The following is a 143,486-nucleotide window of genomic DNA, read 5'->3' on the forward strand; positions in this document are numbered from 1 at the left end:
TGGTGTGTGGTTGTTGCTTTGCTGTGTTCTGCACCAGGAGCTGTAGCCCTCTGTCATGTGCCAGTCTGCCTTGTAATCTGCCAAGTATGGACTAAAACCTCCACAAATTGTAAGCGAAATAAACCTTTCCTTCCTTCATTTTGGGCATCAGGTATTTTGTCTCAGCAACAAGAAAAAAGTAACTGAGACACAGATATTAGCCCAAACTAAAGGAGACCTCCTACCAATGAGAGCCATCTTAATACTACCTAGAACCATCTAGGAGACAATAATGAACTTTCTGACACAGAAACATCTGAGTAGAGGGTGGCATGTCCTTTCAGGGTATCATAGAACTGGGGATATGGATGCCTTTGAGATTATGTTTGGCTCCCAGCTTTGATCAGATGCTGCCTAACCACCTGAAAATGTTTATCCTTACCTGTACCAACCATGGCCTGTTCCAAGCCTGCTGTCAGAAGAATCTTTGCGGTCCAGGGTGACAGTGTCATCTCCCTGGGGAGAGAGGAAGCAACATGAGAAATGATGTTATCTCAGTCTGTCTGAGACAACAAGGAAGAAGTGGGTGACATTAAATGGGAAGAGAATTTTGAGAGAGGAAGGAAACTCTAGGTATTATCAATGTCATGCAATGAATACCTTCATCTTAGCCTGGTACCTCCTCCTGAGCTTGGGTTCATCATTCCCATTACACAGCGAGTACAGCCTAAGAATTTAACTTGCCCATGGCCACATTGCTAAGAAGCTGTATTTAGCATCTGATACTAGTAACTGTATCTTCCAAGTTGCAAATGATGCCAGTTTATAGAGGTTATTTCAGACACTTTGCTCTCAACAAAGTCCACACACGTCAATTCTGTGCCCACAGGTAAAATACAGAAGCCACCAGCTATTTTCAGTGAAAACAGTGATTTCAATAGCCCATGGGCAGATGTTACTAGGTAACACAGTTTTAGAAGGTTTGGAAAATTAAAATGCCGACATGGCAAACTGGATGGAAAATGTGATAATGGGAGGACACTAATGGAGGCTTTAACTACACCGATTTTTATCTCCTCTCTTCTCTCACACTCTCCTGGGAATTAGGAGTGCTACAATTATTCCTTCAACCTTCACTAATTAGAGATTCCCCGATTTCCCCCATGAGTGGTGTGTAGAACATTGTTCTAAAATGGAATGTTATTCTAAATAGTCTCCATAATTAGGTTGTTGAGTGTCACATGTAATTAGCTCACAGGTGTTAAAGAGTGGGGAGGACAGAGATAAAAGGGATTTTTATTTCTACACCAGGGATCCAGCCCTATGGTGTAATACAACTTGGTGTATAGTCAAAACCCAAGAAATGGTTGGGGCTGTTTTAGTTGTTACTTTGTAGTTTTTAACTAGTATTCACTTTAGAGTCTCACATATGCAGGTTCAAATTGAGGCTCTGTGACCTCGGGAACAGCTTAGACCACCTGTCGTAGAAAAGCGTTGGAAAAATTCAGGGAAATTTTGCACATTCAGAGCCTGGCAAAGTCATGTTGGTGTCATCTCAGAAATAAACATTTGGTTCAGATTATTCTTCATGTGTCATTTGAAGCTGAGCAGTCTGCTCTTTGATAGGCCCCTTTAAATCCACAAGGCAGCCCCCTTCAAGCCAGCCTAACCAACCACTACCCTCTCTTTCTCCAAGGATCAAAATTATTTGTAGAGTAGGAATTTGGAACTGCACTACTGCCCTTTAATCCTCTTCAGGACTCTTCTCCTGAGTGACTCATATCAATCTCTCACTCCCAGTGGGTCATGCAAGACAAGTATTTTGCTACATCTTCCCTGCAAATTCCATGGATGTCATCAAATTACAAAAATGCAAGCTCAATACGAGGGTCCACTGCAGAAACTGTTCCAGCTTCCCCAGTGTCTCTTACTCGAACTGAAGCCCCAAAGAATTAAGACAAAATTAATATTAGCTGTCCCTTTCATGTGTGAAAATTTAATCCCTAAATTCTTAGTTGATGGAGGTGGGTCCTTTGGGACATAATCAGGATTAGATGAGATGGGAGGGCTCTGCTTGACATTAGTAGCCTTATAAAAGGAAGAGACCAGAGCTAGCACACCTGATCTGTCTTGCCATGTGATGCCTCCCACCACAGTATAGAGCAAGAAGGACCTCACCAGAGGCTGAGCAGAGGCTGACACCAGGCTCATGGACTTCCCAGTCTCCAACTGCATACCAAAAAAACTGTCTTCCTTATGAGGTGCCTTGTCTTGGGTATTTTGTTATAACAATAGAAAGAGGACTTGGCCACCATGCTTTCACCTACAGCCCCATCCATCTTCATTCCTCAAAATAGGCTCTACTTTTTCGGATGGCAAGTTTTATTGAAAATTGTTTTAATAACATTTTTCTTGCATCCTCAACTCAGGCATCATTTCCATGTGAAGGCATTCCTGATTTAAGAAGTCTGACAACCCAGGATTAGATTAGCTCTTCAACTGAGGGAGAAATACAAAGGACAAAGAATCACCTCACAGAAGTGTTTGCCTGCCTGTTGTCTTATCATCCAAGGAGCTCTGTGCTGGTGCCACTTACATGTCCCCTGAAAATATTGAGGGTGATGACTACATCTGTCAAGTTCTTAGTATTCCCTAATAAGGAGGTTCCATTTTTTAGGATGGAGAGACCAAGGCATAAAGAGATTAAGTTCCACAGTCAGTCTTCTCCTATCCCAAGAGCAACCAGCAGACCAGCCTAAGAGAAGGCTCTCAGATTTCCATCTTGCCTTCCCAGCACCTCTAACTGGTTTTCCTATTTAATAAGTTGCCAACCCTCAAATCCTGTTAATTAATTCACACACCCACAGATGCAGGGAATGTAAAAGCAGCACACAGGTCAGTCTATACCTCACCCAGCTAGCAGAGCCACACTAGGATCATCTGTGTAGATCAACATCATGGCTGGAAGCACCCAAAGGTGTGGCTGAAGGGAGATAATAAGGGGCTGTTTATGAAGGCAAAATAGAGATCAAGAAACCCCCTAAGGAAGAGGAAATTATGTAGGCCAGCATCAGCAGGAAGAAATCTGAAGAGGTCAAGGGTCAGAAATGTCACCAGACCAGCAGGAGCTGTGGTGTTGGCAGGGAAATAAAACCAGCACAAAATGCTGCCCAGCTTAGCAGGAGAAAGTGGGAAGAATGAATATGTCCACCTCCAGTCTCCCACTGTAATTTCCTGCTGTCTGAGCCCAGTGGAAGACAGCCGAGGACCTTACCCATGTCCATGGAGCCTGAGGGTCAGCTTCCACAGCACAAGCTGGAGGAGGAAGGTGGCTCATGGATCTCTCAGAGTCTGGAAGCCCAGTTCGTCTAACTTTGTCCAGGCTGTCTTCATATTGAAGCCAGCAGCCTCCTGGAAGACTCCTGAGTAAACCTGGATCCCAGTGTAGTGACAGGATTTTTAACACACATCTTCAGTATCTCCATCGAGAACAGAAATAACAACACATGCACCTGTGAGCATTTTGAGGCTCAGCCTCACAAAGCACAAGTGACCCATAGGTGAGCCAGACAGCTGCTCACTGCCTTCCAGCTGCCCAGAACAGGGACTGCTCCAATCTTGTTCCTAGAAACTAGCTGACAGAGATTTGCTCACACAGCAAGAGGATGAAACCCTCCGCTTGATATAAGAACACCTGCTGCTCTAAAAGGAAAACATCAGCATGGCTGGGGCCACTTTGTAGTCCAGATACTTGCCCAGCACATGCAACGCTCTATGGTCCACCCCCACCACTACCAAACAAACAAATAAACAATAGTAAAACTACATTCAACTCAGGGAATTTTCTGTCCCTGGTAGCTATAAGAATTGAAAGGAGAAGTAATTCATTTAGAAAGAAGTACCAGGACTTGGGGATGTAGCTCAGTGGTAGAGTGCTTGCCTAGCATATACAAGGCCCTAGGTTGGATCCTCAGCATGGGGGCAGGGGAGATTTCTTCATCCCAAAAAATAACAGAGACTTAAATCTATAAAACAGACCCAGCAATAATGGGAATGATACTATACTGGTTTTCTTTCTTTCCTTTTTTATCTCAATACTGGAGATTGAACCTAGGGCCTTCACACTGGGCCACATTCACAGCCCTTTTTAAAATTTTGAGGCAAGGTTTTGGTTAAGATACTACACTGGAAACTGTAGTCCTCCTGCCTCAGCCTTGGTTAGGTGCAGTCTGGAAAACCTTCCACTTAATTAACTTATTAAGGATCTTACATCTGCAAAATCTCCTTTCCTTTGCTATAATAGTCACAACATACTTATGGGTGTGACTCCCAACACATCTGGTATTCTGGACAAATTTACTACTTCTTAGAGTAAAGTGCAATAAACTTGAGCAGCAAGTCAATTTTAGAGAGGGGATCAAAATGCAGGGCTCCAGCTCCTAATGTGTTGTTATTTGGTAACAGGCAGATTCTCCTTGTTTCCTTCCCTGCCCTGTCAAAGCCTATAAGATGGAACCCCATTTGGGTCCAACAATCATGTTTTGTTTTCATACAGATGTTTTTGCCTTATAAGCAAAGCCTTTCTGGATCTAGGAGTCCATCCAAAAATCTGTAGAAAATTACTTCTTCTAAAATTAATGCTCCTATAAAAAATGGCAGGAGACAAACAAAAAATTGAGTTGTGAACAGTTCACTCACAGACACACACACACCAGTGATGGTGTAAGTTGATACAAAAAAATTCTGCTTTGGAATTCATACATATTTATATCAGTTAATTAGAATATACTACCATGTTCCCCCAAAATAAGACCTTACAAAAAAAATGCCAGCCCCAATCAGCCTATCCTTGCCTTACCTGCCACCACACAGAAACCACGTAACAAGCAAATACAGTAGTGAGGTATAATCTCCTTTATGACCCTGAGCATCACTATGGTAATGACCAGCTGGGACTGGTCCCAGTCAGGTTGTTCAGTTATGTCTTATTTCTGGAGAAACAGTATGTAGTTCATGGATTATTGACCCTTAAGTGTTAGATGTTTTTTTAAATGAATACAGTATTTAAAAAAAATCATAATCAGATAAAGGCCACCAATTATATTGGCACACTGAACAATTTGGGCCATGGTTGCTATATTGTAAAGATAAAAACATCATTGTGAGTTATGATTATTGGGGGGGTTTGTAAAAGTATTTGGCAAGAAACCAAAAGACACAAGTTCTTTATCATGCTCTGCCTCTTTGTCTCCCAGCATAGTGTTTGAAACACATAGTCAACCAATCACTTACAGGTTCCCAGCTCCTTGATTACTCACCAGCTAGGATTCTCTTAGTACCTCCTGGTGTTTTTGCTGCATGTGTTACAAAGTGAGTTATGCGCTTACTTACATCTCTCTGTAACCCCCCGGTCCAGTACAGTAGCCACGAGCCACATGTGGCTGTCAACCATTGCAACAGGGCAACCTTAGTGGAGATCTGCTGTGAGTCTAAGACACACCCAAATTTTTTCTTTTTATATTTTTTCAAATTTCAAAGATAAAGCATGAAAAAGAATGTAAAGCATTTCAATAATTTTTATGAGCTGCAGGAAGAAATGACATGTTGGTCATCTTGAGTTAAATAGAATACATTACAAAGATTTCATCTGCTTCTTTTTTCTTTTTATAAATGTGGCTATTAGAAAGTTTATAATGGCTCACTTTATGTTCCAGCTGAGAGTGAACCTATCACATCCATCGTTCTCAGTAGGTTTAGCTCCTTAACAAGGCTTACAGGGCCGGTGAGATCCAGCCCCTGTCTGCCTCCCCTAGGCTTCACTCAGACACCGTGACCTGACTGTTCCCTGGACACATCATGCTGTGCCCACCTCAGGGTCTTTACTCTCCTCTTCCATTCTCCTGGAGTCTTCCCTCCACACTGCTGACTCCTTCTCCATCTGAAGGGACCACAGCCAGTGACTACTCCTCCATGTTTTTCCCCTAGGCATTAATACTTTGTCTAGTTTTCTGGTCACTTGCTGAATCCTCCACCCCAATACTAGAACTGACACTGGGGGAGGGCAGGAACTTTTCTGGTCTATTGACCATTGCACCCTCAGCTCAGGGACTAACCCACTTTAGTTCCCAATCCCATGTTTATTTGTTTAACTCATGAATGGAAAAATAGCAGAGCTTCATTCAAAAATCCCACTTAGGACCAACCTGGTGACAATGGTGGCAATGACAGCATCATCTTATGCCACGTGCTCACTCTTTCCCCCAAAATCAATTTTCTATGGTCACTAGGGGAGGCAGTGTGGGATAGTTGAAAGGACACAATCTGGAAGTAGAAACCTTGAATATGAATTTCACTTCTGCCACATAGGAGCTACATGATTGGATAAAGTCCTTGATAATTCATAATTTGTTTCCTCCCAGTGGTTGTCTTGAAATTCAAGTACATTAACAGCTTTCAGTCACAAAGCCCCAGTGTGAGTTACAGACCAAGGCAATCTCCAAAGGGAAAAATCCTTTTATTAACTAGCGTGTCCCAAACACGGAGTACAAGGCTTGGCTTAAGAAAGAGGCTCCAAAGCTGCTAGATGGATAAATGACTGCTTCCAAAAAGCCCCTGTACCATAAAGCAATGAACCTGGGGAAAATCAGATCTCTGTACTGTTCCAACTTGGAAAAGACGTTCCATTTATTCCAAAGAGAAGAAGGAAAGAGGACCTCAGAGTCAGAGTGAAGCTGAGGAGAACTAACTACATTTCCCCATTTTCCCTCAGTCCTGACTTGTAAGTTTGCTTTGGTGACCAGGCAAGTCTGTGCTTACAGGACCTCCAAAACACATGGGTCCACAGTAGGGTCTGGAGGATCCTAATCTGTATCCTTAGCTGTGATGGGAGAAGCTTTAGCAGACAGCAGGGACCCCACTTCTGGTTTTTCCAGAAAAGATAAGATGGGTGGCCCAAAGCAGAGATTCCTAATTCTCACATTCTGAGAAACAACCACAACTTCTCCCTCCTTTCATTGTACCTGGAGTCAAGAATAAAATATGGAGAAGTGGAAGGAGCTCTGTGGTTGCAGCTAAATGATGTTAAAGTTAGAAAAATTAGCATTATTCCATGGAACAATGGTTTCTCAAGATGGGGCAAAGAGAGTGGCAGGGGAGGGAGTGGGAAGTGACTTCACTAGGAATGCTTTTGCCTAGATTGGAGGGGAGAAAGCTTGCCTTTGTTATACTCCTAGCTTCTGTTCCAATCACTCAAAGGCTCTGGCAGGACATCCCACTTGAGCACTATTGTTCCTAGGATTTGTTACTAAAAGCACTATTCATGTGGAAACCTTCTTTCCTGGGTCAGGCTCCTGTTAATAATTCTTTGTCACCTACTGGTTTAACTTCAGCTCACCCTGGAAATTCTCACCTGGCCTTGTCACTGCTGATTAAAAGCCAGCACCCTACTTGCATTCATTCAAAAAATGTGTCCTGAACCTCTGCTGCCTGTGAGGTGCTGGGGCTATAGCTGGGAGCAAAAGAGACAAACATTAATTATAGCCGAAATCCGGGAAGGAAGAAATCAGCCATCTCTCTTCCTGGAAAAGGTGAGTCACAAATGGAAAGTCCATTCCAGGATTGTGAAAAAGGAATCACAATTTGGGATTCCTGGTCAAGGTTTTGGGTGGCTGGAGATGATGGGTTAGGAACCAAACTGGAGAAGGGTTAAATGAGGAACAGGCTCCAATGACAGAGAAGCCTCATCACTGTGGCCTTCAGCCCCTGATTCCCACCAGATCAGTCCCAAAGGATGTCCTTCGAGCCCACTCTCCAGGCTCCCTGCAGCGAGTTTTACTTTAGCCCACTGGAGCCTCAGTTCCGACAGGGAGCATGCCAGTGTGAGCGACAGGAAAAACACCTCAGGACAGAAAGAGCAAGTTGTCTCTAGGAGAAAGGGCTTGTTTCATGCTGTGGAACAGGTTCCATCGGCAGATGTGGGTTTATGAGCAAGGGAACCCTGGCCAGTTCTGTCCTCTGGGAGAGGTTATGGTGGACGCTGGACAGGTACCGCCGGGAATTCTGCTTGTCCAGGTCCGCAGGACCCGATTTATCTAAACCTTACCAACTTCCTGGTCTGTAGTCCCTAACCCAAAGCCCCGCGCTCCCTCTCCCCATAGAGGGCATCGCTCGGCCTCGGTGAGCGCAGGCTGCACCGCGTACCTCCGCCAAGGACGCGCCCCCCAGTGTGTACAGGCTGGTTAGTACTTCGCGCGTACAGCTGAAGGACCACATCACACTCTCCCGGCGCTCATCTCCCTCACCCAGATTGGGGAGTGTCGGCCCAGGTGACCACAGCTGCCCCCCACCTGTCTCCGCCACGCGCGACGCGGCGGCCAGGGCGGGAAGGGGAATCCGGCTCAGCATTTATTTTTGGACTCAGCTCACTAAAAATACCTCGGCCTTCCTGTTTGATCCCTCTCCCTCCTGACCTGAACGGACCGCCGGCTGTCGCCCGCCCCCCTCAGCGCGCTGTCCTTTAAAGGAGAAGGGCGTGGGGACCGAGTCGGCGCCCGCCGGGGCACAGCAGGGACAGAGAGTCAGCCCGAGCCAGCGCGCCGCCCCGAGCTGACGTCAGGGATCGGCTCCTCCAGGCGGAGACACCCAGAGGCGGGGCGCAGCCTCGCGCTGGCATTGGCTGGCCACGCGCCAGCGCCCGCGCCGATTGGCTGGCGCGGTTTTAGAGGGAGCCCGGCTCTCCAATTAAAGCGGGACCGCGCGCCCGGCTGCTCGCAGAGCTTCCCGCGGGGCGCGCGAACCTGGCCATTCAGCCTCCGGCAGCCCTGCCGCGCGCCGTGGCAGTCCTGCCGCGCCTCCTCGAGCCTCCACTCTCCACTGGACGAGCCCGGCGTTGTGTCTGCTCCGCAGAGGAAGATGGCAAAGGTGGCGAAGGACCTCAACCCACGAGTGCAAAAGGTGAGTGGAGATCTGCCTGCCTTTATTCACACCTTCTCCCTGCTCCCCTATCTGTGGGCAGATACCGTACCTAGATGTAAGGAGCAATTACATTCCAAGACTTATGTTTGAGCTGACAAGCACACACCCAAATTCCCTTTTGTTTACCATTGTAAGGTAAAGCTGTGCGAAAGAAGAATCTTAATTCTTGGGTGATGTTAATTAAAGTTGAATTAAGGTAAAACTCCCTGGGGAGAAGGTATTCTCAGGGTCACTAGGGGAAAAGCCCGTGTTTCTGGGTTCCCTTTCCCCTTTGGGATAGGTTCCGTGAAGATCCATCCCAAAAGAGGGGCATAGGTAATACTAAGAATGTTCCCCTTTTGCGATCATCCTAGTACTTGTGGGTCCCCGCAACACACTGCACAGTTTCTTAGCTGCTGCTTTGGCAGTGGCAGCAGTTCTAACACAGGCAACTGTCCCCAGGGTCTGCTCCTTTCTCTTTCAAGAAGGGCTGGCTTGGAGCCCAGAAGGTCAAGGGTGAATTACTGCAGGAGGGGCCTACAGCTGTGCCTGTAGCTCCAACACCCACTGTTTGCCTACCTGAGCGCCCTTGGAGAGCTCAGGCTGGAGACTTAAAAGACAGGAGAACAGGGAGAGAACAGAGACAGCCTACGCTGATAACCTATGGTACACCTGTGCAGCGGGCTATTTGTATCACTGAAAGCTCTGAAAGGTTCGCCATCATTGCCTAGGTTGGGCAGATAGAGAAATGAGGTTGTGGAGAGCCACAGAAAGCTGGTTTCAGTAGGCAATATGTAGGGAAAGCTTTACATATTCAAGCTCTGGTCCTTTTTCGCTACATAGTATTGACTAAATGACTTTTCTAAGCCTCAATTTCCCTGACTCTAACCTAGGGGTGGTAGACCCCACCTCCTTCACAGCAACCAGAGCAGCAAGGTGGCAGCTCTGAATTAATCTCCCAAAGCAGTAATTATTAAGCTCTGATTTCAGAGGATTTAATCTTGCAGGGCAAAGTCCCCCTTAGACATCAACCATTATTTGTGAAGTAAATGAGAGAAAAAGAAAAAAAAAAAAGACTAGCAGAATCAAAATAAGAATGCAAGCCAACTACTTAGAGGCATGACATTCAACATCTAATTTAGAGTTATGCCCTTTGCACACAACCTGCCCCAGACCCCCACAGTGCTGCAAACCCTTCTGCATGTGTACGCCAAGTCTGAGTTAATCTGGGCATCTCTCTGGAATGTACCATGTCCCACTGCCTCTGCCAGACTATTTGCAGAATCAAGTCATCTCACCTGCTGTGGATTTCCTATAAGAGTTTAGGCTTTTGGAAGATACCTCTTAATTTTTACACAGTTGTGAGTTATGCTTGTACTGCTCTTATTTCTCTTTATGTCTTTTTGAAGTCCTTGAGGGAAACCTTTCTTGTCTACCTCTGCATTCCATGCCACATACAGCAGGAGTCAAAAAACTATGAAACAATGAAAATATCTGGGTAGCTAAGACCTTAATGTTTGTACGATACACTGTATATGTTATTCTTTATCTTGTATTATTATTTACCTTGTGGCACAATGATTTGTGTTTGAACTACCTCCCCAAGTTCAGTTGATTAGAAAAATTCAGGGCTAAGGGAAAAGGCTTTCATTGTTCTCTGGAATGTAAAATGATTTCTGGGTGTTGTAATTATAAGCTGGCTGACAGTTACCATGTGAAGTGAGGCAAGGTATATGGAAGCCTCCTTCCCACTCAAGGCAGGGCTACTGCTTAAAAGAAATCTTATTTTTATTTTCCTTTGCACAGGAGAATGTGATTATCCAGATTAGAGGTGGAACATGTTCTCCTTCTTGTCACCCTCTAGTGCCAACTTTCGTAGTCTGGAAACAGTTTATTTTCCATTTAGATCTAATTACAGGCTTAGCAAAAGAATATGGTGGGTAGAGATGAAAAGGTGGATATTTTTGGCCTCTTGGGATTTTGACAGTCAAGGAAACTATCACCCCTTTGTGGATTAACCAATATCTACAATTCAAAAAGTCAAGTGAAGGGGTAGGAGTCTGGAGAGTCCTCCTTGCTGAATGATACAGTAGTGATTAAGTGCTGTGTCATAACAGCACGCTGAAAAGATTTTATTGCATATTTACTTATAAGATCAGCAACACTTTTTTTAAATATTTGGCTCCAGGATGTAAAATCACACTTAGACATTTTGAAACAAATTAATGGACTCTTCCAGCTACAAGAGACCTATTTACAAAATGAGAAGTAGTTTAAAATCGCATATGTACCATTCCACTTTTCTGCCCCCAAAGGGTTGAGAGAGAGAGGAATCCTCAGCAGCTGAAAAGTCATAAGAAGGTTGTCTTAATTACTTTTCTCATTGCGGAGACAAAATGCCTGACACCCAAAATTACAGGAGGAAAGGTTTATTTAGCTCATAGTTTGTAGAGGTTTTATTCCATAATTGGCTGTCTCCAAGGCAGGGTGGATAGCAGACAGGCATCACAGAGGAGAAACTGTTCATGGCAGGCAGAAAGTGGCAAAGCAACAAGGGTCAACTGCAGCTTTTTCTATTTCATACCTTATTCAGGCTATTTAGGGCAGGTAGCACTCATACCCTTAATCCTAGTGTCCTTGATCCTAGCATTGCACCATGAAGCAATCTCTGTCACACATTCTAGATCCAGCCATGTCTGAAAAAGCCTAAGACTGCATAAGGTTTTGGGGGGATATCTAGACACAAACCATAACATTCTGTCCCTGGACCCCCAAAGACTCATGCACATTCCTTTATTTAAAAGGCATTTAGTACATCTCTAAGAGTTGCCAAAGTCCTAACAGTTTCAGCATTGCTGAAAAATCCAAGTCAAAAGTCTCCTTTGAGATTTAAGGCCAAGTTTTAGCTGTGAGCCCCTGCACAAATGAAAAGAAAGTTAAATATGTCCAACATTCAATGGCACAAGATAGATATTTCTATTCCAAAACTTACAAATGAGGATAGCAAGGAATGGGAACAAAGCAAGACCAAAATCCAGCAGGGAAACATTAAATCCCACAATTCCACTTTCAGTATTTCTGGCAATCTGTGACAGGTAGTGGACTCCAAAGGGCTTGGGTAGCTCCAAATGGCACGTTTGGTGGTTATAGCTCCCATGCCATTTTTCTTTGGCTGGCTTTGCTCACTCCTTGCAGCTTTCCTTGGACTATCTATATTCCTGGCTTCTCAATCTTCTGCAGTCTCCTCTGCACCTTTGACTTCACACTGACAGTTTCACAGAATGCCCTCTCGGGGACTTACTGTCTGGCCTCCCAGGCCTTCTTCTGGAATCTGGGTGGAAGCCTTCTTAACCCCACAACTCTTGCATTCTACATACACCTAACTTCTTGATGTCAGGAGCCATTTGTAGGAATTTGGAAAGAACGAGGACAAAGAAATCTAAGAGCATGCTTACTGTCAACTATGCATGTGCCAATGGATGGGCTCTGTTTTTCCCTCCTAGCAATGCCCAAGGAGCATTAAGTGATGGTACTTCTATGTGCATTGCCAAGTTCAACCAGGTGTTTCTGTACACTTCTTCACATCACACCCTTCTTGGCTTTCCTGTCCTCCAGGCTAGTTCTCCCCTCTTCCTGCTTTCACCTCCACTTCTTGCAGTGTGCAGACCATTGGCATGTCATCTGAGCAAACTTGTCCAATGTAAACATGGCTGCTCAAGTGTCATCAGTGGCTCCCTCAGTCTTAAAAACATATTAAGCTTTCAATTACACTTCTTAATAGACAACACATTGGAGGCCTTCCTGTAGGTGTATAAGCAACTTGGCCCCAAATGGAAAGAAGGAGGTGGAGAGATTGCCCAATCCCTGTTAAAGGATCTCTGAAAACAGATGCCGAAGTCATTATTTTGTAAGACTTTGTAAGGGGCAGACTCTTGTCCTAGTAGGCAAGTGTATCTCAATAGGTGAGGCCAGAGGCTAAGAGCTGACTTTTACCAATGCACCCAGCATCTGTGGCAGGGGAAACAGCAAAACCCTTGGGCACAGGTTTTAGTGGAAGCTAGCTCAGCTCTGAGACTGGAAGTTAGCCCAGAGCTCAGCAACATTTCAGCAAGTAGGAAGCTAGAAAGGCAAATGTGGGATCCTCTGTAGATTCTGCAGTTTGATCCTCTCTTCACATTAACTGACCAAAGGAGGAAAGAGAAAAGAAAGAATTCAGCAAATTTGGGCACCAGAAAAGCAAGGACTGCCATGTGGGTTCTTGCATGTGTCTTTCTCAACTCCCCTCTGGCTATTTCCGTGAAGAAATGGTAAGGCATGTAGCAGTAAAGTAGTAGTTCCTGCTGCAACCCACTGGGTTCAGCTGGGCACAAGAAGAGGCATTTGACTTGACTTTGCAAAGGAGAATCATCCTTTCTTTCCGGCTCACATATTCAGGATACTTTATATGTAACAAAGTGGAGATTTGCTATGATAAGTAACAGACCTTGAGAGTTCTTATCTCCCCAACCTTCATCCAACACCACTTAAATATTTATTTCAAGAGCAGATTGCTGACAGGATGGCCAAGTCACAACTGTAACTGTAGGCATTCCCTCAGTAGGTGACAGTGTGGGGGTCATTATTCCTAGGAAGAGGCAGAATTTGGATTAGTTATAGGCTTCCTTCTGCCTCCAACCCACTGGCCTTTCCTTTGTACTAGGCATCTCCTAATGACAAATGGGTATGACAAAATAGGCCTAAAATTCTATTCCACTAAGAGCAGAATTATGGAACAGCTTGTTAGAATATACCAAAAGAAGAGACAGCTGCTGCTCTTGAAGTGCCTTCTTTAGAAATAGCCCCTGCCACTTTCATTTCACAACAGGAAGAGGATTTGGCTGGCAGCTGCCACGACCTTACCAGGTGCAGGGTTACCCCCCACTTTTTTGGGGTCCCTCAAGAACAGAGCATTTGCTTAGCTTCATGTAGAACGTTGGTGGTGTCCTGAACCATTCATTAAGTCATAGGGTTGATAGCATGACTCTGTGGAAACTCTGGAAAATGCCTTCTGTGAAGCTTTTACAGAAGAAGCTAAACAGGAAGTTGGGTCTATGGGCACCAAGACTCTTTCAGTGGCTGAAATGTATGTTTGATATCTAAGGCTAAATATTTGATGCAAAAATTGTATTTTTACAGAAACATAAACAATAATCCAATTACAAAACTTTGTAAAATCCCCAAAATTAGCTGCTTGCTTCATATCTACTGTTTTATGTGAGAAGTGAACCCTTTCACATTTTTTTTCTCAGAAAGAACATATTGTTCTTTCTTTTGAGACAAGGTCTCACTATGTTGTTCAGGCTGGCCTTGAACTCACAATAATCTGCCTGCCTCAGCCTTCCAAGTGCCGGGATTACAGGCATGTACCACCATGCCTGGCTCTGAACACATTTCTTCTTTCATCAACTACTTAGATTCTTGCCTCCCAACACATTTATCCTTTCCCTGTTAGAACAGTCAAGTTTCAAGAAAGATAAAAATGAAAGACATCTCTTGAGGGCAGTGAGGATTCTTAACATATTTTTGACATTATCTTATTTAGTCTTAATGACTACCATGCAAAAATATTAGCATCCTTTTTACACATGAGTACATTAAGACTAAGCGTTTAAAATGATCACATGATGATAGGTTAAGAACTCAAACCTAGGCCTGTCTGATTCCAAAGCTTAAATTCATTCACCAGAAGCAGAAGTCTAGTAGAAGGAGAGATGATGATTATTGCTGTGAACCTCACACACAGATGAGGTTATCTCAGTTCATTGAACTCATTCATGCCCTAAGGGAAACTGCCTGGCATTTTCCAAATGTTACCAAGTACCTGTACTTCTTTGATATCTCTTGATCACTAGCATGGGTATACTGTCACCCACACCAAGTTAAAGCCATTTCTTAGGTGTAGAACGAGGACTTTCTAAATTTCTCCTGTTTCTCTAGAAGGCCGATGGAATTCTCTAGGCAGAGGCTGGTAGAGAGACCTTTTAAGGAATTATACAATTGATCCTGATAGTTAAAAAAAAATCCTAGTAATCCTAGATGCATAGATTCCAGGAAATTCTAGTGTGGGGATAAGTTTGGCTTCAGAATGTGTATCTGGACATCCTGGTCAGTGTGACTCATAGTCCAGCCAATAATGTGTGAATCAGGACAAGCAAACCACAGCCCAGGCCCCAACCAATACATACTTTAAAAGGAAATATGGTTGCTAAAAGGGGAGAAATCAAAAATTCCATTTGGCAAGTCACTCTTTTGAAGGACAAAGGAGTGCCAGTGTCCAGGCCCAGCTGGCTGTTTCAAATCCACGTGATTTGTTTATGGATTATTTTTTTTTCTCCTCTTGTTTTAAGACATCAAGGTGTTTATAAAATTTCTCTTTGGAGACAAATGCAAATGAGTCATTGTATAAAAGAACCTACATGATCTTTGCATGATCAACGTCTCTGGTTTGCAGGGGGCACATAGTAGGAAAATGGCATATCTGAAATTTATGTTACACAACGGAGTGCTGCCAGGACCAAGATGCCTCAACTTACTGCATCTTTTATGAATGAAGGAGAAGAGGATGTCTTCTATTCTGTCACTTCCAAACCTAGAATGTCCCAATTTTGTATCAGCTTCAGATCCTCAAACTTTAGAAGACTAGGTGAACATTTTGGCTATGGGCAAGGTTCATAGGCTACTTTGAGAAGCAAACTGTTCACACAAGATTTGCAAGCATGGAAATCTATATATAGCTCCCATTTTTGCCATTTGCTGGAGTTACAGTCTTTACCCAGTTACTTATTTGAGAAAGAAAGCTAATGGTAATTTTACATTTAATTGATAGCTTCATGAGATAAAGTGCCTGAATCATAGTAAGTGTTTCATAAATATTTCTTCATGTTGTTTTTGGCAGCCCCTTCTTATCACCACAAAGAAAAATCTCACAGGTTGTTAAGTGCTGGAATGTTGGAAGAGCTAGTTCAGTTTACCTACATCACATGTGCTTCTAAGATATCAGATTGCAGGACCTTCTCTTTGTAGCTAAACTTGATCTAGGCACAAATATACTCAGGCCACATCATATGCAAATCATGAGAATGGCAAGAATTCATCTTAGATGTCCTATTGCTGTCCATTCAAAGGTGGCCTTTACTTTGCCCAGTACCAGTTGTTGATCCAAGCTGTGTGATCGTACATAGGCCCTTACCTTCAGATGTTTTGCTGCTAAGATCGGGTAATAGTCACTCATTTCTTCATGTAGCAAGTATTTATTTACTATCTATTGTGGACCAGCCACTGTGGTGTCATACAAGATAATGAATGAGAAAGTTTCAGTCCCTGCCATATAAACTTGAATGTGGTGGAAACCATTTTTCATAAGGCAGGAGAAAGGCCAAATAATGGCAGTCTTCTATGTGTCCCTTGACTTATCCCCCCTGCCCCATGTACCTTTGCTCCCTTTTTCACTCAGTCTCAGATTTCTCAGGACTGTACACCTTTAGAGCTACACCCCAATTTCAGCTATCTGTCAGGTGGCAATGGAGTAGAAAAGGTAGCTCTGCAGTTATTGCATTCTAAACCAGCCCTGCAGTAAGAACCACCAGAGTGACAAGAAATCTGAAGAAGGGGGGCACTGGCAGCATGGGTGGCTCTCAGGACTCACCAGTAACCAGTCTTCTTGCAGAGGTGTGGTAGACCAGCTATCTGTGCGCTTAGTATGTTCTCAGAGGCAGATGGATAACCTGGACTGTGCCTTTCATGATGCTGATGTCAAGGACATCAAAAAGACAGAAGTACAGAGAGAGGGTGCTGGCAGACTATGCCTCTGCACAAAACTGCCCCTAAGAAGAGAGCATCTATTTGGGCTGTATGACTAAGTGCTGTTTCTAGGTACTGATTCATGAGGCTGACCACCAAGGTGACTGACCTGAGTAATATGCTGGCTGAAGGAGATGGAAGGAAAGTAGATCCTAGCTTTGCCCTCATCCTGGAGGAAAGCCACCCCACCTACCAGAGCTTGCCTGTGCTCCCCACCCCAGCCCTGGCTCGATGGCCAGCAAGTCTCCTTGGGAAAGGGATCTGCCTCTCATGGAGGAAGAGGTCAGCATTTGGGGAATCTTTATTGTAGAGCAAGGAGAGGAGGAAAATTTTTTGAAATCTTGTTAGTAGATAAAGGAGAGATTATAAACCAGGGATTTGTGGATAGAACTGAGGGTGCTGTGGAATTTAAGTAGGAAGAATATTATAACTTTATGTCTCTGACCTGTAACTGAAATTGAGCATTCTGTTCTGTCAGGAATGATGAAAGCCTTTGAAGTTTATCAGCCCTTGTTCCTTCGATACCAGTGGAAATCATGCATTTTTATATCCTATTATGCATAGGTCCTCCGCTCACTGTTTACACTTGTCCCTATCCCTGCTCTGAGATGACAGTAGTTAGATCCACTGCTGTCTTGTTAATTAGCTTAATACAGTCCATATGTTACTGAATCACAGGCTTGTTTTATATATTTATATTATTTTAGTAGTGTTGGTTTGCTTTGTACTTTTACTTTATATATTTAAAACATTGTTCTGAAAAGAGATACTTTCATATTAGCCAAAAGGGCACCAAATTTTAAGACTCTCCCATAAAGACAAAGTATTAAGACTTTGTTAACAGTATTATATATGACACACATACAAATACACATATTTGCATATATATAAACATACACACTTATATCTATAGTGGATTAAGAACTGAGGCTCCTAGAGTCGACAGATTGGCTCCATCACTCATTCTGTATTACCCTGAACAAACCATATTAACTCTGAGCTTTGATTTCTTCAACAATAAAATGGACCTAATGGCCGTTGTATTCACTATAATAATCTGCTACATTCTTAGAATTTGACATGTAATGAATGTGTGTTAAACAGAGTTACCACCATTAAAAGTGCTCATGAGAATGAAATGGTAAAGAAAATAAAACATTATTTCAAAGAGATTTTCTTAACCACCTCTGATTTAGCCAACTTTAAGAATTTATTTTGTTGAAAGAATGTATTATACAGTTATTATACACTGAACTTGGAAATGTAAAAATAAAAAAGAACCCCCAAATCTGGTGGTTTCAGAAAAGGAACAGCCTCGTGGAGCCACCAAAGAATCACAATATCTGAAGACCTTCCTCAGAGGTCTGTATGTAGGGCTGAGGGAGAAGAGCAAGCGCTGAACTGAATCTTACCTGGGAGGTCAGGACGGCTTCCTGAGGAGCCATACACTGGAGCTGAGTATTGAGAGATGAAGATGAGTGAGGATTAGGTAACAGCACAGTTTTATGCCTTCTGAATCTGATACTCGTAGTCTCCATTAGAGATGAAGTCTACCTTAGGGACTGTCATCCCTCTTGGCCTGTGGAGAAATAGATCCATTCACAGATGTATGTCCTTTATTTTCTTATCTGACAACTTGCTCTTCTTCAACCTAAACCTTTTTGGCTATGGGGATAGTGGAGCCTACACACCGGTATGCAAAAACCTTCTTAGGGCAGTGGCCTGAGACTCTTTAAGCCCAGTGATGGAGTTCCAGCAGGTTTCCTCTCAGCCTGAATTTTTGTAGAAAGACCTAGGTTTATGTTCACACACATGAGAACTGATGATACATGCAGTTTATGGGAAAAGAAGGGAACATCATGCGTGCCCTCTGTGAGGCTCCACATACTGCATGTGTGAGCAAATGAAAACACCAAGTACACTGAAGGATGTATAAGCATGAGTTTCACATTGAAACTCTAATGCCATTTAAATGCTAATTAGAGAGGTGGAAATCTCTAGCAGGATTCTTTGGTGAACTGTGAGGATGAAAACCAGCTTTCTGAAATATGGGAATGTGGTTGATCATATCCAGAATGTTATATCAAAATAATTGCTTTCACACAGCTCTTACTTCAGGCTTCTGAGCAGTCTGCAGATGTGGGTTCCTTCTTACCGTCTCTCAGAGCAGGTGATAAAATGAAACACACATGGTTTGGATGCTGAAATGCTGCTAGGATGATTCTTTTGATTTTTGTCAGTTGCATGTGGTACATTAAATAGAGAAAAAATCTCAGATGGTTTGCTGCCGATTTATCTAGAAAATGAAATTGTGGAGATCACCTATGCTTGCATAGAAAGGTGCCCTTTCTAAGGAAAGGGCAAAGTTGGATGGAAAAGCTCTATTATGTCAGCTCTGTCCTCCTACAGAGCCAACAGGCCCAAACATCCCATAGGAAAACACAATCCCCAGTAAGATTCACAGCTAATTAGAGTGGTTGTCATCACCCACCTCTGTACCCTTCCTAAGGCCCAGCCCAGGGTCAGTACCCTCTTGCACTTATATAAACAATGTTTGTACTGTATATTTCATCAGTTAAAATTCATCTTTAAGAGGTGGAAATGGCCCTGAAGAATCTCAACTTTATGTAGAACAAAGATACAGACCCAGCAAAGCCAGGTGACTTATTCAAGGTGACAGAGGCAGTTAGAAGAGCTGGACTTAGTGTTTGGTTCAGGAAAAGCTTTAGAACTTTCAGGACCTTAAATGTGAGACATTGTGGGCAGCCAGAGCTGCAGGGACACTCACACCTCCTGCAGAGATTTTTTTTAATACCTGTAACTCTTAAAAACTTTATTTTGACCTCAAATCTCTCAATCTCTCTGTCTCTCTCTGTCTCTCTCCAGCTTCTCCATGTGGGTTCTCTTTGCTTCTTTATAGGTTCAAATACCAAGTCCTAAGGTCCGGACTGAGGTCAGAGCTCCTGTTTGTTCTTTCACTTCCACCTCTGGGAGACCTCACATCAGCCTTTGGCTTAGCTGATGTCCCGCATTTCTGTTTGAAGACCAGTTTTGTGTTTTGTTCTAGTTCCTCCAGAATGTTTCTCTCTCCTGTCCTTACCCACTTCTGTGCCACCCAGCTGGCCTGTTTCTGGAATAGGACTTTGCATGTGGAAAAGCATAGCAATGAGAAGAGATCAGGCAACTTTAAAGAATGAAGAAGAAAACTCTAAACCCATGTTTAGAGCAAGAAAAGTCAGAACTATTTCTATATGCAAAGTAGCAGATTTTTAAAGGAAATAAAGGAGTATATACATATCAGAGAAGGCTAAAAAAAGGGAAAGAAACTCTTAATTAATAGAAGTAATATCCAAATATTTTTTTAAAAAATGACTGAGACCTATAGTCTAGAACAGTAAGAGAGTAATCAAATTTACATCCTTGTGACAACTTTCCTTCTAGAGGAGTGCTCAATAAATAAGAAAGCTGGTCATCAAAATGAACCTCCTTTCATTAGAAGACACCACTGAGAAAGTGAAATGCGGTCTACAGAATGAAAATATTCAGTCTGTATATCTGGAAGGGAGTTGTATTTTGAGTATGTAAATAACTTCTGAAAAGCAATTTTTAAAGTCCAGTTTTTGAAAGATCAATGAAAGCTTAAGTAGGCCTATCACAAAAGAAGATATGTGTGTGGCTAATAAATGTAGGAATAGGTGCCCATCATCATTATTCATCAGAGAAATGCTAATAAAAGTGTAATGAGGTAGCATTATATACCCAGAACAGTAAAATTCAGCACCAAGTATTGGAGAAGATGTGGAAAAACTGGGCCTTATATACACTGATTGCCAGGGAGAACATGAAGTGGTACTACCACTTTGGAAAGCTGTTGGGAACGTCTGACAATGTTAAGTATATGGCTTACCCTGTAACAGTTTCACTTCCAGGTATGTGTCCAAGAGACAGGAATACAGCTCTCCACAAAACAAATAAACAAAAACCTTGCACCAGATATCAGGAGCAATTTTATTCATAATAGCCCCCAAATGGAAACAATTTATATCTCCATCAAAAGAATGAATAGACAAGTTGTTCCATATTTATAAGTAGCTTTTAAAGATCTAATATATGGAGCAATACAAGTTATTGCTGACAGAAGCTACTTTTATATATAAAAGTATATGCTATATAATTTCTTTCATATAAAAGAGGTAAAATTTATATGTAAGAAAGAGATGAAGCTAATCTATAGTGACAGAAGCGGAGTAATGACTTCTTTTATAGGAAGCAAAAGCTTTTGACTTGAAGTGCTTGGGGGAAATTTACGGAACACAGGAATGTTCTGTCTTTTTATCTGGTTGTTGGTGCCCTGGGAGCTACATATAAAGTAACCAAGAGAATGGCTGAGATTTGTGAACACTTACTGTTTGTAAATTTTATTTTGATGTGCTGCTAGGGGAAAACCAAAATAAACCAAAAATAAAAGCGATATTTGGTAATCAGGTGGGAAGGGCTGTATACCCAGGCAGCTGGAGGGTATGGGGTAAAAGGTTGAGGACTGGGTATTTGCTAAAGTTCTGGATGTCTGGGAGAGGGCTCTGTCCACAGAGCTGCCACAAGGATATTTCAGTTCTTTCCACTGACTTTAGTCTGGAGTTAAAGTTTCTAAATGATGGGACATTTTTAGCCATGTCTTCTGTATAGCACTCTGCTTCCCCCAAACTGGCCTTTTGCTCATTCTCCGAACATGCTTTTCTTCCTCACACACATGTACTGAGACTCAGACTTTCTTTTCAGGGGCCCAGCTTCCATTCACCCCTCTCCCCTGGGGCTTTCCTGTATGATACCATCGATTCAGTACATTCTTGCTCCTCTGAAGCCCCAGCACGTAATTACCTCCTACTAAACACTCACACTTCATTTGCCAAATGGCCTGGGACCATCTGCAATTGTCTTGCCCCTTGCTTGTTTAACTCTGCACCATAGTGCCTATTTCTGCTGGAATCCTCTATCTGTAAGCTCGCTGGAACAGACACCATGACTTATTCCCCTGTGTGTGCTCACATTAAGGGCTTAAAAATGTTAATTAGTAGGAAATAGAAAGGAATGGAACCAGGAAACAGAGAGAGACCAGCTTGGGAAGAGGTGAGGGCAGCTTTCTTCCCTCACCTTGCCTACAAGTATTCCAAGAGGATAGAGAGGAGAGTGTAGGGTACAAAGCAGAGGCAGAATGAGCCTGGGAGACCATTAACCTCCTGCAGTGCCCCTCAGTGGGCCGCTACACATGCTACCTGCTCTACGCCCTCTAACTGGTGGACCATGCTGAGAACTGGCAAGGTAGCAGACGGGCAGGTTAGTGGGATGGAGAGGCTCTGGTAGTATTTAGAGGGGAGCTTCAGATGCAAAGGAAACAAAAGTGAGAGGACTCTGCATTTTTGACATATACATCCCAAGTTGTGTTACCCTCTTCAAACTGGGCTACAGAAGGCTTGCCTGTAGGATGGTGGATGAGCCAAACCTTGATTCCTTTCACTTCTGCAAACAACTAGCTTGAGGCTTCCTCTGCGCTCTCTTTCTGGCTAGACATCTCCTGAAAACAACACCAATGGCTTCCGTGGGCCAGGAAGGCATTTGGGCTGTGTGACCACACAGCAGCAGCCACGTCTCAGAGGACCTGGCCCCCTGAGAGACAGGAGCCAGAGGGGCGACTGGAAACTGGCTGAAATGAAGTCCAAACCACTCCTCACTCCGACCCATATGAACTTTAAATTTCAAGTCCTCGGTGAATATTTATACCCAAATAGGGCCAATGGAAAAGTTCCATCTGCATGGATTTTAAGAGTTTTGCCTTTCTGTCAGCCACGTTGACCAAACTCAGGAAGGTGGCAGAATCACTGCCAAGCACATGCTCTTTGAAGTGCAAGAAATTCTGAGAAGGCCCTGGGCCATCGTATTTCTTCTCATCCTGAAGACTTGGAATTGGCACCCCCTTTTTTAAAAATACTTAACACCCATAACTCTTGGTGCTTTAGAATTTTCCCCAAGCCTCTGACACTGTGCTGACTGTGAGCACTCTGGGTGTAGATAAATCTGTTCGAAGTTCTGCTGGGTGAAACTGCTTTCTTGCTTGGTATTTTAAAATCTAAATGATCCAATTAGTGACTTTCATATTTTTCCTCTTTACTTTGCTCCCAGAGAAATGATCCCCAATTTTGTCTTTAGTTTTTCATGTGTTATCCCCTGTTTCTCAGAGCCAAAACACTAGCAATTTCACCCCATCTGCCCTTGATGTGAGGAGTTAAGTAGAAGACTTAAAATTGTACAGGCAGATCAACTGTTCTTATCAAGGAGGGACCCTGTCCCAGGCCTATCTTTTTTATCCCCATCTCTATAACAATCCCACTTTACAGGTGAGTAAACTAAGGCTCAGAGAAGTTAAGTAAATTGCCAAGACTACATAGTCACTAATGAACATGAATTCAGTGTGGAAAATTTAATTCAGAGCTTTCTCCTCTACACCTAATGTGTCACCATTTCCAGAAGTGTGTGTCATGAGTTTGGCCACAGGTGAGTTTGCCCAGTGCAGACAGGTGGCAGTGAGACACAGCCACCATCATCAGAGTCTTTCCCCACTTGTAGGTATTTCATCCTCCTGACTCCATTGAGGAGAAAGTCTGTGTATGGTGCTAACTTCTCAAACACTTGCCCAACTTCACTTTAAAAAGCTGGCAGGCAGAATCAGAGCTTTTTAAAGGGCAATTGTATCTAGTTAGAATTTAATGGTATTTCATTATCTATTCTATTTCTCATGGTTATCCTCTATTTTTCAATACATTTTAGGGACAGAGTCATTTTTTAAGAAATAAATTTTTAAAAGTGCTTCATATAATGAAGAACAGTCCCACAGATGGTGCATAGGAGGACAAAGTTCAGGAAGAAGGAACACAGGGTTTTGTACACTCAGTGTCTGATTCTCCGTGATCTCCACAGTACTTTGTAGTTTGCAAAACAGCAGTCCTGTGAAGCCGGTAGGGGTTATGCTTCATTTCAAAGATGTAAAAAAATTGTGGTTAAGAAAGCAGAAACTGAATGCTAGGTCACAAAGGTTATGCAAAAAGTAGCCAGGGCTCTAGTTCTGTGCTGGAAGCTCCAACATGCATGGAGTTCCCCGACCTTCTATCAGCAACTCATTTCAAGGGCAGGAGTGGAGAAAGGGATATTCCAAAGCAATGAGCCAAGAGCAGAAATGCCATGGAAATTCTGCAGAGCTTAGTGGCTCTCCATGGATTGGCCTGAGTTTCCACAGTTTCCTGGTATTTGTATATATTCTGTTTCATGGGGGACGCCTGCTAGAGTTTCTCTAGAGTAGTGAAATTTTCCCTCTATAATGAGTCACCTTTTGGAAGGTAAAGAAACTGGCCTTCCTGTTCAGGAAGCATCTCTTCCCTTCTGGGCACAACCACGCAAGGATGGCAGGAACTAGGAATGGCCCGCTCATAAGGAAACACCAAGTTCAGAAGAACATTTCTTTCTGAGGCCCCCAGCCTTGAGTGGGAGTAAACCATCAGGTCAGGGTGTGTGGCAGCGAGGAGAGCATGCTCGCAGGAGGAGAGGGTGCGGGAGCTACAGAAGGTGAGGGCAGTTCCACGTGTCCATGCTGGAGAGATGACAGGAGCTGAATGATGCTTTCAGAGAAAGGTGAGTGCTGAGCAAAGAGTAAAGCACTTCGGGTAGATTGAGAGAGGAGAAGAGCCATCGCTAGACCCTCAGAGGGAGAGGGGAGCCTTTAAAAGGGTAGAGAAAGGGCTGTCAGAGTGGTTGGAATCACCAGGGAAGCCAGGGCAGTTTTTTTCCCTTCCAACTCCCGCTACAGGCATCAGCCTTGGAGGATGCGTTAGCTTTTCATCTGCCAAACACAGAGGACAAAAAAGAAAATGCTATCCAAAAACACTGAAGTGTTTAATTAAGGAGCTACTATGTGCAAAGCATTTTAGGAACTAGTGATAGAGCAATGAACTAGACAGAGAGAGACCCTGCGCTCATAGAAGTTTCAGTCCAGCAGGAAGCAGTGTCTTTAAAGAGTAATAACTCTATTACTAAACAACCACCATCAGGATGGGTAGTACAAGAAAGCACAAGGTGTGGTACAAGTTTTTCTAAGACCATATGACAGGTACATCAGAAGGATAAATAGACATTTGTTAAGTGAAAGGAGAAAAAAATGTCCGAAGCAGAACTGTATGGGGCAGGCTCCCAGATAGACAGGAATTTAGCATCTCTCCTGGGGTGGACATGTGTTTAAAGGAATATACTAAACTTACTTCAGTCTCCTCCAATTCCAAAATTAACTCCAGTAATTTTCTGGAAAGTAACTTGGCTTTTGTAGTTCCTATTTTACATTTGAGCTGTGTCTGATGAGTTTCAGAAGTGAGCTTTGAAAAATGAATTATTTGCAAAGTGAATTGTCATCCACTAACTTCTAATTTATGTTTCATAGAACTCAGCTTAGAAAAAATTGACCCCCAAATGTTTTAAGGTCCTTTCAGTTCTAAGAATCTATGATTTTTCTTCCACACTGAATCTAACTATATATAGTATGTACAACTAAATCATTGTGCAGGGAAAATCAAGAGAAGGATGAAATATTTGAACTAAAAAGTATATTTAATGTTAGTTTTAAAAACATTGTTAGCCAAAAAGAGAGAAGAGGGAAGCCGTTTATAAGGGGGAGGCCTGTTTAAAAGCAGAAAAATATCTTGCTAAAGGCATAACATTGAAACACACAGCACCAGTGTTGGTTGAAGGAAGTGTGTGTGTGTGTGTGTGTGTGTGTATGTGTGTGTGTGCACTTCCAGTGTAAATAAGTTCACCTACAATTTAGGTCTGGAATTCCTAGCAGCAAGCATTTACGTAAGTGAAGGCTTCAGACTTTTAGTAACAGTGCTGTACATTTACACAGCATATTTCCCTTAAAGATATTAAGATTCAGACAGGCAACATTAAAAATCCTTCTTCTTGGTTTGTCCTGTCTCCCTTAATTCCAGAATTAACTCCAATAAAAGTGTGTTATCCATGGAAAGATTGATAATGATGAAAATTTAGGATGTAGACACATACTTCCCCCCATATCACATTCTTATAGGATGATATTCTTAAGATATCAGGCAGCTGACATTAAGGGAGTCTTTCAAAACTGGGAGGTATAATAAGCACAGCCAGCCCCCAGGTTACAGTTTTACAGAAAGAGTCTATGAAGAGTTAAAATCTAAGGACCATGAAACCAATTAGATTTTTGTTTCTAAGCATGACCTGCAGACATCAGACCCAGGAGGCCAACAGCTTGTTCTCATTTAGGGAATGTGGGGGGTGGGGGGGCGTGGGGGAGTACTGGTCCCACAGAGACTTTATTTTTTCTTATCTTGACTTCTCTCAAGCTACTTTATAAATCTCTGGATAAGAGTCTTAGAAGGGTTCCATACTGTTGCAGTGTTGGTAGCTTTATCCCATTTTCCCAAAAGCTGCCAGGACATCCCCGGGGAAGAAGAGAAAAAGACAATCCAAGGAAAAAAGACAGTGCTGGAGCCTCTGGAAAGTTCGGCAAGAAATGCCAGGTCAGCTCATATCCTATCGAAATCCTTCATGCAGCCAATTAAAATAATGCCAACCCTCTGGGAATGGGAAGGGTCTCAAGAAAAGTCCAGAGCAGGAAGGAGGGAGGAGGACGCTTTTCTCACTGACTAACGTGATTAAGCGGCGAGTCCCTCTAATGGGCTGACTTTTCCAGAAACTTGGGCAACTCTCAAAAAACACAAGAGAGAATGGCTTTGCCCTCCCAGCTGGTTTTGTCAGTTGGCCTCTGTAGCATTCACTATCACATTAGCCTGAGCAGTGTCTGAGGCAAGTTCAAAGGCAGCTAGTGTCAAAGGAAAATATGAGTTCAGTCTTAAAATTCCGGTCACATCAGCACAGCGGGGTCTCTTAGACGTAAGATTTGTAGACCTGCATTGGCTACAAGCGCATGTAAACAGCAGCTATCAGCAAGCAGCTGGCAGGCAGCGAGGCTGGTTTCCTTTCAGCCTCAGTCGTCGTCCTTTTCACCCCGCCAGCAGAATGTTAAACAAAGAATCTGTGTCAGGGGCCAGCACAACCAGCTTCCTAGATTTTCCATGCATCATCGCGGAGATCTAATTACCCAGCAATGAATCAATTCCTCAAGTTAGGGTTTGGAACTTTTTGTCTTGTACCATACTCTTTTTCAAAGGGACCTCAGCGTCATTACCTTTGAAAGACACAAGAGATGTTTAGTGACTGTGTTTAGGTTACACACTTTCAAGGACTCTTGCCAGTGCCAGCTGAGAGAAGGAACCCGCCCATGCAAATGACTTTATAGGATCAATGTAGCTGTTCTGTCCCAGTGTCCCCCCGACACATACCCCCAACAAGACTTTCTAAGAGTTATAAACTTTTGAAAAATATCTCGATTTGAGACACATCAGAGACACGTCACCTCTTTGCCCACTTTTTTCATGCAGGATTCATGTAGGAGCTAAATATACAAAAAAGTGAAATTATCAGAAAGACAGAAGGAAAAGGGAGTAGATAACCCCTTTTTTTGGCAAGCCCAGCACCCTCAGTGTCTGCTCTGTTACATGCCAAGTGATAATGTGGGTAGAGACAGACATTACGAGTACAGTTAGTTAACAGAGACCAGATAACCCAGTGAGTGAACTGTGACTGCAGTGCAGTCGTCTACCCTTATCCAGGAGGAAATGTTCCAAGAGCCATCATGGATGCCTGAAACCAAAGTACAAACCCTGGGTATACTGTGTTTTCCGTGCACACATACCTATGATAAAGTTTAATTTATAAATTAGCCGCAGTAGAGATCAACAATAATAACAATAATAAAATAGAACAATTGTAACAATACATTGTAAGAAAATTTCCAACATCATTACTGTTGTACTTCATATCTGTTGTTAAACAAGGGTTACCTGAACACAGCACTATGATAGTCTCTCCACCAAGCAAGACAGCTACTAAATGACAAACAGGCGGGTAGCACACACAGTGTGGGTGTGCTGGACAGAGATGATTCATATCCCAGTGGGGCTGAAAAGTATGGTGAGAGATTTCATCATGCTACCCAGAACAGTGTATAATTTAACACTTGTCAATAGTTTATTTCTGGAATTTTTCATTTAATATTTTTTGGGCACAGAGGACCACAGGTAACTGAAAGCATGGAAAAGCAGAACCACAGGTAAGGGGAGATAAGTCTAACATGATTTCAATCAGGAAGAGATCTTCAGGATGCAAGCAGGGGGCTCAGTCGTGGTGGCAGGATGTGGTGTTAGAGTATTGTCACCATCAGCCTCCCTGCAGGTAGGTGCTCATGCACTTAGTTCTTAAATGGCCTTGGGTCTGGGAATCTCTGTGTTTCTGTATGGATTCATTCTCAGGTCAGTGACGCTTGGCTGGTAGAGATGGAGAGGGGATGGTAAGGGCAGGAACTGAAACAGAGAAGTCTTCCATTAAATATTTCCCTTTCTGCATATGGATGGATTTGCTTTCTACTGCCTTCATAGCCAGATTAATCCTTTTTTGTTCACAGCTGATATGAACCTCAGTGGTCTCCATTTACCTGCTTCCCTGGAGAAGGCAAAACTATATCCATGGTTATGAGTACAAAAGCATTCATAAAGGGTCTCATGTGGTGTTTAGGAGACTGTCAGGAGGAGAGGGGATACCTGGTCTAGGGGCATCAAAGACCTCCCTTAGAAAGTGATGTGATAATTTTCTGGGAGCCTGAGAAACATGAGGATGGACACATGAATTCAGGGATAGAGATGCCAGAGATGTAGGGTATCAGGCTTCTTCCACTACTGCCAGAACGGTTTTGGAACAACATGCGTCGCTTTAACATCTCATCTGCTCCACAGTGGTGTGTGGGTCTTCTGTGAATTGATTTCTTCTTCCTGGTCTCCCTGACTTTAGTTTAATCTTACCCATCAAACATGGCGTGTTGAAAGAGGGGGACAGGACAGTAAGCGGAACATGATGTATTTTGCCCCAAACCCAAATTGCACTAAAGCTGAATGTGGATATACCATCTTAAGAGACAAAAATTAGTGAATGAATAAAAAGGTAAACTGTTTATTTATTTATTATTTTAAAGAGAAAAGAACAAAAATAACAAAAACAAAGCAACACAAAAATAATACACAATTTGAAAACAAGATGATAAGAAATTAACAATGGTTGTTGTATTACATATTGTTATCTTCAAAGTAGTTGCTCATATTACCAGATATAGGTATGAAGATTAAACAATTAAATGTTAACTGTTCCTTTCAATAAACAAATAGAAATTAGTAATACAATTATCTTAGCTATCTCGTGTACATATATATTTTTCCCTTCCTTCTTTTTTTCTTTTCTCCTTTCCCTCATCCCAGTTGTTCTTTCCTTTTGAGTAGTTTCTTTTCCTTTCACAGTATCTATTGTAGCTTTCAGATTTTATTTACCCCTTCAGTTTCTTACATTAGGGAGACAACACAATGTTTACACATGCGGGTCTGATTTATTTCACTTATAAATATGATCTCTGGGCTGGGGTATAGCTCAGTGGCATAAGCACCTGCCTGGCAAGCACAAGGTCCTGAGTTTGATCCCCAGTACCTCAAAAAAAAAAAAAAGTGATCTCTAGTTGTATCCATTTACCTATAAAAGCCTGAGTTTATCTTTTTTATAGCTGAGTAGTACTCCATTATATAAAAAAAAAACACATCTTTTTTATCCATTCCTCAGTTGATGGGCATTTGGGTTGTTTCCAAGATTTAGCTATGACAAATTGTGCTGCCGTAAACATGGGTGCCCATGTATTGCTATGGTATGATGTTTTCAGTTCTAGAAAAATACCCAGAAGGGGAATAGCTGGGTTAAGAGGGACGTCTCATCCTAATTTTCTGAGGAATCCCTAGACTGATTTCCCCTAAAGTAAATAATTTAAAAGAAAATATCATTTGTTACACAGAGTAGAAAGTATTCTTTTGTTTAAAATATATATATTTGGGACATCAGAAGCTCCCCGCAGTATGAACTACATTCACCTGACTTAACAGAGCCAGTCCATGATATAAATCTGACCCACACAAAAGACCTAGGAAAAATAACTTACTGCCCCGTTACCCTGCTAAATCAGAGAGGACTGCCATCAGCTGAGCACCATCAACTGTGATTCTGGTCTGTTACTTTAAATAGGATTGATTTAAAAACATTTTTTCCTCCATGGACTCCTAAGTACTAGAGCACTAGGGCTAATTTTAATTTGTTTAGTCTATGCATTTTGTCCTCATTACACAATTCAGGAGAAGGGTAACTAAACTGAAGTGATTTCTTCACACCCATGCTTGTCCAGATGGAGGAATTGAAATGCCCAAGGAGTGACCTTGAGTTGGACACCATAGGTTTGGAAATACAGCTCCTCATAGGGGGTTTGTCATTTGTCTCCCAGTGTAGACTGTCTCTGCTGCTGGCTGTGTGAGACTCAGTGTGGTTCTAGGCAGTGCTTTGTCCAAAGGCATTTCCATGTTTGATTCCCACAAGGTTGTGGAAAGCTCAGATCAGATGGTGGAGGAAAGTGGTTCAAGAAAGAAAGGCAGCAGCCATTTCTACACCCTTTACCTGCTGTCTCCATGGTCTGAGTCAGTCATCTGCGGGCCTCATGGGGGAGAATATAGGACCCTCTAGGATCTGGGCTACATGTCTCAATCCTTTGTCTCATATTTGAGAAAACAGAATTCTCTTGGCCACAGCTGAAAGTCCTAGCAACATGTTTTTCCACTGTTGAAGAGCTTCAAAAAGTGGAAGAAGTCCAGATCCCTGGTAAGACCCTTGGTTGTTTTTCCTTTCATATTGGGGATTGAATCCAGGGCCTTCTCCCTGAGCTACATCCCCAGCGCTGTTTTTTTATTTGTTATTTTTGAGACAGAATCTGATTAAGTTGCCAAGTTGTGCAGGCCCAACTTTCACTTGGGATCCTTCTGCCTCAGGCTCCCAGAGTGCTGGGACTATAGGTGTGCATTACCATGACCCACAAATTTGGGTTTTTAAGTGAAAAAGTGAGAAGAGTCTTCCCAATCTGATCACTGTCCCCTAAGTCAAGCTTCTTAATGAAAAATAGAAGTGAAATACAGTGACTTCCCCTGCAGGTTGTAACCTTCTGGGCTTTCTGTGTTCCCAAGCTGGGGTCCCCCTGGGGGGATCTCCCACTGCCTTCTTTGGCCTGGAGTTGGGATGGTGTGGGGACCACTCCTGGCCTCAGAGGGGCAGAGAGTCTCAGTGTCATGAGACCGCAGCCAGCCAGGCAGTACATTCCTAGGAAGAGGAAGGGCTGTGGCTTCCCTCTGCGCTTGCCACTCAGAGGTGAGGGCTTGTGTCAGGGCAGATGTGACCAGAGCGAAAAGAGAAACTCAGATTTGCATGAAACACTCTCTTTGTAGGGACCAATGGTCCTGTGCTGAGTATGAGGAGGGGGATTGATTTTTCAGCCTTGTTCATCTACAGTTGGATATATGAAGGTATACAAATGGATGTTTTGATACCAGTATCCACTGTGAAATGTTGAGACTAAGTCACACATCCATCACTTCCCCATCCTTACCTTGTTCTCCTAGTGAGAACTCTTAAGATCTACCCTTTTAGCAAATTCAAGAATACAATCCAGTACTGTTAACTGGAATTTTAATGCTGCACATTAGCTCTCCAGGAATTGCTGATCTTGCATAACTGAAACTTTGTAGAGTTTGACCAACAGCTCTTGATTTTCCCCAAACCCCTAGCCCTTGGCTACGCACGTTCTACTGTGTGTTTCTGTAAGTTTGGCTACTGTAGGTTCTGCATATAAATGAGACCTTGCAATATTTGTTTCACTGTACTTGCCTTACTTCACTTAATCTAATATCCTCTAGGTTTATCCAGGTGGGCATTTGTAGCAGGATTTACTTATTTTTAAGGCTGAATTATATTCCATTGTATATACACAAGGGATGATCAAAATATACAGTGAATATTTAAATTGAAAATATTATTTACAATAAAGGACACACTGCCCTTAAACCCCATCAAAATACTCCTCCTTGCCTCACATACACTTACCCCATCATTCCTACTTCTTTCTGAACCAGTTCTGGAAATCCTTTCTTGTGAGTGTCATTCAAAGAGATCCTATCAAAATTACGATGAATGCATCTGCCAAGTGCAATCCAAAGGAAAGGCCAGCCCATAAAAATATTAAGGTGCATTCTCATCCATTTTTCTGGCCTTGTTCAACTCTTAGCTCTTCCCCAAGTCAAAAAGACCATGCAAGGTAAGCATTTTGAATCAGTTCAGGATATCATACCAGCCACAGTAGCATATACTACCACTTGACAGACATTTAGGTTGTTTCCATATCTTGGCTATTGAGAACTGTGCTGTAATAGTCATGGAACACAAGTATCTCTTTAAAACATTGATGTGTACATATATATATATATATATCCACCCAGATGTGGGATTGTTGAGTTGTATGTTTGCCCTAATCTGGGGAGGACATCGACTGTTTTCCATAATGACTGTACCAGTCTACATTCCCACCAATAGTGTGCCAAGGTTCAGATCAGAGAGTCATGAAGCCAGTGAGCTGGGAGCCCTGAAGTCTAAGCTGAAGCAGGTGAGTCTACACCACTGAGCCCAAGTGGATCTGAAACTTGTTTACATGTTGGAATCCTTTGTATGAGAAGTTTCCAAAATCCTGATGCTTGTAACCTGTCCCCCAGAAACTGAGACTAAATTGGCTTGGGTTTCAGCTTGGGCTTTGGAATCTCTAGGGGATCCTAATATGGAGAGAAACTTGGGAAACATTAATGCTATTCCAGGAATGGACCCTGGACCAGCTGCATTGGCTTCCCCAAGGAGATTGATAGAACAATGAAATATCAGCTTCACCACAGACTTGGTGAAACAGAATATGCACTTGAACTAGGTCCCAGGTGACTTTTATACTGACAGAGTGTCTGACTAACTGGGGAAGTAGTGCCCTCCGTACACACGCAGGCCAGGCTAAACCCCCACTAAAGTGCAGCCACAGACATGCTATGTTTCTCCTTCCTACCAGTGTCTACACTGTAATCCTACATTCAAGTGAGTTATTTGAGAAAAAAGCACGAAGTCCCCAAAATATCTGGAAAAGGCTTCCTGGCAAAGAAGTCTCACATACTTGGCAAAGATAAAACATAGATTTCAGTTTAGGAATACCCTGTTCAAACCAAGCTCCAGCACTTCAATTTGAACCCCCTGGGAAGGTCACTGAATTATGGAGACCCTGTCTGTACTGGTTTGGCCCTGGCTTCTGGTTTTAGTACTAAAAGACCTACATCCAAGCATTAGGTAGGCACAGGCAAATCTAGACAGCCAGTTAGCTTTTAATGAACTCAGATGTAAGCTGGGTGTACCAAAAATATAGCAGCAGGTCTCACACTTTAGTTTGTATCAAAATCACCTAGAGCATTTGAACATTAATAGTTGGGCTCTGGAGCAGTATGCGATTTCATAGGTCTGGGGTGAGGCTTGGGAATCTGCAGTGCTAACAAATTCTCAGTGCTGCTGTTGTAGACAGTGCTGCTGCTGGGGGGCTACACCTTGAGAACCATCTGCCTCAAAGGATTGAAGCATCTGCATGAACTCGGGGTTAGCATAGTGCCAGGAAGACCACAAATCCTAGGATAGCTATCATTTGGTATCCAAGGGGATTGGTTCCAAGAGCACCTTGCATACCCAAATCTGTAGATGCTTGAATTCCTGATATAAAATCGTGTTATATTGCATATAACCAATGTACATCCTCCTGTATATTTTAAATCATCTCTAGATTACTTATACCTAATATATTGTAAGTGCTGTGTATATAGTTGCTATACTGTACTATTCGGGGAATAATGATAAGAAAAAAATCTGTACATATTCAGTACAGACCCAACTTTTCTTTTTCTTTTCTTTCTTTCTTTCTTTCTTTCTTTCTTTCTTTCTTTCTTTCTTTCTTTCTTTCTAAGATTTTTGATTCCAGGTTGATTGGATCCATGGATGTAGAACTTGGGGTACGGAGAGCCTTGTGACAGTACTTGTGATAGCTGCTATTTCTATTACGCAAAATATGGTGCTTAAGCTGGTCCCCAAAGGGATGTGGGGTTGAAGCACTCTCAGGTTTACATGAGCATGAGTATAAGTCTTGAGAGTGGGTTGAGGTCCTCAAAAGGCCCTAATAGCTGGAAAGAGAATCTGGGAGAAATAGTAGATAATATAGAAATAGAAATAGGTAAATTAGGACAGATGAGGTGGATCCCATCAGAGGAACCCAATGACATCACATCTAACCGTTAGCAGCCCTTATTACTTTAAAGTGGTCCAGCATAACTTCAGAATTAGAGGGTGCTCCTAATTTTACTATGAACTTAAATATGAAATGACTTTTTCCTTAGCTGTCATAGTTTTTATTCTAATTTTTTTGAAGTAGTAACTGTTTCTAGGAAGGAGTTCCCAACATGTAGCCCCCTAGCCACTCTGTCCAGCCACTTTCACAACTTGGGTCCCAGTGTAAGCTACAGCTTCCCCAGTTTGGTATGAAGCATATGCAACGTATGGTGTTTTCAGGCTTCCAGGAAGGGGCAAAAGAATTGAAATCAAGGCTGCAATGTTTTTCTCCCACAAACATTCCTGTGGGTCTGACTTGCTTCCCTTGTCCATCTTTCTCCATCTTCACTTGAAGTCTATTTGTTGCCTGGCATATCTACACTTTGGTTTATTGGACAGAATAGGAGTGGGTCCTAGAAATCCTGGGACCAAGGGGAATATGTCTGGACCCTGTCTTACTACCCACTGCCCCAGGCCTTCCAGGACCTCTCACTCCTATAGATCCCTTCTCTTTGGACCTGGATGCCCAGAGACTCATTGGAGGCTGCCTGGGGTCTGGAGACTTACGGTAGGGCAGGAAGTCATTGGATCTGGAGTCCATAAACATAAGTGTGAATTATGTCCTCAGTAGCAATTTATGTCAGTTTTAGGAACTTTTTCTCATGAGCAAAATGTGGTATACCTACTTTTCAAGATCACTGTGAAAACCAAGTGACATAAAGAATGTTTTATAAACTATCAAGTGCAGGACCTGGTGGAAAGTGCTAGAGCACATGGGATAAGAACATAGCTTTGAAGTAAGATCTGCCTGATTTCACATCTTGGCTTTTACCCCTTACAAGCTACTGGATCTTTAAAAAGATGCTTAAACTCTCTGAGCCTCCGTATCCTCATCTGAACATGTTAGTAGCGATACATCTCTCATAAGATCATCAGACATTTACATGAAATATCACGACAATGTGTAACCTGTGTCTTATGCAAAAGAAGTACTCAATAATTTCTGGCTATTATCAGAATCATTGGGAAGGAGAAAACATTTTGGATTAAGGACCAGTACAGGATAAGAGCAGACTTAGGAGACTCCTTCCTTTGGAGGGGCTCCAATCTGGACCATGCTAAATGGGCAAGTTTCCCTTCCCCTCTCAGACTGAAGGTTGTTTGTCAGCTGTTGACTAGCAATAATGACTATACCTCAGAGAATGGCCATAATTGTTAAATAAGAGACGACTAAGGAAGCAAAATCACCCTTGGAGACTGTAAAACTCATTATTGGGGTTGTTTATGGCAGGAGGACAGCTTCAAGATCATTTTTTATGTATAGCGCTCCAGACCTCATAATTTCGTACCCCCACCAAGCTACCTGTACCCTCACTCTGCTTTCTCTCTTGGAACCTCTAGGAGAGAGATTATTTTTAAGTAGCAAATTATGTTGACCAATAATCTTTAGTAGCATCTATGAATACAGAACTTCCCTTCAGAGTTGAGTCCCCACTGAATAGAACTTTGTGTCAATTTGGTAGACACCACCTTTCAAAGCAAACTCCTAGCTAGTCATGAGGGCATGTGATAGTACTAAGATACAGCTTTTAAAAAGGTCATGACTTATGAAAGATAGAATAAAACTTATCAAATATTTTATTCACTCTTTAATGAGAGAACCTATTCAAAAAGTCTTTTAGGCCACTTCAAGAACCCTTTGGACAGCTATGTTTTCATAGGCAATTTAATATTAGGATAAGATTGATATATTACTAGTTACTGTCCTTCAGGGTAATAAACCATAACCTCAGGGATTATCTTTTTCAAAAGGATAGAAGTTTTCGTATCTCCACTGCACTAAGAACTACAAGTTAATAGGGAGCTCCAAGTCTTAGAGCAAAGCAAAGTGAATTTTTCTAACTAACCCTTGGGTGTGGAGGGGAACCAATGTCATATTGTCACCAAAGACAATGAAAGAATGTGCCATCTACCTTCCTGCATTATTTCCAAGTTCTGGATAATTTTTAACGCAAAGTTAAATACTTCATTTGACAAACAACTTTTATGCTTGCTTTTAGCAGCCTTATTGAGACCCAAAAATGTCAGGAATAATCTTTTTTTTAGAGGAGGAATCTGAGTCACATAAGGAGGAAGAAGCTGAGCTGGGAGAGTCCTTGTTTTCTAATTCCATATCCCCTACTCATCCCTGAACTCCACACTGCATTTTGCATTTAAAATTCCTCCTCCTGTCCATGCTGTGTTGTTCTTGGTGACACCCTCACCCCACCTTTTTAGACTTCCCTGAAGGCAAGGCTTAAAGGAGAAAGGGTCCCTCAGCTGCCCCTGCTTTTCCCATCCCCATGGCCTCCCAGGCTGATCTGAGTCCTTTGAAGTCCCCGCCATGGTTCAGTTCCTCAGCATTATCAGATGAACCACATCCTACCAACCTGAGCCAAAGAAAATTGTCAAAACATGTTTTCTCCTCCCTCCAGGATAAAGGACAGATTAGCTGCTGCATTCCAAGAAAACTTTTTCTAAACGGTGGTTCCTCTAAACAGGTTCTGTCCTCAGCTACTGGCAGACAGTGGGAGACGCGGTGCCATCTGTCAATAGAGTCTCAGAGAAACCTGCTGTTTATGAAACAGAGGGTCTTGTTTAGAGCTGTTTCCAGCTGAAGTTTTCCCCTCCTCAATAAACAGATCATCATTTTCTGCGAGTTGAAAGCAGAGGGGCTGTGTGGCTCCTGGACAAAAGGCACACAGTGAACAAAAGACTTTGCTGTGTTAAGCAGACAGCCAGGATGGTAGCTGCCAGTGGAACCGGATAGACCAATCTAGTTCTGCCTTGCAAGGCCGTTTCTTTTTCTCTGTGGGCTTTTGCCACTGTGAAAACCATTTCACTAGCGGGATAGAAGCTGGGGCCCACTGCTTCCTGCCTCTGTGTTTTGTTTGACATCCAGGCCCAGTGAAGTCGCACCTCTGCATCATCACTTGCCTGACTGCAGGGCTTTCGTGGTGTTTGGGGGCATTTTTCATGTTGGTTCTTCAAGTGATGGGTAGCACACCACTTGGGAACAGTTTTGTCTAATGAATTACTCAAAGGTAAAAGTTAGGATTAACTTCCTTAATAACTGTAAAATATGGAATGTTTATAGGGTTTTTTTTTTTTTTTGCTTTTTTCCTTTTAAAAAAAAATTAATCAGAGAGGCAGTACTGACACCCAAGAAGCAAAGTAAAAAAGCCTATGGGGTATGCAGTTAGGAAAGTAGCTACTCTGTAGCCTCTAGAATGCTAAAACTGAGTAAGAATGTTTTCAGAACTTCTACTTCAAGGTCTCTCAAACCATCTTCCACCTGATGTAATGGCAAGTATGACAAACTGCATAATAAATGTGCTAAGTCTGTTTCACGTAGCGTCTCATTCGATCCTCATGGTAATTTCACGAGGCAGGTCGGATCCCTTTATCCCTGTGACACAGGAGGTGACACTAAGACTAAGCAAGTCCAGTTGCTGGCCCAAGTGCAGCAGAAGAAAGGGGAAAACTGGGGCCACAATGCACCCCAGGGATCCCTTCCCTTGAAACAGCTGCCTGCTCTCCCCCTTTTCCTGTTGTTCTGAGCACAGAGAGCACTGTAAAGTTTTGGGAGCTTTGCACATCCAGCGCCCACCATTTTTATTTGATTGTGTAATCCCATAATCTTTCTTCCTGCCCACAACCATGAACCACTTTGTACCATCTCAGAAAAACACATGCCCTGCAGAACATGGCTTGGTTAACCCTGATCCACGCCAGTGTTTTCATTTTATAAGGGAGACACTTAGGCTGCATGAATAAAGGACTTGCTTTCAGCTGCACAGCGCATGAATGCCAGCATCCGCACCGCGAGGTTGGCCCCACCACAGGCTGATGCTCTGCAGTCTGTTCTGCTTTACATCACTGTGTCTAAACCAGACAGTGAGCCAGCGGATGAAAGACAGTGCGGCTCTCCAGGCCAAGTGTCAGGACTAATCCCCTGCAGGATGACAGCTAAATCAGCCTCTCATTAGACGAATAATACCGCTCAGGCTTGCCGGGTGCTGTACCACTTACGAAATGCTTTACACAGCTTTCTGTTGCCAGACCTCTGGGTGTATCCAAAATACCCCAACAATGAGGCCTTGTTCATAAATTATGTACCTTCCAAAATAAACTTGGAATCAATCAAATATTAAGTGTGGAAATAGCACTGTATTCCAACTAGTAGAATTCAAAACGTCAAGGTGTAAAAATGAACAGAGGTGTGAAAATGAACAGAGTTCTACACTAAGAGCCTTAGACAACTTTTTCACCTGTGAATGAAAATAGCCCAGTGCAGGATGATGAGTTAGTGGTGAGAATTGCCTTAGTTCTCATGTTTAATGCAGGTTTAGTGCTGAGCAGCCGCAAATACAAATATGCTTCCCTCCAAATGCAGGCAGCACAGCCCTTGCTCCCTAGAGCCATGAGTGTGTAAAGCAGAAGAGCATAGTGTGTGGAGATGTGATGTGATGTAAAAGCAGGTAATAAGCAGAGACGTAGAGCAGGGCATTATTAGTCAAGATCTGGGGTGCAAAAGAGAGCTACTGTGAAGAACGGTTTCTCCCTATGTCTCTTTCAATTCTAACACTGGTAATGAAGATGGCTTTACAAGTTTCTCTACCTACGTTTTCCCCATATTAGCAAACAGAGTAAACTAATAACATCCCAAAGAGCATGCTCTGTTCACTGCATCCTACCCACCTTGTCTTTCTACCCTTTGGTCCTTACCCACTGTCTTACTTCTGCTAGGCATCTGCTCTTCCTGCTACTGCCTATCCATCTGCACAGTCCCAATCCAAGTCCCCCCCTCTAAAAGTCTCCCTGCACTTCCCATAGGGTTTTTTTGGTAACACCTTCCTCTGTGCTTCTGAAGTCTACACCAAAGTAATGGCTATTTTTCATGCACAATATGGTCTTACACAATGAGCAGTTTCCCTTCCCTCACCCTCAGTGCCAAATCCCATGATTAGTATGTGTTTCCTACTCTCTGCCTGCTAACCTACACTGAGTTCCTTTAGGGTCCACCCAATCTTATATCCCTGTGTCTGGTATGTAGTAGATGCTGACTAAACAGTAAGGGATTCAGTGCATTTGTTGAATGAAGAGCTTATTCCTTTACAGGACTAGTTGACTGTGTCCTGATTCTGATAAGAGCATGATAGAGGTGTGTCCCAGAACCAAATGCTGTCTACCCCACCCACAGTGGGGAGTTAGGTGTTTCTCAGCCCACAGATGAGCACACTGACCCATCACGTCTCCAGTTTCACTGTAATGCGCATCTCCCGGGAACCTTGTTAACATGCAGGTTCTGTCTCAGAGGGCTGGGGTAGGGCAGGAGGGTCTGCATTTTTGGCGGGGTCCTGGAAGACATATTTGAATACCCTGCTTGCAAGACTTTTGGGTGTAAACACAGCAGCAGCAACGAAATGCACTTTTGTTACCTTTGGGTGGTAAGGAGTAGCAAACCTGTCGTGTGCATTGTTCTCCTTCCAACGGAGATTGCTGAATGCTCATGAGATTTTGAATGTGTTGGCCAAATATTTAAGTTATGCCTTGAGCCATAAACATTTGGCAGCATACGCATTTGTTTGTGCCTGTAACTTTGGTTTAATTACATGCTATCAATAAATCAGAACTAAATGAAGAAGAGGAGGGAAGATTCCATTCCTGTGACAAGTGAGAGGGCGAGTGGGAAAAGGAAAAGCTCGCTGTGGAGCCTTTCCAGCCCGCCTCAGTGTTCTGTGACTGCCCTGGAGGCTGGGAGTGGCCCCAGTTGCATTTTTATTGGGAAGGACCCCACCCTTCAGCCTTGCATCCCCTCTGGCCCCATTTCCGGCAGTCCTCTGTTCCTGGTAAACAGTTAGTGATGGTTTATTGATCTCCAGTCCTTTGAACCCCACACAGTCCCTTGGCTGGTATGCCAAGTTTTTTAGAGGTCAAGTGTCCCTGGTCCAAGACTTTGAAAAGAAAACACCCTCTTTTCTGTCTTCTTTTCCAGATGTCTCTGGGCCAGCAGCAGTCAGCAAGAGGTGTGGCTTGCTTGAGATGCAAGGGGACATGTTCAGGCTTTGAACCACATTCATGGAGGTAATGGATTTAGGGTGTGTGGGGGGGCGTACTCTTCTGCTTGTCTTCACTTCTTGGCTATCTTTTCTGGGAACCCTGCATGTCCCTGTGCTGGGACTGCTTAGGATGCATGCATTACTGGAAGTGGCAGCCCTGGAAGGAGAGCTGCCCTGCTGGGTGCAATTCAGAAAAGTTGTTGGGAAGCACAGATCTAGAGAAGGAACTTAGTGCTTCCTAAACCACCTCAAGGAGGCCAGCAACCGAGCCCAGCAAAGTATACTGTGGGAAGGTGTGGATGGTCCGGGCTGCCTTTGGGGTAGGACCATCTCCCCTAGGTTTTAGTGATAGGGTTTGATCTCACCCCACTGCACCATCACCCCTATGTGTGGGTCCTGGGATAGAAGGAAGGCATTTTGTCACAATCCTTTTAGTCCAGGATGGTATTTATATTCACACAGGAAGTCCGTAGGATCCATCTGGGTCGTTCTCTCTCTCTCTCTCTCTCTTTCTCCCTCTCTCCCGCTTTTAATCAAGGACTCTGTAAGGCTGAGGCTGCCACACTGCGCAACACCCTGGCCTTATTCACACCAGCACCTATGTGTACAGTGTCCCCTGGAGTGTGACTGTCCTTGCTGCCCTGGGAGAGGGAGCCTAAGCTTTGTGGAGCATTGAAGCAAAGACCTTATTTTGTCAATGCCATAATGCCCCTTGGGCACTTGATAGGGAGGTCAAAGTTCAGAGCTATTTCTCCAAGATGCTGATTTCCACTGTGAAATGGCAAATACAAAAATGTCACATGAGCTGAGGGACATCTTTTATATTGAAATAACCCTAAGCAGTATGATCATTAGTATATCTGTTCTATAGATCAAGATAAGAGAGTAAGTAACAGAGAAACAGTTACTAAACGGCAGGATTTGAACTCACATCTGCAGGAAACACAATCCCATTCCTCACTATTCTGACATATAGTAGACTGTGAGCTTTTAGAGCAGGAGATCATTCTCTGTCTCCATTTCTTGAAAGTCCTCAGTATCAGAGGAGCTCACATGGTCTGGATAGAAGGGACCTTCAAGCTTACCTAACCCATCCAGTGCAGAATTTCCTCCTACAACTAAAACACACCCAGGGAGACAACTCCCTCTACTTCTATTTTCACCGTTTTAGCTCTTTCTGGCTTTAAAGGAGATCCACTTAGCTATCATTTAAACTCTGTTAGTACTAAATCTTTTTGCTGGGGTTTCAGACACTGTTGATTGCTCTTGAGCTCTCTGAAGCTAGGAGGCCTCAGTGTAAATTTCATGGGAAAGGGATGTTTCCTAAATGCACCCACCAAGATAACTGAATATTTCCCCTTTTGTCAAGGAATACAGTCCCAAGCTGCTCATTTGCCCACATCTGAAAATGGTCATTTAATATACTTCATCTGGCTTTCTAGTTGTTTATGAGGGAGAAAACTCTTGACCCTATTCTTCATGACCAGGAGCAGAAGTCTCTTAGCAAGATTTTAGTCCCTACCTTCGCCTGTCATCCTGCAAATGATTTGAACACCAAGTGAATTTCTCTCTGAGAAATACACTTGAGAGGCTGGGGCAGGAGGATTGTTGCGAGTTCAAGACTAGCCTGGGCTACAAAGTGAGCTCAAGGCCAGCCTGAACTGCATAGCAAGACCCTGTCTCAAAAAGACCAAGAAAAAAAGAGAGAGAGAGAGAGAAATACACACTGTAGGTTATGGGTCCTACATAACAAATGTTGTCTTTGATTGCAACAGTGATGACAGGAACTTAAATTCAACCCCTATAGAAGCAGAGACATCACAGAACCTTAGTGGGAAATGCTGTGAGAGATCTCATGGTCGAGTTTTCATACCACAGTTGTTTGAGAGGTATTTAAAAGGCCAACATAGTAGTACAGGAGAAATATAATGCCCAGCCTATTCGATGTCAGATGTGCCAAGTTCATGTCCCCTGATATCAAAGAATGAATTTCCAGGAACAGTGGAGGTTAAGAGCAGGGTAGGTTTATTGAGAAATAGCTCCTGAGAGACAGTTTCTGAGTGATGGGAGGGGTCCCAAGTGTGTTGCCACCAACGCCCATTGTCAGCAGTAATTTATATAGCAAAGTCAAACTATAACCAACCTATAGGGTTACAGGTATAGCTGTTTATCTAATATTGGTCCAATAGGGAAATGGGTCACATAGCAAGGGTACATGGAGGCGTTTTGGGGAAGGGATGGGTCCAAGTGCACTGATCACCCACCTGGGTGACTGATGCCTATCTGGACTTCCTGAATCAGCTGGTGCTAACTACAGAATAATTCTAAGTAACTGTTTATGGCTTAGGAGGCAGGTAGGTCTGGCCACTCCCATCTCTATCTCAAGGCCTGACCTTCTTTAGATGCCCCTCTAGCCACAATTCTGATCTCTTTATTTTTTACGGCCTCTTTGAGAGCTCAGTTCCTCTCAGATTGTATATTAATTTCTGTCTAACTTAGCTGCCTATAGTAGTACCAGCCAGCCCAGTTTAATAGGAAAGTCCCTCCAGTAACCATCAGAGCACAGAACCCAGTTCCAGGCTGTGAATGAAGACTGCAGCCATGGCCATTTCATACTATAGAGGTTCTTCAAGAATGTATCTGTGTTTCCAGCAATCTAGATCCTTGGAAGAAGATAGGGTGGAGTGGGAGGGAGGTCTTTCTCATTTATAAGGTCCTAGCAATGTGTCCGGAACATGAAGACTGTAAATAACAGGAGAAATAATACGGATACAACCTCAAGGAACAGAATATTTGTTCACATTTTCCATTTCAAAATGTTTTGCATTCCCAATGTCTCTAACAGCATCCTGAGATTCCACACTAACCACAAGAACACAGGGCAATTTCTTCGTCCAGTTCCATATATGGAAGGTGTAGGGAAGACAGAAGGGCAGGCCGTAACAGAGGACTGGGTCAGGGATGTTCATTGTCCTCCTACTCTAGGCTTTCCTCCCTGCCTCCCTCTTCCTTCTCCTTCCACCTCTGGTGCTGCTGCTTTTGCACCCTCTAGCACTATCTTTACCCCTTCACAGAAGGGAAAGGCAAGAGGATACTGTAGATCATGAATAAAAAGCCCCAGTCTTTCCAACAGGCAATCCCTTCCTAGCAGGCTGAAAGGAAGACTTCTCACTTTTGTCCTGCAATGCCCACCCTTAGGGTCATCTCTCTTTCATTGTTTAAATCCTTGAGATAGTGGGCTTTAATGTTTCTCACATTGCTGCTCACTGAATGTGAACTTAGATGGCAAAGTTCTGAAGATACATGAGAGATGCCACACTGCACATCAGGGTATCAGGGACAAGGAGCAGCCTCACGCTAAAGGAAAGTGTTTAGCTTTCTTTAGTCACTGCCTCTCCAGCTCATGACTGCTGAGTGCTGAGCCCTTGTCTGTGTGTCACCTACTAACATCCTGCAAGGCTGCTTGGGCTGGAACCACCCCAGACCACATGGACCTCTGTCATGGTCAAATCCTAGCCTGCTTTCTGCTACAGTTCCCAACTGCTTTTCTCTTCTTTTTCTGTCCCATCAATATACATGCATGGAGGCTGTAGTGGGTTTCTTCCCTTCCAAGTAGGTGAGAGCTTCCCAACCCTGGCACTACTGGCATTTGGGGCATGAAAATTCTCCATGGTGGGAGGCTGTGCTGGGCAGCACAGGATGTTCAGCAGTATCCCAGACTCCTGCCCACCAGATACCAGGAGCACCCTTCGTCCTCCCTGGAATGATCACAAATATCTCCAGATAGTGCTACTTCTGTCCTAGGGAATAGAAGTGATCTAGGTTGAGGAATCACTGGTGCAGACCATCAAAGCAGCCTCTGCTAGCTCCATAGTCAGTACTTGCCATACGTGATCAAACTGATGATTTCTAAGTGTGGGACAGAAAGGAAAGGCTGGTTCCTTAGGACTTGCCTCCCGTACTGTAGTAGTACAGCTGCAGAGGCCCCCTTGCCTGGCCTTCCTCTGCCTGCGGTTGGTCTTGACCCTACTCACTTTACTTAACAAGCCCTTCAGTTGCACGCCCTAGATGCCCTGGAGGGTCTGAGACGTAGCACAGCAGGCTTAGGGTGACAGGCCAGAGAAGGCGGGCAGCAGTTTTCCTCTAACGCTGTGGAACTCTCTGGGTTTCTAAACCTTAACAGTATGACACAAAGCAGCCAAACACTTTATGCTTTTAATTGTCAGAGAGATGAGTCAGCTTTGAAGTGAACTTGAACTTGGCCAAGATGTGTTTCTTTTTCCTGCCTCCTGATGCTTTCCTAGCGGACATCCATCTCTCCAGCTGGAGGGCTTTTATCAACTTGCTCCCTTCTCTCTAAGCCCTTTCCACGAGTTTCTTGAAGAAAATTCCCACTGGGTTCTCTCTTCTGTGTGCGTTTTAAAGCATTTTAAGGTTGCTAGAGTTCAGAGGTTTATGAACCTTGGGAGACAATGTTAATAATTATTTGGGGCAGGGACCAGCATGTTTCTTGTGTTAAGGGCCAGATATTTTAAGCTTTGTGGACCAAATTGTTAACTATCAGTTCTGTCATTCTAGCTCCAAAGCAACTATATGCAGTGTGTAAATGAATGAGCATGACTGGATTCCAATAAAATTTTATTTACAAAATGCAGGCTGTGGGCCAGATTCAAGCTCCAGGCTGCAGAGGCTCCAGCTGTAGATTTTCAGTAGGGAAAGAATTAGCCTTTGTCATGGCAAAACAAGCTTCTCAAATATGTTTATGTGCTGCATTCCCCACAGATAGACTGATAGACAGGATTCCTGATTGCAAAGACCTGTTTGTCTCAGGTTATCATCTGTCTGCTGCTTTCCTTTCTGAGTTAGCAAAGGTAATCTGTGAGCTTGCTTTGTAGGGGCACAGGCTTCCCTGGCAGTGTCTTGCTTCTGGAGATCAATCTCACTTGTTCCTATCCCTTCCTACCCTCCAGGAAAATATGCAAGTCATGCAAGTGCAGCCAGGAAGACCACTGCCTGACCTCTGATCTCGAGGACGATCGGAAAATTGGCCGTCTACTGATGGATTCCAAGTACTCTACCCTCACTGCCCGGGTAAAAGGTGGAGATGGCATCCGCATCTACAAGAGAAACCGAATGATCATGACCAACCCCATTGCCACTGGGAAAGACCCCACCTTTGACACCATCACCTATGAATGGGCTCCCCCTGGAGTCACCCAGAAACTGGTAAGAGCTTCTCCCAGTCCAGTGATTGTTTTCCTACCTTTGTAAATGTTAACTGTGTTAAGGGTTCCTGAATTTCAAAGATGAAGTGGCAAGACGGGAGAGTTACAAAAATGGTTTACTGTGGCCTTGGTTTCAGCTCTGCTCCTGTATCATATAACACTGAAGCAAAGACTGTCCAGGCCTCAGTCATCCAGTCTGGGACAGGGGTGTTCACTAGTCCTCTGGACCCTTCACTGCTGGCCAAGGGATCTTTAATCACTCAGAATTCAGAGTGCTTATCTCCATCTGTGAGATGTTTGTTTCCCCACAAAGTGGCTTAAGATATGTGCTCCGCCATCTTTTAGGAGCACAGAGAAACAGTCCTCCCTCCTTCCTAGAAGTGGAAACTTCTGGGTCCCAGAAGGGAGAACCAAGCTTATTTTTCTCATTGAGTCTGGAAGCTCTGCATTGCAGAATACAGAGCGCCCAATGGGAGCATTTTAAATAACTCCCCAGGTGACTCTGTCTGCAGTCACCTTTATGAGCTAAGGCACCAGCCCGTGGCTCCTCAGACCTCACTGTGTGTAAAGGTCATCCGGGGAGCTCACTCAAGTGCATCCAGTAGGGTTAGGGCCATCCTGGGACTCTGTGTGCCTGACAGCCTGCCAAGTGACTCTGGTGTGGCTGACTCCAGACCACATTTGGAATAGCAAGGAGCTGGGTAATTTCTACAGAGTAAAGAGATTTGAAAACAAAAACAGTTCCACAGTGTTAGAGATGGAAGCCTAGAATTTCATGAAGTCTCTCCTGGAAGAGAAGAGGACCTGTGGAGTCCTACACGATCCTTTCCCTGCCGGCTCCTTCCATGGCTCCTGTGACTCCCCTGTTATTCAATACCGCATGACACCCTGACTTCCTCCCTCCATCCTGGCGTGTGCCACACTTTTATCCCCCACAGGGGCTCTGCCCTTGCCACTCCCTCTTTTTGCACTATTCTTTCTCTGCTCTTGGTGGCTAGGTCCTATGACAGGCAGGTGTCGAGCTGGCCTTCCCTGATGATCCGATTTAGAATAGACACTACACGTCCTCACCACCACATCACCTCTCTTTCCATTTCTTTCTTTTTGGGGGCAGTTATGGGGATTGAACCCAGGAATACTCTACCACTAAGCTACATTCTCTAGCCTTTTTATTTTTAACTTTGATACAGAGTCTCACTAAGTGGCCCAGCCAGGATTTGAACTTGCAATCCTCCTGGCTCTGGCTCCCTCGGTGCTAGGACTACATGTACGTACTATCATGCCCAGATTTTTTCCATTTCTTTGGAAGCTTTTATTGCAAGCAGTAATTATCTTATGCATCTTCGTGCTTAGTTACCACCTCTTCTGCACACTGGAGTGATGTAAAGGCATGAGGGCAGACCCCGTGGCACATCGTGGCATCCCAGCACCTAGCACAGCGCAGGCCTGTTCCTCAGTTTTCCATCAGTGTAACAAAATACTTGAGAAAATCAACTTAGAAAATTCAAAGGTTTATTTAGTTCATAGTGCTGCAGGCCCTCGTTCATGACTTGTTGACCCTGTTACTTTGGAGCCTGTGGTAGGGCAGCACATCACAACGGGGGCTGGGCAGAACAAAACCACTCACCTCGGCCGGAAGCAAAGAGGAAAAGAGGGAAGAGGCCAGGGTCCCACACTCCCTGTTAAGGGCACATCTTCAGACATCAGAAGACCACCCCCCTGGCCCTACTCTTAAAAGTCCCACCACCTCCCAAGAGTACCATTGTGGGAGCAAACCTTTAATGGAGGGGCCTCTTGGGGGCACTCAAGGTCCATGCATAGCAACAGGGTACATGGAAGGTGTATAGGTCCAGCGTCACCCTCCAGGGAGAGACTCTGAGTATGGTGGGGAGACTGGAACTGTTCCCCAAAGTCCTTCCGACTGGTGCTGGAGGAGGAAAGTACAGACAGTGCAGATGGACATTGGGGAAAGTTTGTAGCAGTGTGCCCAGTGCATGGGAGACGAGGACTCCTGTCATTGAACAGACTCCAGCCATAGTCAAACTCATGCGGGCTCTCCAAAGGCACAAACTGCATATCATCATACACAGTGAAACCACAGATCATTCTTCAGTGTGTGGCAAACCAGACCCACCTTGGTCCTTCAACGTGAGGAGCGTGACAAGCACACTTCTACGCTGTCACTTAAAGGGATTGTAGGGGAAGCCCTCCTAGATAGAATGAAGAAAGGCTTTTAAAAATTAAATTATACTTTTTGAAAAGCATAAAGCACAATTTAAATACCACAGCATCTGTGGACTCAACCACCCATGTGGTAAGAGTTGTCTTACACGTAAGGAAGCAAAGGAAGCTCACTGGCCCTGCATAGCTCAGGCAGGCTGAGCCTGGGCCACAGAGGGCTGGGGCAGAGCAAGGACACGCCAGGTGGTTTGGAACATGGCCCTGCCTCCAGCACCCGGTCTGGGGAAGCTATCAAGTGGGTCTCCACAATGTCAGTGGAAACTAAGCAAGCGGCTCATAAAAGAGCTGGCTGTAGGTATCTGGAATGGACTGGAGAATAGGCTGAACTGCAGCCCCAGTCTAATCAGAGAGGCATCACGGGTAGTGATTACTACTGGCTCATAAAACCTCATGGCCGTGGAGAGCCCTACATCTGCCCGGCAGCTGCTCTGCCTGGGTGAGCCACGTTTCTGAGATTGGCCAGCTCTTCCTTCCCACTTACTTCCCCACAAGTTTTTAATTGCCAAGTGATCAAGATCACCACACTGCACCCTTCACCCGCACCCGTAGCAGTCACTGCTGATCTGTCAGAGCCAGTCTCCTGGGCCCTTTCTGTGGGCACTGCTGACTGGGGGTGGCCTATGGGATGAAGCCCTTTATCTCCTCCTTGGCTGAGAGCAGGAGGAGAATCAGGAAGCAAAAGCTACGGCCTGGGTGTGCTGACCGAAACCCAGGGAAGGCAGCCCCAGGCCTGCTGCTTTGCTCTCGAATTTTTCATTTCTCTCCCAATATGAAGAGAATCTGGAAACCTCTTCACCCCAGACATCCCATGTAACACCAAACAACTCAGACAGGTCCTTAGGACAAACTTAAACCTTAAGCCAGTCTTCCCAACTGGTCTGAGAAGACACCTCGTGCCAAAGCTTTGGGAAGCACGACCTTGGTCAGCTTTCTGGGGAGATACCTGGAGATTCTCCCTGGAGTCAGAGCAGCTATAGGCAGCTGCTGGGACCCAACCCTCCAGCCCTGACCTCCCCTTCCCAGGTCCATGCTGGTGACAGTGATGGCCTAAAGGGCCACGTGGAAGGGTATCTTGAGACGTGGGTGTGGATCTTGAGGGATGCCAGGAGTCCCAGGCCAGCTGCACACAGTACACTTGACAATGGCAAGTCAGAGCATCAGTGTTCAGTGGGGTTTTGAGCTGCAACAGGGAAATCTCCCTTTTCTGGGTCCTGACCAGGCACCCATCTACACAGACGCCCGGGGCCAGCCCGGAGCTACGAATGTGAAGATCACTGAGTGGCAGGCTGGCTGGGCTGCTGCTCCAGGAGCTCTAACTCAGTGTCCATATATAAAGGTGAGCGGTGATGGAGGGTGGGGTGGGGAGGGTCCTCAAAGGCCAGAGGAACAGCTGTGTCCAGGGAAGAAGGAATCTTGGCACCAGATGACATAACAGAGAAGTGCTTGAGACCCAAACTGCTGCATTCAAAGCTGTCTCTGCTACATATTAGCTGTGTGACCTTGGGGTGACTAACCTCTCTGCTGTGGTCTGTTCCAGTTTCTTAAGGGGTAGCATTAGTATCTTCCTCCTAGGTGAGAGGTAAATGGATTACTTTAATTAAAGCGTAGGAAGCACTGTCTATGGAGTGTTAGCCATTCCTATCATTCTGTAGACCACTGAACCAGGGGAGTGAGGTGTTTTATAGGAAAATGATTATTCCTTTATGCCCTGAATCAGCCTGTGACCGGGGCTATGTCTATACTTGGAGTTAGTGAGACCTCAGCCCACTCAAGTTCTTGTGTATACTTCAAACTCCTTCCTTGGGCATTGACCCTGACAACAACCAGGAAGGGTGCAGAGCTGCTTGCTGCCCAGGAAGCCAGAAAGAGCTAGCTTGTGAGGAGGAACCTGAGGTCCCACTGTTCCCTGGGAAAGCACACCCCCAAAGACCAAACTTCCTCCCACTAGGTCCCACCTTTTAAAGGGACCACCACCTACCTTCCAGTAGCGACAGTCTGGGGACCAAGCCTTGAACACGTGAATCTCTGCGGTCCCCTGAAGTCCAAAGCAGCATCTTACTGCCTACAACCAGACAATAGCTGGGGTTGCTTGTTAGGACTGTTAATGTGAATTTCCATGTTGATTCCCATAATTCCAAAGTAAGTCCAGTCCCAAAGGATGAGATGTGGGGCAGGTGGGCTCACAAAGCATCAACACAGCAGTGGCTGCTCAGGACATGGAGGGTACTGCAACCTGGTGGTGGGCTCAGGGTCAGGAGTAGGTACAGAAATGGAAATCGGCCATCCAGACTAAACAACCCGCCTCTCAGCTGCTCACAGTGAGATGTGGTCCAGGCCTGCATCTCCCTTAACCTCTCCCCAACCCAGGAACTACCCAGGTATATCTCTGTTTATTAAAAAAAAAAAAAGCCAAATCAAATAGTTGTCTGTGAATCCATGAATATTCACACAATCACCAGTCATACTGATGTGGAAGCGGCACATGGACTCCAGACCTTGTCCATTCTACTCTTAGAAGTGCCTTTCAATGTTTGAAAATTAATAAACCACAAACTACCTTATACTCATAATGATCTACGCTTTTCTAAGAAAAGCAATTTTAAACTATGTTGACTTTCTAAAAATTAGAAGTATTTCCCATGAGGTAAATGAAGCAAAAATATTGTTCTTAAGGGAACAAGACGCATATGGCAAAGCCAGCAAATCTGTACTGCATACCTACTTAAACTGAGCCATTCTTGTGCAGAAAGCGAATCTGTGGCTACAGCTTTTGGCAGAGCAAACACTCATTTATGCCCCTCTTGTGTGTTCCCAGAACTCACCACATTTCTTCCTGGAATGTCCCTGGGTTTTGCAGACTCCTGAAGCCACTAGTGGTCCTGCACTAGCCTTGCCTCAGGTCTCTCCCTAGGCTCACAGCTGGTTTATCTCATGTATTTCTTGTCTCCAAAGTTTTAAAAGCAGTGGGTCAGCCTGGTCACAGATGGGAACCTCCAAAACTGTTGCACAAAGCAGTAGTTTAGATGAGGTCTGTAGGCCAGCTTTCTACTTCAAAGCTCCAGCCTCTTGGTCAACATGCAGTTCCCTGGACCCCACACCATACCTACTGTGCTGAGATCTTGACTGGAGGTTGGTGCTTGAGAATCTGCATTCACAGTGACTGTGGTGATCACACACTGTGTCACTGGAGAAAGACTGCTTTGAAGTATGCATTTGGGGTGTCTGGCTGCAGTCACAGATTTAGAACAGTAGGAGAGTCACAGATAAGGGAGCAAAGGGGAGGTAAAAATCAGTAAAATGCATGGTTTAGCTGTTAGAGATCTATTACTGAGTCCTGCAACCACACTAGGTTTTATACTCCTCTTTGACCTGTGCACAAGGAGGTTGTGTAGTAGCTTTAGGCACACAGCCCAGAGCCAGGATTTCAGTACACAACAAGCCAAGTCCAGAGCCTTCACTCTAACTAGTAAAGTAGAAGGAACATTGCCTGCCTTCTGGGGGTGGATGGTCTCATTAAGAGGGTGAGCTCCATTATACCAGAAAGAGATAAGGAAAAGGGCATGGCCAAAGAGTACAGTGCTGCTTGTTTCCCCGGGGAGCAATGAGTGGAAGGAGAAATTAAACACATCAGCTGCAGAACCAGTGACAAGAGCCCCAGGAGGGCACAGGGCACAGGAACCAATCACTGTATGTTACTGTGGCCATTGCACGGCTTTCTCAGCTTGCTGCCTTCCTGCCTGCAAAGGATACAGAGAAGAGGTGCAGAAGTAGCACTTTCAGCAGGTGTGGTGGCACATGCCCATAATCTCAGCACTTGGAAGGCTAAGTCAGGAGGATCATGAGTTTGAGGCCAGCCTGTACTACTACACGGCAAGACACTGTTCAAAACAAACAAAAAAAAAAAACAGAAAAGTAGCAACTTTTCATTGGTGATAGAGGTGAACTGATAATCATTACCATATTTATAAGTCAGAGAACAAAGTAAAATGATCTTTTTTTCATATTCTGAAAGAAGTATATCAACTTTGTCTTGCCAATGCCATCCAGAGTGTTTGGGGCATAAGCGATAGTATAACACTAATGGTTGTTGGCAAGAAGCGATATGGCCAGTGACTCAGGCTGAGGGAGGCAACGCGCTTGCCTAGCATGTGAGGCCCCAGGTTCCATCCCCAGCATTACCAAAGAGGAGTTCTTCTTCCTACAGCATGAACATGGGCTCTGGCAATGATCAGAGAATGGCACCTGGAGTTAGAAGACTCATTTTAAATCACATACTCCTACACACGCACACACATACACACACGCAGAGAGAGAGAGAGAGAGAGAGAGAAAACAGCATTCAAATAAATTTTAATAAATACACATAGGAAAAATTCTGGGTGGTTAAATACAAGTCAGTATCAAGCCATTGCCATGGCCAATGAGGCAGAACTCTTTAAATGCTTTTTTCAATAGCTAAGCACATACACTGTAAGGAGCACATATCCTGTGTGCACATGACCAACTCTGAGACAGACACACTTGCGTGGCACTGTCACTGTTACCAAGATGGAGATTCACAACCTATATTGTATACACAACTAGAAAGTGCCTATTTTCCTTTATGCTCCTTCTTTTCATCTGTATTTTCTTATTTGTGACAATGGACAGGTATTGCTTTTGAAATTTGCAAACAAATATTAAGTTTCAAAATTGACGACAGTAGTTGCAGTTGCTAATAACACTGAAAGACTGCTTGCATTGTGCACTTTGAGTGGGTGCTTCAGAGCCCCACCCATGTGATCCTGTCCTCTCCCCACCAGGGCCTGCAGTACATGGAGCTCATCCCCAAGGAGCGGCAGCCAGTGACGGGAACCGAGGGGGCCTATTACCGCCGCCGCCAGCTCATGCACCAGCTCCCCATCTACGACCAGGACCCCTCGCGCTGCCGTGGACTTTCAGACAATGAGCTGAAAGTAATGGAAGAGTTTGTCAAGCAATATAAAAGTGAGGCCCTCGGGGTGGGCGAAGTGGCCCTGCCAGGGCAGGGCGGCTTGCCCAAGGAGGAAGGGAAGAACCAGGACAAGCCAGAGGGCACAGAGACCACAGCACCCACCGCCAATGGCAGCCTCAGTGACCCAGCCAAGGAAGTGGAATACGTGAGTGTCCTCTGTGTCTCTGGTGTGGCTGAAACGGCCTGGGCCTGGGGCTGCATGCATTGTCAGGGCCCTGTGTCAGGCCACCGTGGTAGTGCGCTGACTCATGCATTCATGCATTCAGCAGGTATTCGTTCACGCTCTGTGCTAGGCACTGAGTCTGGACAGTAAGGTCGCTGCCTTGAAAGGCTCACTGTCCAGTGGAGGACATGGAGGAGCACCCTGTGACTGCTCAGAGCAAGGGCAGCTAATGACATTTGGGGTTAAGTGCAGAATTCAAGAAGGTGCTGAGTGAGGAGCCAGCTGCAGCACAAGGCATCTGCACCTGTAGGCTTTGAGGGGACGATGTGCTCTCCACTAAAGAGGTACACATGTGCAAAAATGACCTAAGTTTATGAGAGCATGGTGCTATCAGAGGAGTTGAAACTGTCCTGTGTGAGTGACAGCGTGGTTGGGGAAGTGGAGGACTCAAGGCCAGAGAGGCCAGCAGGGGAGTTTCCTGGAAAGCCAGGCTGTCTGTCCATTCGTCACTCAAATGCTGGTTAGTTTGCATTATCAGCTGAGCCCCAGGAAGTCAAACAAGCCGAGAATACTGTCCCCACATTGGAGAAAGCTGTTGACTTGGGACTTTAAGGGTCATTCAGGCGTGGTATCAGAGGTGGCACATGATCCAGCTGTGCTTTGGAGAGTTCCTCTAAAGACAGTGTGGAGAATGTGCTGGTGGGGGTGTCTTAGCTTTCCTGTGGCTGGAACAAAATACCCGGCACCCACAGTTTAAAGGAGGAGAGGTTTATTTGTCTCACAGTTTCAGAGGCTTCAGTCCATGGTCATCTGCTTTCAAGGCAGAAGCATCATGAGGAAGGGCCTGAGGTTCATCCAAACAGCAAAGTTAGAGCACCAGAAAGACATATCCCCCAAAGACATGTCCCCAGGGACCCACCTCTAGCATCGTCCCACCTCCTAACAGCACATACAGCCTTGGACAATCCTCTGATGAGTACAGCACCCCAAGATCTCATCACCTCTCCAGAATTAATCCAGTCACACTGACGATTAAGGTGCCTATCACAGGCAGTGAGCCACTGGGGCCCAATTTGAGAAAGCACAGAAAAGCTACTGTTGAGAGCTGAAAGCCTCACAGACTGTTATGTCCTACTCTCCCAAGGGCTAGCCAAGCTGGTACATATGTGCTCATGCTCACCACCTTTGGAGCTCCCAGGGTCCTTCTCCCTTTTTTTCTCCCCACCCATCAGCCAAGTGGCCTCATTGGCCACTACTTGACATTCAGAGGTAAAAGACTCAATGAACAGGTCCTCCAGCAAGAAACTTGCCTCACCACTGAGCTAGACAACCCAGGGAAATGTCAGCCCAAGACTGCTGCTACCATGGGAGAGAGCTGGTTCAGAGCTCCCCACGTGTCTTCTGTCCACAGCTATATCTTGCCAGCAGCCCGGGACTGCCATCCTGGAATTAGGGCCTCACACAGTGAGCTGCAGATTCTAAAATCAAATTTATTTTCTGCTGATTTGGTGGTGATATTTAAAAGACCCATTTCTCAGGATAAATACGTCTCCTGAGGACTTAAAAGGAGATTGGATATAGTTACCATATTTTATAAAATGGGCCCTCCTGCCCCACCCCTATCCTATCCTCTATCTGACCTCAGATAGCTGCCTCTCCTTAAAGCAGAAATTCTGGAGAATTCCAATTTCTGGAAGGAAATTTCATGACATGGCTGTGACTTTCCAAACTGCCATTTCCAAGAGATGCTGATCTGAGAATATGCAGAACTGGGGCAAAAGTGGCCTGAGATCTTGGTATCTGTTTACATTAACTTTAGGAAGTTCTTGTCACACTTCAGAGGTATTTAAAAACAATACTCAACAGTGAGGGGCGGATCCCCCAGCCAGAAAATAAGCAGGGCATGGGAAGGAAAGTCCTGGTTGGGCTGGGTTAAGCTGGCTCTGGAATAGAAACTTCTTACTTGCCATAGCCTCGATGTTAACTCTATAACTAATTACGTAATTAATGAATTTGTCTGTCACTTGGATGGGAGGTCTCATTCAGCTCTATATCTGCAGCAGGTGCCACAGATAGAGGTAGTAGGCACCCAGTGGATCGGTGATCTGTGATTGAGTCAGTGAACATTTGAACTAAACTGGACCCTCACAGTTGGGGACAACGTGGATGGCCATTTTCCCTAGGAAGATAGGCAGATTCCATTCCCACCCTGATTAAGCATTTGCTGGATGCCAAGCACTATGCTTACACTGTCAGAGTCTTTGTTTAATTCACACTGTTGCCTGGTAAGGTGAACTTTCCCAAACCCACTTACCAGTGAGGTTCTGGGATTAAGACATAATAGGTAACTTTGCCAGGTCCCATTGTTTCCAGGCCTGTGTGTTGCTGAGTTAGAACACCTTGACTGGGACCTTTTATTTAAGCCCCTGCTTATCTTCTACAAGCAATAAAGTGGATCATGATGCAGGCAGCTAGGTAGCCCAACAGGCCTTAAACTATGTCACCCCAGTAGCCCACAGTCAGGTGTGGGAGGCGCCTGGGCACACTATGCTTTCTCTGCCTCACCCCATGAGCAGCTACACAATGTGGCCATGTGTCCTGGCTGTCCTGAGTTTATCTCAATCCTCATAAAAGGGCAGCATTGAGCCAGGCAGCAGGTAGGAAGCCTGATTGAAGGGCGATAAACTTTGCAAGAAATAGGCCTTTAACTTGAGATTACAGGTGGGTAGAAGGAATTGTTGGATTTGGCCTGATATCTCCAGATCAAAGAGATTTATGGTGGTAGGGGCAGGGAGGGGAGATAAAGGGCATAAAGAAGACATGTGACACATTCCTGAACTGTATTGGTAACACCTGGCGAATTCTTGTCATCATAATGGTCAATGCAGTTGTGGTCGGCACCACAGCTTGATGAGTGTTGCTCTGAACCCAATACTGAAGTCAACACAGATACAAAGTTTGCAACCACCTTAACAGTGTGACAAGGTTGTGCGTGCCCAGGCTGCTGGGTCTCAAAACTGGAATTTAAATCAGGATCTTCCAGATTTAGTGTTCCCCAAAGCTTATTCCTGGGAGACTTAGCTGACCTCATGCCACAGCAGGGTTACTTGGCCATGTAGTGCTGGAAGACTGTCAAGAGGATGAACTGTAGGGATTTCTCCACAGTAGGACCTCTCAGAGCCTTTGTAAGGAGCATGTGGTGCTACCTAAAATCACCAAGCCAGCCTTCCCCTAAAGGAGAGGGCAGGACCAAGAATCTGCTCCCCTGACAGTCCCCAGGTGGCATGTGTGCTGATCTAGGCCACACTTTGAGGTTCCCTGCTAAAGAGTGTTAGAAATTACTTGTAAGCTCAGCAAAGATATCACCACTTTAGTAAAGAAGGAGTGTCCAGGGGGTAACATGGACATTTTCTAAATTTATTTGGCCTCTTGGCTCTCTCTGTCTCTGTCTCTGTCTCTGTCTCTGTCTCTGTGTCTGTCTTGTCTCTCTGTTTTTCTCTGTCTGTGTCTCTTTCTGTCTGTCTGTGGACTCACCTCAAAGGAGCCCCATGTGAGAGTGTTGCACAGCACTCTTACAGTCCCTTGCCTTGTCCATGGGGAGTTGTAAAGACACAAGCTGTACCCCCACTCTGCCAGTCCTGCCTTTGCAGACCCTCAATTTTAGCCCGTATTCTCCATGCAGCTGTGAGCCCCTGGGCTTCCATCCACTGGCTTGTCAGCCTCTAAAGGTGGTGTCCATCCTCTGGAACCTCAGGAGGGGCTCAGAGTCCAGTAATGGCAGAGGTGTTCTAGTGAGTCCTCCCTAAGGCTCCATCAGAGTGTCCCTGTGGAAAGTATTATCTCAGCCAGAGGAGCATCACTGCCAAAGCCTGTTCTGAAATGCCTGTGTGGAGTTCCCACTGAGGGGCTGTTTGGAGGGGCCCCAGGTCATAACAGGCAAGCTGAGCAGAATAGCTGGGCTGAACACAGCAGGCAGGTCTGAGTTCTGCACCCACAGTCAATCTGCAGACAGAACAGAGAGCTGACCTTAGACAGAGCACGTCTGTCCACTAGAGCAGTGAACCCAAGAACTGTGGCTCCCACACCTGCCTCAGAGCCATCCTCCGAAGGTGCCATGCTTTGGGACAGGTGCGTGTGTGTGGGTGTGCGCGTGTGTGTGTGTGTGTGTGTGTGTGTGTGTGTGTGAGAAGTGCCTGTGGCCAGCACACATGTGGAGTAAGCCCTCTGCAGGAGGAAATGCCACGGCATAAACACCTGTCTGGATGCCCGTTCATCACCTGGTCCCCACAGAAGTCTGCCTTTTAAACCCACGAAGCTGGATAAAAGCCCAGGAATACTTAGCCCCGCTCTCTGCCTGCTTGCCCCACTGTACTCTGTGTGGACAGGAGACAAGAGGCAACTGTTCTGTCTCTTGAAATCTTTGTGAAAACCATAAGAGGGGCTGCCATATCCATTGCACTGACGAGGAGCCCAAGGCATAGTCAGGGGAACCAGCTGCTGCCGAGCAGTGGGCTCGGACCCTGTCTCAGCCCCCTGCCTTGTCTGTGTAGTGAAGGTGAGCAGTCCTGAGAGGAGGCTGAACAGTCAGTCCCACCATGGCAGGGTGAGTGCGTGTGTGTGGGTGTGTGTGTGTGTGTGTGTGTGTGTGTGTGTGTGTGTATGTGTGTGTTGATGTTTGCTAGGGAGAATTGCAGTGTTTCAGGTCCCTCACAGCCCAGCCCACTGGGGAATGTGACACAGGGAGGCTGTACACAAAGAAAGCGTTTCGTGGCCTACCCCAGGTCTAGCCTAGCTGGCCTCTCGTGGGTCTTGGAAGCATCAAAGGACTCTGTGGCCGTGGAGCTGCCAGCTCCAGCACTGTGGACTGTTTCAGAGTCTGGTCAAAATCCTACCACCACCACCGAAGCCCTCTGTGGCCGCCTCTCCCACCTGGATGTAATCTGTGGGTGCCTGTGCTGTGTGGGCAACATTCTACGTGTTCTTGTTGTTAGCAGTTCCACCAGGCCATTTCCTATATTCAGAGGGAAGACTGGATGTTTTCTTGGAAATTAAATATACAGATTTCCTGGGCATGGTATTTTGCCCAGGAATTTCCGCCCTTTCCAAACTTGTAACTGAAGAAAGGAGAGAAAGCCAAAACATCGCATTTAATGCACTCTGCTCTTTCCTGTTCACTGTTCCTGCCAGCAGCCTGCCCCGCCGCCTTCCCCTTTCTGACACCACCCTTCTTAGGCCAAGTGATTGCCCTGAAAAGTATCTGGTGCAGGAGACACATCTCAGGAAGGGAGGTGGTCCCTGCAGTCACGAGCATGCATTCTTAAGGCACCTGGTTGTACACCACGACACCAGAGCAGTCTGGATGCTGTTGCTCCATCTCCCCACAGAAAGGCAAAGGGGGGCAGGAAGCCTTAGTCCCCACCCTTCCACCACAGGCCTGCCTCTCAGATGGAAAATTACGGCAGCTGGCAGCTCAGCCCAGCTCCAGCCCCAAGAGGGACATACTTGTGGGCAAGGGACTTCCAAGTCTTTGTCCAAGCAGATGTTTGGCTTGTGGGCTGTGCAAGATGGCTGGCCAGCTTTTCTACAATTTCAACTTGTAGATTTGAAATCACCCTATCTCTTAGGTGAGCCACTTCTTTCTGAACTGGAGGGCAGGAGGGTAAGAGGCACAGAAGCAAATTTGTGGACAGACCCTTAACCAGCGGCATCCCTGGTCCTCTCACCTCCCCTGTGTCAGGTACCTATGGGGCCGGGCTTGGAGCAACCTGCAAGATCCCCATGGTTACCAGACTTTGCAGCACTCACCCCCTCTTTCTTTCTAGTGGAGGTATTTTATGACATCTAAAAGTCTTTTTCCCAAAGAAAATTCCCTTTATCCCACAAAAGTACCATAAATACTTTTCCATGTTGCCATGTGACCTTCATGTGCACTTCTTCTTTCTTCTTTCATGTGAGCTGCATAGTATCCCATTGACTAAAATAGAGATTGGCAGACTTTTCCAAAAAGGAGAGGTGGTGAGTATTTAAGGCTTTGCAGGCTCCATGGTCTCTGTCACTCTACTCAGCCCACCTGCCCTCCCAATGCTAGCACTGCTGCCAGCCGTATCTAAACAGGTGACTATGGCCCTGACCCAACAAAACTTTATTTGCAAAAACAGGTGGTGGGCTGGATTTGGCCTAAGGATGGATGCAGTTTGTTGATTCTTAAACTAGAAGAATCATTTAAATAACTTTAGCTTTTAATGACTTTGATTTGATCTTACATTATAGTTTAATCAGTGATGGTGATGTTATGATTTAGGTCAAGCATGAACCCCACTGCTCTCCATGCTCAAGGTGGTGGAAGGTTATCGGGTCGGGCGGTGCCACAGCTAACCATGATGTTAGCGGGGAGGACCTGGTCTGAATACGAGGTCACCAGCCATGAGCTCGAGGGCGTGTCTCCCTCCCCAGCTCCTATCTCCCTCTCTTTTTACTGACTTTCCTCCACTGGGGCCTTGCTTTCTGCTTCCTGGCCACCATGGTGTAAGCAGCTTTTCATTCACTGGGCCCCTCTGCCATTGCTGTTTCCGCCTGGGAGCCAGCTGCCCATGGAGCACCTTTCCTCCTGTAAGGTGTGAGTGTCAAGTTATTTGTCTCGGAGACTGAGGCAGACGTGGTGATGGTGTTGATGCGGATCATAGTAATGATGATATTGGTGATGGTGATGCTTAGTGATGATGTCATCTGCATTCATACTGCTAAGGTTGTGTCAGCCCCTGTGCTAGAAATTTTGTTTGTCATGTTACTTAATTCTACGAATTATAAAGTGTATTATCTCCCTTTTTACAGACAAGGAAATCAAGATGCTCTTAGCAAAATTAAACTATGTTTTCAAATTTTAGGTTACAGCCCATCAGTGTGTACTACACCACTTTAGTGGATTATAACCAGATTTCCTTTTTAGAAAATTGCAAGAAAAAAAGTTCCAGAGGTAGCATGGGAAATGTTTGCTGTAGAGGGGAGTATGCTGTTAAAGGGAGTGTATATGTGTGCATGTGTTAGATTAGGATATAAAATGTATTTCCTACTGTGAGACACAGAAGCAAAACTTTCAAAAAACATTGATCGTCTGGCTGGAGGAGTGGTGAAGCCGGAACTAGAGCCCAACCCAGTGTCATCCCAAACCCCACACACACTGCACATGACAGAAGTTCCCCCGACAGAGCGCCCTTAGAGCTCTAGACGTTGTAAGAGCCACTGCTTGGAGGGAAATGGTCAGAGAATGAGCCATTGTAGACTTCCTTGCTCAGCTGTAAACAGCAGAATTCTTTCATTAGGAACCATTCCTGGAGCCTCTGCTTATCAAAGCCAGATCGAGAATAAACCTAGACTGATACTGTCTTTACAGGTACAGCATTTATGAAACCTCCCCAGCTTCATCTCCCCACTTCATAGCAAGCAAGGGAAACTCAGTTAGAAATGCCTGGCATATTATCCCGCTTGGCAGGGGGTCCCAAACTGATGACCTGACTGAGAAGCAATGTAGGGGGTGGGGTTAGTTAACAGTAGTGACCACCATGTACCCCATGTGAGGCATTTCCTATGAGTGAGAGTCCATCATGTGCTGCAGATGAGAAAACTGAGGCTTCCCTTGGGTAATATCTCCCAGAGCCTCAACGGTGATAAGTCACTGTGGTTTTGATCTACAGTATCTTCCCAAAATTCTGTATGTGTTCAGAGATGGAGCTTTCAGAAGGTGAAAGGAGCTCTAACTTCATCAGTGATTCTACATATTCATGAGATCACAATCTGATAGCCTTAGGAGGTGATGTGAATTTAGAAGGTGGGGCCTCGCTGGAAGGAGTGGATCATGGCACACAACCTTGGGACTGTATCTGGACTCCAGCCACTTATTCTCTGACCCTTTCCCTCCATCTTTGCCTTCTGGGCACCATGAGGTAAGCAGCTTTCCTCCCCTAAACCCATGCACCATGCTGTTTCTGCTCACCACGAACCTAGCCAGTGAAGCCAAGTGACCATAGACTACAACCTCTGAAACCATGAGCCAAAGTCAGTCTTTTCTCATTCGAATTGATTTTATCAGGTGTTTCTATCACGGTGACACAGAGCTGACTATCACACAAAGCTGCGGTACCAGCCACATTCCAGAGGCCTTGGCCCTGATCACAGCACACCCAGCCTGCTTCTTCTGCACCATCAGGGGCCTCAGGAAGACTGCCAAGTGGGGAGCAGAGCTTACTAGAGCTAAGGACACAGAAATGATACTTTGCCAGAAAAGAAAAAAAGAGGGAATAAACTTGGACACATGAAGCTGCAAAGCAAAGATGGTGAATAATCACCATAAGAGGAAATGGAGAGATGCTGTTTATCAATAAATTGTTGAATATTTGTGTTGGAAGGAACTCAGTGCCTGAATTCAAGGCCCCTGTGTTAATATTTACTATATTGTAATAGTGAGCTTTTCACAAGGCACTCTGGGTTTAGACTGGTAGGCCTCTGGATAAGAGGCTTCCAGAAGAAAACAACATGATTGAGATGGAATTTCTGGCAAGCCCGAGGCAGAGATTACTGCTGGTGCACAGGGCTCTCTGTATCTGTAGAACCCTTTCTGCAGGCCAGCATGGCTTAGTCCTCAGAGACAGTTTGTAAGCCCCAGCTTTGGCCACTCTCCCAACCCTGTTGTGGCCTGAAACTCTCGGTGTTTTGATTAGTTCAGTACAGAAGCCTTAGTAATTCTGTGTGTCCACATTTAATGTCCCTGTTCCCTGATGCTGCACAGTGGCTTCATTGGACATCTGTTTTGCACATGAGTCAGGAATTTGGGCTGCGCTCAGGGAAAAGCTGATTTGTCTGTGCAGCATCACCTGGGGGCTGGGATGGTGTGAAGCCTGCCCACTCCAAGGGTAAGATTGGCATGGATGCCAGGAAGATAGATGCGCACGACAGAGTGGGACCCATGGGGTCCCCTGGACCCTCCTTCAGTCTCCACATGGCTGCTCCATGTGATTGCCCTGGCATGCAGCATCAGGGTAGTAGGACTTCTTCCCTGTCTGCTCTAGGTTCCTCAGGGTGTGGAATGAAAAAACTCAAAGGAAAGGTGTACAGATGGTCCCTGACTTACAGTGGCTTTTCTTAAGATTTTTCATCTCTACAATGGTGCAAAAAATGCTATGCATTCCAGGAGAAACTGAATTTCAAATGTAGGCGTTTTCCTGGGTCAGCCAAGGGCATAGTTCTCCTTCATGAGTTGGGTGGCAGCCAGTAACCACAGCTCCTAGTCAGTCATGGGAGTGGACAGCCAGTGCCCCACCGTGTGCCATGGTACTGAGCTAGGGCACTCCACAAGAGAGCAGTATCCAAGGCATTTCCAACTTGCCATGCTTTTGATGGGTTTATGGACCCTGTTTTAAGTCAAGAAGCATCTTGGTGGCTTTCTGACCACGTAGGAGTCGTAACCTCACTCCTGCCATGCGCTGTCCTATAGAATCAAATCATATTCAAAGGAAAGTAATTAAGCTCCGTGTTGGTAGGAAGAGTCCTCAAGGATTTGCCAACATGATTTGAAAACATCACAATTGAGGGAACCCCACTCCCTGCTGGGGCTTAGCTCTGGAGGCAGATGAATGTAATCTGTGCACAGCTCGCTCAGGGCAGGTATTTACATATCACCCAGGTCCCAGGCACAGAAAATTCCTGCTCTTTCATTTCAGGCCTTTTAATAAGAATTGTGGGACTGGCCCCAAACCAGCACTGGTACAGGGAGGAGCTTCCTGTTTCTTCTCCCCTGAGAAGTGGTCTGCACCTCCTCTCCCCAGGGGGGAAGAGTCTGTGAACACAGTTATACGGCAAAAGCGGGAGATGCTCTTCTGAGAATTCAGACTTGAGAGACTCAGGGTGCAAACAAGAGTCAACAGCTCTGTAAGAATGAATCACCCTTCTCTATGCCTTCCTGGCTGCCTCCTTAGTAGGACTGTGAGAATAGTCAAAGTTGAGCTTTCTCAAAACCAGCTCCGATTTAAACATTCCAGGAATCAAATGGGGGCATTGTGGTCACTGAGCCAATAGGTGGTGTCATTTATTCTGAGTCTGTGTACAAGTAAGTTTCTTTATTTTTAGCAATCACAGCAGCTTCAAAGCTTGGGCCCCGACTTCACCAGTCTCCCAGTTCCTCCTCTGGGAACTTGCCAACACAGGTGCCCCCGCCGTGGCGGGGAGGAGTCGTGGTATGTGTGAGGAGTGCTGCAGGGCTGAGGCGGGCTGCAGCCGAGCGCCTGTCCTAGAGGGTGCAAGTCAGAGGGCAAGGGCAGGCGCTCCAAGCCCAAGGCTGGGCGTCTTGGGTCCAGGGAAGTGCAGGTGGGGAACCCACTTGTGCAGCAGCTCAGGCCTGGCATGGAGAGAGAGGAAGGGGGAATGAAGCCCAGGAATGGGAGGGCTGAGCTCTGCCCGTCCGCATGTGCTATCAGGGAAGAAGCCCAGGCCTCTGGGCCTGCCTGCAACATGTCTTTGTCATCTCTGCACAGCAACTGAAACTCTCTGGTCCTTCCGTTGCTAGACTGTAAGGAGGACTGTGGTAGGGATAGCAGGTGGTTTTGCTAATCATTATCAGACCCTTCAAAAGTCCAGTAATTCTACCATCTCATTTATTTATTTATTTATTTTTGGTACCGGGAATTAAACTCAGGACCTTGTGCTTGCCAGGCAGGTGCTTGTGCCGCTGAGCTATATCCCCAGCTCTACCAGCTCATTTAATCCAGGCTGGCAACCTGGTGCTGTTGCTATCGTCAGTATCCCTGTTTGACAAGTGAAAAACCTGAGGCATATCTAGGTTACTTAGTGTGCCTGAAGTCACACAGCCATGGGACCAAGCAGCCTGATGCAGGAGCACCCCACTTGGTTGCCCATTAGGATTTAGAAACTGTATACCTGGGTACCAGGCTTGTGGTAGGAGGTGAATTAAGTTAGGCTGGGCATGCCACCCCGAGTTGCCAGCTTGTGCCTAGTAGCTGAGGGGTCACTCGGCTGCCAGACCCAGTACGACCTCAGATCCTTTATCCTTTCTGATGACAAAGAAATGGGCATGGGAAAAGCTCAGAGTCAAGAAGAGAACATTGTTTCTGAGATGGGTCCCAAAGGGCTTGCTACCTGACTCCTTCACAGAAATGAGCCAGCCATGGGACACAGGTCCAAGAGCCAGGCCGGAAGAGACATTCCTCAGGGAGAGACTTGGCACAGCACCTTCAGACCAAGGGGAAGGTTGAGACCAAGTTCCATGAAGCAAACCGTTCTCCCTGCACACCTGCAGCTCCAAACAGAACACTGTACTCCTGACCTCAAGAATTCACCATGGCTCGCCACTGCCTCCAGAGTTCCAACTCCCAACATGGATTCACACTGCAGTTGCTGAAGCTACCTTTCTGACCCCATCTCCCCCGCTCCCTTCTGTCTGGTGGGTGCTAGCCCCCATTCCCCAGACATGTCAAGGTACATTTATGTCCCTCTGTTTCCCCTACTTCCAAATCAGGCCGCATCTGACAGTGTAGAATGGGCTGCACTGATCCATCCTGGTGCGACCTGGCAGGGTGTAATCCATGGAGCGACAGTGAGTGCTTCTGTGTGGGAGGAAAGCAGCTGGAACTCTCATTCTATGAATATCAGCCAGACAAACAGAAAACTCAGTAGTACTCAAGTAGCCGTTACCAAATAGTTTACAGTTCCCAGCTCTTCTGATGGATGGATGCTGAGCCATCACTTACTGTTGGTTTAGATGTGATAGGTTCCAGGCATGTGGAGAGGAAGAAGAATCATACATAGGCAAGGAATGGTGCCATCCATCTTTGGTGGCAGCACCAAAGACCCAAATCTAGCCTGTTCTCAGAGGTTCCAGCAGGCAGCTAGGAGCCAGCTCAGAATTCTTCCCCACTGACCAGACTGATCTGTGTCCAGATGCCACCAAATAGCACCTGGACATTCGTCATCATTTGGGTTTTTTCTCCCTAATTTCCAGCATTTTGATTATTTCCTCTTAGTGTACAAGAGTATATTAAGTAATATGAAGTATATTAAGAGCATATTAAAGCATGTAAGTTAAGAATATTATTTCACTCTGTGTTAGCTCTTGGTTACTGTGACAAATGCCCAAGATAATGAACTATAAAGAGAGAAGTTTCACTTGGCTTGCAGTTTGTGAGGCTGCATCTGTGGTCACTTGTCCTCATCACTTTGGGCCTGTGGCAGCCCAGGACAGCATGGCCGAAGTTGCATGGAGCAGATCCACACACTCTATAGCAGCCAGGAAGCAGAATGGGAAGAAGGGACTAGCACTGCACAATGCCCTGCCTTCCACCAGGGCCTGTCTCTTACAGGTTCCACACCTCCCAATAGCAAGGGGGCTGGGGGCCGAGCTTCAACACACCGGCCTCGGGGGGACCCTCCAGATGTTGATGTCCCCATCTTTATATGGCAGATCCATCACTTTCTGTTTTGGTGCTTAGGAAGCTAAAATTACCATCTGCAGGTCAAGGTCAGCAAACAGTTCTGGAGAGGCTCAGGTGGTAAATATTTCAGGCATTGTGAGCCTAGAACCAAAACGGATGACCTCATATATGCATTTTATGTAAAAGAAAACAAAGCCAAGCATGGTGGCACACACATATAATCGAAGCACACAGGAGGCTAAAGCAAGAGGTAAGTTTGATCCTGACCTGAGCAACCAAGTGAATTAGCAGGACCCTGTCTCACAGTTTCAAAAGAAGAAAAAATTTAGAAGGTGCTGACGATGTAAATCAGTGAGCCTGGGTTCAACCCCCAGTACCATTAGAAAGAGTGAACAATTTCCATTAGATTTTTATTTGTAAAACTTAAAATATGATAAGTAAGCAGAATATTTCTTTTAAAAATCCTCCAGGTCTATTAATGAGAAAAAAATTGAATTCTTTGGGGAAGAAAACACTTCACAGGAGGCCGCAGACCTGAAAGCCACATTGACTTTGCTTTGAGGTCTAGCTCTAATCCTGGCCTTGCCTCCTGTACACTGTGTGCCAGTGAGCAAATTGTGGAGCTTTCTGAACCTCTTTGCCATTTCTAGGAGGGAAAATAATGGTTTCCGTAATATAGAAATAACTCTACTGGGAGAAGTAACTTGAATTTGTGTAAGGGATGTTAGTAATGAGTGTGCAGTCCTGAGCTCAGTGCTGTACACAGGTGCACCCAAAAGGCATGACAGCCCTCTCCTCAGTGGATTTTGAGGAGCAGAGAGGGACTCAGGAGCTCAAAAGATTTCATGGAATAACATTGTCAAGTTTCTGTCCTTTAGCAGGTGAAAACAGGCAAGTCATAAAGATGTGATGGATGAACAAAGGTATGAATGATTGAGTGTTCCAGAGTTCTCTCTGCTGCTGTCCAAAAACCAGCACTTTCTGATGGAAAAACCTCACACTCTCACACTCTAGTTCTCCTAGGCTTACTCTTCCTCCCCACAAAGTCATTATCAGAACTCAGGCTAAAGAGCAGCCCTAGTGACTCCTCCTGTGCCATGGTTTCTGAGCCAGCTGGTGGGAATATACCTGCAGACAAAACCCAGATGGGGAGAGGGCTGGAAGTAGCAGAGAGGCCCTTGGGGAATGCGCCCATTTCACATCCACAGCCAAAAATAATCGCAGTCAAAACTGGCTGAGTCCAGGAGTAAGTAGGTCATCAGTGGTTCCCAAAGTCCTGGGGGATCTGTGAGGTCAAAATTGTGAATGGGCCCTGAATAATTGATGTGGATACTCTGCCTTTAAGGAGATGGAGCTTGTGAGTGGCTTTCTCCCAGAGGACAGTATGGGGAAGGAAGGAAAGGGAGTTACTTTATAGTGGAGAGGCCTGACGAGCACTGCCTCAGCCACGGGCCGCCCCGCAGGGATGTGGGTCATGGTCAGTGTCCATGGTGAGGAGTCATGGGGGTAGCAAGTACCCTGATAGCACGCATTCCAAGAGCAGCTTGTCTGTGGGACTCTCCTCCCAGTGGAAGCATAATAACACCCACAGATTCCAACTGAGGGAATTACATGGAGTACCTGACAGCACTCCCCAAAAGTGTCAGGGATGCCAAAAATGAGGAAAATATGAGGAGCTGTCACCTCCACAAGGAGCCTAAGGAGACAGATAACTGTGTGTGACGTGGAATGCATGACTAGGGAGAGGACAGTAGGTAAACTCTAAGAAGGTCTGCACAAAGCTGGACACTACTTAATAACATCAATATTGGTTAATGAAACGTCAAAAATACCATGTTACTGTAACACATGAACAGAGAAAACTGTGGTATATGTGAATGTTCTCTGCAATTTTTGTAATTTTTCTATAAATCTAAAGCTATTCAAAAGTTAAAAGCTTATTAAAAATAATTGTGCCTGAGCAAAAGATCCATTGAAAGGACAAGGTGACAAATGGGTTTTATTATAACCAATCATGCAAAATTCATTTCTTATTATGAATGATTTTAGATTTCACATTGCATCTATCTTTGGAAAAGCTACCACTTGTGGAATATTCACAGTGATCTTGGAAGGCTATTCAAATACTCCTCTCTTCTTGTCCAACTATGTTTCAGTGTGAAGTCAGATATTTTTCATGTATTTCTGCCAATGACATAATGCAAAAAATGGAATGCAGAAGCAGTTATGAGAACCTATTGTCTTAAGGGAGTCATCAGAAAGACTTATAAAACTATAAAGCAGTTTTTTAAAAAGTTTTTTATTTTGTTTTTTGCCTGCCGGAATTTTTATAGGGAAAAGGTTGGATCTGTAAATCAGTTTGGGAGCAATTGCTGTCATGACAATATTGAACCTTCTGATCCGTGTACGTGGCAGCATCATGTCTCCATTTATTTCACTTGGCATTATTTTGTAGTTTTGTCACTACATTTTTAGTTTTAAAAAATGCAGTGTTTTTGGTTTCTTGGAGATTTTATTTGTTTATTTATTTATTTATTTTGGCATTGCAGGGATTGAACCTGGGGTCTCATGCATACTAGGCAAGTGCTCTACCACAGAACTACCCCTCAATCCCATTATTTTTAGGAATAAAATATTTGTGTTAACATGTTATATATGTTGTCATTATTAAGTGAATTAACAAATGTTTAAATTGTTCTCAGTTTTAGCTTCTCTTATAGTAAATAGCAGTGGCTATTACCCACATGAACAAAATCTTCTTGGGACTCTCCATAATGTTTGAGAATTTTGAGAATTCTCAATATTGAGAATATTTGAGAATAGTGAGATTTGAGAAACAGTGGAATAAATTAATAACTTTATTGAGGTCTCACAAACAACCAGTTAGGGAGACAACACCATTATCCTCCCTTGTAGGTGACAAAACAGGACCAGAGAGATGTGTTAACTTGCACAAGTCATGCAGGAAGCAGCGTAGCAGAGACAGGACTTGAACCCCTGTCCAAGGCACCCTACAAACTGACATCCGTGTGGTCTTCCCCTACCCTCTAGGTCTGCGAGTTCTGCAAGGGCGTGGCCCCCAATGACAGCCCCGTGGTCTATGCGGACAGGGCCGGCTACAACAAGCAGTGGCACCCGGCCTGCTTCGTGTGTGTGCGGTGCTCCGAGCCGCTGGTGGATCTCATCTACTTCTGGAAGGATGCTGCACCCTGGTGTGGCCGCCACTACTGCGAGAGCCTGCGGCCCCGGTGCTCCGGCTGTGATGAGGTGGGCAGGGCAGAGGTCAAGGTTGGGGAGTGGGAGTATTCATGATACTCCATAGGTTGGGAAACTGAAGCCCGCTTCCCTGGATGCCCTCAACCCCATCTTCCCATCTGCATAATGGGGCTGACACTGGTGCCCTGGCATGGTGTCTTAGTTACTTTTCTTGATGCTGAGACAAAATACCCAACACCTAAAATTAAGGAAGGAGAGGTTTATTTAGCTTACAGTTTGTGGAGGTTTCAGTCCATAATCAGCTGGCTCCAAAGCAGGGTGGCATGGCACAGGGGCAATAGTCCAAGGTGGCAGAAGACAGCAAAAGCAACAAGAGCAAAAATGGGGAAACAAGCCTCTTTTCCCTCCTTATACTGTATATCTGCAATCAGCCCACACCCACACCATCTCCGTGCCCTCCTCCTGCACAGGCTCAGGATGAACACAAAGTAAGGACCCCGCGCCTGCTCAGTCACACAGTTACCCTAAACACCCCAGAGGATAAGGGCGTGTCCCCGATGCCCCGGATGCAGAACTGCTGTTTCACTTAGTTAAGCTTCTAAACTCCTCAGATTGACACAGTGTAGCAACCATAGCACACGGGCTCTAGGGTGGGTTGGACACTGAGTGCTATCAACTTGGCCGTGGCACAGTGCCTGGCACTTAGCAAGTGCTCAGAGGGGCCCGGGGTGCACCAGACTCACCCCTGCAGTCATGTCCGTAGCCACGTAGTTACTAATGCCTGCGCCTTGGTGCAACTGCTTCTGTAGTGGGAACGAGACCACCCAGCCCAAGGAAGACCTGGTAGGGTAAGTGAGGGCCTTTGTGGACGAACAGGCGTGGCCCTGGCCTGCCCGAGTGACCAACAGATGGCAGCTACAGCTGGTCTCGCCGTGGTTAGCGTAATATATCATACGTGTAACTATGCAGCTTCCATGGAGCGCAGCGTAGTATTGCTGTGCAAGGGGTCCGATGCCTCATATGGGAGTGCATGGAAAGGAGCTCTAAATAGGTCGGTCCTACACAGTAGTAGGCCATGTTGCTGTGCGTCTGGAAGCAAAAGTTCATGTGGAGGTTAGAGATGTCTGCTCCACACTGACTGGAGGTCTGCCTTCTGCCACCTTCTCCGTGGCAGTCTCACAATACCTCTTCCCTAATGACTGTGAGATTCAGTGATATTGAGAAGGAAAAGGCCTGCTCATAACCTCATGATGGACGGGACCACAGCGTAGGTGCTGTCCAGATTCTCCATTATTTACTTAGGGTCAGTAATGAGCTCCATGCTTTGGGTGTCAGATGCCATGCATATCTCACAGTGCTCCTTTTGAGACGTAATAACATAATGTCCATTTTACACTGGAGAAAAAATGCAGTTTAGAAGGGCCAATGATAACTACGTAGAGCTGTCTTTGGGTCAGACGCTGTTCTAAGCATTTCATGTGCAGTAGCCCATCTTGCTCTCTTAAAACCCTGTGAGTGACAAGTATTTGTATCCCCATTTTACAGATGTGGAAACTGAGGCACAGAAAGGTTAAATTTGCCCAGAGTTATAAAGTTGACAAACACCTAGTGAAAACTCATAACCAATTCCTCTTGACTCTAAAATCAGAAGGCCTGTGTGACCAGTTTGCTATTCTGTTCTTCCTAAGCCTCTTGGTTCTCACTGTGTGAATATTCCAAAGTGTCACTTTATTCCAAGCCCAAGGACCCTCTATGTTCTTGCTCTTAAAGATTGGCCATCAATAGCTTACCTATCACTAAGCTGTCTTCACTGGATTATGTTATTCCATCTCAAAACAACTGGCCTTTGGAGTTTCCAAAAAAGCTATCACAGATACTAGAAAAATAAAACCTGCCTACACCAGAGGATTTTTTTTTTAATCTGAGAAGGTAAGATGCAACCATGACCTTCACCAAATTCTCTACTGATTGCCCCAAAGTTACGTCAGATTTTTTCATGGAGGCCTCTAAAGACCAAAATAAGAATGAGATGGGATGAGCCCCCATCCTGTGACTTGTATCTCGACCTATGGGCAGAAGTGGAGTCACTGCTTTTTCCTGCTCCCCCTTCTAGATCATATTTTCAGAGGACTACCAGCGTGTGGAAGACCTGGCCTGGCACCGGAAGCACTTTGTCTGTGAGGGTTGCGAGCAGTTGCTGAGTGGCCGGGCATACATTGTCACCAAGGGTCAGCTCCTGTGCCCCACCTGCAGCAAGTCCAAGCAGTCCTGAACGACTCCCCCCTGCAGAATCCATCGGTTGCCACCAAGAAGCTGTGGCATCCCAAGGGCTGATGTCACCACCAGCAAGCACCATCATCAGTGGTTTTTCCTGTGGGGATGTATACGTTCTAGGTTGAGTGGTGGTGGATCTTTGAGGGTCTGTAGTTGTAAAACCAGAAATGTTCTAAGAAGTCTTAGGATGAATTTCTTTTTGCTGTTATTTTTTCCTAACTACAATGAACTGAAGACACAAACAGCACCTACAAGGAAGCGCTAGGGAGAATTCCCCAGAATGCAATCCTGAGTGATCGGTCTCATAACCATAGGATGTGTGAGCTTTGTTGTAGACATGGGGACCTTTCCAGGAACAGGCTGGGACCCCAGCTGTCACCCATTGCCTCTTTTTCTCAAGTGGAAATTAAATTTTAAATAAACAACTTTTTTGGCATGATAAAATTATCAATAAAATTTTCTGAATTCCACGTGCACCTGTATTTAGTGACTTACACTGTGGATGTGACTTCCGCAACTCCCACTTGCCTATGATCCTGTTACGCAGGCCAGGGCTGGCGAGAAGCGTCCCTTCACCAGTGTCCCACGATTTCCACCAAGCATCCAGTTCTCCAGACAGAACCTCTCTGGGTCCCCGCTGCAGATGCTCCCAGGTCCCTGATGGAAATGTGTGTCCCTGCTCCATGGAACCCCAAAAAGCGGCCTCCCAGAACCTGTGAGCTTGTTTTAGCTGAGGGCCCGACTCAGCTGCCCTCAGAGCCAGACTAGCTGAGAGTGAGGCTCCCAAAGTGGGAGTGGGCGGAGTCAGGCTGCCAGACAAAGCTACTTCGGTCCCACCAGCAGCCACCACAGGCGATACCATAGCCAGTGTGCACAGATCTTCAAAAATAAAGACTATGAGAACTCTCCCAATTCTTAACTGTTGCCAACAGACCATTAAATGAGCTGCACAGAACATGTCACTAGGACAGATTTTCTCTCCCACTTCTGATCTGTCTGGGTATTTTCATCTCTCAAATTAATTTCCTTCCCACATGTCTCAGAAAACAACCATATCATTTTATTGTGGGTGATATAAGACTGAGAATGACAGAGGTCCTAGGAGAGCGGTAGTGAACCTATGGCACGCGTGCCGCGGCTGACTATTTGTTATCATTGAAAGCTCTAAAAGGTTCACCCTCATCGTCTGAGGAGGTCACACTCGGTCACCAACAGTCTTGTTCCTAACCTTCTCCCTCAGTTGCTAAGTGTCTTTAATTTTGCCAACTACCATGCTTTCTGATTCCCCATGCACGTGCTTCACAAGTTTGATGAAATATTTCCAGCACTTCCTACGGTGGTAGTTTTCTGCCTCCAGCTACCCGTACCAGCTGGCCTCAGTTTTGCCAGCATTCTCTGCTCTCAAAGTCAAGTGTTGAGAACCTCATCGCCCCTACCCAAGCTCCATGGCAACCTGTTGCCTGTTAAGAACCAAGTCTTCACTTGGACATTTGAATCCTTCCAAACTTGATTATTTTTCTTCTTTCTTAGAACTCTGTTTCTCTAGGTGTTTGTCTTCCTGGACAGGTAGAGGCTTCTTCTGATGAGTCCCTCAACCCCTACCCCAGGCCTCTGCTTCTGAAGTAAAACCTGCTTCTCAGGCCCTTTCCTGAAACACCAATGGAACAGTTGTCCATCCATCCATCTATCCATCCATCCCACAAACATTCACTGAGTACTGCAGAGTTCCAGCTCTCCTGCTAAATACAGGGGACAGAAGCAGTGTGCCTAAAAAAGAACAATGGCCATTGCCTTGTGGACTTTACCATCTGAGGAGATAGGTGTCAGGCAAATACACCCCAAAGTCAACGTAAAATTATAGCTACTGTGGATTCTGTTAAATGGAGATCCCTGATACTGTGTAGCATAGAAGAGACTGGACCTTGCTAGGAATGTCAAGAGATGTGTCCCAGGATGGTGACATCTGAACTGGAATCTAGAGGGTGACTCAATGCTGAGTCGGCAAAGAGGGCAGGGACAGTGGCTCAGGATGCAGATTTGAATGGGATGTGCAAAAGCCTGGGGGTAGGAGCTGCACCTGTTCATTAAGTGCCTTCTTGCTGTGCTGGACACAGTGATGCACGTGGCCATGGGCTGGCAGGACCCAAAGATCTGTGTGGCAGCAGGCTGGAGGGCAATGAAGGTGGCAGCGGACACAGCCAGCCTGTTCCAGCTTCCTGGGTGACAGAAAGGATGGGTTTCTGTCCTAGGAACAATGAGGAGCCTTCAAACAGATGCAGGCAGGAGCGACCACCCAGCACAGACCCACTGAACACCCCCAGACCTTGGTCCTGCCGTCTTCCTGTCTATTCCTGACACTTGTCCTTACATGTGGAGCCCTGAGCCTTCTCTGGGCGCCTCCTTCCAGCCTCTCTTTCCTGCGATTCCCCCCCCACCCCGGGTCACATCCCACCTTCTGCATTTCCTGTCCCAGGTTGATGACAGTCCCTCAGTAAGTCTCCTTGCCCAGACCTGGCCCGGCCTACACACCACCCCAGATGAATTGGTCAGAATCAGACCTCGTTGTGTACTCTCCCCAAGAACAGTTATAGAGCAAGGCTCTTGCCTGTGGTCCCAGCACTCAGGAGGCTGAGGCAGGAGGATTGTGAGTTCTAGGCTAACCTGAGCTACATAAGTGACAACTTCACTTAAAACATCAAACTAACATAAAGGAATCAATCACAGGCTCCCTTTGCACACAGAGGTAAGTAAAAACTTCTGCTCCTTGCCATCAAGTTTAATTTTCCTGGACGCAAACCTCCTTGCTTTCTGTTCCCCTTTCCCAAGCCAAATGAACAGCATGTGGTTCCCATGTAACATTCTCCGCCTCTTCACCATCATTCAGGCTCTTTGTTCCCTTTTCCTGAGGTCCCCTGGGCTCTAGCTGATTGCTATCTCTCCCAGAGGCGCTGTGGCAGAGTGGGACCCTGGACCACAAACAGGTGGATGTATGTGTTAAAATACAACAACTGCAACTCTCCCCGTGTCAGCAGGAAGAAGGGCTGCCATGGCCACCACTCCCAGCCTCTGGAAGCTGTCCTGGCCTTACACCGCCCTGGGGCTTTTTAGGCACCCTTACAGTGCACCCGAGATACCTCATGCTGACTGGGAGTCTTGCACTGTTTTGACCATGCTGTAATTATTTGTTTGTAAAAGGCTTGCCTTATTTATTTATTTATTTATTTATTTATTTATTTATTGGTGGTACATACTAAGCTGTATCTCAGCCCTTTTTAAAGTATTTTTATTTTGAGACAGTATCTCTGTAAGTCACTAATTTACCCAGACTGGTCTCAAACCTGTAAACATCCTGCCCCAGACTCCCAGCAAATAATAAATGTACATATTATGGGGTAAAGTGTGATGAGTTTATTTTTAAGCTTTTTTAAAAATTGGATTTCACTGTAGCATTTTCATACATACATATAACATACTTTGATCATACCTATCTGTGCCTTGCCAGTGTGACGTTTTGGTCATGATTACAATGGAGAATGAGCTATGAACTTTTCCAGAACAATCTTGTCTTTGTTTCTCTAACTCCTAGCACAAAGGCACAAACAAGCGAGGGCTTTTGGCTGGCTCTGTTTGCTAATGTACAGTGTTCTCAGCGGTGAAGATCAAACACAGAGACTTCAGAGAGGGGCAGACACGTTTGGCCACCCACACACTGCCAGCCTCTACCCCATGCCCTTCTTCCTCTACAGACCTGCTTCCCAGGGTATGAACTCACTTTCCCAGCCCCTTTGCGGCAAGAGGGCTGGCCAGGGGCCTTGTCCATCAGGATGTGTCTTGGAGAACTTTTCTTCTTTAATGAAAACACATGCTCTCGAGAAAATAGCCCTGCTTTCATTTTCTTTTTCTTTTGGTAGAATTTCAAGCTTTCCCAAAAAGTTACAGGACGAGGACAAAGCCATTGGAGAGTATTGTTGACACAGTGCCTCATCACCCCTGAGCACTGTAGTGTCTGATTCCAAAACAAGGACATTCTCCTGTGACTGCAGTACAACCATCAGAACCAGAAAACAAACAAACATGATGCCCCTACTTAACCTTTGGATGCAACTCCATGTCACCAGCAGTCCCACACCCAGAGATCCAGGCCAGATCACACAGTGCACTTAACTGTCTTGTCCCTCTAGTCTTCTTCAATTAGGTGTTCCCTGATCTTTCCTTAATGTTCAGGACCCTGTTTCCTGAAAGATTAAAGGCCAGCTTGCCCATCAGATTGAATTGGGCTTGATACTTCCTCATAATTAGACTCTGGACATACATTTTTGGAAGGACTATCACAGAGGTAACACTGCTAACTTTTCATTGTATCAAAAGAAATAGTGTATGTTTTTTATTTGTTCCCTTAAACAAATTGTTCCCTTCAAAATTATTACTTTTGAACACTTGATTACGCTAGTATTTGCCAGGTTTTTCCATTATAAAGTTACTCTTTTTCCTTTGCTTTTAATAAATGTTTTGCAGGGAGGTTCTCTGAGACAGTGTGAATATCTAGTTCCTCATCAAAACCCACCTACTGGCTGTTAGTATCCACTGATGTTTCTCAATTGAGAGTTCATTGTTACTATGATAGTTTCCAAATATTTTTGTTCTAAGTCAATAGTTCCTTTACATTTATTAATTAGAATTCTATTATAATACAAAGCTCTACCTTCTCTCCATTTGATTATTTACATCACTGGGACAATGAACTAACCTCTGGACTTCTTACATGGGACAATTCCTGATTCTTTGTATAGACTGACACATTTTCTCATTGTTCCATATGTTTCCTCATGCAGTTTCTCACTAGTAGGGCTTTTGTTCACTGCAGCCAAAAACAGTGTGATTGATACCCAAGATATCCTACCCTGTAGCTTAGGTTAAGTACCTATTTTTGAATTATTCATATTATGCTCATTCATTTGGATTCTTTCAGTTGAAAGATAAACATTTTATATACTTACCATCTACACATGATGTTTTGATACAGTCATATGTCCCTTACCACAGGGACGCATTCTGATAAGTGTACCTTTTTCAGTTTGGTGAGTGTGTGACCATCTCAGTGTTCCTGCACACAAACCACGATGGTCAGTCATGGATGTGGCCTCGTGATGGGCTCAGTGGACACAATAAATGTGAGATATGGGAGCCTGTTGCTGGTATAACATGACTAATGTTTTACAGTAAGCTTTTTTTTATAAGTAAAAGGAGTACACGCTAAAATAATAATAAAAGTATAGTGTAGTAAGTATACAAACCAGTGATGTTACAGTCATTTGTTTTGCTAATGGCTGTTATCAAGTGTCAAGGACAGTAGATAAGCCTGTGTGCTGTGTTTCCTAAGACCGGCAACATAGCCAGCCATGTATAAGTATGTCACACACAGATATGTACAACACATAATGCAGTACTTCATAATGAAAAAGAGTTTTTGAAAAAAAAAAAAAAAAAAAAAAAGACCAGCAGCATAGTAGGTTTGTTTCTACTCACATGGCCAGGAATGTGAACTGAATGTAATGGATTGTGCAGTGACATTATGACAGAAGCAGTATCACTCACTGATTGGACAATTTCCACTCCATTATAGTCTTATGGGATCGCCATGTGTATAAATGGTCTGGTTTTTCCCCAAGACATTGTGTGGTGCATGGCTAGGCATACACACATTGTAGAATAGCTAAATCAAGTTAATCAGCTAATCTATGGCCTCACATACTTACCATTTTTGGAGAGTGAGAACGTTTAAATTCTACCATCTTAGCCATTTTCAATCAAGTCTGTCCCACGAGCACATAAGCAATAGTGACATGAGTGCTTGCATCGTGGGGTTATCATGCTTTGGCTCCAAAACTTTGGCTTGCAATGTGAGAAAGCTTCATGAAAGATGAGATTGTACAATAACTTGTGGATTGGACATTCACATTTTTCTCTGCCTTGGACCAGCCAAGACTGGACATGATGTTACTGAAGTGTTCTGTTTTTGCTTTTGTTTTTGTTTTTGGAGAGTTTGCTTTTGTTTTTGTTTTTGTTTTTGTTTTTGGAGAGTTTGCTTTTTGTTTTTCTCTTCTCAAATCAGTATTTACATTTGGTCAGACTCTAACGGTTTGAAGCAAAATGATCTTGTGGTCTAGCTTTCTTAGTTCTTTAATAATAGGAACTACAGCACCAGCATAAAGTGTTTCTGTTTTCACTTTGGGGCAACATTGTTTCTTGAAAGATAGAAAAGATTTGGACTTGCAGACAGCAGAAATGTTATCCAGATCTCTCTTACTGCAAGCAGAGGAAGGTCAGTGCAAATCAGTGTAGCCCACAGGAGAGGAGACAGGGGACGTACCTTCCAGAATCTACTTCTGGTCAGAATTAGAGAGGACCAGCTTCAGAAACAACTGAATACATTTGTTCAAATTATGAGTTAAAGACTTTACTACTTTTTCTCATCCCTCACCCCGTTTGCTTCTGCTTTCTTTGAACTGGCCTCCCTCTCAGGCAGGCTCACCCTGGTGTGGTGAAGATGGCCGTCAACACAGCACAGCTCAGCTCCTTCCTGGAACCAATGGAAAGAGAATGTCTCTTCCCAGGCTTCCAGAGAGGACTGTAACCGCTCACCTCGAGTCACCACTAGTCCTTGACCAAGTTCTGTAACTGTAACCCAAAAATGTTACAGTTACAGAACTGTAACTGTAGTTACAGTCCTTGACCAAATTCTGTAACTGTAACCCAAAAGGTAATAGGATTGGTTTGGTTTGGGGTCTTTGGTTGTGGGGTTTTTGGGTTTTGTTTTTTGGTTTTGGTTTTGGTACTGAGGGTTGAACCTCGAGCCCTCATACTGAGCTACATCCTCAGCCCTTTTTTATTCTGAAACTCAGTCTTTCTTTGTGATCTTCCTACCTCAGCTTCCCAGAGTGCTGGGGTTACAGGTGTCTGCCACCACACCCAGATAACAGTATTTTTTTCTTTCAGAAATAGACAATGTCTCCAGCTTCCTCATGCTGAGAGCTCTCTTGTCAACCCCTTCTATCCTTATCTCAGATGAGAGGACAGAAAAGTAACACCTCCGCTAGTCATAACTGTCCATCGGCAAGGAATGTAGCCTAGCATCCAGGCTCATTTCTACAAGGGAGGGAAGGGGCCCAGAATGGACAGGGGAAAAGCAGTGTGGACAGTTCCTTTTGTATTGTCCCACTGTATTCGTCCTGCCTCTTCCCTGTAATGAAAGCCCTTGAGGACTCCAACATGAGGAGATGGAGGAGATGGAGGAGATCGAGACGGAGATGGAGTCAGAGATCTAGATGCAGACCAAGACCAAGACGGAGATGGAGATAAAAGAGGAGATTTAAGGCCTCTCCTTTGGAACTAGCTTTGAATAAACCTGCTCCTTTTTCCACCCAAGACTTTCTCATCTTATGAGTTCTTGGGAAGTGATAAGAAGCGTGGTCTGGATGACCAGTGACGTGCCCGCCGACCTGGGCTACTTCCAATGACAATACCTTGACCGGGGCCAACCAGCCAGCTGCTAGGGGGAGGGAAAGGTTAAAAAGACAGCTGCACCTGTCATCCCTCTAGCAGGCCGAGGCAAGAGGATCAAAAGTTCCAGCCCAGCCTGGGAACTTAGCAAGACCCTGTTTCAACAAGGGCTGGGCATGTAGCTCAGTGTAAAGCCCCTGGGTTCAATCCCTAGTACTACACACATACACACACGCATGCAGATGTGCGTGCGCCATCCTGTCTCAGAGGCAGAGGTGAAAAAGAAAAGTCTTCTGGGCCAAGCAGAACTGGCTGGGTCTCCCGAAGCTGGAGGGCATTCCAGGGGAGGAGTAGAGAGAACACCAGCCCCAGAAGCTAAGAGGCTACCGCTGCGTCTGGGGGATGGGGAAGAGCCCTAGGAAACCACAGCCCAGAGCCAGGATGGAAGCCAAGTCACAGACCTCATCCTGAGGTCATTCTGATGCCACTAACAATCTCATTTGTCTTGATATTTTTTAAATCACTAGCAAGATAGGACAAATGTTTTTAAAAGGCCTAAATAAAATGGTATTCCCTGAAGGACATGTTGAAGGGGTTTTATAGTGACTCTTTTTTTTTTTTAACTCTGTGAAAGATGATGGAGACTTACTAAACTGTTTTATGGGAAAAGTTTCACAAATGTGAAGGATGCACTTCCATGAGTTCAAATATGGAAAGTTTTAAAATAGAAGAGTGACTGACATAAGCAGCTAATGATCCCGGTCTGTTAGATTATGCAGACTGCTGGCACAGAGTCTGCTTTTTAATCAAATATATAAATTATGAAATATTGTTACAGGGAATCACAAGCCTTTGCCCTACAAGGGAATGGTTTGTGCTTCAGTGGACAGGAGGGCTCTGTGGAGCTCTTCTTCAGCTGATAAGGGAGCAGGGAAAGGAGCAGAGAGCGACAGGCATTCTCGGACCATGCAATACCAAAGCAGGATGCAAGAACAAGGCCCAGCCTGAGCGCCAGGCCAAGCAGGAAGGTTCTGTTCAGCCCACTGCCTAAGAGGTCCTGGTCATAGAAGAGGTGGCTGCGACCTCTTTGGCCAAAGCAAGCAAGCACTGCTCTTTCAGCTTCTTCCCACCTGAGCTCCTACCTCCCATGGCCTCTGCTTTCAAGGCTCAGCACAAGACTCCTCTTCCAAGAGGCCCTCAGTGGTTTCTCCAGACATTCCCTTAGGGCCTCTGAGTCTCTGCCAACACAGGGGTGATTAATTTGGCCCCTGGCCAGACTATACAGATCCTTACAGGGTTGCACTCCATCAGAGGAGAGCACCATTATCAGCCAGCTGTGTACCGAGCATACCCAGGCCAGCAACATTCCAGCCTACATTTCATCCCCAGGGGCCACACAGCCTCCCAGCAAAAGGACATTGCAGGCCTGGCCTCCCCCACTCACTCACCAACCCCATGCAGCATGGCAGCCTGTGCAGCACGGCCCTCCACAGCATGGCCCTTGGATCTACACCACCTCTGTTCCAACCCCAACCCCACTGCGTCCCTTAGATAAGTTATTCTACTTTCTTCCCAAGTTTCTCCATTATTAAATGGGAATATAATGGCATTATATTATGGAGTGATTCTCAGAACGAGATGAGCCGATGCACTTTCAAACATTTAGAATGGCTCCTAACACATAGTAAGTGCCCGATATGTACCAGCTATTGTCTTCATGGTTTTATCACCCAGCAGCAAACCCTGGAGGATGAGTCAACACCATCTCCTCTGTTCTTGGAAAAAGTTTTTTTTTTTAACTGTACTAGGGGTGGAACCCCGGGCCTTGTACTTGCTATACAAGTGCTGTTACTGAGCTACATACCCAGCTCAGAAGCAGCATTTTTTAAAAAGTTCTGTGTAAATTTCCTAAAGTCCATCAGCAAAATTGCTCACCAATAGTAATATTTCTAATCTCCATGATCTTCCAGCAAATGCCTGAGTATTACCTCCTCACTAAAAGAGACCTCCTCCAGGGAGAGAGAGGGAAGAGGAGGAGGAGGAAGAGGACAAGGAGGAAGAAAAGGAGAAGAAGAACAAGGAGAAGAAGAAGTCAAAGCCAAGTGCTGCCCGGGGAGGAGGAGGAGGAGGAGAAGGAGAAGAAGAACAAGGAGAAGAAGAAGTCAAAGCCAAGTGCTGCCCATCCTGCATGTGCATGTGCCATGTGAGTGTGCTGAGTGGCAAGGGGCTATACTGATGATGGTCAGGGTCTGAAGGGTTCCACAAAGTCCTAAGAGATTCCTGGGAGAAGGCTGGAGAGACACGATAATAATAGGACCATGTCTCACCAAGCACAATGTAGAATTAAAATTCAGAAACTGAAATCCCTAAAGGCCTCAGATTTAGAAAGCAGAGCCATCATTTGCCACTAATATCTCTCCAGGATGGTGACCTTCCAGAACAATTGCTTCTCACACCCAGGTTACACTGACTCGGGGTGGGAGTGAGGAAGTGGTCTCTATCTGCACACTATTTTACAAATGTGACTTGTGCTCTTCAAGATTAGTAGGATGTTGGTTCTTGTGAGTTTGGAAGGGGAAGACAGGCATTAACTATCTTGTGTCCTCAGTTTCAAAGAATACAGAATAGAGGAATAGGGTCCCATCTTGGCATCACAAGGTCCCTTTATCCCGGGGGAGTTTCTCCCCAAACCCCTTCAAGCTGCCCAGAGGTGGGTGGCATGCACGGCGAGGGGAAAATTCAAGGTAGAGCAACATCAGATCAGTTGGAAACAGCTTGTATAAAGAGGCAGCCTGGCAGAGGGAGCTGGCACAACATGATGTCTTCTAGATCCTCAGTTTGTGGTGTGACAGGAGATGACAAGAGGAATTTCAGAGTCAAGACAATGACGCCTCTCCACCCCAGAGGAGCTCCATGGCCTGCTCTGGTGAACACACCAAGCCCATCTGGGGCAATCAGTAGGAGTCTATTGTTTCCTTTCAGAAGTGAGATGCCATCTGTGACCAATGTCACTGCACTATAGCGGGTTGATTAATCTTAATTTAGCTGAATTATCACAAATTTTAAATTAGCAGGCCAGTCTGAAATAAACATGGTTGCACTTATATAATCACATTTTTAAAGGAAGTTTTATTAAACAAAAGGTTGTTAAAATAAGGGCCTGGAAAAAATGCTAAAGATGCTTCCTACTAACCATGACGCACTGAATCCTTCAGACTTAAAAGGACCTGGCCTCCAGCAAGGCTTTCAGAGCATCTGCTTTTGTTTGGACTTTCATTTATTCTTCTGTATCAAAGTCACAAGTTCCGACTGAGTACACAGATTTTGTTGTGTTCTGGTTTGGTTAGGTTTCAGTCAGCCAGTGGTAGAGCTGTCCTCCGGCATGTTCCAGCACAGGGGAGCAGAGGGGTCTCCTCTGCAGAGGATTTGGTGTGGCTTTATTGAAGGCCATCACTTCCTAGAAAGAGTGACATGGGCCCTGGTTTCCCCTAGGGAAACTTCTTTCCATTCCAAAGTATAAAAGCAAACCCAGGTCCAGACACAGGTTTATAACACAAGGAGGGCTCCTCCTTGTGAGGAAACTTTCCAAAGGGAAAAAATAAACATAAAGATGGGGCTAATCTGGACCTTGTCTACTGTTTATAATGCAGCATTGGAGTGATCTTCCCCAATGCTGGCATTTTCCAAGAGACCACGCCATCTCCAGACAGCTGGGCAGCTGCCCGAGATTGTTGGGTTAGCATCAATCTTTCCAGGAGGCAAAACAAGGGGGTCAGCCACACTAAGAGCAGAGCTGCAGAGCTGCCCCACATCAAGGGTCCCGGAGTCTTGTGTTTCAGCTGGACGGCAGTGGAGAGGACTGTGCCAGGCCAGGAACCTCTGCCATGTTCTCCGCTGGGAGAGCTGAGCCTGGCAGGCAGTCAGCTGAGAAGTGCCAGCCCCTAGAAGGTTCTCCCAGGGCCTCTTGCTAAGGGGTTTGGCTGGTTTCTTCCAGCAGGTTAGCATTTTTAGACACAGGCACTTGGAGAGCCCAATGGCTTCATTTGGGGGAGAGAGCTCACAAAGCTGGCCTGGGGCAGACAAGTTCCACATGTTTGCCCCAATTTTGCAAGGGCCTGTTTCTCTGCCCAGCTGTTCTCTATACCCTCACCACCAAGGACCTGGAATGAGGCACCTTTGTTGCCAGGCATGGTGCTGGGCACATGGAAGATACCTAGCATTTCTCCCTATGCTGACTTCAGTTACCCCCCAGATGGTCTTCACCTTTTAGTCCAGTGACCCATTCTCCCTGAGCAGATGTTTGACATGCACCAGCTCAAGCTATCCCCATGTTCAACTTTGTGACATCTCCCATAGGATAAAATCTGGCCTCTGTGTCGTGGGCTGTGGGATCTGGCACCTGAAAACCTCTCAAACTGCACTTCCCTTGTCCACCATGCTCCAGCCACAGGTCTTTCCACTGTGCCTGTGCCATCACAGGCAAACCTGCTCCAACCTCAGGACCTTTGTACCTGCTGTTTTCTATGCCTGAGGTGCTCCATCCTTTCCTGAATTCTTATATATCTGGATCCATCTTGCCATCCAGGACCAATTTGGGTGCACCCTTCTGAGAGTTTTTCCCTGGACACCTTATTGGGAAATCTCGTCTTTCTGTACTATATCCCTCTGCTTTATGTTCTTTGTAGCACGTATCACTATAGGAGTGTACAATCAGTCCCTGACTTGTGAACATTTGAGTTGCAAGCTTTCACAGATACAAACGGACCTTGCCTTAGGAACACTGGTAAATTCAAACAACCCTCGGAAGTAGTTCCCGTGTCGGCCTGGCACTGTCACAGCTGTGCTGCTCTGTGCTTACTGTACTTAAAAGTAAAAATAGTTTACTGACAGTATTTTTGTGTGTTTGGAATTTTATGCTTTACATTCTCTGTGTCAAAGGAGGACAAGACTCGCTTTGTCCGACTAACAAATCCAACTTGCAAACGCTCTCCCAGAACAGAACTGGTCCGTAAGTAGGGGACTTACCACCCGGCTTATTTACTCATTGTCTTAACAGCTGTCTCCCCACTAGAAAGTAAGCATTACGGAGAAGGGATCTGTCTGTGCTTTGTCCCCCAGGCCCAACAGTGCCTGGCACACAACAAGCAGCCAATGAATGACTGTTTGATAAAGGACGGAGTGGAAGAGGAAACCTGTCTTTAAATTTGTTATTTATTATGCCAGGACTATCCTCTCAAACTACATAGACATTTTCTAGGGCAGAATCTGGTCTAGTTCAAGCCACAGAATGCACCTCTGCATGAGCTATATTTTCTTGTCCTCCTGAGGCCTGGCATCTGGGGCCGTGCTGATGGGAGACGCTGGCCCACCCTTGGAGATGCAAGCAGCCAGCCCACGGGTGTGCCCTGCAGCGCACCAGCCAGCCAGGAGTCCACACACCCAGGGGCTCCATTATGGGGCTGTCCTCCAGAACACTATGTTCCTGCCCTGAGTCACTCCAGTGCCAGAAACCAAGAAACAAGGGTCCTTTCCTACTGCCTGGAGGCCACCAAATATTCAAACTATCCAGTGCTGGACATTCGCAGCTCACTTTCCCACCTTGCCCATCCCTTCCTGACAGAACCAAAGCTTGGACTCTCCAACTTCAGTCCCTCTGCTCAGTCCTCCCCATGTGGCCCTCGAGGCCTGGCGTGCCCCCTCCTCTTGGGAATAGGAGTAACAAATGACTTTTCAATGGCAGCTTTCTCCTGATCTGTTGGCCTTGCCAAACCTGAAATAACAAAACCTGCATTTTAATACCACTCCTCCCCACAGGGGCAGAGCCTCCATTTAGCACTCAACAGAGACGGAACAAGGTGGGAACTGTTTTCTCAAGTCCACCACACTAGCAGGGCCCGCACGTTGCTGACACACCAGGCTGCACAATCCACTCCAGCTGGGTACACTGAGGGCCCCTGTGCGGGCCTGGGAAGTGTCAGGAACTTTCACACCTAGGGCTGGACCAGAGCAAGTGGTACCAATTTTAAAGCGTGGGCTTAAGTCCTGGACCTCACGCTTACTGGCTATGCAGCCTAGGACCAGTTGTTTAACTTTTATGGGCCACACTTTCCACAAATGAGAAAGGAACACATACTAAAGACCTCAGAGAGTCGCTGTGATTATTAACTGTTTTTCTTTAGGCAAAACATAGAATCTGAGTGACAAGTAGTTACTTTCTTGTTTCTCTGCGCACCAGCTCTACGAAGCAGGGAGCACCATTCCAGTGTGCGGAGGAGGGGACGTGGGGAGATGTGGCCTGGCCAAGCCCTCGGACCAGGAATCAGCAAAGCTGTGTCTTGGGCCTTCCTCGAGCACTAGAACCGAAGTTTCCCCCAAGTGCAGGGGAGAATGGGGCCTGACCTCCCGTGGGGCTCACAGCTCCCTGCTGCTGTTTGCCCTCCACCCACCCTGGGGTCTTGTCTTCTAGGCACTGGATTTGGGGTTGAACATAGAAACTATTCAAAACAATAATCTGTACTCCAGGTGTGTGACTTAAATTACACTTCACAAAGCTGTCTAGTGAGGTTCAGGCTCTCCCCACGGAGACTTTCAACATTTTATTAGTTGCCAGCAATGAAAACATAGGAAAGCCTGCACAGAATATCTAAATGTTTGTACTCTGCTGAAAAATTGGGATGTCTAGCTACAGCAGCCCTCTGGATCCTGCCTCCCTGCAGCCAGGGAGAGAGCAGCCTCAGGGGTGGGGCACCCTGCCCCCTCCCGCAGACCTCATGCACCCTGCCTCCCAGAAGCACCCAAAGAACAGAGTCCATCTTTTGGTAGGACAGGCAGCAAAGCCACACTGCGTGGTCGTAGTTACAGGGTAACACGAAGGACTGAATCTATTTTGGGATCTACCGCCTAATGCAACCTAGATGAGTCTTAGGGGCCACGCATCAGAGAATTCTGAGTCTACCCAGATCTCAGCTCAAAGGCCCTCACCTCTGAGACACTTCCCCCTGGTCACCATCTCAAGGTGACCCAGGACTTCACCTCTCTGTCCAGTGATTACAGAAGGCCTGCAGAACCTAGCTTTGGTTCCCAGGCCAGAAAGAGGATGGATGTTCTACTGAAGTGTTTGCTATGTTTGTTTCACCACAGTGGTACCCCGACTTCAAGCAAGAGACACAAAGGCTAGAACTGGGCTGTGCTTATCCCTTTGGAGCTCTGACCTTCTCCACAGTCTGCCTGCTGTGTGCATTTTTCAGTCTTCGGGGATTGGTGTTTGCATTTATCCAGTTCATAGCTGTCCTCTGAGGGAAGACTGTCTGGTTAGGGGCCTACTCTGTCATTCCAGAAGTGGGCCTCTTCATTTTTTATTTTAATGTGTCTGGTTGGACAAATACTAATAACATTAAACAAAAGAGAACAACGGTGGCGGCAATGACGATGAGAACTGGGGCCCCGCTGCTTTCCCCAGGAGAAGCGTATGTTGTAGCAGCTATGCAAAGTGGAAAACAGTTTGGCAGTTCCTCAGAAAGTTAGACATACACGTGGCAGAGCAAGTGCACTTCGGGGTGAGTATTAAAGAGAATGAAAAGCAGAGACGCTAGAAAGTCCATGTACAACAATATCCAGAGCACCATTATTTGTGGCCAGTAACAGATGAAAACAACTGTGGAATATTTACTAAGCCTGAAAAAGAATGAAATTCAGATACATACTCTTTTCCAGTGCTATCATACCAGAATTAACAGACTGGGTGTTGTCAGCCACAGAAACTGATTTTCTCATAATCAGGAAGCCTGAGGTCAGGACTGGTTCCTTCTCAGAGCCTAGGGCAGGGCCCATCTGGGCCTCTTGGTGGATAGGTGGCTCTTCTGCCTTTGTCTTCACACCAGATCCTCCTGTCTATGTCTGCAACCAAATTTCCCCTTTTTCGAAGGATACCAGTTATACTGGATTAGGGCCCACTCTAATGACTTCATTTTGAATTAATTATCATTATGAAGACCTCATCTCCAAATATGGTCACATTCTGAGGTTCTGGGATTTAGGATTTCAACACATGAATTTTGGGAAGAATAGGACACAGTCCAGCCCATAACATGGCCAAGAGTTAAAAATTAACCTAAGTGAGTAAGTCAGGCACAAAAGAAAAAATATGTGATACTACTTATACCACTTATATGATACTACTTATATGAATTTAAAACATTCACATTCAGAGGGACAGAAAACAAAAGTCAGCAGAACAAGGGAGGAAAGGAAGCAGAGTGATTATTGACTGAGTAGGAGATTCCTGTTCTGCATGAAGAAAGCATTCCCACAGTGGATGGGGAAACAGAAGTGCAATTTGTGAATACGCTCAGTATCACTGAAATATATGCTTAAAAGTGGCTAAAATGGTAAATTTTAGGTTGTATATGTTGTGTCACAATAAAAACAATACTTTTAAGGAAAAAAAACACAAAAAGAAATTATTTCCTAAAGTTTATTTTCTTTCACATCTAAAAACTAGTGTCATACAAAGTCCAACACTCATTTATGATTAAAAACCCTATAGAAAATTGAAATAGATAGTCTTTACCTCAATCTGATAAAAGCCATCTATGACAAACCAATAGCTAACATCATACTAAATGGACAAAATCTAAAAACTTCCACTCTAAAATCAGGAACAAGACAAGGATGTCCACTATCACCACTTCTTTTCAGTATAGTTTTTGAAATATTAGCCAAAACAATTAGACAAGAGAGAGAAATAAAGATAGGAGAGGCAAAAATTAAATTATCATTACTTGCAGATGACCTGGTACTCTACATAGAAGATCCCAAAAACTCCACCAAAAGACACCTAGAATTAGTAAGCAAATTCAATAGCATAGCTGCACACAAAGTCAGCACTCAAAAATCAATAGCATTCTTGTACACAAACAATAGACTCACTGAGAGATAAATAAGGAAACAAAATGAGAAACCACTTTGAAGATATCAATATGCAATACAACAAGCATCGTTAATTTCCTACCACTTTGTTTGTAACTGCATTTTCTGTACTGTTCTTTGCCAATTTGGAAAAAGGTGGCCGGCCGGCAAAGGTTTCCCCCCTTTAATTTTAAAAAAAAAAAAAAAAACTTCATCCAGAAAAAATGAAATGCTTAAGAATCAATTTAATAAAGGAAGTAAAATATCTTTACATGGAAAATTACAATACTCTGAAAAAGGAGATCTAAGAGGATTTCAAAACCTGAAAACATATTTTTTGCTCATGGATAGGAAAAACCATCATTGTGAAAATGGTGATACTCCCAAAACTGTTATACAGATTTAATGCAATCCCAATCAAAATAGCATAAGCATACCTAGAGAAAACATTTCTAAAATTCATTTGGAACCAGAAGAGACCTAGAAGAGCAAAAATAACCCTGGACAACAAAGGAAAAGGAGGAGAGGCATCACAATCCCTGACCTGAAATTATACTACAAAGCTACTGTGATAAAATCAGCATGGTACTGGCAAAATAATAGACCTGAGGATCAGTGGAACAGATTAGAAGATGCAGGCACAACTACAAACACACTCAGCCACCTTTTCTTTGACAAAGGGGCCAAACATGTTCACTGGAAGAAAGATAGCCTCTTTAATAAATGGTGTGGGTAAAACTGACTCTCCACATCCCAAAGACTAAAATTAAACCCAGGTCTATCACCATGCACAAAACTAAAGTCAAAATGGATCAACAATCTAAATATTAAAAGAGAAATACTAGGGGCTGGGGATTTAGCTCAGCGGCAAAAGCGCCTGCCTGGCATGCGCAAGGTCGTGAGTTCGGTTCCTGGTACCGGAGAAAAACCAAAAAAAATAAATAAATAAATAAAAGAGAAATACTAAATTGATTAACAGAGAAAGTAGAAATCTTGAAGACATAGGGGTAAGCAGAGAATTCATGAACAAAAACCAAATTGCACAGGAAATACTTCAAAGAATCGACAACTGGGATCTCATCTTATTAAAAAGTTTTTGCACATCAAAAGAAATCACCAACAGAATGAAAAGAAAACCCCAAATTGGAAAAATTTTTGGCCAACTGTCCCTTAGACAAAGGACTTCTGTCTAGAACATATAAAGAATTAAAAAAATCAGGCCCCCAAAATTCAACGACCTAATCCAAAAATGGGCATCTGAGATGAATATAAACTTCTCAGATGAAGGGCTGGGGATTTAGCTCAGTGGCACAGCGCCTGCCTGGCAAACGAAAGGTCATGAGTTTGATTACCGGAACTGGAAAAATAAACAAAACAAAACAAAAAAAAAACCTTCTCAGATGAGGAAATACAAATGGCAAATAAATATATGAAAAACTGTTCAACATCATCAGCCATTTGAAAAATGCAAATTAAAACAACACTGAGATTCCATCTCATCCCAGAAAGAATGTCTATCATCAAGAAATCAACCAATAACAAATGCTGGGGGAGGGGGATTGTGGGGAAAAAGGAACAATTCTCCATGGTTGGTGGGAGTGTAGACTGGTATAGCCACTGTGGAAATCAGTGTGGAGATTCCTCAAAAAACTAGGATTATAAGTCCCATTTGACCCTGCTATTCCCTTTCTGGATATATGTGCCCTCATGTTTATAGCACCACAATATGTAATAGCTAAATCTTGGAAACAACCCAAATGTCCACCAACTGAGGAATGGATAAAAAAGATGTGGTCTTTTTATACAATGGAGTACTACTCAGCTATAAAGAAAGATAGACTCAAGGCTTTTATAGATAAATGGATGCAACTAAAGACCATACTCATAAGTGAAATAAACCAGATTCACATGTGTAGACATTGTATTGTCTCCCCAGTATAAGAAACTGACAGGTACAATAGATATAGTGAAAGGAAAAGAAAGTGCTCAAAAGCAAAGAACAACTGGGATGAGAGAAAGAAGAAAAGAAAGAAAGAAAGAAGGGGGGAAAATATATATATACATACACAAGATAGCTAAGATAATTGTACTACTAATTTCTATTCATTTATTGAAAGGAATAGTTAATGTTTAATTGCTTGATCAATCTTCATACCTATATCTGATAATCTGAGCAACTACTTTGAAGATAACAGTATGTAATAGAACAACCACTGTTAATTTCCTATCATCTTGTTTTGAAATTTTGTATCATTTTTATTGTTTTTTTCTCTTTAAAATAAAAAATTAAAAGATAAATAAAAATTAGTGTCATAGCAAAGGATAGTGCTTTTTTTGTTTCCTGAGAAATGAAAAAATTTCAATTTTCTCTTCCTTTTCTCTTCCTTTTTCTCTCCCCGTGAACTATGTACCTTTGGAAAACAATAAACTATTATTTTAGGCTGAGACAGGTTATTAAAGGCAAGTGAGAACCAGTAAGCAACTTTTATACACATCTTTTAAAAATTAGATGGAAGTCAACTTTTCAGCTTGAAGAATGGGTTGTCCATAAACCAGTATCAGACTTACATAATTTTCCTTAAATTTCCAGGTGATCAGTAAGGTGTCCTTTTGTGCTCAGTGAAACATGTGGACTCTAGACTCAGTTGGCTACTTCACCCCCGCATTAGAGGGAGGGCGTTGTTTTAGACTTAGAGAGAACACGCCATGACCCTCCGTGTTTGGCATGTGAGAACAAGCACTGCTGCTCGTGGGCAGCACATCAGCATTTGCCAAGCAACTCATACCCCGTTCTGCTATTCACCACAGCACTGAGAGACTCATTATGATCCCTGTGGAAGCGGAGAGAAGCCTGAGGCCCACCGTCCTTCGAGAGGCTGCAGTTTACTATCTGGGAAGTCTAAGCGCTATTATAAATTATCTGAGAAACAATTTTATTCTCTCTTCCAAGTTCAGAAATAATTGCCTTTTCTTTCCATTTGTGAAATAAAAGGGGATACTTATGAGGGAGTTAAACATAATCTATACCCACATTGTAAGTTTTGAGTATTGTTTTATGGCTTATCAGTAAGTTATATAACTTCAGGTAAGCAATCTCATTTCCCCAGGCTGGGGTTTTTTTTGAGCTATAAAATAAGTATGATAATGGAAATGATCTACTACACAGTAAGAAATTAATAAATAGGAGCTATTATTATTATTATTATTGTTATTGTTACTTGGTACAGGGAATCAAACTCTTGACCTTGTGCTTGCCAGGCAGGCACTTGCACTGCTGAGCTATATCCCCAGGAGCCAATACTATTATAGTAGTGGTGATTATCTGTATGTTCTCAGCAGTATGTCAAGGGATTAACACATTACCGTCTATTCATCCCCCGTACCTACAGATGAATACCCATCTACTTATCTTTGTACTTTATCTAACTAAACATCTCAACAAAGCTTCAAAAGACAGTCTTTTCCTCAAATCACAAGAGGGGAAACTGAGGCTCTGAAGTATTAAGTGACTTCTCCAATAACCAGTTTAATCCAGACTTGAAGTCCCGGCTTTTAGACAAAGCTGTAATCTTGACGATCCAGTTTCAGTACGAGTTCATGACTGTCAGACCTCACCGTCCTTATCTAGAACATAGGAAGAAACAATTCCTGCTTGCTCCACATGCTTTCTATGCATCAGCTGAGATTGTGGCTACAGCTACACAAATACTTTGTCAAGGGGTTGGGAGTATAGCTCAGTGGTAGAGCTTGTACCTAGTATGCATGAGGCCCAGGTTTTAATCCTCAGCACACATGCACACAAACACACACAAACACACACATGCAAACACACACACACACACACACACTTCATCTGACTCAAATATAAATCCACTGAGACCCTATATTCAAGATGCCTTGAAGAGAAGGCATCATATCTGTTTTGTTCCTACTTTCTGGCTGTTTGACTTGGACGCAGTAAGAGTTCAACTAAAAGTAGCTGGAAGAATTGGGCAAATTAATTGTGATTGCTTCTGCTGAGAGGCATTTTCCCAGAGTAAATGTTTCCTGGAAAAATCTCCAAAGTACTAATGGTTCTGTGAAACTGCACCAAGAGGAGGAGGAGATGACCACAATGTTGCCCCCAGTGTGTCTGCAGTTCTAAAGGATGCAAACAGCTCCTGGATTCCAGCAGGGATTTGGGCTCCTTACACTGGCCACTGTCATGAGGAATGGGTTTGGGATCTTGGCAAAGTAGCTGTCATTGCCACCGCCAGTCCACAAGGCCCTCTCCAGGACGCATACATCCACCAACTGTTTCACAAATTATGACCTTATCCTGATGGCTCCACACTAATCACTCTGGCGAAGCCTGTGCCAAGGTAACGAAACGGAGAGCTCTACATCCTTCATTGTCTGCCCCATGGCCAGCTCTGCATTCAAGATGGATGTTTCGGTCTTTGCTCAGTGGAGACCAAGTGCACAGTGGAGAACAAGCTGCCCCACTGCATCACAGCCAGAAAATCCTCTAGAGACAGTAACCTGCTTGCAGCTAAAGATTCAAAAGAAATGGTTCAGAGCTTTTGCTGTTAACTCAGGAGTTCAATCTGGAATTCCCCGCTAGCAGACACCCAAAGGAATCTGTGTGTAGTGCTGCCTGCCAGGGCAGTTAGGCCGGAAGAGAAGTGAGCTGGGAGGGCTTGGTGGGAAGGTGGGGGCAGGGCCTCTTCTATTTTGCATGGAGAAGGTCACTCACTACAGCAGCACAGACTCAGCTACCCCTTCTATGCCTTATTGCACACTTACCCTGGACTAGACAGTGGGCCTATTCCAGCCTGTTCACTCATCTATAAATAAATGGACCTTGTAGTGCTAGCATGTGTCAGAGGCATCCTGAAGTTTCAATGTTATGACTTAGGTAAGCGTTTTCCAAAAGCCCATGTGTTGAAGGCTTGGTTCCCAGCTTGGTGTTACTGGAAAATGATGGACCCTTTAAGAGGTGGAACCCCTGGAAGGCTTTCGGTCACTGGGGGTGCACCCTCATAGGGGACTATAGGCATCCAGCCCCTTCCTCTTTCTCTCTCTCTCCCATTCAGCCATGATGTGCTCCCTCCACGATGTCCCGAAACATCACAGGTCCAAATGCAACAGGGCTCAAATCTCTAAAACTGTAAGCCACAGTAAACCTTTCCTCCTTATAAGCTGATAATCGCAGGTATTTGCTACAGTAATGGAAAGGTGACTACCACACACACTGAATAACAGAATGACTTTGTAATTGAGGAACTGTTTATGAAAGTCTTGATTTTAATAACTGTCTCACACTTCCCACCTTCCCCACCCCTCCTCCAAAGAGCCAAGGACTTCTTTTAGGGCAAAGTCCATATCTTGCCCAGTGGTAAAAATACAGCTCAACATGAACAGGCTTGCAATGAGGCACACCTTGGCTAACCTCTACCTTCAACACCTTCTGTATGTGTCAACTCAGCAAGGGCTTTAACTTGTTTTCTCTGCTGGAAGATGAAGTCATACCATTTTTTTTCCAGGGCTTGTGTGAAAATAACAAATTGGCAGCAACTGGGCCTTAGTAGGTATTCAAATCAATATTTAGTTCCTTCTTGTTCCTCTTCTGCACCTATACTTGTTTTTATGGCCCCATGATTATGAGGATGGGCCTCTTTCCATAGCATGTGCTAAATCAAGGATTCTAGATAAACACTGGTGGTAAATAAATACTTGCTGTAAGCCAGGGGACTAATTTACCACACACCGTAGTACAGCAAAAGAGTCATTCTCTACAAAGTATTTTGGTCCTAAATTAGTACTCTTTTTGTAGGAAATGCACAGTAACTAACAGAAGTCCATTCAGCTATTAAAAGCAATAAGCTAGACTTCAATGGCCTGGCATGGAAATTGTAGCATTGCTTCTCTAGCACTAAGCCCATGGCAACAACTGTCCTAACACTTCCACAAGTCAATCATTTCTCATAACAACCTTCTGGATGAGGGTGCTATAATTAACCCCACTTTGTGCATACAGACACTGAGGCACAGAAAACCTTGGACTGGCTCACCAAGCACAGGGAGGTGGAGCTCATTAGCACCATGATAAGAATTTGCTGTTATGGAATGTGTATTGCCACATATGTACACACATAGAAAATCACATACTGCCATGGGTTTGGGCCAACTATAAAGTTAGAGGGTATTGACCCCAAGACCAACTTCCCTTCTGACACCAACTGTCTGTTCAGGCCAATCATTTTCTGTAAGAACTCACAGAACTCCCTGAAAATGGTTATACTCATAGCCCAGTTCATTACATAGAAGGGATATGGAATAAGTTCAGCCAAGAGAGGAAGCTCATAAGACAGAGGCCAGGAAAAGCCTCAGATGTGGAGCTCCCATCATCCTCTCCCAGGGACTCATGGACTTTTCGTTCCCCTGGCATCTGTGTGTGGCAATGTACACAGAGCCCTGCCAAACAGCAGAACACCCTGAGCCTGGTGTTTAGCATGTTTATTGGGGCCCCTTGCATAGGCAGGATTGACCCACACATGGTTGAGCTGGTTCCCAGGTAACACAGACCGCACAACCTAAAGTCTCCACCTTAAGTCACATTGTCAGTTTTTCTGGTGTGGTCAGCCCCACCCAAAATCACACTGTGACTATCTGGTTAGACCAAGGTTCCAGGAAAACAACGCTCCTGCCAGGAGCCAAGGTCAAAGGCCAGACTTCCTTTTAGAATAAGTTGGCTCTTACTGCACACACAAATGCCTACTTGCATTGGTATTTTAGGCTGGTAGCACAAATTGTGTGTAAATGCATAGGAAAAAGAGATTGGAGTGAGATCTACCAAATTATTAGCAATCAGAATTGAATAAAGTAGGGCCTAAGTGCTTTACTGCATGCATTCTTCTTATATTTATTTTTAAGATCCTTGCCCATAAGACTGCATGTGCATATTGCTTGTAAGCCTAGCTATCTTTAAGCCTTTAAAGAATAAAGAAAAAAGAGAAAAGAAACAGTAGTGGCTGCCAGGCTGGCAGACATGACACAGGTCGGCAGGGCCACATGCTTCTATAAATAGGATGCAATCTGCTGACTTGCCTTGCGGTGGAACGGCATGGGTTGGCCACATCACTGGAATTCAGAGTTGGGAAATCCTAATGAAGTGGCACGATGTTGGGGCTCAGGAAGGAGACCTGTCCAGGAGAGGACTGGTCATCGGACACAGATCACAGTGACCTGCAGGGCACTGGCCGCAAGGGTGGCCTGTGTTCTGCCAGGAGATAAGTGGGGACAGTGACCAGGATGGAGAACATGAAACTCAGGTGTTGGCCTTGATAGTGGGGAGGGGAGGTAAAGTCAGAGGAGCAGAATGTTCCCCACTGTGGGCCTCTTCTACCCCAGATCTGCGCAAAGCCAGAAGACATGAGCATCAGAGCCACATCTCCCTGCAGGTCACCCCACAGCCCTGCTCTGTCCTTTGAGCTGGCTGCACAGCAGCACTTCCGCTCAGCTGTCCTGAAGCCCAGGAGTGCGCGATTTATGCGCTTTACCTCCACCCATGCTCAGAGCGAGGGGGGGCCGCCCAACTGTCCCTCCCCATGGAACAGGCCCTACATACACCTGCCTCAGGGGGCCCAGCAGCCCTAAACAAGGCAAAACCTGGAGGGTCTCATATAGCTGCAATTTACCCAAAAAAGACTTTCTAATAAAACCTGATGGCAAGTGAAGGCGAACGCACCAATGCTACCTACGTGAGAAACACAAACTAGAAATGGTCCTGAAACTGTAACTCCAGCCCCCTTTCCTTCGTTATTCAGGTACACCATTGCTGCTTTCTCCCCTCCTGGGAAGAGCTGTGGTGCAGTGAAGTAACACACACCATAGCTGTGGGGTGCCATGGACTGCACTGGCTCCATGAATCTCTGCAGTGATGAGACCAAGTCCACGCCAGGTTATAGTTAACGGTGGGAGACTGAGGCCCGGAGAGACTAAGAAGCATTAGGCCACACAGCCCCTGTAGGTAGAACCACTGAACAACTCAAACCTGTGTGATGTCAGTCTACACTCTTCCTGAAGGAACTGAGAAGTTCCTCTTTAACACATGACCTGTGGTGGGAGGTCCCTGGCAGGATTTGTCCCTAAATTCAGCAGCATCTTGAATCTCAAAATAACCTGGACTGACTTCCAGGCCAGCTATCATGGGGATACTTTTTCTAAACTGAAAAACAAACTCAGGATCCAACAAAGGGATTTTCTTCTCTTTCATGTGTGAAAGTGAATATGAGAAGTTGTTGTTCAGCTGCCAGCGTGTGGGCATTCCAGGGACAGCTGAGTGGTATTGACAACCATAGGGCAGCCACCGGACACTGGGAGGAACCAGCATCTCTAAACTTCCCCGGTGCCCCCACCCCCATGTGCTCTGAACCCACCCTTACCTCACATTGTTGATTGACATATTTCTCACCCAATGGTTTGTGACCTGCAGGACAGCGGCACCCAGGGCAATGGGATACAGAAATACAGGGGAAAATAACTGTCCAAAAGAAGGAAGGGAAGGGAAGGAAGGCAGAGAAGGGGGAGGGGGAAAAGAAGGAGAAAGATGCAGCTCAGAAATGAACCTTGTCACCTCTCCAGTTATAAAATCACCAAATCCCACCTCTGAAAAAGGACACACATGTGAGCCAACCTACATGAGGAAGAAGACACCCTTTCCTTTCCCTTCCCTGTCACCCAGGACTCAGACTTCCTGGTGACGCCAGCTGGGAACCTAGAGACTTCACCACTGGTGTTCCCTGGGGCCTAACCCCGAAGTGACTGCTGGCTCCACCCGGCTTCTCCTGTCCCAGGGCAGCCTGGAGATTGTTGACCTGTTAGACTAGGGGGCAGCAGGTGTAACCCAGCCCAGGGTGAGGATGGCCCACAAGATACTGTGGTCAGAAATGTGGTGTAGACGTGTGGTGTCTGGATTGTGCCCAGGCTTCCCCAAATCCCCACACAGCCTGGGACCACAGAATGTGGGTCCCACAAGGCGGTGCCATGGTGGGGACAGATGGCAGAAGGCTGCACAATGGGCCCTGAAATGCAGCTGCCTAGTGCCAGAGCAGATGGCCCTGCTTCACAGCAGCCTGCGTGAGGTGTGTAGAGTCTGAGGCATCTACAGAGCACAGCTGTGGTGGCAGATGTGCGAGCCCTTGGGGCCCTGTGCCAGGGAATAATGAGAAGGACAGAGGGCTACTGAAGCCTTGAGGAGCGTGCCAGGTAGGAAGGGCTATGGGTAGCCTGGAGAAGATGTGGGGGGCAGGAGAGCGGCTTTCAAGTGTCTGGAGAGCTGTCATGGGAAACAGGAATTTAAATTTGTCCTTCCTGGTGTCACAGGGCAAAGCCAGAGCAGCACAAGGGGCATCGAGGCAGTTGTGGGTCATGTAGAAGTCAGCCTGGCACCAACTAGCACTCAGGGTTGAAATGATAATGATGAAATAGTGTCTCCAGAGACCGAGCTCCCCAAGCAGAGATAACCAAGCATGGCCACAATGGCTGCCTCTAAGACATCCCAGGGTAGGTCCTGGCTGCCCAAGAGGACCTTGGTGGGGTCTTCATCCCTAAGAGCTGAGCCTTTTCCTGAAGCCTCAGAGACATCTGCCCGACAGCAGGGTGTCTCCATGCTCCTGTCTCCAGTGCTCTGGCTGAGGACAGAAGCCAAGCACTTTCAACAGCTGCCACCCACTGGTTTTGTTTCCTAAATTGGCCTGCATGGGGCCTCACACCACTGGTGCCCAGGAACAAGGGCCACAGAGTCCAGACAGTAATTGAGCCCATGATGTCAGCAGGCTGCTGGCGCAAAGAACACTGAAGCCCTGAAGCAGAGGCCAAGCTGCCTCAGGTTACCATTCTCACAGCAGAGCTGAGCTTTGTCTCCAAGAGCCTGGACCTCTGCAAGGCCATTCACGCCAGATGGTGACTGAAATAGAGCTAAGCGCTGGGACCTAAACTGTCACCCGGGAAGAGGGTGATCCGTCAAGGACACACGGCAGTGGCCTCCAGCTCCCCACCCACTTCTTCCTCCACTGGAGCCCAGTGCAGTCAGGGCTGAGAGATGAGCCCAGCCTGGGCTGGAAGTGGGGACATGGAGGGGCACAGGGCAGGGGCACTCCTCAGGCACAGTGGGACAGCAGGGCTTCCAGAGAACACCTGCTCCTTGCCGCTCACTCACTGGAGGTGGGGCATGGCCTGATTCTGATGGGGGTAGGAGGTAGTCAGTGAGCACGGCACCGGGGCTGAGACTGACCCTGGCCACTGAGGCTGACATGGCCAGGGTCACAGAGCAGTCACAAGGCTGAAGGTTCTCTCCCGCCCCCAGCCCCCAATGTTCTTAGAAATGTCGGGCCTGAAGCCCCGGATGCGCTCATCTCTTGGATCTTTCTTCTGCAGGCAACTGCAACTTGCTGAGAATGAAAATTCTTGAAGAGGACGAACACAGGATCTCTGAGTGCCGAAAGGTGAGGAGTCCCCACAGCGCAGACAGCACACAGCCATTTGGGAGTCCCAAGGACACACTGACTCCTCCACAAATGTCTCCTCACCTCTCGGTTGATTATAAACAGAGGGGGCGTGAGAAGAGAGGTGGAGCTGTGTGGCGGGAGACAAGAGATGAAGGCACTGCCGAAAAGAGTGAGCCATGCCAGAGCCTTCCCTCAGGGGACTTGACAGTAAATGTAATTGTCTGTCCGCCTCAGCCTCGAGCATGTGGAAGTTTGCTGATGAAGTGACACCATTCTGAGACTTTGTCCAAAACAGTCCATTCAGCAAGGAGGTGGTAAGAGTGGAAACAACTTGAGTTCATAATTCCCAAAGCCAGGGTTTGGGGGCTCATTGTACCAATTATTCTTTGTAGTCTAGTGGATGCTTGAAATTTTCTATAACTAAAGATGAAAGTATTTTCAACATCACTGTTAATGTCATAGTCTGGAAAGACAATTTGAGAAGGATGTGAATATTAAACCAAGGTCAGTTTTGGTGGCCATAAGTATGTTAGTGCTATTAGTCTTCCCGGGAGTCACAGGAGCAAGCTGTTCCTGAGCAGGAGGACTATGAAAAGCACACCCTTTAAAAACACAACCCTATAGTCCCAGCATTCTGGGAAGCTGAAGCAGGAGGATTGCCAAATTCAAGCCCAGCCTGGGAAAGTTAGTGAGTTAATGAGACCCTGCGTCAAAATTAAAAATTTTACAAAAGGGGCTGGGGTTGTAGCTCAGGGCAAAGGCCTGGGTTCAGTCCCCAGTAACACACATGCGCGCGCGCACGCGCACACACACACACACACACACACACACACACACTGAAAATGGAAAACATGCTACTCATTCTCACTCCTCATCTCTTTTGCAGGGGGCCAACTTATTGGTTTCAGCCTCCTGCATCCGGGGAATCCTTTGCAAAAGCTCCTAGAGATGGAAGGGTTTCTTGCCCCATGAACTGCTCTGCAGCGATCTCTGAGCTGGGCTGTGGTGTCCTGGGTCCATGGACACACCAGAAAATCGGCTTCAGAGGTTCGACCAAGCCTTTATAGAAACTGGCCCATCCCACACCCAGCTGCTCAGATGCCTTCTGTAAGGAGGAGCCCAGTTTGATGGACTTCAGCCCTCCTTTGCCTGCCAGGGAAGCCAGGCTGAGAGGCCAAACAGATGAGTTATGAGCTAATTTCTACCTGTGCTCACCTGTTGGTGTCAGTTTCTGCAGGTCCTCACTGGTGCAGACTCAGGCACATGGTGGGACAGCCTGTCTTTAGGCGGGCTGTCCACGGAGCAGTGCAAATATCATTGGTCATTTGGGACACAGTTTCAAATGGTCTGATACCTAGCATTAAATAAAACTTGCCAGATACCAGCCTAAGTTCTCCTCCATCAAGGAGAAAGGCTCGCTTTGGAACCAGTGTGTTTTACCTTCCTAAACACCAGCTAATCCCCCCTCAAACAATAAAGGAGTCAACTTCAGGTTCGGAGTGTCCACTACAATAACATGTGGCCCATATCAGATAACTTGGTTTGATCTTCATCATTTTTAGTTCTGAATCCACTTTCTGTTTATGGAGAAATGTTGGTTTCGCCTGTGCCGTCATAAGATATTATAAAGAAACATTAAGTAAACATGGTTTGGACATTCTGTGAAGTGAAGAAACAGACAGATTTAATATGAAGCTGACGAAGGTTGCACAGGCCCTTCTGAAGCTGCCCCAGCAGCGCTCAGGACAAGAGACAGCAGGCAGGGGAGGAAGGCAGAGCAAGCTGCGAACGGAAACCTCCCCAGCTTCGATAGACAGATCTGGTTCTCACAGGTCTGCAAACACACAGGCCACCTGAGTATGCTTGGCCTCATTTTAAAGGCCCTTCGTCACCTGGACGAGCGTCTTGGGAGTCACCTTGGACTGCTTCCTCAACTCCACTGACCACGTCTTCTGGTGGTCAGAGTCACCCTGGTGGTCACTGACCAGGAAACGGTTGCTATTCACGCCATTACCATCCCCGCCCTCATTTCTACATCGGTGGCATTGTCCTTGCAGTCTCCACCACCATCCTTCTCCTCCCCATCCTCACCCTCCAGTCCTGACTGTCCGTCACTGCCACTGTCTTCACAACCACATCATCATCCTTCCTCTTACCAACACTGGCATCCTTATCGGCGCCATCCTGTACCACTCCTAGTAACAGAGTTTACCGTGCATTTTGAGTTGGTGCAGAAATTGGCCTCCATGTTGGATATGTCAGTGGACGCCCTCCTATCCAACCTATTGGCAGATGATAAGACAGACTTGGAGAAGTAATGCATTAATATTTTCCCTTAGTTACTGCAGACTGATCAGGCCCACAGTCTCCCAAATGAGTGGACGGCGAAGGCTTAAATAAATGAGCCAAGTGGTATGATTTTAGGGCTCCAGGAGGATCAAAACCTTCAAACAGAATTCAAGATTCTCTGGGGACTGAGACAAAGATCTTTCCTGGGTGCCGAATTTATTTAGTTATCAAAACAAGGGAGGGGAATACTGAAGAAAAGGGGGAACCACTCAAGGACTTCTCCAAGTAAGACATTATGTTAATTTAGGAGAGCTATGTTAACTTGGAGAAGGTCTCCACCCAGGAGTGAGAGGCCTGAAACTACAGTCTTTATGTAGTTAATTGAGGTTGGAGCCAGGTGTCCTTAGCAGCGGCCTTGTCTTGTCCTTTGAGGTGTCCTGTCTTCACCCGCCATTACAGGCCTCAGTCGGGACCACCGATTCACAGAGGTTCACTTACTATGAGTCCACAGCCCATCCCCAGACAAGGGGCCTGGGCCTTGGACAGACTCACAAGTAAACATGCAAAGCCAATTTGTTAATTTAAATCCTGCTCAGAGCTGCTTCACGGTGGTGTCCATCAGAAAAGGTAAGTGACTTGTCGGGATCCACACACTAGAAACTAGTACAATTTGGACCTCAGGTCTGTCATTAGAGTCCAAGCTCCTACTTGCTGCACCTTCCTGGCTTTGGTTCAGTGACCTAGCTTAGACTTTCTACATTTCTTTCCAGAGCTTCAGTGCTACCTAAGCAGTCTGCCTGCCTCCTATCGCCCTCTACTACCACTGAAACTACACCATGTGTCTGAGGCAGAGGAAATCTATGTAATACTCAGACCTGTCCCCACCATTTCCCTGCATACAACCCTTTACAGAGACTCTCCACCTAGAGAGTGCAAGTGAAATACTACTTTGCCATAAAGAAAAATAAACTTGAGTTGTTTATAGGAAAACGGATGCACCTTGAGACCATAATGTTAAGTGAAATACATCAGACACACAACTTAAATATCACATGGTTTCTCTTATATGAGAAACCCAAAGTATAAATAAAGAGCAAAATAAAAGACAGGTAATAGAAAATAGGAAGATGTGTAAATGGGGAGGGGTTCAAGAGATGGAGGGAAGGAAAAGCAGGGGAAGGGGTGAAAAAGGAATTAAGATATGTTACATACATGTGCCAGCTCCCCGTGAAGCATGTCAGCATTACGTACAGCAAACATGGACTAAAAAAAATAAAAGTGAAGAAAACGAAACAGATTCCTTGCACTTATTCCTTGATGGAAAGCAACAGAAACAACTGAGTACTTTAAGAAAGGAGAAGAGGCAAGGGCAGGTACCTCTTTAAAAGCATAGATGACGCAAGAAAGGCTGCAGCCCAGCATCTGGAGGTCTGCATTTCAGCCAGCGCAGCCATTCACAGGATCTCTTAGACCAGACTCGCCTTCTCTCTCAGCCCAGTGGCTGCAGTCCCACAGCTTGAAGCTGCAAGGCAGGGCCACCCCTCGAACAAAGACTGAAGACTGGGTGAGTCTGAAGGCAAGCTCTGCAGGCCAGCCTTCTCAGTCGGCGTGCTGATTTATATTAAAGTGAGCAGCAACCAGCCACAGGAAATGCCTGGGCCCTGGGCAGTGACAGGGAGAAGAAGAAGTAGCCCATGCAAAGGCAGATGCTGAGGCCTGGGGAGGCTGACTGTCCATTTGCTACACTGCCACCGACTTTGCATGAGTGGCCCCTACAGAGTCCAGGCCCCGGGCTTCCACACCAGTGCGGGCCCACCCCTCCGTCGTCCACACCGCATGCACAAGTCTCAGACATGCTCTCCATCTTACCTGAAGGGAGCCTGGCTGCCAGGCAGGAGAAGGAGGAGGAGGCTGGGAGCCCTCAGGGCCCACGTGCATGGATGGCCCGCCACTCAGCCTGCAGGACCCGGGCTCTGCGGGATTCGCACCCACATGCCACCATCCTGCTGGAGCTCTCTGCTCTTTGGGCTCAAGTCTAAGGTCCTCACATTGCTTTTCCAAGGAGAGGTGAATGGGCACCACAGGAGAGAAACATCTAGAAAGTAGGAAATAGACACAGGTTACCCTCGAGGCCAGAGACGCTCCCCAGTGCATGCTCACTGACAAACACAGGGGTCCCTTTACCACCAAGGGAAGGGGGTTCGGGGGGGCAGGGCCTGGAGGAGAAGCCCAACAAACACAACAAGGCCCCTCCAGATGGATCGTATTAGGGTAAGGATTCCATATAAAAGTGCAGGCAGGGGCCACTTGGTGCACAGCCCCCTCCAGCGGCCAGACCCGAAGGAAGCATCTCATGGACTAAACCCAGAAGAAGTCACAGGCGGGGAAAGGGCCTATGCAGGTGGCTGTTGGGGCCCAGGCCAGCGTGGAGGAGTGTGAGAGTGGGTGCGGAGGGGCAAAACAAGCCCATTCAGCTCACCAAGCATTCAGCCAGCTGGCCTCCTTCCCTTCCTTCTCTTCCTCCTTCCTTTTTCTTTTTTGTGGTACTGACGATTGAGCCTAGGGCCTTCACGCCGAGCTATATCCCATCTATCTATCTATCTATCTATCTATCTATCTATCTATCTATCTATCTATCTACCATCTTCATCTCCATTATCATCATCATCATCTATTTATTGTCAGGGTCTCACTAAGCAGCTAAACTGCCCCGGCTGGGATACAACTAATGATCCTCCTGCCTCAGCCTCCCAGAGTGCTGGGGTTATAAGTTTCTCCTGGCAGTGTGCACATGCATGGCACCCAGCACCCCATTCCCCTTGTGCACCCCCCAAGTCAGCATCCCTTCCGCTCAGGGATAGTATTTTTTCCCTACCTTTCCACACAAGCTAAAGCCCTCTGTGTTCCCCTTAACACAGAGCTTCTCTCTCCTGGTCCTGCAGAGCCACTTAGAACGCACCCTCCTCTCTCCCCAGGGCAGCCTCAGCTCCTCTTCCCCGCTGTCCAGAGCCTCTCCAGAGGGTACATCTGCCTAAGAGCTTCTTCACTAGTCTGTGCATTCATGTCATACAGCTCAAAATCATTTTTAGCTGCAAAACCTTCTGGGGAGAGTGTTGCAAAAATAATTTTCTTGAATTGATCTAGAGAAGCACGTTTGTCAATAGAAATCACATCTCTTCACAGACTCTTTGCTATGTCTACAGAGATAGGAGCCAGGGCAAAAGTAAAGGACTAGTGGGTATCTGAGAAATCTCCCTGAGCCAAGCTGGAGAAATGAGGAAAATAAGCAGATGTTGGAGCCAGGAGGATGTTCGTGTTTCTATCATCAGATCAGATCTGCCCCCTGCAGGAGTTTGGGTTCCTTCATACTCTCGAGCGACCACAGGTTCAAGGCCACCTGCCTGTGTCTGCACATTGGTGCCTTACGGGAGACCATGCTGGCTCTTTCTAACTGACGAGTCTTCACTCGGGACCCGGGGAAAAGAGTACACTGTGTCCCTTAGACACAAGGACATCTGTCTTCCCTCCAAGAGGAGGGGTGATTATCCACAGCGGCCGCACCACAGGGAGGAAGGAAAGTTGGGGGTGGGGCATTCCTGACTGGCTTCAGACTGGACTCTGGCCAGTATAGAGAGGATCTGCAGCCCAGCATCTGCATCCTCAGAGGAAAAGCCCCTCCCATTTCCTATCAAGACCTCATGTGACCTTGATCAGATCCTCACTCACTGCCTTGGCTGGGCGTTGCCCACGGTCCAGTATGCAGCTGGGGCCCAGGGTTCAGGGCTGCAACACTACCCACTGCCCTGCCTGCTGCTTCTTTTGCTGCCGGGACTCTCCTCCCCTCCTGGAAATAGCACATGGATTTCCTGAGGGATTCAGCCTTCCTCCCTTCTTGATCGGGGAGGTTTGCACAGCATTAGTGCCACCCCCTGGACCCAGGCCTGGACTATCAGCTCATCTTATTGCAGAGCCACAGGGATTGGGTTAGGCTGAGCCAGGCTTAGCCACTAGGCCCAGCTAGTTTCTGTTCTGGAACCATCACCAGAGCAACCCAGAAAGTGGCAGGCGTGCTGAGAAGGCTACCCATAGCCTGGAATGAATGCCAGGCAGCAACGTGTGGGAAACACTCAAGTTCAGAATCAGAGCTACAGCTGGACCTTCCAGTCCTGAGCCATGGGGTCCTGTTTCTGACAGACAAGTGTCCTTGTGCCCACGTGAGCATCTTGTTCCTGCTGCTTCATTCGTGTAGCACCTCCTCTCCCCTGCCTCTCTGCACACTTGTTTGGGCTGGCAGGTGAGGGGTGAGAACCTCACTCAGCCACTGGTGGCCAGGTGACTATAAGCCGGCAGGTGTGAGATGGGATCAGGGGAGTGGGACTCAGGGACAGCCTGGGACAGGTGCACCGAGATCCCAACCTGGTTTTGCAGCGAGGAGGAAGAAGTGCTGGGTTCAAAAGCACAGCCGGCTCAGCTGGAGGGGTCCACAAGAAGAGGAGCCGAGGCCATAGCCAGAGGCAGCCCTGCATGGTCTGTGGAGGGGCAGCTCGCCGTCTGCAGCCTCCAGCTCCACATGAGAGAACCAGTTCCAGAAAACCCTTGTGCTGGCCCAATCCTTTGCATGACTCAAGCAAGATTCTCTACTCCTTGAGCCTCAGCTTTCTCACCTTCAAAGTAAAGGGGTCTCAAAGGACTAACAAGGGATCACATTGGTATGATAAATGGAACGGTGTTGTGTACATCTGTTTTGGCCACTATACCACATACCAAGGCTGGGGACTTACCGACATGGAAATTCCTCGGTTCTGGGGGACCAGGGCTTCAGCACGGCTGGGTTCTGGTGAGGGCTGCTTCCCAGCCACAGATGGCCGCCTTCTTGTAGCCTCTCCTGGTAGATGAAGAACCTCATTCTCTCTCATTCCCATCTCTCCCTTTCTCCGCTGTTTCTCCCATTCATGGGGGCTCCCCATCATGACACAGCCTGTCCTGCCTCCCACCACACTGGGGACTGGACAGGACTCATTCAGCCCAGGACAGGTAGTTCGGGGCTGCTACACTACAGAGGCTGTGTCCTTGCCTAACCGGAGGCCAGTCTGCAGGAGCCCTTAGTGCCTTATCCCCACCAGCAGTTCACGCTTGGCTGCAGGAAGGACATGGGGTTCGAGTCCAGCCATTCTGAATTTCAGTCATCACTTTTACACTTACTGAGTGCACTAAGAAGCCTGGACCAGGTCGTTCTGCTTCTTTTGGGGATCAGTTTCAATATTTTCCAATGAAAATAGGGATTCTAGCTTTCTTCAGATCTGAAGTGAAGATCAAATGAAGGAGAAAGGACTTTTTAAAATAGAATAAGTACAACAAAACACAAACAGTCTACCCATCAGTGAGCCCCTGCTCCGTGCCAGGGTTGTCTCAGTCAGCACTCCAGTCCCACAGTGACTCCAAAACAAAAGTACCAGTGACAATGACAGTGTGTGCAGTGGGCCAACAGTTACTGAGTGCTTAGGCTATGTGAGGTCCTGCTTCAAGTGCAGCTGTGGAGTCCATGCTGTTGGTCCTCACAGCGAGCCTCAGAGGTACAACTAACACCAGAGGAGCAGACTGCGAGCACGGAGGTCAATGAGCCGGAGTCTCAGGACCAGGAAGGGGCAAAGCGAGGACGCATTTGAAGGTCAGCACAGTTTTACAACTTACCCTACCTATGAGATGTGGTCTGAAGAGTGGCGAATGTTTAAAATAAAAATATTTGTTACAGTAAAGATGCATTACCATGAATCATTTTCAAAATATTCTTGTTTTAAACACGCTTATCCCGTCATTCTTGCCACTTTCTGAAGCAGCTCGGGAAGCCCTCTTTCCTGAGTGTCTATCATAGCAAGGAGAAAACCTGAGCCTGAGCCCTTGCAGCAAGATGCTGGGCTTTGACCTCATATCTGGGGGGATCTGAAGGACCAGAATGAAGGAGAACCCAGGGCACCATGGCGGAGGTCAGGGTGAGGCTGAAGGAGCATCTGACACCAGAGCAGGAGCGAAGCTAAGTGGAGGCGGCTGAGCCACCTTCCTGCACAGGCAGCTGGGCCAGGAGGGCCAGGGTGCCCGCAAAGCTGTGGAGCCCGCAGGGCTACTCTCAGAGCCTCACACAGCACACTCATGGGCCCCGCTGAGGAAAAATTACCAGCCCATCTTACACAAGGGGAAACTGAGGCTCTGGGAGGTGAGTCGTGCCCTGACGGAAGTAGAGTTAAGAGCAGCCTTGTTTAACATGCCTGATAAATGCAACGGAAGAAAAGGCTATGGGAATGAGAAAAGGCAGGGCTGTCTGCGCCCTCAGAGGAGCAATGGGAAATCAGTGTGGGAGAGGGCCCTTTAACAGGGCTCTGCCATTATCCCCTGCCAAAAGCCTTCGCTGGTGCCTGCAGGGCAAAGTTATGTCCCCAAATCTTTGCATCCTCTGACTCCGCTCTGTATCTCCAGCAAGCTCTGGGCAGAGGCTGCAGGTGTGAAAAGGACTTGGCTCTTTGTCCCTCGAGGAATCAAAATTCTGGAGACAGCATGTCCCTGGCAGGGCTGCCCCTCTATGGCTCTCTTAGGAAAAAGGGGAAAGCCTAGTAGGAAGGCCACCCCAGGGAGCCACAGGTGAGCAGCAGGACAGCGGGGAAGTGGGGGGGAGGGGAGGCAGTGGGGATGGGGTGCGGCGGGGCCCTTCCCTTTCCAGGTCTCCTCCTCCTGACCACATGCAGCTCCCAGGGCTGCACTGCCCAGCACAGGCAACAAGAGAAAGCTCCCGGCAGGCACCAGCTGCAGGAAGCAGCGCAGGGCATCTACCCTGGATGACCTGTGCCTGAGCCCAACTGGCTCTTGCCACTTAGCTGGTATGGGTCCACTCCCTGCTGGACCAGAGAGAGGCTGGGCTTTGGAGCCCAGCAGCCCAAGTCCAGATGCCAGCTTCGGACCTGCGCAGTGACCTTGATTTAATTTCTCCAGGCCTGTGCTCACTCCTTTATCAATTCCCAACCCACAAGGCTCTCATCAAGGACACCCTCAAAAAATCTCATGGCAGCAGCCGGCCCCTGGTGGCACCACAGAAATGCTTGCTTCCCATGACACTTCACTTAAAGTCCAGGTCCAGCCGGGCGTGGTGGCACACGCCTGTAATCCCAGCACTCGGGAGGCTGAGGCAGGAGGATCGCTGTGAGTTCGAGGCCAGCCTGGGCTACAAAGTGAGCTCAAGGCCAGCTTGAATTGCATAGCGAGACCCTATTTCAAAAAGACCAAAAATAAACCAAAAAAAAAAAAAAAAAGTCCAGGTCCTTCAAGACAAGATCAGCACCTGTGTCTCTGCGGCCTGCCCTTGACAGTGCCCAGTAGAGATGGGCCAGGTTCAAGTCCGAAAATAAAAGGAATAGAAGGATGGATTGGATTCAAGAGTGAAAGCAAGTATCTGGGAAACTGAGGCAGGAGGATCACAAGTTCAATTGCAGCTTTAGCATCTTAGCTACTTATCAAAGCCTTGTCTTAAAATTTATTTTTTAAAAAAATTTTTTTAAGGGCTGGAGATGTAGCACAGTGAAAAGGCCCTGGGTTAATCCTCAGCACAGGGGGAAGAAAGAGCTACTGTGTGAACCTAGATAGAAAACTTTCAGTTCGGTAGCTCAAGCCTGGATTCCTAAATAGTACTCCGGCGTCCCTTGATGTCCTTGCCCTGGAAGGATAAAATACCTGGAGCCCACTGATAACAGAGGACACACTAAACCAGTTCTGAAGAAACTTTCTGGAGCCGCCTCGATTTCCTTGAGGCTCTAGGACCTGCCAGGCGTCGGGTCCGGGTCTCCCACAGCTGAGCAAGGGTTAGGTGTGGACCCTGAAGTTCGAGAAGCCAAGCGGCAGGGGTTATCATCGTGTGCATCTGCTGCCCTCTGCTGGATATAGTCGACAGCAACAGGCAGCCTTGGAACATCCAGGTCCTTTCCTGCCCCCTACGCAGAAAAATGTTGGGTTTGGAAACATTGCTTTGGTTTGCGGAGCACTTTCATGTGTGGACCCTAAAACTACCGTGCGAGACAGCGTGGCTTCTCTCTCTTCCTCAGGTGAGGAAGCTGAGGCTGGGCGGGGGCCTCTCCACAGTGAGCTTAGGGCGGAAACTGAGGGCTGTGCAACCTGCACCGAGGCCCCTGCATTGCAGGCCGGGTCTGCGGACGGCGCCGCGGGAAGGCAGCAGCACCTTCAGGTGGCGGCCTTGCGGAGGTGCTCGGGTCAAGGGGACGGCCCGGGGAGGGGACTGCGGGGCCTTGCAGTCTCTCTCCCTGCTCAGTCTGAGGCCGCTGCTTTGGTTCTCCCACCCTCACCAGCGGCAGGATCAGTGGGACCTCTCTCCTCTGTCTTGGCCTTTGATTCTCCACACTGTGCGCTGAACGAACCTCTGCTGTATGAAGTCAGTTGCCTCGGGTACTTTGCAGCAGTGCACAAAGCTGACTATTACAGGTTGGGATTGCGGGTGCCAAAGTCCAACGAATTAGACTAATCAGTTCCGGCGCTGTGTGCCCGCCTTCAACACTGCGAACACTGCAGAATCTCAGCCACCACTGCCCCAAATCTCTCTGCATGAGACTGGGAGCCCGCATCTTGGCAGACTTTCTAGATGAGGCTGGTGAACACAGGGCCCAAATTCTTGGACTGGCTGTTGGAAATGTCTGCCTGCGCCACACAACCTCGGAGAGTGTGTGCCTGGACACCTGCCTGACCCCTCAAGGCGGAGGGTCTGACCTCTCTCTCCTTCCAGTGCTCGACTCCCTGTGCCCCTCACATGACTGGCAGCTGCTCACATTTCCCAGGGACGTGTGTCCACTCACATCGCATACACCAGGGCAAAGTCCAACTGCCATCGATGGTCAGGAGGACCTCTGAGGACAGGCAGTAGCAGAGGTACATGGCACCTGTGTGGGTGTGAGCTGAGGCTGCCACTACAGAGGCTGCATGGACTGACTGCCATACTGTGATGTCTCCAGCAAAGATGCCCCCATCCCGTGTGCCAGCCAGCTCCTGGAAATCCCTGTCTTACTTTCAGATCATGGACTGGCTGCTTCTCATGAAGAGCAGAGTGACTAATTTTAGCCTGAAAGATTAGCACACTCTTCCCCTGACACCGTAATCCCATTTTCTTTGTAGCTAAAAATTTCAATTCTGTCAGCTGATGGCAAGGAAAAAGCAATGTCCCAAGCTTGAAGACATAGACACAAATAATAACACAGAGCTCGGGGACCAGGATAGAGGGGATAGAGAAGAGCCCCAAATCTCACTGTCTCAGGGCCGCTGTGCTCCAGGTAAAACACAGAAAAACTCTCAGCCACCTAGTGTATCCCTCAGCCAAACTTTAACCTTTCTGACCCATCCAGAAAGCAAACTTTATCATCCCCATGTCACAGACAAGGAAACTGAGGCTCAGTGAGGTTACTGAACTGCCCAAAGTCATAGAACTAATCGTAGGCAGGGCCAATACTTAAACCTGAGTGTGTCTGACTCCCAACCCATGCTCTTTCCATGACTGCAGGGCAGTAAATGCAAACACACAGAGGAGATACTGAAACTCTGAGTGTAGAGCAGCAGAATCCAAGCTATGGTACCAAGAAGATTATTCCCTGCTGAGAAATGTAACGCCACTTACCCTGACTGAAAACATATCACCCTCCATGTAAAGGGCCCCTGTGCACTAGAAACTGAAGTCCAAGTTGACCCCAGGTTGAAGGTGGGGTACTGGGAATTGCAGAGAAGGAGAGGGACATGGAAGGGAAGGACAAACACCAAGCGGGGAAAGAAGTCCTTGATGCTTTCTAAGCATCGACCTTTCCTCCTAGCAAATGTGTGTGTATGTGTGTGTGCACGCAGGCATGCGCGCGCACACACACACACACACACACTCTCATACTCTTCCATTCCAGGACCTCAGGCCTCCCCTGAGCTCTGCAGGAAGCCCAAGGTCACCCAGATTCTTAACAACCACTGTGTAGATGTACACAAGCCTGTAACCCCAAGAACTACAGAGAAGAACAGTGCAGGGCTCAGTGGGGAAAAGGGCCTGCCCGGTCTCTCCTCTTTGGCTTGAAATGCTATTTGGGACAAAGCACAGATAATCCCAGGTCACCACCCAAAGAGATCTGAGGCTTTCTGTCTGCTGCTCCCAGGATAGGCGGGGTTGCGGCCCGCCCAGCTTCCAGTCCTATCTATGATCCAGCAGCGGCTGACTGTGGCTTGAGTGTGGTATTCTTCTAAAACAAAACAGAAACAGGCCCAAGCCAAAGTCCCTAGTGGTTGGTCTTAGGTTAGGGGTGTCCTGTGATCGAGGGCAGCAAAGGTCATCAAAACTGGATCCTACAGGGGAACCACTCAACAGCTGTCGAATGGCAGGGGGACCCAGTATCTGCCTGGCATTTGGCCAAAGCTCAGCCAGGGACCTTCAGCTGGGCTTCACGGCACCTTCTCCTGCTTGCTGCTCAATAGTCAGGTTTCCCTCCGGACCTGCTTCCTGGACCCAGCCAGCATCTTCCTGCTGGGCTCACAAGACCACCCTGGGTATGGGCCATCGGGTCGACCCTGACATACGGGATCCTTCCTTTAGGTCCTAAGATAAAATTCACATACAGCTCACTTACATATAAATTTTTAGAAAGCAACACTAAGTTCAAATATAAGTCAGACATTAGAAGAGAGTCATTTTTAGAAAATATTTGTATTTCAGTGCTCAGACTCCCCACCTGAGGTGCAGGAAGAAAATCATCAGCTCGTTCCATCCACTTAAGGTGCATAAATCTGAATCAGGAGCAGACGATCAGAAGTCACTTCATATAAGACATATAGGGCAAAACCAAAGAACAAGCTAAAGATTAAATAAAAATCAGCACTCCAATAGTACTTGATGAGCCTTTCATGTGTAACTAATATCCTTACATGAACACCAGAGGGACGCCTCCACGTTGTGTGCCACAGGGAAATGGCTTCGTTGCATGAGTGTCCCCAAGCACCACTTGACAATCCCTTGTCTGGGCCCGGCCACCACCTACCCACAGTGTCCCATCTGATCCTTCATTTATGCAATGCCCTGAGGGCAGGCACCTCCTAGACTGGAGCACAGGAAGCTGCAGCAGGAGGGCAGATGAGCTCTGCCTGGGCCACCTCCTCTCCCAGCTGCTGCGTGGGCCCACTGTCCATCAGCCCCAGCGTGTGTCTCACGGGGCCCTTGGCCTCCTCCACATGCCGAGCCCAGGTCAGGCCACTCATCTCCCAGTCCTGTTCCCCTTGGATTCTGCGATGTCCAAGGGAGCTGGGTAGCCTCATCCCAAAGCCCACCGCTCTGGGTAACAAGCCAGTCACCACGGACACTGGACCGGACCTCAAGGCTCAGCCCAAATGGGGGGAGCAGCAGCATCCAATAGAACATGCAGACCTAGAATCAGGAGGCGGCCAGGAGGATGCAGGGCTAGTTTGTGCATCTCTTATCATTCATGCTCTGGGTGCAGCCTATCTCCCCCAGCCTCCTGGGTCCCCATTTTTAGGGTGGGGTGGAGGAGGAGACTGAAGGTCCAGCTGGAGCTTGGACCCCTCCATCAGCTTTCAGAGGCCTTACAGCATCCCTTTCTGGCCGGCGGCAGGGACCTCTGGTTTTGGTGGCCTACCCAGCCCACACCACCTCTCCAAAGCCGTCCCTGTAGCCAGTCGGTAGGGATCCCTTCCCCCTGCCCAGCGACAGGGTACGTGGTGACTCATGGTGGGGCCTGGCAAACAGAGGGTCAGTCCATGCAATGCAGTATCTGGGAATAGATTTCAGTTTCCCTGAAGGCACAGGGCCTCTCAAGGAGGCTCTCCACCAACCACCAGATGTCTGGGTAAACCTGCCTATTGGGACCCCCGCTGGGACCCCCACCCTCCCAGCCACCCCAGCCTTCAGGTCTTCTGGGCTGACCACAGAACCCGTGGTGCACAAACAAACCACCGAGCTAGAGCTGCAGCTGAATTCCTGACCCCTCTGCCACAGTGCACTGCAGGCTGCGTATTAGGGACAGCCAGCTTGGGTCTGTCTTTTACATCTGCTTGATACTCAGGCTGAGGCCAGCACTAGCAATCACACTGAGACTAAAAGAAGGGACTTCGATGTGAAACCACCACACCATCAACCGGGCATCAGCTTGGAGAGCCAAGGCAAAGCCCGCCATTTAAACTGCTTCCCTGGCCTATGCCAAAGGAGCACAAACATGTGAAATCTTGTGGGTGGCTGAGACAGGATGGGCTGACTTTTTCAAAAGGAGGCAGGGCTTGTATGTGGTTGTCCGACGTGACCAACCACATGCAAGCTCAGGCCTCGGCAACTCCCCCACCGCAGCAGACGAGGACAGGGGGCCCCCCCGGGACAGCTGTGTGGTCAGACGATGATACAGCCGCAGCAGCACTGCTCCGGGTAGTCCCCCGCATACACTTGGTGGTCAGTGCCATAGATGTAGTAGATGTAAGTCTTTCCTTGATACGAACAGTGAACTTCCGTGAGCGGGACCAGCTCAATGGTCTGGCGCTGAGGAAATAAACATTCAAACAACAAACTTGGGTGGTCTGTTTGTCACTCACCTGCTCCAGAATCTTCAGAGGCTCCCTCCTGCCAATGGGATGAAGTTCAGGCTCTGGAGTTGGCTGCAGAGTCCAACCTGCCTGTCTAGATTTATGTTCCACTCTGCTCCTTCCCATAGCCTAAACTCCAGGAAAAGCTGACTTCTCATCTTCAGCCACCATCAGAGTCTATGTGTTACTAAGTAAGGTGGCAGTGTCCTCAGGGAAAGCCACCAGCTAAACACAACGTCTTCCAGAGCACTCATGTAAGCTGAGGTGCTTCGGGAACCTGGCAGATAAAGTCATCTTAAACGTTTTTATAGTGAAACACTCACAGAGCGACTAGGGTGTGGTTTGTAAATTCCAGGTTAAATTTTAAGATAAAACGTCACTACCAGAGAAACTTCAGAGTTTGATGAGCTGTCAGGCTGTATTTGCAGATCTCTTTCACACCACCACAGTTTTATATTGTCCCTGACGTGGGCAGTTTTTCTCAAGTGTTCCCTTCTGTTAAGGTTTCTGTCTCAATGTCCTCCCAAAGCCGCATACAACCACAGAGCTTCTCAGAGGCGGCTGAATCTACAGTGTGTGACACTGGGACTAAAGTGGGTGATGAACTAAATCAGCCCTCTGATTGGTTTGGCACCACCTAATCCGGGAGCCTGGATAAGATAAAAGGGGCGGAAAGACACTGTTAAATTCTCTGTTGCTTTGCTACCTTCTGTCCACCATAAACTGTTTTGCCCTGCCATGTGCCACCCTGCCCTGGAGCCCGCCGATGGTGGACTGAAACTTCTACAAACTGCGAGCTAAATAAACCTTTCCTCCTTTAACTCTGGGTGCCACATACTTTGTCTCAGCAACGAAAGAAAAGAAACTAAGACAAATGAGGAAATGGAGGCCTCTGCACGCATGGAAGCTCAGGTTGGGAAGATCACCCAGTGCGAACCCTACCTCCTCACCACAGCTGCACCCCTTCAATGCCCAAATCCCCCCTCCCGGGCACCAACTGCCCTTTAATGCCCCAAAGCAAGCACTTCCTCCTGCAGAGCAGTCCTGGTCCTGTAGGTCCTGGCCCCCCCTCTCTGAGCAGCTACGCCACCCCTTCCTGACTCCTGAGGTGGGTGGCAGGAAGTTCACCCCCTGGGACAATCCAGGTGCTCCTGCTGTGATGACTTGGAGGCCCTGGTGGAAGGGGGCCAGCTGGGCCACCCATTCCAGACTCTGTCTCCACAGCAGGAAGCCTCCCCAGGGCTCTTGGGGAAAGCAGGAGGAGGGCAGATGACCACAGGAGTGGAGGGGAATCATTTTATAGATAAGGACACTGGCTGGGGATATAGCTCAGTGGCACAGTGCCTGCCTGGCAAGCACGAGGCTGTGAGTTCAATTCCCGGTACCAAAAAAAAAAACAAAAAAAAACAAAAAAAAACCCAGTATTTTGGGGCTGGGGATTTAGCTCAGTGGCATAGCGCCTGCCTGGCAAGCACAAGGTCGAAAGTTCCATTCCAGGTACCAGAAAACAACAACAACAACAACAAAAGGACACTGAAGCCCAAGGATGGAAAGAGGAGCTCAGCACCACAAATGAAAGCCCAAGCTGGGAGGCACGTGCTAACCTGGTAAGTATGCTGTCCCCCATGCAAAGGGCCCCAAATCTCACAGCTGGCTGGAGGATCCCTGTGAGCCTGCACCAGTGGCTTCCAGAGTTGCCACTAAGAGACCAGTGTGCTTGGCAGAGCACTGCCCCTCTCCGGGCTTCCTCTCCTTTATGCAAAGTCATGACTTCGGGTCAGACCAGGGAAAGCCAGAACAGGCCCAGCGGCGCATTCAGCGCTCTTAGCTCTTTGGGAATTCTGTTGTCAATACTGACAAACTGGAAGGTTTTGTGTACAAAGCCGGACATCAGGAGGTCTGGATGCTCTGGGCCCTAAGCTGACACAGAGCTGAGTGGTGGCCGTGTCCTCTGGATGAGGAGTGCCCCGCCACCATGAGACCACCTGGGCTGGTTGCGGCTAAGCGTGCAGTATCTAGACTGTGTGATTTCTACACTCCCTGCCTGGCTCCAGCTGGCCCTTAAAATTCTTAATAAATGTACCCTGCTCGCTCTGTGAACAGGACAGTCGTGGAGAGAGGAAAAGGGAAAGGCACACTGCAGAGCACAGGAAGAGAAGTGACTCCTTGAGCCCAGGTGCCCAGCAGGTTGAGCCAAGTCCTTCCTGGGAGGAAGCAGCTGGCCCAGGACCACGTCAGGAAGCCGGAGACCCAACATCTGGGTTTGCAAGGCTCAGGCCCAGACACCAGGCCCCTGTCACAGAGCCGAACTCCCACTGTGTGGTCCCCAGCAGCAGCAGTGACAGGAGGGGCAGCTCAGAGGTACCCCCTGGGGACTTGGGGAAGGGCAACCACACTGCCACCTAGTGCTCATCAGAGTAAACTGCCCAACAGGGCAGGGCTGGGAGTAGGGCAGGAATTCCAGGGTCTAGCCTGGCCTCTGGCCTGGATCTCCAGTGCTCTCCTCCCCTAACTGAACAAGGAGTCAGAACAGAGCCAGCCCTGACTCACGCATGCCGCTGGCCTGAGGGCTGCCCTCTGCCTCACAGTCCTCCTCCCCGCAACCCTACCCTGGTGCTGCCTCCCTTCCTCAGCCCCACAGGCTCAGGAGCCTCCAGGCAGAGAGCCAGACCAAGGGACAGCACGCCACCCGGCCCCAGCGCCCCAGTCCACAGCCCCAGACCCAAGCCCCCACGGTCAGGGTCAGGAAAGAGAGGTAGGGGCCAGGCGGCCCGCCAGCCCCTTGCCTCACCTGCTGCAAGATGCGGCCCCTGGAGGCCAGGGCAGCACTGTGCTCCTCGATCCCCCTATGGGAGGCCAGGGAGATCTCCTGCAGGGGGAAGTCCACAATGGGGTACACCTGGGGGAGACAGACACAGAGCACCTCGCTTTCTCAAACCCACAGAGTCAGAACGTGGAGCCTGTGGCTTTGGGATCTGAACTGTGCAGCTGGAAGGGAACTCAGATTTACTCCTTACTCACACACTGACACTACCTACTGCGTGCCCAGCACTCTGTGTGAACTGCAGACACACTGTGCACCACCAATAAACCCTAACGCTCACAGCCATCCTACATAACGTCCAAGGACCAGGGTGACTACTCCCCAGACCCTGTGTCCCCTGGGCCACACTGGGTCTCCTCCCACATCAGGGTCAGGCCTATCTTCTAGGGCTCTTCGCTGTCCTTGAAACTCTGAACCATAACTCTGTCCCTCCACCCTCCATTAGCACTTGCTCAGGATCCACCTGAGCCTGGTGCTGCTGCGGATGCTGCAGGCAGGGAGGTGTCCACCAGCAGCGCTGACTGTCAGAGCACACTCCCCGCAGCCCTGTCCAGAAGCATCAGCCCTGTGGATGAGTCCTTGGTTGGGATGAGCCTGGGGCGGAGCCTAGCAGGTGTGAGGCCTCCTCTTCCACGGGAGACCTTGTGGCCAAGGCCCGGACAGGAGATGGCTCTGAGAGCCAGGCAGTATGTTTTCCCTCAACTTTGCTCCAGGAGCAAGAAGGCAGCCACAGACAGTGCATAACCCAGCAGGTCCCCGCTGGGATCCAAGAAAAGCCTACATATCAGAGCAGGTACAGCTGGACTTCCAGACCTGACCCAGGGGAGACCAGCTGGTTTCACTGCTGGCACCTGTCATGTCCAAGCTCCAGGGACAACTGGGCTCGGCAGCCTCCTTCCTGCCAGCGCAGCTGTGTCCCCATCTGGCTAGCCAACAATGACTGCAGCCCCTACAGCTGCAGAAGAGGCGGCCCCTGCCCTGCGACCCCTCCATACCGCTGAGTTCTCGTCCCTGAAGAGGTTTTCCCCTTTGGCTTTCCCCAGGAGCTCCCTGGGGCAGTCGAGGTGCGGCTCGGACACAAACTCGAACAGGCTGTTCCTCCTGGGAAAGAAGGCAGAGGGACGGTCAGCACAGGGGCTTGCGTGGTGGGTCAGGGACAGGGCCGCAGGGGCGGCGCACAGGAGGGGCAGCCTGGGGCCCCTTGGCCTCTCTGAACCTCAGTATCCCCCGTGCACGGTGGGGGAGGAACTGAAGCTGAGTGTTCACGTCCGGGACTTCCCTGCACTTCTGCAAGTGCTCAGCATGCTGCCCGGCACAGGACAAACCCTCACTGCAGAGCCATGGTGGATGGGATGCGGCAGGACAGTCCCCAGTTGGAAGCACTCAGTTGTTGAGCGCCTGCGCACCAGTGTGCAGTGACGCCGTGTCCGAGATCAAGTACGTGTGTCTGCTCAGGGGCCTTAGGTCCACCCCTGCAACTACTCCCTCGCAGGACCCTTCCTGCCCCGGAAGCTCCTTGCACCTTCAGTGCACCACCCCATGTGGTTTCTCAGTCACGCCCCAGACCCTCCTTGAGCCCTGGCCCCAGGGCGCTGACACATACCACGTGGTGACCAGCTGAGCGAAGTGCACCAGCTTCCGTTCCCCCCGGCAGGTGGCGCACGCCTTGCTCCCTCTCCCCGAGCACACGCTGCACCTGAGGGCCACAGTCAGGACCGCTGAGAGCTCTCCTCGATGGGCGGGCGGTACTTCCGTCATCATCCACTCCTCTGTCCTCTAAGGCTGCCTCTCAACCCTTCTTGGACCATCCTCCCGCCCTCCTGTGCCCCGCTGCCCGCCTGCTCGGCCCTGTTTCCCTGGCAATGACAGTCTACGCAGAGGTGGGAGCGGGACCCAGGCAAAGGCCCTGAGGGCCACCCAGGGCTTGATTGGAGCATCCTTCCTTCTCTCCGGGGCGACTGAGCCAGGGCCATCGGTGGTCCCTTCACCACTCCAGCCTGGATCCAAAGAGCCCTGAAGCCATGCTGGAATTACATTGCTGGAGTTCGCTGGCATTTGACCCTGTAAATTTGTTTTTACTGGATCTTTTCTCTGGCAGAGGAAAGAAACCTGAGTTTTCCTCCAAATAGAAGACCTTCTTCCCTGTCCCTGGTGGAAGGCCCACCAAGCTTTGCCAGGCAGCTTCCGGATAGGCCTGAGGTGTGATGAGCCATGGGTATCATTTACCAACCCAGCTTTGAATAGGCTCACTCCTCTTGGTTTTGTTTCTCTTTAAAGATTTATAAGTACATTAAAGATATGATTTACAAAATGCAGTGAGCAAAGAAAAAACATTGCTGGTTGTTTAGTCAATCGACCAACTTGCCTTGCTCCATTCAGGCCCTGCTACAAATTTATAAATGGAGATTTGCCCAGCACCTGCTCCTCAGCAGCAATTATTACCTCTTTAGGTAGTTTTGGACAATCACTTCCCTGTGTAGACAGAAAGAAGCCCCCACTCTCCACAGAACCTCCTTCCTCACATCTGCCCACATACTGCTTGCTTGTTTGGTGTTTTGTTGTTGTTTTTTTTTTTTTTTTTTTTGGACAGGGTCTCGATATGTAGTTCAGGCTGGCCTTGAACTCACTATGTAGCCCAAACTGGCCTCAAACTCACAGTGATCCTCCTACCTCAGCCTCCTGAGTGTGGGGATTACAGCCACGCACCACCACGCTTGGCTCATACTCCTTGCTGAGTGCCATGTTGCCTGGGAACGCCAGAGCTGGAGAGGAGCTGAGCCCTCTGCACCAAGGCCTGGCAACACCACTGCACACAGACAGTGGGAACTAAGGCATCAGAGAGCCAGGGCGTTTCCCCTGCAGGAAGGGAACCCCCACCTGCCCCTACCTGCGCCTGCCGGAGCCTGAGCACATGGGACACCTCCGGGGTGGCCGGGCTTTGCGCTTCGCTCCGCTGCATGCTGGGCACCTCACCTGTAGACAAGCGCAGCCTCAGTCCGTGGGCTGTGGGGAAGCAGGGCACCAGCCACTTCCTCTGAGCACAGGAGTCGGATGTGGGGGCCCTCAGACTCCTCATTACCGGATCCCTTGCCTCCCTCATCCCCAATCCCCCAGAAACTCCCCACCCAGTGTCAAGAGGGCAGGAGCATGGGGCTGACAGGGACTCTGTGTCAGGGAACAGGAGGGGCGAGGATGTGCACAGGGTCATTTTTAGAAGTAGCCCCAGGGGGGCCTGCGCACTGCTCAGTGGAGACAGGAGGTACCCAGAAAGGAGGAGGAGCAGAAAGACCAGAGGGAGAGGGACCAGGAAAGCTACCAGGAGCAGACACCAGGAGTGAGGAGACAGGAGGGAAAGGTGAAGCCGGCCACAGGAACCCACAGCAATATGTGAGCCGCAGGACAGGAGCACCGGGCAGGAGAAGGCAGCCTGCAAGAGGGCAGTGCAAGGCACGGGTGAGGGTGGTCGGTGGTCAGCGGGTGACCCCCAAGGAGGCTCCAGTTAGGCAGAGCTGGGAACGCAGAGAATGGGGTCTTCCTCCAGGGACACTCAAGGGCCCAGGAGGCTTCTGGGAAGGAGGCTGGTGCCCGAAGGCCTAGATGTCTGCTCCAGGCCCATGCCCGGCTGCACTCAAATTCAGCCATGTTCGAGTCCACAGAAACCTCAACATGGGACCTTATTTGGAAATAGTCTTTGCAGAAGTCATTAGTTAAGACGAGCTTGCAGGACCTCCACAGACTTGGCTGGGCCCAGAGAAGGTTTAGAAGCCCCCACTCCCATGCCTCTCAAAGCATCCCCAGCAACAGGTGGTCGTTCAAGATCAGCCTGCCAGGCCCAGGGCTTCCTGCTGGGAGCAGCAGGGCTCCATTCTCTAGGGGACCAGGCACTAAGCGGGTGATCGGTGGGTGTTGGGAGATGGATAGGAAAAAGAGAAAAAAACTAAAATGGGACTGTCCAGGGGCAAGAGTCACTAGATGCACCCATCTTATAGATGAGAAACCCCCTTTCTGCAGTACAAGGGATTAAACCCCATTTCTTTGCACTAAACTACATCCTCAGCCCTTTTTATTTTTTATTTTGAGACAGCTTCTTACTAAGTTGCCTGGGTTGTGCTTCAGCTGCAGTCCTCCTGCCCCAACCTTCCAGAGTGCTAGGAATACAAGTGTGCATCACTACATCCAACTGAAACCCTCCCATTTTACAGATGGGAAAATGGAGGCCCAGAAAGGGAAGATGATTGCTTGAGGTAGTCCTATTCATTCAAGAAGACCAGGCCCCAGCCCGGTCCTGGGTTCCTGTCCTTGCTCCACAGTGGGATCTAATCCCAGTGGCCCACAAGGTGACTCACCGTGCCAGGCCCATGGCAGCCGCCGCATCTGTGCCGCCCACGCCCACAGCACTTGTGGCAGTCCTGAAAGCACAGTGCCCACCTTAGATCCAGTGTGCAAGCACTCCACCCTGCCAAGATGCCCCCACCTCAAACAGCGGTGCAGGTTCAGAGCCAGGACAGGAGGAAGGTGTGAGGAACGAACAGCCCTGCTGTGACTCAGAAGGACCCTGAAGGGCCTCGAAGGCAGGCTGAGGAGAGCGCGTCCCCACGTCCTCCAGGCCGGGCTCTGTCTGTCCTGCATGCCAGGAAGGGGACTCTTGAGCCTAGATGGAGCCTAGATGTTGACCTGGGGTGAAGCCACCGAGTCAGACAGTACACATCCTTCAATGCTAACACAGTCTTTGGAACAGAAGCCGTGCGCCCTGGGTGGCACTGGTGTGACAGCAATGAATTTGCTGCTAGAATTTAACAATCACTCAATAAAAACAGCTTGGAGTTCTGTGTTGCCCTCGCCAAGTCTTTTTCATCTTATAACTGTATGAAAGCACAAAGAGTAAAACTTCCCTTCTTGAGTCAAACTCTAATGCAACAACAGGCAGTAGTAATACAGAAGAGAATCTAAAGTGTGCGTGAAACGCCAGGCTCCCCTCACCCCGCCGGGATTTTATTGCTAATGCACCGTACGGGAGCGAAAGGCTGCTTCCTGCTGACTCCCTAGGAAATACCAATAATGTTTCCACATTTGTTCTGTGTCAGTTTCATTCGTGCCTCTGTTATGCACCGTCAGGATACACACTCTGTCGCGAATGTCACTGAGATCTGCTCACCAGCTAAAGCCGGGGACAGGTTTGTGGATAGGATGGCCTTGCTGCCTCGAGAATGCCCACTCCCTAATTCAAATGGATCTTGTAGGAGTCCACAGTCTGTCAGCGTTTGGAATTATGCTTACTCATACCTGAGAAAGAACAGGCTGGGTGGAGGATTTTCTGAGAGTATAAGAAGCAAGCAGAACCTGAAAAATCAGCTCCGAGAAGAACAAGTATCCTGTCAGTCACATACCTTGACCAGGGAGGAGTGGGGCACTTGGGACTTCCTGGTGTCCTCCTGGAACATCGCAGGGACCTGGACCTTGATGTCCCAGAGCTTGGGCGAGGTGCCCCTCTGTGGCCCATCGACTAAGTGGTCTGACACAGAAAGGCGACAGGGAGAGGATTTTACTTATTCACCAAGCAGGCATTAGGCCAGATCCCAGGGCTGTAGAAATGCTGTACAAGCCAGCCCATGCCTGCAATCCCAGCACTCAGGGAGGCAGCACGATCCCAAATCTGAGCCCAGCCTTGGAAGCTTAGCAGTTTCATGAGATACTCTCAAAAAAAAAAAAAAAAAAATTTAAAAAGGCCCTGACTTCAATCTTCAGTAGTGAAAAAAAGAGAAAAAAAAGAAGTGCATAAGCGTCTCGTCAGATGCTGTTTAAGCGCCCAAGCTTTCAAGCTGGACATATCTGGGTGTCACTCCAGGCAAGCTACTCAGCCTCCCTAAGCCTCAGTTCTCCCATCTGTACAATGGAGATAATGCTGGCACCTACCATATAGGATGGTAGCAAAAACTGAGCAGAAAAATGTATATAAAATGCTTAGCATAAGGCTGAGGTATACCAAGGGATCAGTAAATAAGAGCTATCATCTATCACCACCATCATCACACCATCCCGTCTCCTTCCTCCGTTGCAGGAGGCAGATGCAGCACATGTCACAGTCCATCGTGACGGGATATGGTAAGTGCGCTGCACAAAACCTGTGCAAAGAGCTCCGAAGTCAGAGGCCTGGCCGCTACTCCTGGGTGGGGACAGCAGCGCAAAAGTTTTCATAAAAAAGCAACACATGCACCGAGCCTTGCAGAATGTACTAAGCAGAGGAAGCAGAAGGACCAGGGCTTCCCACAGACTTGGGGGACTCAGGGAAGGGGACCTGGGGGTATAGAAACCTCAGGGTCCGGGGATGGGTGGGAGGCAGGCAGCTGCCCAAGAACTATCTGCAGCCAATGTGAAGGAAGCATCTCTCAAACCAGCACTGGGGAGCCTCAGAGATGAAGTCAGCTCTAAATTTCCCAGGGATGGGGAGGCCGCAGCTCCAAGAGGACAAGCATCTCAGTGCTTGTGAGTATCTGAGCTCAGGCTTGGGATTTCCCACCAGCTCCTCCTCGTCTGCTCCCAAGCTGAGCTCTGAGAGCTCACTTACTAGTGAAAGGTTGAAATGTCCATTCGCTTATCCTGGATTCACTGAAGGTCTCCAGTCGGTACTACCAAGAGGAAAAACAGCACATCTGTTACTGGGCATGGTGGTGCATATCTGTAATTCCAGAAGTCTGGGAGGCTGAGACAGGAGGAAGGTCCATTTGAGCTTAGCCTCTGCAATTTAGCAACTTAGTGAGACCCTGCTGCAAAAAGAAAATAATTTTTTAAAAGGCTGAGGGTGTAGCTCTGTGCAAAGACTCTGGGTCCAATTCTTCGTACTGAAGAAAGAAAGAGAGAGAGAAAGAAAGAAAGAAAGAAAGAAAGAAAGAAAGAAAGAAAGAAAGAAAGAAAGAAAGAAAGAAAGAAAGAGGAAGAAAGAAAAAGAGAAAGGAAGAAAGAAAGAAAAAAGAAAGAAAATCAACACACACACACACACACACATACACACCCCCTTTATGAAGCAAGCTGAGCATGCCACCTGCTAGGCTTGACGGGGGAGACCTGGAGCTGCTCCCACATGACACCCCATGCTCGTTGGTGCCGCTGGTAACAGCAGATGTGGTTCCAGATCCCCTGAGCCACATGCAGGGAGCTCAGCCAGCACTGGGCACCTCACACTGGGGCAATCTCAGTTCTCCGTGAACTGCTACAGAACTGTTCTGACAAAGAGTGCTGAAGGGATATTTAGCCTTTGATGGACAGAGGCTATGGGGTCCACTGCTCTGAGGGCCCCATTAGGAGGAACTGATGTGCCCAGTGTCCAGATCCCCCTTCTTGATCTTAGGCACGAATCTCAGATGAAGGCGGGATCCTGGCCATGACTTAGCTATATTCCTCATCCATGTGAGGAGGCAGAGGCTCAGGGAGGTCGCTCAGTTGACTTCTCCAAGGTCACACAGTGCCAAGGTGGCCCCTTCCTCCAGATCACCAACAGAGCCACTACCTATGTCTGATTTCTGTGTGATTGCACGCTCACCAGAGGACAGCTGGGTCATTGACACTAGAGAGCGTGAACTCTGCAGAAGTAAACAGAAGTGCCTGCGTGGTCCAGCGTGACCCCTTGGCATGGGGCACTTCAGAAAACCAGAGGGAGCTGGGCCGGCGTGCAGCAGGCTCAGGCAGGGGCTGGCAAACCTGCTCTGGAGCCCGTCCCCGCCACCTCCGCACACGTTCCTGGGGGAGCACTTTGCCTCTCCAGACCCTGCTCTGTAGACAGGTGGCAACATGCCCTGCTTGAGCTGGACAAGACATGAAGGCCACATGCTTTGCATGAGTCTAGCACATCTGAACTTGTCCATGATGATCCATGAGGTTTATTACTTTTATTATTACTCATGGCTGCAGAACAGAGACTGCAGAAGGGACTTGGCATCACCATGTCCATGTGTGCTGCCTTCACCCTAACCTCGTTCCCCGATTCACACCACACAACCCCACCCCCTCCCAATCCCCAGCCCCCTGCCAGCCCCTTACCCTGCAGAGGGTCTGCTGCCTCAGCTCTCGGATGATCAGGTCACTGGCGGCTGCACGGCCATAGCAGCACTTGGAGTTCACAAAGCTGAGGAGGGCCTCCCGGGCCACCACCTCCGTAACCATAGGGACTCTGCTGAGAGGAGCAGAGAGGACGGGCTCTGTCTGGGAAGGGCCTGTGGGCTTATGCAGGCCAGGCTCACGTGGGGGAGGGGCACTGCAGCCTGGTGAGGAGGGCGGTGGCTGTGGTAGAGCCCGCCAGAATCCAACTGGGGAACAAGGGAACAAGGGGCAAATGCCAGGTCGAGAAGGTGAAAGTTTGTTCTAGAGGGGGGCAAAAGCACGGTAGATCAAGTGTGTAGCTTAGGAGGCAGCTGACAGATTGTAGAACTCAAAAACCAAAACCAAACAAATACACATTTAGAGACAGATCAGCAGGGAGAGTATCCCAAGGTAGCAGGAGGCAGAGACCTGCAGAACAAGTCTCCCGACCTCAGGAGCTAGACCCATCTGGCTTGACCATGGGAGTTTGGAGCAGTACACAGGGCGTGAGCCCCAGCCTGAGGGCCCACGTGAGAAGGAACTGGGGCCCCTCTCTGCACCCCTTCTCTCCTCCTGGAAAAGTCCTCTCCCCTGAGAACACAGCCCCTTGGTGGAGCCTTTCCACCCCACGCTCCAGTAAGAAGGAACTCTTGCCTCCCTCTGCCCTCCCCTCTTCAGAGCTGCTCTATCTCCTCACTGCCAAGGGCCATCCAGTCCTGTTTTGCATGCTTGGTGTCTCCACACCCACCAGGCCCGGGCAGAAGACAGCAGAGCATGACATGCTGTGGGCTGGAATGGCAGAGACATGTCCCCGGGGGAAGCGGGTTTTGTGCTTAGCACTCCAGGGGGCTGGCTGGGAGCGGAGGGAGCACCCTCCTTCTGGCAGCAGAGCAGTGGGGCACCAGTTGAACCTTGGAATTGGACTGAACCAGCGGGGCCAGCTCCTCCTTCTCTTTGCACCAAGCTGGCCAGGCAGCCTGAGCTCCACGCGGGCTCTCCAGGGATCTAGATCATGAGTGAGTAAAGTCCTGCAACAATGTGCCAGATGTTCAATATTTTAGCTTTCCTGGGCTGCAGCCTCTGTCGCACTAGTAAACCTTGCTATTGTAGTGCAAAAGCTGCTGTAGATGAGACACAAACAACCAGTGTGACTGTGTCCCAGAAAAACTTTGCTTACAGGGATAAACTGGATTTGGCCATGGGCTGGAGTTTGTAGACCTCTGGTATCAGCTATGGTTTTCAACTCTGGCTTTCCAGGCAGCCAGCCCAAAGCACTTGGTAAAATGCAGGTTCTCAGGCCCCATCCCTGCAGAATCTGGTTTGGAAAGTCAAGGACGGAACTGGCATCCCCAAGGGACCCCAAGGCACTGCCAGGGTTAAGAATCCCCAAAGAGGGCTCTGCTGGGGCGAGAGTAAGGTATTGGGAGTGTGCAACCTGAGCCTTACCTGTGTTGCAGGATGGAGGACCAGGACAGAGGCTCTGGCAGCCTCCCCGGAGCCTCCGAAGGTGGAAAGAATGTCTGTCGACCTGGGGACAGGGGAGGAAACGAACAAGTCAGAGGTCCAGCAGCCACCTGAAGGAGCAGGTGTGAGTAGGGTGCAAGAAGAGAAAGGCTGGCTGCAAGCAAGAAAGCGCAGGTGAGGGGACACAAGGACACATCTGAGATAGCTCCTGTGAGAAGGATGCAACTGATTCTAAGACCAGCACTGCTGGGCTCTGAGATGGGTTGAGTCACTGTCAGGGACTACACCTCTCTCCCTACCCAGCTTGGCCAGGGCCTTCCCTGGGCCCCAGGGGAGAGGGAGCTGCCTCAGCACTTGTGTGTTACACAGATGTCCCCACTTCCAGCAGGAGCCCCAGGAAAGAGCTTGCAGGAGGCCCCACATGGACTTACTGCCCCTCTGAAGAAGGTAGTTGTAGCTGGGCAGTCTCTCCAGGAGTTCAGTGGCGGGTGCCAGAGGGCTCTCAGCCTCAAAACTGAGGTCCCCCACACCTGCAGGAAGGCACAGTCCTGAGCTGTGGGGAGGGCTAATGGAAGCTGAGAATCGGGGATGGGTGCTCCCGAAAGCTCAGGTTAATAAGCCAGCCTCACGCTGATATACTGGGACACAGAACACATCTGCAGGGTAGGGGGCCAGCAGGTTAACGCACTGATGAGGCCACAGCTGAGTGGCCCCTTAGGAGGTACCTCAGTTACTTTTCTCTCATTGCTAAAACAAAATACCCAACAACCAAAATTAAGGAAGGAAAGGCTTATTTGGCTCACAGTTTGTGGAGGTTTCAGTCCTTAATCAGCTGGCTCCGAGGCAGGGTGGCATAGCACAGGGGCAACAGTTCAAGGCGGCAGAAAACAGCAAAAGCAGCAAGAGCAAAAGGGGGGCAGCTACCCTCTTTTCCTCCCTTATATTGTATATCAGCTATCTGCCCACACCGCACCATCTCCATGCCCTCTTCTTCCACAAATTGAGGATGTTTTCAAGGTAAGGATCTTGGCCCCCTGCTGAATCACATAGTTGAACTTTTAAGCTTCTCAAGTTGACACAATGAACAACATCCTAGAGCGGGAAGGGCATGTCCTTTTCACGCCAGGATATAGAACTGCTGAGTTACTTAGTTAAGCCTCTAGACTCCTCAAGCTGATACAATGTATCAACCACAACAATGTAAGCAGGCTACCACCTCCTAGGGTGGGTATAGATAGCACTTACACCATCTCTGTGCCCCCCTCTTGCACAGGCTCATGATGTTTACAAAGTGAGGACCCTGCCCGCTGCTGAGTCACTTAGTTAACCTTCTAAACTTTTCAAGTTGACACAATGTATCAACCATAACAGGCAGTGGGGCCAGGTCAGAAGAATGGGTCTTGCTGGTGTGTCCTTGGGGACTATCAATGGTCCTTCACGCCTTCCTCTGTAGCACCGTTCTGCTGCTCATCTCTGCTTCCCAGCCACCATGGGTTGAGCAGCCTTTCTCCACCATGTCCTCTGCCATGATGCTTCTGTCTTGGAGCCAGCCAACCACAAACTGAACCTCCTGAAACTATACGCCACAATAAGCCTCTCCTCCCTTTAGTGGTGTCAGGATAGCTGACTAATACACCTGGTTCTGCCTTTCTGGCAGCCAAGTCAGTCCAAGAAGTTGACCGTATGGGGTGGGTGGCAAAATGGTCTGCAGAAAGGGACTCAGGTCAGACACCAGTGGATGTACCCCATCTCACAGACCTTTCCTGGGTGTCGGGGGAAAGCATCTCTTTAAAGCCTCTAAACTAAATAGTATTTTACGTTTCTTTAAGTTGATAAAAAATGAAGTCTAGAAAAGTGAGCAAGTCTTGTTCTAACTGAGAGCAACTCAGGCTGATCTGGAAGTCGGGTGGGCAGCAGGATAAAACCCCAAAGAGTGGCTGAGAGCAGGGAGGGAGAAAGGGAAAGAACAACCCCTCTCTACCCCCGCCCCGAGGCAGAATGCTCTTGTCCTCTGACAGGGAGACGGCTGCCCCCACCTCTGGGGGGATCTTCTTTCTTGGAGGCCATCTGTGGAGGATAGAGGAGAGTTGGAGATGCAGACAGTGCCTTTGGAGACAGGGACAGATGTGGCAGGAACAGACAGACAGACAGTGCCTTTAGAGACAGGGACAGATGTCACTGCAAAGCCTCACACTGATGCCAGCGTGTGCTGGTGTCCCTGATCTGATGATCCACGCAGGCTCATTACTGAGACCTTGGTGCTCAATATTCTTTTGCTTCAAATGAGTTTCTTAACACTCAGAGCTATTTATCAGTGAGGGCCTCAGGAGTCAGCAGCCACTTCCTATGAAGAGCCAGGTAAGAAACTGTTCAGACTCTGAGAGCCTCAGAGTCTGTGTCTTCATGACTCACCGTGACTATCCTCATGTGAAGCCAGCCGCAGCAGGGCACAGTTGTATGGAACTGGTGAGCACAGGCGGGGTCAGGTGTGACCCCTCCATTCTCCTCTGTGTGCTACTGATTTGATGATCACACTCCCCCCGGGGAGAAAAGCTGAGGGGCATCAGGAAGGTGGGGACCAGCAGGGAGCCTCTCTGGGCTCTGGGCCACTGTGTGCCTGGCAGATGCTATCACAATCAGAAGCCAGAGGCAGAGTGCTCAGGAAAGCGGGTCTGACCCGAGACTCAGCCCAGGCTCTGTCAGTAGACAGGACATGCGCAGAACGCAACTCCTTCAGCTGTGAGCGCGTGCTTCCCCCTGGTGGCCAGATGACGGAGAGTGTGCGCAGTGTCTTGTTCATGCTCAGAGAGAGCTGGGGCCTGAGCGGGGTGGGTTTCCCTTGCCCTGTGCTCCCCTAAACCCGAGACAATGCGAACATCAAATGTAGGAAGAGCGACTAGCACAGCCCTCTCCCCTCGGGTGGCCTGGCAGCCTGCAGTCTTGAGTCCCTTGATGATACCACAGGAAAATACCGCCTGGCTCCTGTGGCCCAAACAAAGGGACAGGAAGAGAGGAAGAATGAGAGGTGGAAAAGTCAGAGCTCCATCCATCACCTGGGACCTGCCCTAACCTCTGGGGCAGTAGTCACATTTCTTCAGAGCTAAATTAATCCTGCCATTATGCTATGTACAAAAATAAAGGTCCAGAGGCTGACGTCATTTTCTGTGCAGCGGATGCGTCATTTCCTGTGCAGATCTCAGCCAACATAACAGGGACGTCACTGGGCACTGTGACAGGGCCTCCTGTGGCGCCCTTGTTCTTTGACGTGACTGAGTTTCAGAGCAGTGGAGCCACACACAACACACATGTCACATCTGGTGGCTCACAAGAAATGTGCAGGCACCATCTCTTACACGCATCATCATAACCAGTTATCACAGTGCAGAGAACAACATGACGCTCAGAGGCGTGACTTGGGGCCACCGGCTAACCTGGTTCACACACTCACAGCAGAGAGAGGAAGAGCACTTAAAACTCAGATCCCTTCTGAGTTTTACAGGTACTTAGGCTACTTAGCTCAAGCCCCTGCATCCCCAGGGCAGTATGCAAACATCAAACTGCTGTTGAAACTTTGGAAAGACAGTCAACAAAGTAATCTTTCAGTTCCAGAGATTTTTCTTTTGTTCAGAAGAATTTTTCTTATGGAAAAAGAGGTAATTAGCGGATGACCCTCTTAGCTTTCTCTTTTGAAAGTACCATTCTTTTTAATTCAGATGGTAAAAGTAATTTAGGACAATTACCCCTGGTTCCAAATTATTCATCCTAAAAGCACAGAAATCATGCTCCCCTGGCCCCCAGTACCATAGGACTCTGTGGGGAGTTGCTCCATAACCTGTCTGCACGGACAGGTATGAGGCCCCTTTGAACAGGGCCCCTCCTTCCATCCGTCACCTTGACAAAGGGTGACATGCAGGGGCACGTCAGAGCGCCAGTACACAGAGCGCCAAGTGGGTGTGCGTGTAGCTGTGCACATGGATGCCTTGTGCCCCGAGTGGCACTTGACAGAGACAGAAAGAGGCAGGAAATAGGGGTGATTTCTGCCAGGGCCTCAAGGAGGATGAAATGGGGAACTTTGTTAGCAGGGAGAGTTTTCATTTTGCAAGAAATGGACAGTGGCAATGGTTGTACAACAAGGTGCACACACCAAATTGTGCACTTACAAGGTGTAATCTGAATCTATAGTGAATGTTTAAAATTTTAAAAATTATTACAGTAAAAAAAAACATGGCTATTAGTTCCCTCAAAACCCTCCCCCTCACTCTGAACGCAATTATCCCGTGGTTCTTGGCACTTTCTGAAGCAGTTCTGGAATCTACTTTCCCATCTTTGTGAGGTGTGATCAAAGGTGTGGTGAACGCTGCTGCTGAGGGCAGGCTCGAAAGAACACGATGGCACATCCTCATCCACCTCATTCACCAGATCCAGTACGGTGTGACTTCTGGCTCTTCCTCAAGGGAAAAATGATCACGGAAGTAAACATTCTGAATCAAGTCAGGACATCAAGGCAGTCACAACGCCGCAACTAGAGATGTTCACCAAACAAGACTTCCAGAGCTCCTTCAGAAAGTGGCAGGAATGATGGGAGAAGTGTGTTTGAAACGCCAGGGAGGGTTTTGTGGGGAATTAATGGCAATAAGCCTTTTATGGCAATACTTTTTTAAAAAAATTGAAATGTTCACTTTATTTTTGATAAGACCTCATTAAAAATGATGACGATGGTAAAGGTTATGTGAATTTTACCACAAATAAAAAATAACTTTAAAGAGAGAGATCCCAAGGCTGCCATGTGGTGACACCGACACCAAGAGAAATGGGAAGCTGAGCTCAGCAGTGCACACCTGCAATCCCAGCACCCAGGGAGCTGAGGCAAGAGGGTCACGAGTTTGAGCCCAGCCTGAGTAACTTAAGTACTTAGGAAGATCCTGTCTCAGAATAAAAACTGACTGGGGATATAGCTCAGTGTGAAGGTTCTGCGTTCAATCCTCACAGGGATTCCCCCTACCTCTGTGCCAGAACAGTGCACTCTAGGATAAGAGCAGCCAGTTCCCCTACATCCCAGGGATGTTAAAGAGCAGGATCTGCTTAAGTTGAAAAGGACTCCTAGGGCTGTTAAACAAGGAGTGGCCTTGGTACCTAGAATCAAGGTGAAAGAGTCATGCGCCAGGGAGGGATTTGTCACCTCGATTTGACACAGCATCGCCCACAGCTGGGTCCCCTCATTAGAAGGGGGCTGCCCATGCTCGGAGAGGCCCCGGATCAGGGCGGCTGCAGAGGTGCCCACTGGCCTTTGCAGTGGTCTCTACTGAGCACCATGTCCGGAATGTCCCTACCCAGGCCAACTTCTGAGGAAGCTTTTCTCTCTGAAGCCACTGGCAGTACAGATGCTGAAACTCAGAAGAAACAACTTTAGTGGCTGGGGAGTGATCACCCTCAGATGAGGTGGCCGGCCACTGCCCACCTGGAGGTGCATGTTTATATTATTTAAATTGTGCAGTGGGCTCCCCTCTCCATACCTGGAGGAGAGGTGCCCTGCTTCAGGTCCACCCACTGGGCTTTAAACCCTTTTCTGGACAGCCTCCACCTTCCGGGTGCTCTGCCTGCCGAGCTGTGTACCACCACGTGGGCACCCAGCACGCAGAAGGCCCTGCCTCACAACCAGGGCTCTTAGAATCGTGAGGGACTTAAAGTAGTTATCTTGCTCTCAGCTTATAAAAAGGCACAAGACTGGATTAGAAACCTCACAGGTGATCACATTTTCCATTAATAGCAGTTTGCCTTTTTTTTATTTTGGGGGTTTTTTTTGAGGGGGGAGAATTAATTCAGGCTGGCCTGGGACCTGCAGCATTCCTCCTGCTTCAGCTTCTGGAGTTCTGGGATTACAGGTGTGTACCACCATGCCCAGCTCAGTTTACCTTTTTAAAGGTCTGGGAACATAATCTGATCACATTAGTTTCTTCTTGAATAGGTAGCAATATACCTCCACACTGTCTCCTACTTCAATGTGAAAAAAGAACCCAACAAAATTTAGATTGGGCTTGTTCCAAGATTAGTATTGGTTAACTTTATGTTCTATTTCAGTTCTAAAGCCTGAAGCTTTATAATACCAATGTTAGAGGTAGCACAAAATATTGAACATGCAAAGGACCATCAAATTCACTGTGTCTGGTGATCCTGAAGCTGTATCCATGTCACAAGCCTCCGGGATTCAGATGAATGCTGTGGGCCCCTCCACAATCCCTCAAAGCACACACATGACATTTTGCCCACATCTTCACTGTCCTCAAACTAAAAACCTCTGACCTAAGGTCTTTTTGTAGATGGGGAGATAGAGACTCTGAAAGTCGAGTGACTGGCCCAAGGTTGAACAGTCAACTTGAAGCAGAACCAGGACTTGAACCCTAACCTCCCGATTCCTGTCTGAGACTTTTTCCTCCCCAACCCTGCCTTTTCCAAATTCAGAAACCAAAGTTTCCTCTTTTCAAACACAGCATAGTTCTTCCTAAAATACCATTTCTTTCCTTATGTTTTTAAGCAGTCCTCAGATTCCATTGTACTTTGTCCTCAGGACAAAAATGGGACACCCAGGCTGTGTCTCACTAGCAAATAACAAACGAGCAGGTTCATTGCTAAAGTTAGAAAGTGACTGAGGTAAAAATCCTGGTGTTTGCACTTACACCCAGCTGGGAGCACCGGCTGTCACTTAGAGAAAGGTCAGTGGCACGGCAGTCAGGGGGCAAGTGCACCTCATAGGTTTGCCTGGTTTTCTTATCAGTAATGGAAGAGGAGGTTGCAGACTGCAAATTGGCTTTACCTGAGACAGGAAGGCAAGGAGGAGGACTGTAGGTGGCTCAGGAACTCAGAGCAGACTCGACCCTGCAGGGATAAAGCTAGCTCTCTCTCAGTGTGGGCTACAGAAGTGGGGACCACACCACCCTGAGGTGCTACTTACTGTCGTCTTCCCTTGGGTCACTGTCCATGGTCCAGAGGTCCAGTGAGGAAGTGCTGCGTTCTGGAGGCTGGCTGCAGGGATCTGAGGACCATACTCACCCCTCCCACAAAGCCCATTGTTACTGGATCTGCATACAATAGAGGCCAAGCCCCCCCTCTCCACCCAGTCCCCATCTCTGGGAGCTGGAGCTCCTCCTTTCAAGAGCCTCCCTCTGGCCAAGCTCTTGTGATTGCTGCTGGTTTCCTGGGTCCTCGCTGCAGTTTTGTGGGGAATGCATGTGTCCTGTCCATTTTCTGGAGCTGGGATTCACACCCTTGTCCTCTGTGCAAGTTGGAGAGTTAAGTGGCACTTCTGTGAGAGGTGGGCCTCCTATCATAGAGGGGTGCCCAGACGAGTTCACAGCTCCAGGGAGGTGACTCCCCCAGTGGGGAGAGAAGGTGCAGGCACTCAGACTGAAGTCTCAGGGTCAACCTCTTTGTCACCTCGGAATCTGGGACTGGGAGGAGATGCTTCAAAGCCAGGCAGTCCATTGTGAACACCATGGTGGCCACGCTGACCGGTCCTGTGAAACATTCGTGGGCTTGGGGGAGATGCTGACGACGGAGCCCAAGAATGTTGTACCACTGAGCTGCACCCCAGCCCTGAGTGTGGGGGCTTCAAAGGTCTTTTCTGAGCCCTTTGAACCCTGACCCTCTGAAGTCCCTCCCTCGCCTCTGGGGGAGTCTACCAAACAGTGACTGCCCAGGGCTGTGACCTGGAAGCGGAGAGCTTGTGTGCTGGTCCCCAGGACCGCGTGTGTATGTATGCATTTGAGCCTACACATGACAGGGGTGGGGGGGAGATGGCAATGCTGTGGCTTAACTAAAGCAATATACCGCTATCACATATTGAGTCCTTTCTAAGCAGTAATATATGCTAACTTCCACCTTGAAAGAAACAATCACAGGAAATTATTTAAATGGCAAACAGAAGAACTGGAGTGTTAAATACAGGTGAGTATTAAAAGGTTCAGAAATCTCAAGGCTGAAACAATGCATGGCTTTGATCAGCCAGACCTGATCTTAGGAAACAAGGCAGCTGATCTACAGGCATGACAGTCCTTTACCACATACTATTTAGGTGGAATTGTAGTTAATAAACAGCTCTTGAAATGTAAAGGAGATAAATGAACTAACTGCTAGAACTTTCTAAACTTGCTTAGGCACTGGTATGGGAACACTGCAGGTGGCAGTGTGTTTGACAAAGGACAAGTAATGGACCCATTGCCACCTTGCATGCATGGTATCAGAAGGACCCAGCTTATCAATCATAAGAGCCAGATCAGAATGAGACTAATCCTGGCTCCACCTCCTGCTTGTATCAAGGGTGAGGATGGGGGCAGCATCCCTAGCACCACACCCAATGTCTCTCGTTCGTTCCACACCTTGCTGTTGGCAGCGCAGTGCAGGCACACCGGGGCTCTTCCACCGGAGCTGCTCTTCCATAGCCCATGGCTGAGCCACTGCACCCTTCTGCCCCTGCACACATAAGTGCTCGTGAAACATCTGCTGAATTAACCAGCTGTCCAACAGCTGCCTGTATCCACTGATTGCTATCTGAGAGTCTGCATGTTCTTGGAATAAAGTCTATGTATCTCTCTGTCTTAGGGTCTGTCATGGCTCCAGGAAATTTTAGGACGGGGTAGAGTTGTAAATTGGGCTCCAGACACACACATGTCTGTTGCTGCATGGAGCAGTGGGAGAGATGCCCAGGAAAGGCTCCGTAATGGTCTCCTAGTATGTAAAGGGACACAGAGGAGGAGGCGGCAGAATGCATCTCATTCTGCTGACAGCCATGCAGACGGGGACATTGTCAACATAAGGGCTGTCCTGGGAGCAGAGCTCCTGCCGTTGGAAGGTGAGGTGGAGACGTTAAAGCAGCAGCTGGATGATAAGGCCGAGTGGGCTGTGGCAGAACACAGAGGGCTGTGACGTCAGACTGGATAAATGGGGCTCAATACTGCGAAGCATACATCCTGCTGGGCCGTGGGACATGTTCCTGGTGCTGGACACCCCCCACCACGGGGGCTGCAGGGATCATTTCCTTTGTGTCTGAGGAGCAATCTCTGTTCAGCTGTCACCCAAGGGTCCCCTACCCCAAGCATTAGCCTCTGCACGCCTCCTTCTTAGGACTATACCTGGTGCCTGGTGGGTTTTACAGTTTGTTCTCCCATTGGAAAGATGGCCAGCTAAAGTGGCCACTGTGTCCATCCCCAGCTTCTTGTGTAATTCACTCACACTGGCCTTAGGCTCTGGTTCCTGTCAGTGACAGGAGTTGCCAAAGTCTGTCAGTAATGCAGATTCCCAGGCTCCTCCTCAGCAGAGCGGATCAGGCGTGTTGGAGACAGAACTCTGTATTCTGGGTTTTTATTAACAAGTCCCCCAGGTGATTCCAACTCAGGCAGCCTACACTTTAAAGAGGCAAAATTCAGCAATCTAAGGTCTTTTTTATTTATGGTTTTAGGTACTGAGGATTGAGCTCAGAGCCTTTACACTGAGCTACATCCCCAGCCCTTTCTATTTTTATTTTGAGACAAGGTCTTGCCAAGTTTCCTAAGCTGGGCTCAACTTGCAACCCTCTTGCATCAGCCTCCCAGAGTGCGGGTATTACTGGCGTGTACCACCACGCCCACTTTAACCTCTTATTTCCTAAAACAGTCACCTCCAGGTGAACAAACAGAAGTGTAATGAGGTTACCCCTGCACTACTTTGGATTCCTTTCTCTTGAAGAGACCCTGGGCTCAGATGAGGATTTACAACACTGTGTGGAAGTGTTTTAGTGGGGTCATTTACCTGCCTACTTGGTGTGCCCTGCTCTTCTAATGGGGTACTGATGCTAGCAACAAGGATGAGAATTGGTGAAGTGTTTCACAGTGACACACAAAAACATTTTCCAAAATGTTAGCTCAGTTAGTGACAGCTTCCATTTGAACAGTTTTATGACATTCAAATAAAAACACATGTACTTTTATCCCGTCTCTCTTTTGGACCCAGGGTACCACCCTGACCATCTGATAAACTGGTAGCATAATAATTCACCAGAATTTTCAATTACTCAGGTTTTAACCTTTGGCTCTATCTGTAAGTGGGAGGGAAGGCCCAATTCTGTCTCTGTCAAGGAGTGGACATCGTTCTATACCTACAGATATTCCTCCTTTAACAACCTGCCTATTTAACGACTACTCAGACTTACAACTGAGATGCAGTTTGGACTTATGACCTGCTGCTTAGATTCACAACTCACCTGTTGTTTTTTCTTTTTGCACAATTCTGTACATCTTGTTTATAGAGCCTCAATCTTTTTGTACAGAAAACCTTGTTTATACAGTACTTTTTGCTGATTGTGGTTTTATGTCCCGTTATACATCACGGTACTGCATGTAAGAGTTACGTAAGGAAGAGCAAAGTCACCAAGTTGGAGTTCCCTTTGACCATTTCTTCATTCTGAATGTGGCAGTGCACACACTATGCACAATTCCTCACTTAGTGATGACCTCATTTAACCACCTGGTCACAGGAGCTATACCTGGTCGCTAAAGGAGGATGTCTGTACTTCAAAAAAAATCCTGGACTGGGTATATACCTCAGTGGTAGGCACTTGCCTTCCAAGTGCAAGGTCTGGTTTCTGTCCTCACACATGTGTGTGCACACGTGCACACGCGGGTGCATGCACACACAGGCAGATCACATGGCAGCAAGTGCACATAACACCTCCTCCCTTGGCCATCTTTACGGGTACATTTCAGTGGCATAAGAAGCTCCCAGAAGCCACTACTCCTCCTTGTTTCTCTGTGTACCGACTGCTCTGGGGACCTTGCATGAGGAGACTCCTCTGGTATTTGTACTTTTGCGCCTGGTTTACTTTAGTCAGCATGGTTTCCAAAGTTCCTCCACGTTGTAGCTCATATCAATTTCCTTCTTTGTAAGGCCGAATAATATTCCGCATTAGGTATGGACCATTCGCCCACTGATGGATGCTTGGTGGCTTCCGTGTTCGGGCTGCTGTGAGTAAGGCTGCTATGAACGTGGTGTTCAGATGTTTCTCTGAGACCCTGGTTGGACTTTTTGGATGCAAGTCCAGAAGCAGGACTGCTGGATCCCATGGTGATCTGACGGATTTTGGGGCCCTTCTCTTTTCTTCAGTGGCTGCACCCTTTCCTATTCCCTCCAGCTGTGCATAAGGGTTCCAGTTTCTCCACATCTTCACCAACAGTGACTGTGCTCTGGTCATAGCACTTTACAGGTTATGAACTGTACTATCGCCTCCATTCACAGACATGTACAGGGCTCTGAACTGCCCAAGATCACATAGTGAGCAGCCAGGCTAGGGCCAGGATCCCAGTGCAGCACTATCCCTCTTTTGTGAGCACAGTTCCAAATCCACCAGGGCTCACAGAGCCTTTCCCAGCACAGACCCTTCCTATGCCCTCCTGCCTGCCCATCCGTCTAACCCCAGGTCCACCCAGAGCTCCCTTGGGAGCCAAGAATGCCCGGCAAAGGGCCTCTGTCTCCACAGCTGGCAGCTGTGATAACATTGTTGTTGGCTTATCTGCAGCCGGGTAGACGGAGACCAGCGGTGCCCATAGCAGAAATTCTGGGATGGAGTGGAGGAGCAAAATGGTTTTGACACAAATAAGATCATATCCAAATGAGAGGTCCCTGGACACTCTGGCTCTGTGGAAGTCAGGAAAACTGGCACATCTCTCAGGCCGGTGTTGGGGCTGTTAACTGCCCTGACAGAAGAGGGGCTGAGATCTTGAGATGCTCCCAAATGCCACAGATGAAGAAAAATGCTTCATGGATGTTCTCTCATCTTCACCTTGTTTACCCCAGAAGGTATGATTTTCTGTACAGATGAGGAAACCTTCAGGCTCGGAGAGGTTGAGTGAATTCTGCAAATTCACACTCCTCAGGTGTGGCAGAGCCAGGATCTGAGATCCATTGGTACTGAGGCCCTCATGTAGACTAAGAATAACTCTGTTCATTGTGGGGTCTTTATAAGAAAGTGAAGCAAAGAGCGTGGTGTGGTTTTTGCTAGAACCTAGCTAGAAAATGCTTTGGCACATGCTAAGTCTGACTTCACAACTAACTGAAGAGGAAAACTATGGAGGGAAGCTGTGAAATCCTGGGCCCCTGGCCTTCAAAAGGACCACCCTTCCACCTGCCTTTCCTGGAGAGTGACAGCGGTCTGTGCCATGTCTTCTTTATAACAGCAAAGCCACACTGTAGCAGGCCCTGTCCGGGCTTTCTGGAAGCTCCAAGATAGAGTGCTCACCGTGTGCTGCTCCTTCCTGCCACCACACTCTCCCCTCAGGCTGCAGGCCTGCCCCCTCTTCCCCTATCACTTTGAGACCAGTGAGACCCCCCTGCAAATCTGTAGATCAGGGTGTCTGACTTCCCACACTTCAGCTTGAGAGTCCACGGAACACAAAGCAGAATCCACAGCAGCTCCTGGATCCTCTGTCCTGACCATCCAGGGAAGAGACCCTGGCCTACCACCATCTTGTAAGGGCCTGCTCACCTTCTCCCATGCGGTGCTTTAGTGAGCACTGGTTGGCCACCCTCTTGGAACCACGACAGGCAATTCCTCCACCAGCAGCACCAGCCGCTCAATGCCCTGAGCCAAGTCCTTCTCTCAATTGGCCTGCACCCAGGGAGTTGTCTTGCCTAAGGTTTTGTTTCACCCCTCTAGGAACACGTAGGGAGATTCTGCTGCCCATGTCTCCAAGAAGTTGGCTGAGGCCTCCTTTGCAAGTGCACTGCAATGCAATGTCTCCCCGGCAGCTGCCATTGCTCCCTCGCAGGACCTGACCCCAGGAGTACCCCACCTAATTTCCCACGTGTGAACCCTCCAGGAGTCTTCCTTCCTGCAACACATCTAGACTGGGTCTCTCACCATAGCCACCCACGAGGGCCCTGGCCATGCAGTGCAGGAAGGGAATAGGAGCCGTATTTGTCCTCACTCAGTTCCTGGGCTAGGTGAGGTAGTGTGGCACCTCTTCACCCCCTGATCTCTGACACAAGGGCTCCTGAACTCAGCTGGTCTCATCTGTCCCCTCGGTGACTTCACTTAGCACCAAGGCCATTCATGCACTGAGGGCCAAGGGTGCCATCAGCTTGAACTTCTGAACTCAGAGTCCTCCTCAAAGCCAGGACATCTCCATTTGAGGTCTGCCAGGCATCCCTAACACCACATATCTGACATGTGCTCCTGAGCTCCACCCAACTCCCTTGCTTCTTGCACACTCCCAATGTCAGCCAGTCATTTCTGTCTGGTTCCGTTGGAGGTGCACTGCTTTGCCCCCAGGAGTGTCTGAGCCTCCGTCCCTCTTGCCTAGATCCTGGCAGTGGTCCTGCTTGGTCTCGCAGCTGCTGGCCTTGCCCTGAAGGAACCTGGGCTTAGAAAACAGTTCAGATGAACCGTTGAAGGCTGTAAGTCAGATGAGATCCCACTCTGGTCAACACCCTCCCTGGCTGTCATCTTGCTCGATGAAAGCCACGTCCTGGACATGGTCTGGGAAGGGCCCCATGGTATCTGCCCTCAGCCTCTCCACTAAAGCTTCAGTAGCCTTCTCCTTTTTCTTCTGTCACCCCAGAAACACCTCAACCTCAGGGTCTTGGCATTGTCTGTACCATCTGCATGGGCTGCCCATCCTGGTCTTCAAAGGACCCTAGTGTTGGAGACCAGGCTGTACAGGGTTAAGTTGCTGAACACAGGGACCTCTGGCTGTGTTGGAAAAGAGCACATCCGTGGTGCTGCTCTAAAGTCAAGATAACCACAGCTGAAGCAGCCACGGACGTGAGCTGCTGACACCCCCATTCCAGAGCAGTAAGGCTGCCAATCTTAGAGATAAGACAGTTCTCTTAACTGGCAAAATTTACTACTTAGAGAAGTCTTTGAACTGATTCCCAAGGTCCTGCTCAGTTCCCAATCTTGCCTCAGTGTCCCCTTTCTTTGTTTGAAAAACCAAATAAATATGGGCTGCATGAGAAGTTCTTTGTCTCAACCCCCGGGAAATCACAAATTCCATTAGAATTTGTGACCTTCCTGGAGCCCTAAACATCATACCACTTATCTCTTCTAAGCCATTCACCGTTCACTTATTTAGGAGATAGGGGCTAGGCTAAGACCCTGACACCCTACAGGCCTTTGCTCAAATACTACCACCCCAGTAAGGTTATCTGCCTCTATTTAAATTAGCTGTAATTTTTAAAGAACACACAGTGACTGTGCATGTTTGTAGGACAGTGTTATGCTTCAGTGCACACACACAACCCACACTGATGGAGTCAAAGTGGCCAGCACCTCCCTTCCCTTATCATTTCTTTTTGTTTGGGGCACCCAACTCCTCTCTTCTACTTAATCATGAAATAATTTATTACATAATAGCTTATTGTGAGCCATAATCACCCGTGCCGGAGAACCAGGAACCAGGTCCTTCCATCCAGCTGTGCTCTGGTGCTTGGTAGCCAACCTCTTTCTGTTCTCCTCCTTGCCCTTTCTCAGCCTCTAGAAATCACTCTTCTCTCTTGTCCTTTAAACTCATTTTTAAAGATTTAATTTCTTGGATTTTTATTATTTAATATCAGTTTCTAAGCTTCTACATAGGAACTTTTTTCTTTTTCTGGCTTATTTTGTTCAACATTAACTCAAGCAGTTCCATCCATCTTGCTTAAAACTGACCCCACCCCCATACCCATCAAGTGAGGAATGGACAAAAAAGATGTAGTATTTTTGTATGATGGAATATTACTCAGCTATAAAGAAAGATAAACTAGAGGCTTTTATAGGTAAATGGATGCAACTAGAGACCATACTCATAAGTGAAATAAATCAGACTCACATGTGTAAACATCATATTGTCTCCCTAGTGTAGGAACCTGAAAGAGTAAATAAAATCTAAAAGGTACAATAGATATTGTGAAAGGGAAAGAAATTGCTCAAAAGAGTAGAACAACTGGGATGAGGGAAAAAAGAAGAAAGAAGGGAAAAATATGTACATATGTATACACAAGATAGCTAAGATAATTGTACTACTAATTTCTATTGCTTTATGGAAAGGAACAGTTAATGTTTAATTGTTTAATCAATCTTACATGCCTATATTTGTTTAACTGAGTAATCAATTTGAAGATATCAATATGCAATGTAGCCACCATTGTTAATTTCCTATCACTTTGTCTGAAATTCTGTATTGCTTTTATTGTTTTTAGGTTGTTTGATTTATGTCTGTGTGTTTGCTAAAAAAACAAACAAACAAACAAACAAACAAACTGACCCCACCCCCACCATCACTGCTAGGTCTCCAGCTCCCTCTTCCTACTTTTGTTTTCCTTCAGGCCTCATTGACACTCAACACATTAACTATCTTATTATTTGTTTTGTTTAATAACGGCCTCACAACTTATAACTGAGATGTAGCCCACAAAAAATTTTTTAAAAAACTTCCACGCTTAGCACCCTCAGCAGGACGTGGGGACCACAGGTGCTCTGCAAACAGACAGTGTGTGAATGAGTGAAAGCAAGTTGTCGCTGAGCAGGGCCTTCCCATTGCCCTGGACTTCTGAGCAGTTTCCCCGAAAGATATGCTTGGTTCCAGCCATGGAACAATAGGAAAAAGACCACCAGTAATTCTTAAAATATCAATTTGCTCTAGACATTACTATTTTCAAGAACAGGGATGCAGACGGTGCCTTCAAGGACAGCAGGCAGGGCCTTTCCTGGCCTGAGGGTGATTTTGCCTCCGCTGGGCTCCAGGAAGGGCCTGGTGCCCTTCGGCTCTGTCCCAGGGCCATTGCCCTGAGCGGCATGTCTCACAGTGCTCCTTCAGATGAAAGCACTGGAGCACTTTCTGTGGCTCTGGCTGCTGTCCCTCCTGGACAAGGAGCGGGCAGAAATGTTTGATTTTGGTTCTTGCAGATGTGGAGGAGGACCTCTGCTGTCACCAGCAAGTCAGAGAAGCCACTCCCGTCAGGTGGAGGCTGCAGCCAGAGGCGATTCCTCACCTGCCCGGTCCCTTTCCCACCCTCTCTCCACACCAATCTCATCCAGTTGTCTCTAAAACCAATTTGGAAATTTTAAAGGCCAGTCTATTGGTCACTGAAATTCCCAAATTCAGTTTGCGCCTAGAGGCACCACCAGCCTCGGCAAACCACTGGCCTCCCAGCCCCGTCCCCTGTGTTGGGATAGAAGTGGGGTCTAGAGGGAGCGTTCGGGCTCAGCCCCAGCTCTGCCAGTGGAACACACTCGGGCACTCAAGAACCTTCCTGCCCCGCCTTCACATTGAACTCCTGGGCAAATTGAGGCTAAGGGAAGGGATTTGACCAGGGTTCTTTGGCAGTGAGTACCCAGCTGTGACAAATATACCTTGAAGGGCCCAGATGTGAAAAGGGGTTGGGGGACAGAGCAAGGTGGAGCAGGGATGAGGAACCAGGCATTTTTTCCTTCATCATCATTAGGTTTTGTCTCCCTGCAGAGACCCTGGATAGGTACCAGGCTCATAAGTAAGGTCGGACGCAACCCCTCCCAGGGGCTGAAAGAGGCAGAAATGACCTCTCCATCCCCTGATGTTAGGCCTCCTGTCTCTGGAGAGACAGCGTGCAGGAAAACTTGGTGCATTCCTGTGGCCCCTACTTCCCCTTTCCCTGCCCAGCCCCTCCTGGCCGCTGGGCCAGCACCCCAGCCACGCACACCTCTGACTGTCCCCAAGGCTACTGCCTTTTCCATTCTACCTCCTGCCATTTCTCCTCCCTCTGTCTCCAGGCCATGGCGGCCCCCACCCTGCCCAGGTCTGTGCTGCTCAGATAAAACACCCCCAAGAGGCACAGTTTCGTGTCAGAGCAGCAGCCATCCGCCGCAGCCTCGCCTGGACACTCCGCTGCCCCCCAGACTCTGGCTTTGGCTCCGACTGGTTGGAGCTCCCCTCCAGAAGGATAAGAGAGGAAGGACCAGGAGGCCTGAGATCTTCAGCATTCTGCACTTCAGTCTGATTCAGTCTTTCTTCAAATCCTCCGTGACTCCCTACTCCCCTAGAAAAGAACAAATCTCATCTGGCTCCACAAAGGCTTTTAGCCTTAGCCCTCACGCTTTTCCCTGATGCCCGCCCCACCCTGCCATGCCTCAAGCCCTGGTCTACAACACTCTCCCACAGGCCTCCACCCTGTGCCTTCGGTCACAGCTCAGAGCTTTTGTGTGTAGAGTTCCCCTTACTGGGAATTGCTCTTCCTTTGTTCACTGCCGTAATCCTCTGGAGTCTTCTCAGATGTCTCCTCCTCTGGGAAGCCTTCCTGGATTTCCCTGACCAGACTCAAGTGTTTTCTCTGTCTCCAGGCCTCTCTTCACAGGGCTGTTGTTTGTGGATATGAGCACAGGACTGACTCCGCTGCTGTGCTGGCTCCTCTCTGTGCCGAGATTGGCTACCCAAGTGGCCCTCTTGCTTCCAGAGCCAGCTTCGTGGTAAACTTGATTTGGAGAAAAGAGTGTCCAGAGTAAAACCCCAAAAGGACAACCCAGAAAGGGACAATCTGACAATTATGCAGATCTAACTTAAGAGGCACAGCTGGAAATTGAGCCCATTTAGCTCACAGCTGTCTATCAAGGCTGCTGGACATGGGAGCCGGCCTCGGTGACAGGGAAGGGTGGGGACAGGGGCAGCACCCGCCTCACTTTTCCTCTTCTAGAGCTTCACCACACTTTCTTATATTTATAAAATAAATTCCCTGCTATTGTGACAAATCAAACATACAAAAGATGAAGTGAGAAATTAATAGCCACCCCCTTCCAATGTTCAAAGATAAATTTATATAGAGATCTGCATATATATACAAGCACATGCACCTAGAAGTTTTTTAAAAAGTGTAAATAGGATAATACTATATATAACACTTGGAACTTTTTGTTAAAAGTCAACATATAATATGGATATTTTCTGAACATATGTATAAATATATGTATACATTATATATATAAAACTACATATAGAGTTTTACCTTGTTCATTTTGTTACTGTTTTGGAGCCAGTTTTACATTTAGTGCACAATTATCTAAAGTCGAAGCATTGGACTAGATGCCAATAACAAAAATCAGTAAAATATTTCTTCATAAGCCTTTATTTTTATTGATAATCATTATTTATACTCCATTGTAGGAATGTACTATGATGTATTTAACTGTTCTCCTCTTGATGGACACACAAATTGCTTCTTACTTTTTCAAATCAGTGTTGTGATTGTTAAAAATCCTTATGCACATGCCTGAACGCGTGTGGGCCTCCATAGGGTGCGTTAGCAGAACCAGGGCTGTTGCCCGTCGACCTCCGGTTCTTTGGCTTGATTCAGATGGAAATCAGTGAAGCGCAGCTCCGCTAGCAGTCCAGATGCCACCAGATGACAGCACGCAATGCTGGGTGCCAACAGCTGCTGTGGTCACTGTCACTGCTGGCTGTCACTGCCCGAGGCAGGCTTGTGCCAGACACCGTACGTCAAGCCCGCCCGGTGCTGGTC

General features: G+C 47.2%; 2 protein-coding genes and 1 long non-coding RNA gene across 4 annotated transcripts; 2 read left to right on the forward strand and 1 right to left on the reverse strand.

Annotated features, from left to right (window-relative positions):
• Nucleotides 1–8,737: 8,737 nt before the first annotated feature.
• On the forward strand, nt 8,738–71,327 carry Lmcd1 (LIM and cysteine-rich domains 1). Of its 2 annotated transcripts, XM_005412996.2 has the most exons (6): nt 8,738–8,931; nt 40,241–40,329; nt 45,275–45,530; nt 52,573–52,908; nt 68,415–68,630; nt 70,693–71,327. In XM_005412996.2, the coding sequence occupies exons 1-6, from the start codon at nt 8,890–8,892 to the stop codon at nt 70,849–70,851; spliced, it is 1,098 nt and encodes a 365-aa protein (XP_005413053.1). In that variant the 5' UTR covers nt 8,738–8,889; the 3' UTR covers nt 70,852–71,327. The 2 variants fall into 2 exon arrangements, with proteins under 2 accessions (XP_005413053.1, XP_013364565.1); XM_013509111.1 differs by lacking the exon at nt 40,241–40,329.
• A 26,155-nt stretch (nt 71,328–97,482) lies between these two features.
• LOC102026361 lies at nt 97,483–99,229 on the forward strand. Its single transcript, XR_265006.1, has 3 exons — nt 97,483–97,590; nt 97,680–98,064; nt 98,637–99,229. It is a non-coding gene; the product is annotated as an uncharacterized LOC102026361 (long non-coding RNA).
• A 13,069-nt stretch (nt 99,230–112,298) lies between these two features.
• Nucleotides 112,299–132,004, reverse strand: Ssuh2 (ssu-2 homolog (C. elegans)). Its single transcript, XM_013509079.1, has 11 exons — nt 131,947–132,004; nt 124,980–125,061; nt 123,495–123,627; nt 122,026–122,086; nt 120,848–120,972; nt 119,807–119,869; nt 118,348–118,433; nt 117,064–117,156; nt 116,456–116,561; nt 115,428–115,535; nt 112,299–112,592 (listed from the first exon to the last, which is right to left on the reverse strand). Exons 1-11 carry the CDS (start codon nt 131,972–131,974, stop codon nt 112,446–112,448), a joined length of 1,032 nt encoding a protein of 343 aa, XP_013364533.1. The 5' UTR covers nt 131,975–132,004; the 3' UTR covers nt 112,299–112,445.
• Nucleotides 132,005–143,486: the final 11,482 nt, after the last annotated feature.

Source organism: Chinchilla lanigera, unplaced genomic scaffold (genome assembly GCF_000276665.1).
Source record: "Chinchilla lanigera isolate Chin_1 unplaced genomic scaffold, ChiLan1.0 scaffold00160, whole genome shotgun sequence".
In the NCBI taxonomy this organism is placed as follows: Eukaryota; Metazoa; Chordata; class Mammalia; order Rodentia; family Chinchillidae; genus Chinchilla; species Chinchilla lanigera.

What these genes read in the sequence shown, in the direction of transcription:
- Lmcd1 (XM_005412996.2), top strand. Translation starts at nt 8,890, where the DNA reads ATGGCAAAGGTGGCGAAGGACCTCAACCCACGAGTGCAAAAG. An exon ending in TTTGAACCACATTCATGGAG is followed by an intron (nt 40,330 to 45,274) that starts GTAATGGATTTA and finishes CCTACCCTCCAG; the next exon opens with GAAAATATGCAAGTCATGCA. An exon ending in CAGCCAAGGAAGTGGAATAC is followed by an intron (nt 52,909 to 68,414) that starts GTGAGTGTCCTC and finishes CCTACCCTCTAG; the next exon opens with GTCTGCGAGTTCTGCAAGGG.
- Ssuh2 (XM_013509079.1), bottom strand. Translation starts at nt 131,974, where the DNA reads ATGGACAGTGACCCAAGGGAAGACGACA. An exon ending in GGCAGCAGACCCTCTGCAGG is followed by an intron (nt 122,087 to 123,494) that starts GTAAGGGGCTGG and finishes TCCTCTTGGTAG; the next exon opens with TACCGACTGGAGACCTTCAG. An exon ending in TCAGGGACGAGAACTCAGCG is followed by an intron (nt 115,536 to 116,455) that starts GTATGGAGGGGT and finishes TGTCTCCCCCAG; the next exon opens with GTGTACCCCATTGTGGACTT.